This window comes from Rattus norvegicus, chromosome 1, assembly GCF_021556685.1.
Source record: "Rattus norvegicus strain SHRSP/BbbUtx chromosome 1, alternate assembly SHRSP_T2T, whole genome shotgun sequence".
Classification (NCBI taxonomy): Eukaryota; Metazoa; Chordata; class Mammalia; order Rodentia; family Muridae; genus Rattus; species Rattus norvegicus.
The window spans coordinates 152,041,178-152,161,781 of record NC_141534.1 but is presented as its reverse complement, the minus strand read 5'-3'; the positions used below and the strand labels follow the sequence as shown (position 1 = coordinate 152,161,781).

General features: G+C 36.6%; 1 protein-coding gene across 4 annotated transcripts; it reads left to right on the top strand.

Annotated features, from left to right (window-relative positions):
* The first annotated feature begins 36,210 nt into the window (after positions 1 to 36,210).
* Positions 36,211 to 104,793, top strand: Vom2r42 (vomeronasal 2 receptor, 42). 4 transcript variants are annotated; one of them, XM_087588263.1, is made up of 8 exons: positions 36,211 to 36,330; positions 42,547 to 42,550; positions 60,436 to 60,514; positions 82,196 to 82,475; positions 84,809 to 85,615; positions 86,342 to 86,569; positions 87,075 to 87,198; positions 103,886 to 104,793. In XM_087588263.1, exons 1-8 carry the CDS (start codon positions 36,211 to 36,213, stop codon positions 104,791 to 104,793), a joined length of 2,550 nt encoding a protein of 849 aa, XP_087444389.1. The 4 variants fall into 4 exon arrangements, with proteins under 4 accessions (XP_087444389.1, NP_001092981.1, XP_087444382.1 ...); NM_001099511.1 differs by lacking the exons at positions 36,211 to 36,330; positions 42,547 to 42,550 and having other exon boundaries at positions 60,309 to 60,514; positions 82,196 to 82,423; positions 84,748 to 85,615; XM_087588256.1 differs by lacking the exons at positions 36,211 to 36,330; positions 42,547 to 42,550 and having other exon boundaries at positions 60,309 to 60,514.
* The last annotated feature ends 15,811 nt before the right edge of the window (positions 104,794 to 120,604 follow it).

Sequence of the window (120,604 nt, the reverse complement as noted above, 5' to 3'; positions counted from 1 at the left end):
GGCTGAGAGGAGGGGCAAGCAGGCATTGGATTGTAAAGTGAATAAATAAATAGCTTAATGAGAAAATATTCAACAATAGCCAAGGGAATGTCTTATTACTATACTGGCTAGACATTTCAACACATGTAAACCACAAGGAAATGACTGTCAATCCAATGTTTTGAAGAGGATAGCAGTCCTTAATAAGGAAGTGAAAAAAAAAAAAAACCTGAGCATGGAGGAAACTATATTCAGAAATGAAGCCAACAATTACGGCAAAACAAGACAAAGCAAAAAATAAAAAAGGCAGACAATTAATTAAGCACTTAAAGATTGCCAAGAAAAAGCAGGAAATAATGTGAAGATAATGAATGAAAAACCTCAAGACACAAAAATAGAAATAAAAGCATAAAGCAAAATACAACCAGAGATAATACTAGAGTCATAAAACTTAGATAGGTGAACAGGAATTAGTGATGCAAACATCACCATCAGAATACTGGAGGTGGATTAGAAAATCTCCGAGTCATAGAAGATGCAATAGAAACAAAATGAAATATTAGCAGAAGAAAATGTTAAATCTAAATAATTCCAGACACAAAACATCCAGTAAAACTGGGACTATATGAAAAGACCAATCCAGGAAGGGGGAACATCCTTAAAGAAGATTAGAAAGGGGATGAAGTAGGAGGGTTATGGATGGGAAACTGGGAAAGGGAATAACATTTGAAATGTAAATAAAAAATGTCCAATAAAATATATTTATTCCTCTGAGAAAAAGTAAGACCAAACCTAAAATTAATACAAATAGAGGAAGGAGAAAAATCACAGCTTAAAGAGCAAGAAATTATTTTCTATAAATTCACAGAAGATAAATTTCCAATCCTAACAAAGAACTTGCCTATAAAGATATAAGAAGCATACAAAACACCAAAATTCACGCAGTATTCAAAATTTTAAACATATAAAATGGGTATGAACATATTAACAGTATTGAAAACTGCAAGAAAAATGTCAAGTAACATTTATGGCTGACCTGTTAGAATGACACCTGATTTCTCACTGCTGATTCTGAATCCAGAACACCCTGCACAGATGTCCTTCAGACACAGAGACCATAGATAGCAACCAAGCTTACTATAAGCATAAAAACTTTGAATCACTGTGAATAAAGAAACCAAGGTATTTCATAGAAAACTTAAATTTAAACAATACTTACAAACCCAGCCCTGCAAAAGGTATTAGAGAGAAAATTCCATTCCACAATGACTAACTATACCAATGAAAATGCGAGAAATAAATAATCTTACACAATCAAAGCCAAAAGAAGGAAAGTATACACTCACTCACACTTACACACTCACTCACTTCTAGACACAAACACACTATCACCAGCAACACTAACAACAAAATAATAGGAACTTACAATCACTAGACTTTATTGTCTCTCAATATTATGGACTCAATTCTGCAAGAAAAAGAATGGCAAGAATTAATGCAAAAAACAGGATCAATCCTTTAGATACATACAAGAAACATATCACAACATTAATATAGACATTTCATCAGAACACAGGGTTAGAAAAACTATTTATCCAGCAAATGGATTAAACGAGCAAGCTAGAGTAGCCTTTCTAATAATAAACAAAATAAACTTTGAAACAAAATCAATCAAAAGAGATGAGGAAGGCAACTTAATACTCATCAAAACAATGATTTATCATAATGATATTTCAATCCTTAACGTCTATGTGTGAAACACAAGAGCACACACATTTGCAAAGAAACATTAAACTTTAAATCACACATCAAATCAAAAGCATTAAAAGTTGAGACTTTCAGTGACGTTGAGAAATATTAGTGACCACCGATATTTTGATGCTGTTTTTGTTATTGGCAATGGAGGTGGTGGTGGTGGTAGTGGTGTGTGCAAGTGTGTGTGTGTGTGTGTGTGTGTGTGTGTGTGTGTGTGAGTGTGTGTGTGTGTGTGTGTGTGTGTGTGTGTGTGTGTGTTTTGAGGTTGCAAGATATCTCCCCAAGCTCTTCTAGCTTTTAGAATCTCGGCTGAGAAATGAGATGTAATTAAATTATGATAGGTCTGCCTTTGCATGTTACCTGTTTCTCTGGCAGCTTTCAATATTGTTCATTGTTTTGTAGATTTTGTATTTTGAGTAATATGTGGTGGGAGAATTTTATTTTCTAATCCATTGTAGTCAGTATCCTATAAGCATCTTTGTGTAATTATAAGCATCTTTTTCTGAAGTTTAGGAAAGTTTTCTTCTATAATTTTGTTGAAAATACTTTCTGGGCCTTTGAGCAGGGACTCTTCACTTTCTTCTATTCCTATTATTCTTAAGTTAGGTCTATTCATGCTATCCTCAAATTTCTGGACTTTTGTGTCAGGAATTCTTTTAGATTTAACATTTACTTTGACTGATATATCATCAATTTCTTCTAGTTTATTTCCTTCATCTTAGATACTTTCTTTATTTCCTGTATTCACGTGGTGATGCTTGCATTCCTGTTCTCTTCCCTAGACATTTCATCTCAAGGATTCCATCTTTATGTTTTCTTTATTGCTTCTGTTTCACTTTCAGGTCTTACACAGTTGTACTTATTTCCATCATCTATTTAATTGTATTTTCATGTGTAGTTTAATGGATTTATTTGTTTCACCTTGAAAGACTTCTATTTCTTTATTGTATTTTATTTTATTTCACTACGGAATAAATTAACTTCCTCTTGAAAGGCCTCTGTCATCTTTATAAAAAGGACTTAAGGTCATTTTCTTTGCATCAGTTGTGTTAGGACATCCAAGACTTGCTGGAGTAAGGTAGCTGTGCTCTGAAGTTGTCATGTTGCCATGTCTTATGTTGTTTTTCTTCTTCCCAGGGTTTTTAGCCATCTGGGTGATTTTAGTCATTGGATGGTCCTGTTGAAGTAGGTATTGTGAAGGAGGATAACCTTCAATGATTCTAGTGTGGCAGGCTTCTGGTGGGTGGCCTTGTGCTATGGAAGCTACCATCTCTGAGCCGACCTCTTGTTCCAACAATGGACAGAAAAGCATGCTCTTGTAATAATGAATCTGCAGTTGACTCTCTATACAACTGACACCAAAGTGGTCTTCTTGACAATGAGCATTATACCTGAGGGCCAACTGCATGGAAATTTCTGCCAATAACAACACTGCCTTCATAGCAGCCATACCTCCACATCTTTTGCAAGCATGACCATTATACCCAGTTGCCCAGCCACCAGCTCCAGTCCTACCCTTCTCTCTGTTCCAGAAAGAAGCAGATCCCCAAGAATCATTCCTGCCTTGAATCAAAGCCACCACGACAACCACCAGCAGCCACATGCAGCGCCCTAGTCTGTCACTTAATACATTTTGTGCATGTCCTATTTGTACAGTGGCAGCTGTGGCTCCAGCTGCCTGACAGTCAGCTATGCCAATTTATTCCAGAATTCATACTGTCCTATGTTGACATTTATCTTTCATTTCTTTCCCTTCATTCTCATGTCCAGCAATGGCTATGCCAGTATCCATCATTATGGTGGTACATCTGCCTTCCCCATCTACTAACTCCTTACAATGGTAATGGGAATGCAGACCATGTCCTAAATGGGCAATATATATTTGAAAGTTCAACTCATATTAAAGATGTCTGTGTGATTTTTTTCACTATTTGGTTACCTCACTCAAGATATTATTGAGTTCCATCCAGATGCTTATGAATTTCATGAAGTCATTGTTTGTGATAGCTGAGTAATATTCTGTTGTGTAGATCTACCACATTTTCTATATCTATTCTTCTGGGTTCTTTCCAGCTTCTGGCAATTATAAGTAAGGCTAGTATGAACATAGTGGAACATGTGGCCTTATTGTATGTTAGAACATCATTTGGGTATATACCCAAGAGATGGACAGCTGGGTCCTCAGGTAGTACAATGTCCAATTTTCTTAGCAACCTACAGATTGATTTCCAGAGTGGTTGTATCCCCACCACCAATGAAGGAGTGTTGCAATCCCACCAACAATGAAGGAGTGCTCCTCTGTCTACACATCCTCACCAGCATCTGTTGTCATCTAAGGATTTTTTATCTTAGCCATTCTGACTGATGTGAGGTAGAATCTCAGGGTTGTTTTGATTTGAATTTCCCTAATGACTAAAGATGTTGAGCATTTCTTTAGGTACTTCTTAAGTATTCAATATTCCTCAGCAGAGAATTTTTTTTGGCTCTGTACCGCGTTTAATAGGGTTATTGTGAAGTCTAACTTCTTGAATTCTTTGTATATTTTCGGTATTAGTCCTCTATCAGATGTAGGATTAGAAAAAAACTTTCCCAATCTGTTGGTTGCCGTTTTGTCCTAAGGACAGTGTCCTTTGCATTAGAGAAGGTTGGTAGTTTTATGAGGCCCCATTTGTGGATTCTTGATCTTAGAGCATAATTCATTGGTGGTTTGTTCAGGAAATTTTCCCAAGTGCCCATGTGACTGAGACTCTTCCCCACTTTTTCTTCTATTAATTTGAGTGTATCTGGTATGATGTGGAAGTGCTTGATCCACTTTGACTTAATCTTTGTACAGGGCAATAAGAATGGATTGATTTACAAAATTCCAATTCAATTCTTCATAGAGTCAGAAAGAGCAATTTGCAAATTCATTTGAAATAACAAAAAAAAAACCAGGATAGCAAAATACTATCCTCAACAGTAAAACGACTTCTGTGGGAATCACCATCCTTGATCACAAACAGTAGTACAGAGCAATAGTGATAAAATCTGAAAGGTATTGGTATAGAAACAGGTAGGTAGATCAGTGGAATAGAATTGAAGACCCAGAAATGAACCCACACACCTATGGTCACTTGATCTTTGACAAAGGTTCTAAAACCATCCAGTGGGAAAAGATAGCATTTTCAACAAATGGTACTGGGTCAACTAGAGGTTAGTATGTAGAGGACTGCAAATGGAACCTCATCAAATTCAGAAAAGAGAACTATTTTCCTACCTTAATGATAATGGACTGAACCTCTGAACCTGTAAGCCAGCCCCAATTAAATGTTATCTTTTATAAGACTTGCACTGGTCATGTTGTCTATTCACAGCAGTAAGAATCTAAGACAGAAGTTGTTACCAGGAACTGATATATTGCTGTAACAAGCCTCACTGTGCTTTTGTTTGGAAGTTAGGAAAATGGCAGCATCCAGACAGGCATGATGCAGGAGAATCTGGAAGTTCTACATCTTCATCTGAAGGCTACTAGCAGAATAATCAATTCCAGGTGGCTAAGATTTGGGTATGAAAGCCCACACCCACAGTGACACACATAGTGCAACAAGGCTACATCTCATAATAGTCCCATTTCCTGACCCAAGTATATATAAACTATCACACAAAAGAAGCAAACATACTCAAGAGTTGTAGATGACAGGAAATAATCAAACTCAGGGGTGAACTCAATCAATTAGAAATAAAAAGAACACAAAGACTAAACAAAACCAAAAACTGGTTCTTTGAGAAGATTAACAGGATAGACAAATCTTTAACCATACTAACTCAAAGGCAGAGTCATGGTATACAAATTAAGAAAATCAGAAATGAAAGGGGAGACATTACAACAGACACTGAGAAACAAAATCAGGTCTTATTTCAAAAGCCTATAGCCTGTGAAATTTGGAAATCCAAATGAAATTGATTTTCTGGACAGATACCACTTACCAAACTTCAATCCAGATCAGGAAAATTAAACAGCCTAAAATGCCTAAGGGAAAAGCAGCAGTTATTAAAATCTCACAACTAAAAATTCTCGGACCAGATGATTTTACTGCAAAACTATACCAGAGTTTCACAGAAGAGCTTATATCAACACCACTCAAACTATTCTACAAAATAGAAACAGAAAGAGCACTGCCAAACCCATTCTATGCGGCATAGTGCTCATAATATATAAGCCACAAAAGGACTCAATACAGAAATTTTCTGACCAACTTCCCATATGAATTTGATGCAAATATACTCACTAAAATTCAAACAACATCCAAAAACACATCAAAAACAGCATTCAATATGAACATGCAGGCTTCACCCCAGATGCAGAAATGGTTCAACATATGAAAAAAACATCAACAGAATCCATCATACAAACAAATTGAAATAAAAAATCATATGATCATTTCATTACATGGTGAAAACAACCTTTGCAAAAACAATACAACAAACCTTCACGTTAAATGTCTTGGAGAGATCAGGGTTACAAGGCACATATCTAAACATAATTAAAGCAAGGCACAGTAAGTCAACAGCCAACAGTGATTAAAATGGAGAGAAACTCAAAGCAATACCATTATAATCAGGGACAAGATAAGGCTACTCAGTCTTTCCATAACTATTCAATGTAGTAGCTGAAGTTTTAACTGGAGTAATAAAACAAGAAAAGAACAAGGGGATACAAATTGGAAAGGAAGAAGTCGAAGTATCACAACAACCACAATTCTACCAGAGAACGTCTACAGATGAAAAACACTTATAGCAATGTGGCTGGACACAATGTTAACTCAGGAACATCAGTAGCCAGCATTTATACAAACAATAATTTGACTGAGATATAAATCATGGAAATAACACCCTTTACACATATAATATACTTTGGTGTACCTCCACTAAACGAGTGTATGAACTGTATGACAAGAACAGCAAGTCTCTGAAAAAAAGAAATTGAAGAAGACATCAGAAGATGGAAAGATATTCCATGACATAGTATGGTTAGATTAACATAGTGAAAATGGGCATTTTACCAAAAACAATATACAGATTCAATGCTATTTCCATCAAAATTCCAACACAATTTCTACAGACATTGAAAGAACAATTCTCAAATTCATGCAGATAAACAAAAAATGCAGTGTAGCTAAAAACATCCCTGTACAATAAAAGAAGTTCTTGGTATCACCTGTATCTCAAACTGTACTAAGAAAAATAAATGATATGATAGTATTAAAATATACATGGTATAGAAATAGACAGGTTGAACAATTGAAATTAATAGAGGACCTTTAAATAAACCCACATACCTAGAGAAGCTTGACTTTGGATCAAAGAGCATAAAACCATACAATGGAGAAAGATAGCATCTTCAGCAAATTGATGCTTGCATGTAAAAGAATGTGTATACATATATAATCACCCTGCACATAACTCAAGGCCAAGTGGATCAGAGACCTCAACATAAATCCAAATACACTAAATTTAATAGAAGAGGACTTAAGAAGTAGCCTGAAAAGCATTGTTAAAGGGTGAAAATTTCCTCAACACAACACCAATTGCTCGGGCTCTAAGATCAACAATTGATAAGTGGGACCTCATGAACCTTAATTCTTCAGTAAGGCAAAATGCAGAAGGAATGACTGAGACTGACTCTGCATAAACATCAGGGTGGCACTCTGCCATGGAGGCAACTCCTGCATTAGCACCTAATTGAGATTAAGGATTGGTGATGCAGACAATGCCAGCCAACCAAGAACTGCTGCTTGAAAAGATGCTTACTTGGGACCAAGGCAACAGGGTTAGAGGGTATAAAAGGCACCCTAAAGGCTTAATAAAGGAGGTTGCTTGCTACAGCATCAATACCAGCTTGCCTCAGTGTTCTTATCAGCTCCTAGAATCTGAGTCATTAATTCTGTGCCACGTCATCTCCAACCCCCAAGAGCACTGTACAGCAGCGGGCATTCTAGGGCACAAGTAGCATCTGCCACCTAACATGGTCTATAGACTACATTATCCTCCATTTGAGGCTGCATGTAAATCTCCTTTTCTGGGAGCTCATTTTGCTTGTTGCCACAAGGACTGTGTTCATGGGTAGACCTGATCTGTTGTTCTTTTTCTCCTGGAGGCACTGCTGTTGAATTGGTTGCTTGTTCCAACAGTTGGACCATTAGTATTTTATGCTGTGGATCCTGTGAAGGGCCTATTTTCTGTCTTCTTAGTCTTTTGTGTCCTTTCATCCTGGTGACTGTCACATTTTCACTTTCAGTTTTGGTTGGAAAGTGAGCATGCAGACACCCTTTCTTTCTTCTTTTCCTTTGTCTGGCTCTCCTGGCAACCAACATAGTTTCACTTTTGGTTTCAATTTGAGGCTGAGCAAGAGGACATCTTTCATTTCTTCCTTGTCTTCATCCACTTATATCTAAGAGCTATTTGCTTTCACTTTTTCTGTGGATTTATATTGGTGCCTCATAGAGAAGCTGTTTTCCTAGGTGGTGGTACAGGGGATCAGGTACTAAATGTCTTTTCTCTCCCAGGGACATCATACAAGCATAAGGCATTGGAGTAACACCCTATAGAGTCCTCTGTTTAGTACAAGACTTTAAACACCTCATCTGTCATATCTGTTGTTGCTTTGGGCTTCTCATCATTATGGTTTCCCTCCCCTCCACCCTCAAGGAACCTCTTTTGGTCACTGAACACACTTCAAGTGACACATGAAATTTAGGGTAATATAAGAGTTATTTTCAAAATGATGCATCATTGCAATGCACAGATGTCTTGGATTACCTATAATTAGAATTACAATTTTAAGTCAGTTCTAAATATTCTTAGTTACTAAAGTAAGGGAAATCCTCATTATAAGAAGACAGTTATGGCTGGGCACATAACTCAGTGACCATTTTTATTACTACTATCATTTGTTAAAATGTGTGCATTTTTACACTCAGTACCTTTAGGTTATTTTTCCCTAGTAGCTGGGTTATATTGCATTGGCTTTACTGTCATACTATACAAAAAATACTAAATATGTTCATTTTTAGTTCTTTCATAGTCTTTATTTTTACAAGATGTGTCATAAACACCTTGTTCATTAAATATTACGATTATCCTATTCACTATCCTTCTAACTGTGTGACCTTTATATTTTAAGCTCTTCGAGAATATTTTATGGGAAAATTTGTTTTGGATAAGTGATCCTGAAATGAAGTTGAGTCAGATTATCAGGGTACAAATGTTCATTTTCAAAAATCCTTACTTTTCTTTTCCAGGATCTAAAATTTCCTGTAACCAATACCAATGGTGGAGTTGTGTGAGATGATGTCACAGGTGATGGGCGAAAAGGAAGTATGGGCAGGAGAAAAGTTTAAAGGAAGATGAGGAGACTGGAATGGAAAGGAGGAAGAGACAGGAGGGAGGGAGAGAGAAAACGTGGCAGGACAATATGGCAGGTGACGTTAAGATTCCATGCTCTACCTTTACAGGTTGTTACAAATGTTTTTAAGAAATGGATGGTACTGGGCTCCGTATGTTTAGGCAGGCAATTATATCTTATCATTTGGGTCAAAGGTTATTGTGTTGTGTGATTTTTCATGTGTATATTTAAGTGTAATGGAGTGTGGAGTGGATGGTCTGGGCCACCAAGGAATTGGAATGTGTGCTTCTGGCAAGATATACAAGAAGTTACTTGGGACACTGTGGTGCCAGATCTAGTGGGGATAAAAAACAACCCTACATTTTTAATATTTTTTATATTTTTACAATAGCAGAGTTGAATGTCCAGCTCTCATCTTTACACTTGAATGTAGACTCCCTTTGACTTGCAAGATTTGTTTTTGCTGCCCTGTGAGTTCATACCTGCTCATACGTGCTGTGTTTGGAAGACTATGTTTCCTTCTACTCATCTACCACCTCTGGCACTCATATTAATTCTGCTCTGATTTCTACAGTGGTTCTTGTGCTCCAAGGAACATTATTGAATAGGTTATCATAAGGCTTCAATATTACATGGATTCTACTTCTCTTCAGATCAAGCATTTATCTGTGTTAATGATCATATAGAAATAAACAGAGCTTCCCAGATATTATTTGGGTTATGGATATAATTAAAGAGATTTGGAATACGGGTAAATCTATATTGATAATAGTAATTTGCTTTTCTCCTCATGCCAATGTCCTGTTATCCTGAAACCTAGCTAAGTGAAAATGAAACTCAAATATTTGCTGGACATAGATAGTCTCATGTAATGCTCCATATTACATATACTGGTCTTCACTTGAACATACAACTATATCAATTCTGTATATGCACAAATACTTGCAAGTACATTCTGAAATCAGATCAACATGTGATGTTGGCGTCATTCCACATCTATTCACAGATAGTGTCTCTGACAGAAACTGTGTTTCTCAGGCTAAGTTCTCAATCTTGAAAGGTATGCATGTCAGTGCTTGAAGAATTTTCTCATGCCTTTCTAGTTCCCATTTTTATTAAGAAATGAGTTTTAATATCATAGGTTGAACTAGGGTTTGACTGATGTGAACAGACACCTTGACCAAGGTAACTCTTATAAGAATAACTTTTATTTGAGGTTGCTTACAGGTTCAGAGATCCAGTACATTATCATCATGGCAGCATCCAGGCAGTAATGGTACAGGAGGAACTATGAGTTCTACACCTTCATCTGAAGTTTGCTAGCAGAATACTGGATTACACATAACTAGGATGAGAATCTTAAAGCCCACAGCAGTGACACCCATACTTCAACAAAGCCACACCATCTCCATACCATGAAATAGTGTCTCTCCCTGGGCTGAGCATATATAAACCCATAAAACCATAAAATCCACTCTCAGGTCCCCATAGACTTGTTGAAATATATGAGTCAATGGGGCCATACTTAAGGATAGCATATGTACAATACATTTAGTCATTCAAAATTACTTCAAAAATTTCCTATAGCAGTCTCAACAATGTTAAAATAAAGCAACTACAAGGGGAGAGGAAGGGAGGAACAGGGGAGGGAGAGGGGATGGTGTGGGGTGATAATGGAACATGATCTGGTTTTGGGTGGAGAAAAGGACTGAAGTCCTGAGGGTCAGCAGAAAGAGTGGAAACAGGAGCCCTTTGGAGGACGGAGTTTGGGAAGATCCTCCAGAATGAACCAGAGACCTGGGAAGTGAGAGACTCTAGGAACTCAAAGAGGGTGTGGATCCTAGATGAAATGCCCTACATTGGGGAGAGAGAAATTGTTGAGGCCACCTCCAGCCCAAAGACAGGCTGTCACATGAGGGATGGAGTTGTTATCCCACAATCAAAACTCTGACACATAATTGTTTCTGTCTGAAAGAAATGCAGGGGTAGAAATGGAGAAAACCCTAAGGAATAGAGAGAGAGTCCAGTGACAGACCCAAAGTGGAAACCAGCTCAAGGGGTAGGGGCTAAGAACTGACACCATTACTGAGGCTATGGGGCACTCAAAATAGGCACCTATCACTACTGCCCTCCAAAAAACACAACAAGCAGCTGAAAGAGTCAGATGCATATATGTGCACCCAACTAATGAACAGAAGCTGCTGACACTTATGTTGAATTATGGAAAATCTGAAGGAAGTTGAGGAGGAGGGCAACCCTGTAGGAGGACCAGCACTCTCAATTAACCTGGACCTCTGAGATCTCTGCATCACCAACCAGGCAGCATACAGCAGCTGAGATGAGGCCCCCAACACATATAGAGCAGAGGACTCAGAGGCCTGAGTTCAGTCAGAGATGTACCTAACCCTCAAGAGACTGGAGATGTCTACTGGCGTAGGTGGGGTGGGTGGAGTTGGTGGGATGGGAACATCCTCATGGAGATGGGATTGGGGGGGTGAAATGGTAGAATAGGATATGGAAGAGTCAGAGTGTGAACTGGGAAGGGAATAAAGTAACAATGCAAAATTTAAAGTGTCTTCTGATATTCATTCCATCGCTTAAATATAATCACCAAAGACAGAAAAACAGCTGATAAAACTACAACCTGTGTATCTCCATGACTGATGTAAAAGTGGTTTTAAGATCTCCAACTCATTTTTCAGCTTTGTTAATAGCAACAAACTTCTTTCTCCTGCATTGATTCAACACACTTTTAGCAGCTTTCCTCCACACATATATCATCTCTAATATCTTGGGACCTCAGAAACAACTTTAACATCACAGCTTTTATTCCATGTCTGGGATCCACACATGATCTTCTGGGAACCTCAAAAAGGCTGGCATCACTTCTACCACTCTGCCATCCACTGCACTGTAAATTCAAGATAATTCACTTCATTGCCAGTGATGTTCTTGGTGATCATTTAATGATACTGGCATCTCCAATACATGGGGGTCTTCTGCTGCAAATAGGCTTCAGCAATAGCCTCTCATTGTCTCTCTTCGTGGTCCCCAGCTTCAAGTCCTCTGCATGACCACTTCTGTTCTGTACTGTGAACTACAACTGAGACTATACCTTTACCAAAGACCTTCCATGCCCTATTACAGTGCCAAGCCTCAGCTGTTCTTATTAACACCATCAGGCCTTCAAAATAAGGACCATCTGGGTGACTCTTGCACATTTCCAAGTAGAGCTGCACCAGAAGGTTCATCCTTGACATTCTCTGAAACAAAGCTTTTCCATGTCCTCAAAAATACTTTCCAGAAGATATCATCTCAATTATGCTTGTCTCTTCTTTTTGTTATTGTTGTTTGTTGTTGTTGTTGTTGTTGTTGTTGTTGTTACTCTTACTGTTACTGTTTGGGATATTTTTCTTTTACTTGATATTTCTTTATTTACATTTCAAATGTGATTCCTTTTCCTGGTTTCCCCTCCAGAAACTCCCTATCCCACCCCTCCCCCTACTCTATGAGGGTGCTCCCCCACCTACCCACCCACTTCCCCAATCCCTTCCTCCACCTCAACATAGCATTCCCATACACTGCAGCATTGAGCCTTCAAAAGACCAAGGGCCTCTCCTCACGCTGATTCCCAACAAGGCCATTCTCTGATACATATGCAGCTATAGCAATCAGTCACTCCATGTATACTCTTTCCTTGGTGGTTTAGTCCCTGGCACCTCTGAAGTGTCTGATTGGTTGATAGTGTTGTTCTTTCTATTGTGTTACAAATGCAGAGCTTTTGGGCTAATGTCCACTTATCAGGGAGCACATATCAGGTATGTTCTTTTGTGAATGGGTTACCTCACTCAAGATGATATTTTCTAGTTCATTCCATTTTCCTAAGAATTACATGTAGTCATTGTTTTAATAGCTGAGTAGCACTTCTTCATGTAAATGTACCACAATTTCTGTATCCATTCCTGCTTTAAAGGACATATGAATGATTTTCAGGTTGTGGTTATTATGAATAAGGCTCCTATAATTATAGTAGAGCATGTGTCCTTGTAATACGTTGAAGAATCTTATGGGAATATGCCCAGGAGTGGTAAAACTGGGTCCTCTCTAGTACTTTATCCAATTTCCTGAAGAAATGTTAGACTGATTTCCACAGCGGTTGTACCATCTTGCAATCCAAGCCAACAATGGAGGAGTGTTCTTCTTTCTCCACATTCTCACCAGGATCTGCTGTCACCTGAGTTTTTAATCTTAGTCATCCTGTCCCATAAGAAGGGGAATCTCAGGGTGGTTTTGATTTGCATTTCTCTGATGACTAAGGATATGGAACATTTCTTTAGGTTCTTCACGGACATTCAATAGTCCTCAGTTGACAATTCTTTGTTTAGCTCATACCCCACTTGTAAAAAGGTTCTTGATTCTCTGGAGTTTAACTTCTAGGGTTCTGTATATATTGGATATTAGCCAACTACCTGATATAGGATCAGTAAAGACATTTTCCCAATCACTTTGTTTTCATTTTCTCCTAAAGACAGTGTCCTTTGCCTTACAGAAGCTTTGTAATTTTATGAGGTCACAATTGTCAATTCTTGATATTAGAGCATAAGTCATTGGTGTTCAGTTCAGGAAATTTTCCCTTGGTTTATGTGTTTGAGGCTCTTCCCCACTTTCTCTTCTATTAGTTTAAGTGCATCTGGTTTTAAGTGGCGTCCTTGATTCACCTGGTTTTCAGCTTTGTATGATGTGACAAGAACTGATATACCTGCATTCTTCTCCATGCTAACTTGTCTTCATACAATTTTAAGGTTATTGATCATATTCATGCTAACATTTTAAAGTTCTTGTGCTTCACCTTAATTGTTTATTATATGAGCATATTATACTGTTGTTGCTGGATTCTGGTAGAAGAATAACAAACGAGTTTTCCTCCCCTGCCTCACCCACTTAGCCCCTCTTACACATTCCCGAAATTCCCCTGCACTGGGGGTCCAATCTTGGCAGAACCAAGGACTTCCCCTTCCACTGATGTCCAAACAAGGCTATTCTCTGCTACATATGTGGTTGGAGCCTTGAGTCAGTCCATGTTTAGTCTTTCTGTAGTGGTTTAGTCCCTGGAAGCTCTGGGTGGTTGGCATTGTTTTTCTTATGGTGTTGAAAGCTCCTTCAGCTCTTTCAATCCTTCCTCTAATTCCTCGAAAGGGTGTCCTGTAATCAGTTCGGTGGTTTGCTGCTAGCATTGATAACTGTATTGGACATGCTCTAGATGTGTCTATCAGGAGAGATCTTTATCTGGCCCCTTTTAGCATATAATTTTTATCTTCATCAATTTTATCTAGTTTTGGTGGCTTTATATATATGGGCCACATGTAGGGCTGGCTCTGAATAGTCGTTCCTTCAGTCACTGCTCTAAACTTTTCTTCCATGTCACCTTCTATGGATATTTTTCCCCTTTTAAGAAAGAGTGGAAGCATGCACATTTTGGTCATCCTTCTCCTTGAGATTACTGTGGTCTTTGGATTGCATTTTGGGTAATTTGAACTTTTTGGCTAATATCCACTTATCAAGGAGTGCATACCAAATGTGTTGTTCTGTGATTGGGTAACCTGACTCAGGATGATATTTTATAGTTCATTGCATTTGCCTATGAATTTCATGAAATCATTGCTTTTGATAGCTGAGTAGTACTCCATTGTGTAGATGTACCATATTTTTTTGAACCCATTCCTCTGTTGAAAGGCATCTGGGTTCTTTCCAGCTTCTGGCTATTATAAATAAGACTACTATGAACATAATGGAGCATGTGCCTTGTTATATGTTGGAGAATCTTTTGGGTATATGCCCAAGAGAGGTATAGCTGGGTCCTCAGGTAATAGAATTTCTAACTTTCTGAGGAATCTCCAGACAGATTTCCAGATTGGTTGTAACAGGTTGCAATCCCAACAATTGAGAAGTGTTCCTTTTTCTCCACATCCTGCTCAGCATCTGCTGCTACCTGAGTTTTTGATCTTAGCCATTCTGACTGGGGTAAAGTGAAATCTCAGTGTTGTTTTGATTTGCATTTTCGTGATGACTAATGATGTTGAACATTTCTTTAAGTGCCTTTCAGCCATTTGATATTCCTCAGCTGAGAGTATTTTATTTAGCTCTGTATCTCTTTTTGTAATAGGGTTATTTGGCTGTCTGGAGTCTAACTTCTTGAGTTATTTGTATAATTTGTATACTAGCCCTCTATGAGATGTAGGATTGGTAAAGGTCTTTTCCCAATCTTTTGGTTGCTGTTTTGTCCTAATGACAATGATTTTGTCTTACAGAAGCTTTGCAGTTTTATGAGGTCCCATTTGTTGATTCTTGATCTTAGAGTATAAGCCATTGGTATTTTGTTCAGGAAATTTTCCCCTGTGTCCATGTGTTCGACACTACCCCCCACCACTATTTCTTCTAATAGTTTGAGTGTATCTGGTTTGATGTGGAGATCCTTGATTCACTTGGATTTACGTTTTGTAAGTGGTCATAAGAACAGATCGATTTGCATTCTTCCACATGCTCACCTCCAGTTGAACAAGCACCTTTTGTTGAAAATGCTATTTTTCTTCCATTGGGTGGTTTTAGCACCTTTGTCAAAGATCAAACCACAGATGTGTGGGTTCATTTCTGGGTCTTCAATTCTGTTCCACTGATCTATCTGTCTGTCAATACCAATACCACATACCAATACCACATAGACCAACTTACACATTTAAACTCATTCTTTGTGTACATATCTGATCCCATCTTTTTCCAGTGAATTTTCTTTACTTTTGTTGAGATGGCCCATTCTTGCTAGCCAATTTGCTAACCAAATACGGAGGCTGTACATAACCAGAATCTAAAGCAAATGTGGTGGATCTAGGGTCTGGAAACATGAGTATTATGGAAAAAAAAAATCAAAGAGGCCTAGAAGTGGGCTAGAATTAAAAGTTGAGAGGGAAGTAGGGAAGAACTGAGGGCATTAGTCTATAAGCATAAACAGTGCTCAAAAGTGGCTTCAGGAAAGATTCAAGCAGGCAAGCCAAAGTAGAACTGTGGATGAAGAGAGTGGAGTGTAAACCAAGAGAAGATCTAGATCACCCAAGTGTGTAGGTATTGCATTTGTATCCATTTCCCATTCCTAAAAACTTGAAAAAAGAATATGTTATCACATTTTTTACGCTATTATTTGATAATTTTCCACAAAATTCAACATAAGATATTGGTGTATGAGTACATACAAAATGTGATGTTTATTTAATGTCTTTGGCATTTTCCCTTTTTTGTTGAATATTTTTATTAACATTTCAAAAGTTATCCCTTTCCCATTTTCACATCCTCAAACATGCTATCCCATCTCCTATCCCACTGCTTTTATGAGGGCATTCCCACAACCACCAACCCATTGCTTTCCACCTCCTGCCCTGACATTCCCCTACTTTAGGGTCTGGAACCTTGCACAGGACAAAGGGCTTCTCCTCCCATTGAGGCCTAACAAGGCCATCCTCTAGTATATATGCAACTGGGGCAATAGGTTTGTCCATGTGTACTTACTGCATGGTGGTTTAGTTCCTGGGAGCTCTGCGTGGTTGGTACGGTTGTTCTTAAAGGGTTTCTAGCCCCTTCAACTACTTCAAGCCTTTGTCTAACTACTCAACTGGGACCCCATTCTCAGATAAGTGGTTGGCTGCAAACACTCACCTCTGTATTTCTCATGGTCTGGCAGAGCCTTTCAATAGATATACTTCTGTCAACATGAACTTCTTGAAATCAGCAATGTTGTCTGGGTTTGCTGGATATATATATATATATATATATATATATATATATATATATATGTATGTATACACACACACACATATATATATATATATATATATATATATATATATATATATATATATATTTCCTATTTCCTCCTATGAATATTTTATCCTACCTTCTAAGAAGTAGAAGAACATCCATATTTTGGTCATACTTCTTGTTGAGCTTCATGTGATCTGTGGATTATATCTTGGGTAATCCAAGCTATTAGGCTTATATCCACTTATATGTGAGTATGCACCATACTTGTTCATTTGTGATTGGAATATCTCACTCATGATGATAGTTTGTACTTCCTTCCATGTTCCTATGAATTTTGTGGTTATTTTTAATAGCTTAATAGTACTTCATTGTGTAATGTACCACATTTTCTCTATCCATTCCTCTGTTGACAGGCATCTGGGTTCTTTTCAGCTTCTGACTATTATAAATCAGGTTGTTATGAACATAGTGGAACATGTGTTCTTGTTATCCATTGGACCATATTTTGTGTCAATGATCAGTAGTATAGCTGGGTACTCAGAAAGGACAATGTCCAATTTTCTGAGGAACCTCCAGACTGATTTCAAGAATGGTTGTACCACCTTGCAATTCCTAAAACAGTGGAGGAGTGTTCCTCTTTCTCCATAACCTTGTCAGCATCTTTTGTCACCTGAGATTTTTATTTTAGCCATTCTGACTAGTATGAGGTATAATCTAACGGTTGTGTTTATTTGCATTTACCTGATGACAAAGGATGTTGAACATTTCTTTAGGTGCTTTTGAGACATTCAATATTCCTCAGGCGAGACTTCTTTGTTTAATTCTGTATACCATTTTTAATATGATTCTTTGATTCTCTGTAATCTAACTTTGTGATTTCTTTATATGTTGGATATTAGCCCTCTATCAGATGTAGGATTGGTAAAGATCTTTTCCCAATCTCTTTCTTGCCATTTTGTCCTAATGACAAGGTACTTAGCCTTACAGAAGTTTTGCAATTCATGAAGTCCCATTTGTCGATTCCTGATTTTAGAGCATAAGTGGTTGGTGTTTTGTTCAGGAAATTATCACCAGTGTCCATGTGTTCGAGGTTCTTCCCCACTTTCTCTCTGCTAGTTTACCTGTATCTGGTTTTATGTGGGGGTTCTTGATCCACAGGGACTTGAGCTTGGTACAAGGCAATAAGAATAGGTCAATTTGCAGACTTCTACATACTGACTGACATGTGAACCAGCACCATTTGTTAAAAATGCTCTTTTTTTTTCCACTGGATGGTTTTAGCTCCTTTGTCAAATATCAAGTGACCACAGGTATGTGGGTGCATTTCTGGGTCTAGGAATCTAGTCCATTGATCTACCTACCTGTCTCTTTACCAATACCATACAGTTTTCATCACTACTCCTCTTCAATACACCCTTGGGTCAGGGATAATGATTCCTTCAGAAGTTCTTTTTTTATTAAGGATAGTTTTCACTATCTTGTTTTTTGTTTTGTTTGTTTTGTTTTTAAATTTTTATTGTTGTCGTTATTCCAAATAATTTTCCAAGTTGCTTTGTCTAACTCTATGAAGAATTGCTTTGGAATTTTGATGAGGATCAGATTGAATCTGTATATTGCTTTCGGCAGGATGGCCATTTTTTACAATATTAATCCTGCCAATCCGTAGGCATGGGAGGTCTTTCCATCTTCTGATATTTTCTATTTATTTTTTCACAAACGTGAAGTTCTCATCATACAATTCTTGCACATGCTTAGTCATACCAAGGTATTTTATTTTATTTGTGACTACTGTGAAGGTTATCATTTTTCTAATTTTTTCCTTTGAGTAGAGGGAAGTACTAATTTGTTTGACTTAATTTTATAACCAGCCACTTTGCTGAAGTTCTTTATCAGGCTTCATAGTTCTCTGGTGGAACTTTTGGGGTCATCTGCAAATAGTGATATTTTGCTACTTCCTTTCCAATTTGTATTACCTTGGCCTACTTTTGTTGTCTGGTTAATAGGGCTAGGGTTTTGAGTACTATATTGAATACTTAGTGAAAGAGTAGGCAGTCTTGTCTACTCTCTGAATATAGTGGGATTGCTTCAAGGTTCTTTCCATTTAGTTTGATGTTGTCAACTGGTCATCTGTTTATTGCATTTACAATGTTTATGTATGGACCTTGAATTCCGGATCTATCCAAGACTTTTAACATGAAAGTGTGTTGAATTTTGTCAAATGCTTTTTCAACATTGAATGTGATGATCATGTGGTTTTCTTCTTTGTTGATATAGAGGATTACATTGATGGATTTCTGTATATTTAGCTATCCCTACATCCTTGGGATGAAGCCTACTTGACCATGATGGATGCTCACTTTGATAAGTTTTTGGATTCAGTTTGTAAGAATAACATTGCATAATTTTGCATTGATATTCAAAAGGGAAATTGGTCTGAAGATTTTGAATATTTGTTGGTCTTTGTGTGGCTGGCTTGGGTATAAGTATAATTGTGGCTTCATAGAATAAACTGGTTAAGGTTGCTTCTGTTTCTATTTTGTGGAATACTTTGGATAGTATTGGTATTAGGTCTTCTATGAAGTTTTTTTTTTTTTTTAGATTTTACTGAATTCTTATTACGTTATGTTTTCTTTTTTTTTTTAATCTTTATTGAGTTGAGTATTTCTTATTTACATTTCGCTTCTTATTCACTTTCCCGGTTTCCAGGCCAACATTCCCAAACCGCTCCTCATCCCCTTCTATATGAATGTTTCCCTCCCCCAAACTCCCCCCATTACCGTCCTCACCCCAACAATCACGTTCTGTTCTTGATCTTAGAGCATTAAGCCATTTTCTCCAGTACCCATGTGTTTGAGATGCTAACTCAATTTCTTTTTTACTAGTTTGTGTGTATCTGGTTTGATGTGGAGGTACTTGATCTACTTGAACTTAAGCTTTATACAGGGTGACAAGCATGGCTCGATCTGCATTCTTCTACCTGCTGACCTACAGTTGAACCAGCACCATTTGTTGAAAATGCTGTCCTTTTTCCATTGGATGGTTTTGGCACCTGTGTCAAAAATCAAGTGACATAGGTGTGTGGGTTCATTTCTGGGTCTTCAATTCTATTCCACTGGTATATCTGTCTGTCTCTGTACCCATACCATGCAGTTTTTATGGCTATTGCTGTTTAATAATGCTTGAGTTCAGGGATACTTATTCCTGCAGAAGTCCTTTTATTGTTGAGGATAGTTTTAGCTATCCTGGGTTTTTGGTTATTCCAGATGAATTTGCAAATTGTTCTATCTAACTCTTTGAAGAATGGGATTGGTATTTTGATGGGAATTGCACTGAATCTGCAGATCGCTTTTGGTAAAATGGCCATTTTTACTATATACTCCTGCCAAATCATGAGCATGGGAGATCTTTCCATTTTCTGAGGTCTTCTTCAATTTCTTTCTTCAGAGGCTTGAAGTTCTTATTGTACAGATCTTTTACTTGCTTGGTTAAAGTCACACCGAAGTATTTTATATTATTTGGGACTATTATGAAGGGTGTTGTTTCCCTAATATCTTTCTTGGCTTGTTTCTCTTTTGTGTAGAGGACAGCTACTGAGTTTTTTGAGTTAATTTTATACCCAGCCACTATGCTGAAGTTGTTTATCAGCTTTAGTAGTTCTCTGGTGGAACTTTTGGGATCACTTAAATATACTATCATATCATCTGCAAATAGTGATATTTTGACTTTTTCTTTTCCAATCTGTATCCCATTGATCTCCTTTTGTTGTCTGATTGCTCTGGCTAGAATTTCAACAACTATATTGAATAAGTAGGGAGAGAGTGGGCAGCCTTATCTAGTCCCTGATTTTAGTGGGATTGCTTCAAGTTTCTCTCCATTTAGTTTAATGTTAGCAACTGGTTTGCTGTATATGGCTTTTACTATGTTTAGGTATGGGCCTTGAAATCCTATTCTTTCTAGGACTTTTATCATGAAGGGGTGTTAAATTTTGTCAGTTGCTTTCTCAGCATCTAATGAAATGATCATGTGGTTCTGTTCTTTCAGTTTGTTTATATAATGGAACATGTTGATGGTTTTCTGTATATTAAACCATCCCTACATGCCCAGGATGAAGCCTACTTGATCATGTTGTATGATTGTTTTGATGTGCTCTTGGATTCAGTTTGCCAGAATTTTATTGAGTATTTTTGCGTCGATATTCATAAGGGAAATTGGTCTGAAGTTCTCTTTCTTTGTTGGGTCTTTGTGTGGTTTAGGTATGAGAGTAATTGTGGCTTCATAGAAGGAGTTCAGTAGGGCTCCATCTGTTTCAATTTTGTGAAATAGTTTGGATAGTATTGGTATGAGGTCTTCTATGAAGGTCTGATAGAATTCTGCACTAAACCCATCTGGACCTGGGTTCTTTTTTGTTGGAAGACCTTTAATGACTGTTTCTATTTCGTTAGGAGTTATGGGGTTGTTTAAATAGTTTATCTGTTCCTGATTTAACTTCCATACCTGATATCTGTCTAGGAAATTGTCTATTTCCTGCAGATTTTCTAGTTTTGTTGAATATACGCTTTTGTAGTAGGATCTGATGATTTTTTGAATTTCCTCTGAATCTGTAGTTATGTCTCCCTTTTCATTTCTGATTTTGTTTATTTGGACACACTCTCTGTGTCCTCTTAGTAGTTTGGCTAAGGGATTATCTATCGGGTTGATTTTCTCAACAAACCAACTTTTGGTTCTCTTGATTATTTCTATGATCCTTTTTGTTTCTACTTGGTTGATTTCAGCTCTGAGTTTGATTATTTCCTGCCTTCTAATCTTCCTGGGTGTATTTGCTTCTTTTTGTTCTAAAGCTTTTCAGTGTGCTGTCAAGCTGCTGACATATGCTCTCCTGTTTCTTTCTGCAGGCACTCAGAGCTATGAGATTTTTTTTTTCTTAGCACAGCTTTCATTGTGTCCCATAAGTTTCGGTATGCTGTACCTTCATTTTCATTAAATTCTAAGAAGTCTTTAATTTCTTTCTTTATTTCTTCCTTGACCAGGTTATCATTGAGTAGAGCATTGTTCAACTTCCATATACATGTGGGGGTTCTTCACTTATTGTAATTGAAAACCAGCTTTAGCCGGTGGTGGTCTGATAGATGCATGGGATTATTTCTATCTTTCTGCATTTGTTGAGGCCTGTTTTATGACCAATTATGTGGTCAATTTTGGAGAAAGTACCATGAAGAGCTGAGAAGAAGGTATATCCTTTTGCTTTAGGATAGAATGTTCTATAAATATCTGTTAAGTCCATTTGTTTCATGACTTTTCTTAATCTCTCTATGTCTCTGTTTAATTTCTGTTTCCATGATCTGTCCATTGATGAGAGTGGGGTGTTGAAATCTCCTACTATTATTGTGTGATGTGCAATGTGTATTTTGAGCTTTAGTAAGGTTTCTTTTATGTATGTAGATGCCCCTGTATTTGGAGATATTTAGGATTCAGAGTTCATCTTGGTGGATTTTTCCTTTGATGAGTATGAAGTGTCCTTCCTTTCTTTTTTAAGGACTTTTAGTTGAAAATCGATTTTATTTGATATTAGAATGGCTACTCCAGCTTGCTTCTTCAGACCGTTTGCTTGGAAAGTTGTTCTCCAGCCTTTCACTCTGAGGTAGTGTCTGTCTTTGTCTCTGAGGTGTGTTTCCTGTAGGCAGCAGAATGCAGGGTCCTCATTGTGTATCCAGTTTGTTCATCTATGTCTTTTTATTGGGGAGTTGAGACCATTGATGTTGAAAGATATTAAGGAATAGTGATTATTGCTTCCTGTTATATTCGTATTTGGATGTGAGGTTATGTTTATGTGCTTTCCTTCTCTTTGTTTTGTTGCCAAGATGATTAGTTTCTTGCTTTTTCTAGGGTGTAGCTTGCCTCCTTATGTTGGGATTTACCATTTATTATCCTTTGTAGCACTGGATTTGTAGAAAGATATTGTGTAAATTTGGTTTTGTCATGGAATATCTTGGTTTCTCCATCTACGGTAATTGAGAGATTTACAGGATACAGTAAGCTGGGCTGGCATTTGTGTTCTCTTAGGGTCTGTATGATATATGTCCAGGATCTTCTGGATTTCATAGTCTCTGGCAAGAAGTCTGGTGTGATTCTGATAGGTTTGCCTTTATATGTTACTTGACCTTTTTCCCTTACTGCTTTTAATATTATTTCTTTATTTTGTGCAATTGGTGTTATGACTATCATGTGAAGGGAAGAGTTTCTTTTCTGGTCCAATCTATAGGAGTTCTGTAGGTTTCTTTTATATTTATGGGCATCTCTTTCTTTAGGTAAGGGAAGTTTTCTTCTATGATTTTGTTGAAGATATTTACTATTCCTTTGAGCTGGGAGACTTCGCTCTCTTCTATATCTATTATCCTTAGGTTTAATCTTCTCATTGAGTCCTGGATTTTCTGTATGTTTTGGATCAGTAGCTTTTTCCATTTTACAATATCTTTGTCAGTTGTGTCGATGATTTCGATGTAGTCTTTTGCTCCTGAGATTCTCTCTTCTATCGCTTGTATTCTGTTGGTGATGCTTGTATCTACAGCTCCCTGTCTCTTTCTTTGGTTTGTTTCCCTGTGTTCTTTCTTTATTGCTTCTATTTCCATTTTTAATTCCTTCAACTGTTTGATTGTGTTTTCCTGGAATTCTTTCAGGGACTTTTGTGATTCCTCTCTATAGGCTTCTACTTGTTTATTTATGTTTTCCTGTGTTTCTAAGTAAGTTCTTCATGTCTTTCTTGAAGTCCTCCAGCATCATGATGAAATATGATTTTAAATCTAGATCTTGCTTTTCTGGTGTGTTTGGATGTTCATTGTTTGCTTTGGTGGTAGAATTTGGCTCTGATGATGCCATGTAGTCTTGGTTTCTGTTGCTTGGATTCCTACGCATGCCTCGCCATCAGATTGTCTCTATTGTTACTTTGTTCTGCTATTTCTGACAGTGGCTAGACCACCCTATAGGCCTGTGTGTCACGAGTGCTGTAGACCTGTTTTCCTGTTTTCTTTCCGCCAGTTATGGGAACAGAGTGTTCTGCTTTCAGGTGTGTAGTCTTTCCTGTCTACTGGTCTTCAGCTCTTCCTGTGGGCCTGTGTCCTGAGTCCACCAGGCAGGTCGTTTGGAGCAGAAAAGTTGGTCTTACCTGTGGTACCGTGGCTCAAGTTGCTCATGGGGGCTCCTTTTGAGCTCTCCATGAGGGCAGCAACCAGGAGGGCCTGCTTCGCCTTTTCCAGGACCCCCCACCCTTGCACCGGGGTCCCAGATGGCATTAGGTGTTTTCCTCTGGAGTCAGAAATGTGGGTAGAGTGTAGTCTTTCTGGCTTCCCAGGCATATCTCCCCCTCTGAAGTTCTAGCTTTCCCTCCCATGGGATTTGGGTGCAAAGAACTGGTGACTGCATTCCTTCAGTTCTGGGTGGTGTCTAGAGCTTGTGGGACCTGCAGCTCCAGTGCCCCTATCTTCCATTTCCCACTTTCCTCTTGGGTCAGGGATGTGGGCAGGGGTGGGCAGTATTGGTGGTCTCTCCTGCTCTGCAGCCTCAGGAGTGCCCACCTGTCCAGGCAGAGAGCTCTCTCTCCCAAGGGCTTTTGGAGCAGTGAGCTGCGGGCTGGGATCAGCGAGGTTCATAAAGTTCTGATAGAATTTTCCATTAAACCAATCTGGTCATGGACTTTTTTGTTTGGGAAACTTTTAATGACTTCTTCTATTTCTTTAGAAGTTAAGGGATGGTTTACATGATTTATCTGATCCTGATTTAATTTTAGTAGCTGGCATCTGGCAAGAAAATTTTCCATTTCATCCAGATTTTTCAGTTTTCTTATTACAAGTTTTTTTTTAAATTTCCTTAGATTCTACTGTTATGTTTCTCTTTTCTTTCTTTTTTGTCATCTTTTCTCCATCTTTATTAAACTGGGTATTTCTTATTTACATTTCAAATGTTATTCCCTTTCCCGGTCTCCAGGCCAATATCCCCCACCCCTGGAACACCTACTTCATCCAGCAAGGAAGATGCAACACCGTTGGATTTCTCAACAGCCTTTATTGTAGGAACACCTCATTGTTGATACAGGGGACCCCAAGGAACAAAGTCACCAGCCTTATATACAAGACAGGCTATGGCTATACACTTGACCTCTAGGGATTGGTGGAGCATGAAATATCTCATTAGCATGAATATCACTCCAGCCTGAAGCTGCTGGAGAAATGCCAAGGACATGCGCTTTGTGGGTGTTAACCACAAACGACCACCAGATGTCAGCACCATCTTTTATCTATACGTGCCACTTCCTACACTCCCCCTCCTCTTCTGTGTGGGTGCTCCCTTCCCCATCTTCCCCCAATTACTGCCCTCCCCCCAACAATCTCATTCACTGGGACTCCAGCCTTGGCAGGACCAAAGGCTTCCCCTTCCACTAGTGCCCCTAGTAGGCTATTCATTACTATCTACGAATTTGGAGCCCAGGGTCAATCCATGTATAGACTTTTGGTAGTGGTTTAGTCCCTGGAAGCTATCGTTGGATGGGTTTGTTGATCATATGTGTTCTCAAGACCCTTCAGCTCTTTCAGTTCTTTCTCTGATTCCTTCAACCGGGGTCCCGTTCCTAGTTCAGTGGATTGTTTCTTGCATTCACATATATATTTGTCATAGTCTAGCTGTCTCAGGAGAGATATACATCTGGTTCCTGTCGGCCTGCACTTCTTTGCTTCATCCAGCTTATCTAATTGGATGGCTGTATATGTATGGGCCACACATGGGGCAAGCTCTGAATGGGTGCTCCTTCTGCCTCTGTTTTAAAATTTGCCTCCCTATTCCCTGCCAAGGGTATTCTTGTTCCCCTATTAAAGAAGGAGTGAAGCATTCACATTTTGGTCATCCCTCTTGAGTTTCATGTGTTCTGTGCATCTAGCACAACTCAAGCATTTGAGCTAATAGCCACTTATCAATGAGTGCATACCATGTGTGTTTTTCTGTGATTGGGTTACCTAACTCAGGATAATATTTTCCAGTTCCATCCATTTGCCTATGAATTTCATAAAGTCATTTTTGATAGTTGAGTAATATTCCATTGTGTAGATGTACCACATTTTCTGTATCCATTCCTTTGTTGAAGGGCATCTGGGTTCTTTCCAGATACTGGCTATTATAAATAAGGCTGCTATGAACATAGTGGAGCATGTGTCTTTGTTATATGTAGGGGCATCTTTTGGATATATGCCCAAGAGAGGTATAGCTGGGTCCTCAGGTAGTTCAATGTCCATATCTATGAGGAATCTCCAGACTGATGTCCAGAATGGTTGTACCAGTCTGTAATGCCACCAACAATGGAGGAGTGTTCCTCTTTCTACACATCCTCGCCAGCATCTTCTTTCCCTAGAGTTTTTGATCTTAGCTATTCTGACTGGTGTGAGGTGGAATCTCAGTAATGTTTTGATTTGCATTTCCTGTATAAATAAAGACATTGAACATCTCTTTAGGTGCTTCTCAGCCATTCAGTATTCCTCAGATGTTAATTTTTTCTTTCGCTCTCTACCACATTTTCAATAGGGTTATTCAACTCCCTTAAGTCTGATGTCATGAGTACTTTGTATATTTTGGAATACGTCCTCTATCAGTTGTAGGATTGGTAAAGATCTTTTCCCAGTCTCTTGGTTGCTGTTTTGTCCTAATGACAGTGTCCTTTGACTTACAGGACCTTTGTAGCTTTATTAGATCCCATTTGTTGATTCTTGATGTTAGAGCATAAGCCATTGGTGTTTTGTTCAGGAACTTTTCTCCAGTAACCATTTGTTCAAGATTCTTCCCCACTTTTTTTTATTAGTTTCAGTATATCTGGTTTGATGTGGAGGTCCTTCATCCACTTGGACTTAAGCTTTGTACAGAGTTATAAGAATAGATTCATCTGCATTCTTCTACATGCTGTCCTCCAGTTGAACCAGCACCATTTGCTGAAAATGCTATCTTTTTCCATTGGATGTTTTTGATTCCTTTGTCAAAAATCAAGTGACCATAGATGTGTGGGTTCATTTCTGGTTCTTCAATTCTATTCCACTGGTCAATCTGCCTGTCTCTGAACCAATATCATACAGTTTTTATCACTACTGCTGTGTAATACTGCTTGAGTTCAGGGGTATTGATTCCCCAGGAATTCCTTTCATTGTTGAGAATAGTTTGATATCCTGGGTTTTTTGTTATACCAGATGAATTTGCAAATTGTTCTATCTAACACTATGAAGAATTGGATTGGAATTTTTATAAGGATTGCATTGAATCTGTAGATCACTTTTGGTAAAATGGCCATTTTTACTATATTAATCCTGCGATGAGCATGGGAGATCTTTCAATCCTCTGAGATCTTCTTGAATTTATTTCTCAGAGACTTGAAGATCTTTCACTCACTTGGTATTTCATATTATTTGGGACTATTTTGAAGGGTGTTGTTACCCTAATTTTTTTCTCAGCTTGTTTATCTTTTGTGTAGAGGAAGGCTACTTATTTGAGTTAATTTTATACACAGCCACTTTGCTGAAGTTTATCAGGTTTACTAGTTCTCTCGTGGAACATCAGGGGTCACTAAAATACACTATCATATAATCTGCAAATAGTGATATTTTGACTTCTTCCTTTCCAATCTGTATCCCCTTGATTTCCTTTTGTTGTCTGATTGCTCTGGCTAGGACTTTGAGAACCATATTGAATGAGTAGGGAGAGAGTGGGCAGCCTTTTTTAATCCCTGTTTCTCATGGGATTACTTCAAGTTTCTCTCCATTTTATTTAATGTTAGCTACTGATTTGCTGTATGTGGCTTTTACTATCTTTATGGATGGGTCTTGAACTCCTGTTTTTTCCAGGACTTTTATCATGAAGGGGTGTTGAATTTTGACAAATGCCTTCTCAGCATCTAATGAAATGATGATGTGGTTTTTATCTTTCAGTTTGTTTATATAGTGGATTATGCTGATGGTTTTCCATATATTGAACCATCCCTGAATACCTGGGATGAAGCATACTTGATCAGGATGGATGAATGTTTTGATGTGTTCTTGGATTTGGTTTGCAAGTATTTTATTCAGTATTTTTGCATCAATATTCATGAGGGAAGTTGGTCTGAAGCTCTCTTTCTTTATTGGGTCTTTATGTGGTTTAGGTATAAGAGTAATTGTGGCTTCATACATGGATTTCAGTAGCAGTCATCTGTTTCAATTTTGTGGAATAGTTTGGATACTATTGGTATGAGGTCTTCTATGATGATCTGATAGAATTCTGCACTGAACCCATCTAGACGTGGGCTCTTTTTAGTTGGGAGACTTTTTTTTTTATTAACTTGAGTATTTCTTATATACATTTCAAGTGTTATTCCCTTTCCCGGTTTCCGGGCAAACATCCCCCTCCCCCCTCCCCTTCCTTATGGGTGTTCCCCTCCCAACCCTCCCCCCATTGCTGCCCTCCCCCCATAGTCTAGTTCACTGGGGGTTCAGTCTTAGCAGGACCCAGGGCTTCCCCTTCCACTGGTGCTCTTACTAGGATATTCATTGCTACCTATGGGGTCAGAGTCCAGGGTCAGTCCATGTATAGTATTTAGGTAGTGGCTTAGTCCCTGGAAGCTTTGGTTGCTTGGCATTGTTGTACTTTTGGGGTCTCGAGCCCCTTCAAGCTCTTCCAGTTCTTTCTCTGATTCCTTCAACGGGGGACCTATTCTCAGTTCAGTGGTTTGCTGCTGGCATTCGCCTCTGTATTTGCTGTATTCTGGCTGTGTCTCTCAGGAGCGATCTACATCCGGCTCCTGTCGGTCTGCACTTCTTTGCTTCATCCATCTTGTCTAATTGGGTGGCTGTATATGTATGGGCCACATGTGGGGCAGGCTCTGAATGGGTGTTCCTTCAGTCTCTGTTTTAATCTTTGCCTCTCTCTTTAGTTGGGAGACTTTTAATGACTACTTCTATTACTTTAGGAGTTGTGTGGTTGTTTAAATGGCTTATCAGTTCATGATTTATCTTCAGTAACTGGTCTTTTTCTAGGAAATTGTCCATCTCCTCCAGATTTTCAAGATTTGTTGTATATAGGCTTTTGTAGTAGGATCTGATGATATTTTTGAATTTCCTCTGATTCTGTTGTTTTGTCTCCCTTTTCATTTCTGATTTTGTTAATTTGGGCACACTCTCTGTGTCCTCTGGTTAATCTGGCTAAGTTTCCTCTTTAATGGCTTCTGGTTGTTTACTTGTGTTGTCCTGTGTATTCCTTAAGAAAGTTATTTATGACCTTCTCCTCCCTCCATCATCATGATCTAATGTGATTTTAAACCTAGACCTTGCTTTTCTGGTGTGTTTGAATATTCAATGTTTCTCTTGGTGTGAGAATTGGATTCTGATGATGCCATGTAGTCTTGGTTTCTGTTGCCTGTGTTCCTGTACTTGCCTCTCCTTACCAGGCTGTCTCTGGCATTACCTTGTTTTACTATTTCTGATAGTGACTTGACCGTCCTATAGGCCTGTGTGTCAAGAGTGCTGTAGACCTCTTTTCCTGTTTTCTTTCAGCCAGTTATGGGAGCAGAGTGTTCTGCTCTCAGGCAGTCATTCCTGTCCACTGGCTTTCAGTTGTCCCTGTGGGCAGGAAACAGAAGGGCCTGCCCCCACTTCTCCTAGGTCGCTGTGAACAAGGAGCCTGGATGACACTAGGCGTTTTCCTCTAGAGTAATAAATGTGGGCAGAGTGTAGTCTCCTTTGTTTTCCCAGGCATTTCTGCTCATCTGAAGGTCTAGCTCTCCCTCACATTGATTTGGGTGCAGGGAACTGTTTGACCAGGTCCATTCAGATCCAGGCACAGTCTGGAACACAAGGATCCTGCAGTTTGACTGCTCCTATCTTCCCGTGCCCAGAGGCACTACACAGTTTCCTCTTGGACCAGGGATGTAGGCAATGGTGGGCAGAAGTGATGATCTCTCCTGCCCTGCAGTCTCAGGATTGCCCATGCTTCTGAGCTATCAACTCTCTCTCCCACAGGGTTTGGCAGCAGGTAGCTGTGGGCCAGGATCAGCGAGGTTTGGGTGCCAGCTAGAAACCAGAAGTGTTCAGTCTCAGAGGAATTTTGCCTTAGATTGTCCTGAGTCCACCAGTCAGGTCACTTGGGGCAGAAAAGTTGGTCTTACCTCTGGTCTCAGGCCTGAAGTTACTCCTCTGGGCTAGCTTTCAGCTCTCCATGAGGGAAGCAACCAAAAGGGCCTGCCCCTACTTCTTCTGGGTCCCTGTGCACAGGGCTCCCAGATGGCACTAGGCGTTTTCCTCTAGACTCAGCAATGTGGGCAGAGAGTAGTCTCCTCTGGTTTCCCGGGCACTTCTGCCCTTCTGAAATTCTAGCTGTCCCTCCCACAAGATTTTGGAGCAGGGAGCTGTGGGAGGTCTCCCTTTTCATTTCTGATTTTGTTAATTTGGATAAACTCTTCTTGCACTCTGTCTAATCTGGCTAAGGGATAATATATCTTGTTGATTTTCTCTAAGAACCAGCTTCTTTTTTTTTTGTTTGTTTGTTTTTTGTTTTTGTTTTTGGTTTTGGTTTTTTTTGGATACTTCTTTTTGTTTCTTCTTGGTTGATTTCAGCCCTGAGTTTGATTATGTCCTGCCACCTACTAGTCTTGACTATATTTTCTTGTTTTCATTATAGAGCTTTCATGTATGCAGTCAAGCTGCTAATGTATGTTCTCTCCAGTTTCTTTTTGGAGGCACTCAAAGCCATGAAGTTTCCTCTCAGCACTGCTTTTCCTGTATCCCATAAGCTTGTGTATTTTGTGCCTTTATTGTTATTAAATTCAAAGTCTTTAATTTCTTAATTTCTTCCTTTTCAAATTATCATTGACTAGAACATTCTCTGATTCCATGTGTTTGTGGGCTTTCTGTCATTTTTGTTGTTATTTGAGACCAGGCTTATTGCATGGTGATCTGATGGGATTATTTCAATTTTCTTTTTTTTTTTTCCGTTGAGGCCTGTTTTGAGACTGATTATATGGTCAATTCTAGATAAAATACCTTGAGTGCTGAGAAGAGGAATGTGCTTTTGTTTTAGATTGAGATGTTCTATAGATATGCTAAATCCATTTTGTTCATAAGTGCTTTCAGTTTCACTGTTTCTCTGTATAGTTTCTGTTTCAATGATTTTTTTTACATTGCTGAGAGAGGGATTTGGAAGTCTGGCTCTATTATTATGTAATGTACAGTGTGTGCTTTGAGCTTTAGTAAGGTTTCTATTATGAGGGTAGGTACACTTACCTTTGAAACATAGATATTCAGGATTTAGTGTTCATCTCAGTGGATTTTTCCTTTGATGGATTCGAAGTGTCCTTCCTTATCTTTTTTGATAACTTTTGGTAGAATGTTGATTTTATTCGATGTAAGAATGGCTCTATTTCTCTTTCTCTACATCTTTGCCAGCATCTGTTGCCACCTGACTTTTTTTTTCTTTTTTTTTCGGAGCTGGGGACCGAACCCAGGGCCTTGCGCTTGCTAGGCAAGTGCTCTACCACTGAGCTAAATTCCCAACCCCACCACCTGAGTTTTTGAAGTTAGTCATTCTGATTGGCATGAGGTGGAATCTCAGGGTTGCTTTTGATTTGCATTCCCCTGATGACTAAGAATGTTGAACACTTCTTTAGGTACTTCTCAGATATTAGATATTCCTCAACTGAGAATTCTTTGTTTATCCCTGTATCCCATTTTAATATGGTTATTTGGCTTTCTGGAGTCTACCTTCTTGAGTTCTTTGTGTAATTTGGATATTAGCTCACTCTAAGATATAAGATTTGTAAAGATCTTTTCCCAATCTGTTGATTGCCATTTTGTTCTAGTGACAGAGTCCTTTGAAAGACATAACTTTGTAGTTTTATGAGGTCCCATTTGTCAATATTTGATCTTAGAGCATAATCCATTGGTGTTTTATTTAGCATATTTTCCCCAGTGACCGTGTGTTCAAGGAACTTCCCCACTTTTTCTTCTATTAATTTGAGTGTATTTGGTTTTACGTGGCATTGTTTCATACACTTGGATTTATGCTTTGTACAGGGCAATAGGAGTGCTTTCATTAGCATTCTTTCACATGCTAACCTCACATTGAACCAGCAACATTTGTTGAAAATGTTACCTTTTTTTCCACTGAATGTTTTTAGCTCATTTGTCAAAGATCAAGTGACCATAGTGGCATGGGTTCATTTCTGAGTCATCAATTATATTCCATTGATCTATCCTCCTATCTCTACCCTGTTATCTAAGGCTATGTTTATGTTAAAGGTTCATGCTGAACCCACACTCTTCTTCAACGAGATGGCACCAGTGGTAAAATGGGCACAGGAGAGCAGGCCTGCCTCTAAACAGGGTCTCATGTGAAACCTGGCCTTATGACATGGGTTTGGGAGAACTGGCCTTGCTCTCACATAGGAAGTGGTAAAATTCTGATACTGATGTCATAGTTTTGGAAGAAGTGTCAAGCTGAGAAATTCTACTATTACCTAGGTTACCTGAGGACTTTGAGCTAGCCCACCCAAATATCTAACTCATTTGAGTTGCTGGAATACATAAAGGGATGGATCCTGTAGAATCGAAGCTACAGGATCTTCATGAGTTAGGGCAATTGCAAGATATCAGAGAGAAATCTCATTGTGGTCTCAGTATTGTGAGCATAGCAGAAGCCACAGACCTGGAACAAGAACAATTACTCATTGCAATGAACATTTGCTGTTTGAAGAAAACACAATATTGTATAACACACCGAGACACACCATAGCTTCTACTGCAAGATATTTTATTTTATTTTATTTAAAAAAATTAATCCTTGATTTTTAATATTGGGGTGGTGCTTGCAAATTTTGATGACAGATTTGGGAGAAGGGAAAAGAGTGAGAGTGGGGTGCAAGATATAAAATACAAATAAAATCAATAAAATTATGAAAATATTCCACAAAACATAGTTGAAACAAATTGACCAATCCATTAAGGAACTGACTTTTCAGATCCCTACTGCTATGAATTACAATTACTCTATTTTGAATTGTTTTATGATCCCTAAATTCTTTGTGATGAGATTTTTTTATGGCTTCTATTTGGCAATTTGAAAAGATCATGTCAATATGATGATGCAGCTCAAATGAAGAGATAATAGTGTGCCTACTATGGCATTCTATAAAGAGGAGAAAAAAGCACTGAATAATAGTTTAGATAAGTTTACACAAATAGATTGCTAATAGCATCCAGTTCAGTAGCTCCCAGCTATGTTCCATGAATCCAGTTAATGTTTCTGTGGGACCCTGCCTTCTCTTGCATACTGACTCAACATTCAAATGGATATACTTTTATCATGTAGAGTTTTGGACTAATACCATCTAAAGTAGGTTCTTATTTGTATAAGACTGTGGCACTCTGGTAATCTAATAAAAAAGAGCAACAATAGCTTAATTCCTTAGTAAAGTTTCTCCTTGACTTTATGGGTACCTTAAGCTATGAATGTCACTTAAAAAGTGAGACATATGAAAAGAATGTTCTCATAATTTTATGCCCCCGCAATTCAGAAAAATGTCTCTTATCTTTTCGGATATTGTGAGCTAGCACCATGCAGTAAGTAAAGATTCTGACATTCTTGAGGTTAATGTTATGTGAGTGCATCCTCTTTAGATTTTACAATGACACCACAGTGAAATCAGATTCTGTAGCCAAGAACTAGAAGAGGATATCCTCATTTGGTGATACAAATATTGCCATGGCACAAAAATTAGAATAAACACATCTGGAAAAGACATACATACCAATGCTTGTTGTGAGTACTTGAAGTAAGTTTCTCAGAAATATTTACAAAATAAATTTAACAAACTATTATAATGACCATTAACTTTAAGTGTTTGTATTCTGAGAGTCATAGATGAAACTTGAGTTGTAATTAGCTCTGAAAATTGAGCACATTAATACTTCTAGGGTAATAATTATAAGAACATAGCAAAAGACTGACAATTACAAGAAGCAGTTGAATATACTTTCATTATTAAGTCCTGAAAAATACTAGGTAAAGTGTGCTTATGACAAATGTATATCTGAAATGTTCAAAAACTGGAGCATGAAACAAAATTATCTTCAAATCATATGCATCAAGATAGTGTGACAAGTCCTTTCCTTACTCCTCATAGTGATAAAGAACTGTCTAGAACAGCAAAACATAAGAGACATAAAAAGAAGTCAAAGAGAAAAGTGAGGTTTACATTTTCAGTGTTTTCAGTACAGGACCAGAGTTCCTTGAAGACTTTAGATTTTATTACAAAATCTTTAGATTTGATAATTGCATTTGACAATGTCACAGAATTAAAAATAGAATGCTCTTTAGCATTTCTTGATATCAGCCATAAAAGATATAAGGAAGAACTCATTTATAATATTTTAAACAAAAAAGATCTCTGTTATAAATCTAAGAAGAAAAAGAAAGATCATGACATTAAAGTTGTCACATCCTTGTCAGGTGAACTGAACCTAACTGATATTCCCAGAACTTGGAATATGAAATGCACAGGATGGGGGTTCAAGGACAAACTAAGAAACAGCAAGTATAACGGCAGCCTGAATTAAAGGAGGTCCTTTCAAGTAGCAACTGAAACATCAATGCACTACAGAAAGAAATGTAAGGCTGTATGAACTGTAATAACTCCCTGTAGTGTTAACTCATCATTCCTAGATTGAAAAATGGTGAGGTTAACAAAGTAGTCTACAGATGAGGAAATTACCATTTAAATTCCAAACATAAAACACATAAAATGTAAAAATAACTCCAATACGCTAAGGGAACCATAAACACCTTACTAAACCATCATTATATTCTTAAAGAAAATTTTATTATTATATTAGCAAGCAGATCACTACAATCTTTGAAAATGCCACATTATTACAAAAAAGAATCAGGTATTAAATGCTATATAAAAGAGAAAAAGTAAAGTAAACACATGCAACTATATATAAGCAAAATATGTCAAGTATTTCAATCAAATTTATTGAATAAAATTATTTCCAAAAATTAGTAAAAATCCACCTAACAATTAATATGTAAAAAGGTGCTGACACTAGATTTTTCCATTTTATCTTAGGAAAGAAAACATTTCCCTCCTGTAAGTAACAATTCCTACTACCTAGTATGTAGTATATATAGCAAAAGACCTTCAATAAGAAATCATCACAGACGAGGAAGATTTGCAAAGGTTTAGCATAAACCTTAAATAATATTCCAATCATAGGATCATCCAATACATCTGAACATAAATGTGGCTCCTTGCACTTGTCAGTTCATGACAAAATCAACTCCTTTGCCTTATTGTAGAAGTCTCATCCATTTCATATTACTGTGAAAAGCCTCCTCTTTTAAGATGAATCTGTACATCCTCTCCTTGGTAGTTGATAAAGCCATAATTACATATAGTTTCTTAATGAAAACAGAATAGTTCATTTATTAATTTTTGATGCACCCCAGATAACATGTGATTTAAATACAAGAATAAAAACGGGAGAAAACCAATGCTATGATGAAAAAGCTGATTAGAAGACTAACTCCTGGCTATTTTAGTAAATATTAATAAGAACACAAGTTTCCATGATCTTACTGAGATACTGAAGGTCATTTTGTTTTCAGAATGACTCGAATTGATTCTCTATTCAATACACAAAATTTGAGATAATTCTGTGTTGTTGTCAGGTACTCCAATGTGTATAAGTCAAATAATTAATATTCTCTTGTTTGTGAACAGCAAATATTGTAGGCTGCTACTGTCTGTACTGAACATACATGTAAGTATTATTTGAAGACTTTAAAAAAGTATGTCATATATTTTCCATTTCTCAATTCCAACTTAAGCCCACTTTTGAATGAAGCAACCCAAGTAATCTAATTCAAATGGAGATCAGAGAAGTAGCTTAGTAAAGTATGCATTTCAGAATATTTGCCGAAACAGAGTCATGTCTTGGATTTCAATGTCCACTAACATATGTAGAATAGTGAGAGAAACTGAAGAGAAGAACCACAGTAAACAAAATATCAGCTCTTACTCAGGTGCAGGGCCCCAGGCAAGATAATGCTAACAAATCCTCCAGGAAAGAAAAACAGTGTGAAAAGAAAAGTGTTGACAGTCATCAATATATTCTCTAGGTGAATGAACAGCAATAAAAAGAGAGACAATTGGGTACACACATGTAACATCCATTCATGGCATTTCATCATGTTAAACTTTTGCTAAGGTTCATAGTTTGGTTGATATGATAGACATGTTCTCCTTGATTTTTATCCTATTGGTCTTAAAGGCTTCCTTGCTTTTCTGCACTTTGAATGATCCTAAATGCTTTTTAAGAATAAAAGACAAGAAAAAGAAGGATGGTGATAAGGAAGTTGATTATTTTTTTCCATTTATGCTAAACATGGACATGTGAAGAATGATCACTTTAGTGGAAATCTAGACAAGCAGTAAGTGCTTCCTTCATTTATGTACTTTTTATTAATTAATTATGTGAAACATATGTAATGTAGCTACTAAGATTTCGATCACTGATCTCTGTCTTTGATTGTGTTGTTCTCCTTCTCTACCTAAGATCTAAGTAATTATTTTTCTCTTACTGGCGATGATTTCATTGTTTCTATGGGATTATAGAATATCTCAGATTTTATCCTCCTACATTCACATTTTTCAGATTAAATCCTGATAGAGACGTATGTTTTACCATGGTCCAATACTGACACACCTTTTTAGTAACATTTCCTATTTTTAGGTGTTATGCTTTCTCCTACAAATACACCTTCAAACACAAAATTTATTCATTTTGTCAGTGCTGAAGTAAATGATGCTTCTGTGCTCTAATAGCATTTCATCTACCAAAAAAGAATGATGAATTCTTCAACATATAACATTTGTAAATTCTGCCTAACCTATGGCTAAAAGTCTTGAAATGATACTTTGTATTTGAGCAAATAATCTACATGTTAAATCTCTTCTGATGCATGATTTTTGCAGATGAATTTGAGAATAGGAACAGAATGTTTTTTTTTATTATGAGAATTTTGTGCTTCCCTTTTCCTTTTGTTCTATTTCATAGCACAGCTATAATTTCCCATGTTAATGACAGAACTTAGTGTTCCAGTTTACAAACTGAAGAATCAGCAATTTCAAGTATTTCAGTAGAACCAATGTTTCTCTCTTAGAATAGGGGATGCTACTAGAAGCAATGACCTCCTCATTCCCCCCTTCAATCATCAGAATAAAAATCTTGCTTGTGATATCTGTTTACATATTAGAGAGATGTAAAAAATGTTTACACTTTTGGCAAATTCCCACCACCGAGATCATTGACTGATTTCAAATTGTCATATATCCTTTACACCTGTCTCATTTTTTCTTGGTATAGAATAGAGTTTATGGGCTGGAGAGATGGCTCAGCGGTTAAGAGCACCCAAATACTCTTCCAGATGTCCTGAATTCAATTCACAGCAACCACATGGTGGCTCATAGCCATCTGTAAAGAGATCTGATGCCCTCTTCTGGTGTGTCTGAAGACAGCTACAGTGTACTTATATATAATAAATGATTAAATCTTTAAAAAAAGAATAGAGTTTATTCAGGACATTGGGAGGGGAGTTAAGAGGGTAGTAGGGGGAGAGAGAGAGAGAGAGAGAGAGAGAGAGAGAGAGAGAGAGAGAGAAGGGGTGGGGAGGGTAGGGGAGGGAAGGGAAGGGAAGGGAAGGGAAGCGAAGGGAAGGGAAGGGAAGGGAAGAGAAGAAAAAGAGAGTACAGAAATAGAGAATTAGAAAAGGGGAGATGATGCTGGCCACAAGTATGTGGAGAGAAGGGGGGAGGAAATAAAGAGAGAAGGGACAAAGGGGGAAGAGGTTCACAGCAAGAGAACAGGAGAACAAGAAAGGAAGAGCCTCTGTCTTAATTTTAGCTATGATATCTATTCCATGTTTACTTCCCTTTCCAAATTATGCTAAATATATAAAGGTGTATACTATGTGGATATGCACAAACTACACTCCGATTTTTATGTTTTATCATAATATTTTTATTAGTGAGTATATTGTATTTAAAATATGAATTTGTGTAATTCTAGCAATGTATTCTGGAACATGCCAAAAAATTGTCACAAATTACACTGTAATATTTGGTTACGGTAACTTCTCAACCTAAGATATTATTATATGCTCCTCTCAGCCTCAGTAAACATATAGTCTGAGACATAGTTGGGATTGTTTTCTAATAATATACCAGTGAAAGAAATTCAGAATTGAGCAGAATTCTCGAAACTGTAGAATAAATGAAAGAATATTCTCAAAGGAAATGAAGAGTGGTGAAGTGCCTTAAAATTCTCAATTGTCGGTTTATTAGGCAAAAGCACCTTTAAGAATATCGAAGAATGAAGAATTATGGGAAAGTGGGTCATATTATTATATTGATTAAACTAATAAAACAGTATATATAGTGATATGGAACGTTGAGGAAATGTTATATTAATTCAAAGTCAGGCATAAATGAGAATGATTCAAGACATTGTGAAGCATATTTAAACGTAAAATTTTCATCAAGAATGAGGCTTATAAGTATCCTGTCACTCAAAAGCATGTGACACCCTGGATATTAGAGGAAAAATTGGTCTTTCTGGGAGTCTAGTTGATGATATTTGTAAACTCTCCCTGTGTTAAACATTGAGTCCTTGTCAACTGATGTAACAAACAGTGTCAGTGATGTATAATCCTTGAGGACACTGAAAATGTTATGTGCAGTAAATGTATTCAGGGGTACAAAGCTATAAGGCACAGAATAAGTCCCAAAGAAATGTTTCTTTTTCTCCTAATCAATGAGCGTTCTATATTGCAAAACAAACCAAAATTTTTATATGTATATTTCTGCCATTGCCTGTTTGTAAATATATTCTTTATAAGTTTAATACTTGTTATAAAAAAAGACTAATATCACCATAAATGTCTTATGTGTACAGGAGATGAATAATCTAGATCATTGACTTATTTTGTTTTTAATATAAATTTATATTAATTAAATATAGGGTTATTGGATTTAGTTCACTGTCCTATTTATTTCATAAAAGATAATATATTGTTTCTAAAATAATGATATATTTTGTTTTTGTCTATACCGCAGAGTTTGCTATTTGGCTATTTAAAGTTAGTTTATTAGTTGTATTTTTCTATCATTATTAGGAACGTAATAGCATAGTTGACCAGCAAAATGAGTTTACGGAAACAAGTCTTAGAATGGAAATCAATTTACTTGTTGTTGTTTTCTGAATAGAAATAGAATTGTGTGTGAAAGGGGGGAAATCATGGCTTTCTAGAGGATAGTTATAATTCAAACAACATTATAAACCTTAATCGTGTCTAACAAATATCTGTTGTCAAATAATGTCAAATTATGGAAGAGCATTTTGTCTCATGAGTTACTAATAATATATATTATAATATTATAGAGCTTTGCCATATGAAACTAGCTACTATACTTTTAATTTAAAAGTTTTCAGCCATTGCAATACATAACCAACCTGTATGATTTATTATATATAATTTGCTCAATAGTATTTAGAATGATAGTAATAATCCATTGAACTTTGCAATTAAACTGTACATTACTTCAAGTGACTATCAATTTTACAGTATATTTTTTTCTTTTTTATGCAGTGTTTACAAATTGCATAGGGTTATTTGATTCTATTTCACTCAACAAAATATTTCAGGATTCATTCTTTTCTCAAATATTTTTATATTTAAAATGTTAAAAAACAGAAGACCTTGGATTTTTGGAAGAATCAAATATTGTACTTCATATTTTTCTCTAAAATAGCATATGTTATTGCAATGGATCTAAACAAGTAGCTATATTCCAGTTCTAGTCCTTTCTATATTCCAGTTCTCGTCCTTTCTTTGCTGTAAGTAATATAGAACTTTAGGAATATATTTACAAAGAAATTGTAGTACTTACAATAACTCTTTCTTTGTGCATTTGCTTTTATCTTGAATATATAATCAATTTAATATGCCAGACCAATATTCAGTACCTGTATGTATGGGTTTACAGAACATTACTCATATAATTAGCCTTCCGAAATTAGGAATCGTTTCTTGGTATACAGTTTAACAAACTAGACTTCATATATTCCAACTACTCTGTTGACATTCCTGAAATAATTACATTGGGAGAACCTAACAAGTTACCAAGCAGGTTTTTGCTAAACTCTGAAAACTACAGGAAGATTAAAAGTGTTCTATCTCTGAGAGAAGTACAAAAGAGAGCATTATTATTATTTATAATTCATTTTTAATTATTATTATTTTTTGTAACTTACTGACTTTACATCCTACTCAGTGTCCTGCTCCTCCTCATCCCCTCCTACATTCCTTCCCCTATACTGTCTATACCTCCTACACTTCTCTGAGAAATTTGGGTGTCAGTATTACCACTATTTCCTCCCAGCATACCAAGTCTTGCTGAGACTAGGGTCTACTTCTGCCACTGAGAATAGACAATACAGCCCAGCTACAAACCATATCCCACACACAGGTTTTTGGGGGGAGTCATGCTCCAGTTTGGGACTCAGGCATGTGTGGATAGGGGTAGTTAGACAGTGTATGTTCTTTGAGTCTCAAGCATCTAAGTTAGTTGATTCTGTTCGTCTATTGGAACAAATGCTTTTTTTTCCTTTTGATGACAGAGAATGTCACCCTTTGTGACATAGGCAGCTGGAGCCATGGGTCCTTCCATGTGTACACATTGTTTGGTGGTTTAGTCCCTGGAAGTTCTAGCGGGGACTGGTTGATTGACATTGTTGTTTTCCTATCATGTTGCAAACCCCTTCAGCTCCTTCACTCAATAATCTAATTCCTCCATTGGGGTCCCTGTGCACAGTCCAATGGTTAGGTGCAAGCATCCTCCTCCATATCACTAAGATTCTGGGAGAGCCTCTTAGAAGACACCCACATCTGGCTCCTATCAGCAAGCACTTCTTGACATCAACAATATTGACCAAGTTTGGTGGCTGAATATGGGATGGATCCACAGGTGGGACAGTGTTTAACATCTTGAGCTCTTTATAAATTTTGGATATTAAGTTTGTCAGTAGTAAGGTTGGTAATTACTCTTTCTGTATCTGCTGACTTTTTGTCCTTTTGACAATAGCATTTGCTCTACAGAAGCTTTTCCGTTTCCTGAGGTCCCAGTTATCAATTTTTGGACTTAGAGTCTGAAGCATTGGTGTTCCATTCAGGAAACTGTCTACTGTACTTGTGTGTTAAAGGACATTTCCCACTTTCTCCAGAAGTGGCCATTAATGTTGGTTCAATAATTGAATAATAAATGAGGGTAGCTTGTCCAGTACTGAGTAGCTGCTGGTAGTATTTTTTAAATTTTTTAAAATTTATTTTATGTATGTGAGTACACTGTTGCTCTCTTCTGACATGCCAGAAGAGGGATCCAATAGGATCCTATCACAGATGGTGGTGAGCCATCATGTAGGTTGCTGGAATTGAATTCAAGACCTCTGGAAGAGCAGTCAGTGCTCTTGACAGCTGAGCATCTCTCCAGCTCAAGTACTCTTTTTTGTCTCATATTTTATTTATTTATTTATTTATTTATTTATTTATTTATTTATTTAGTTAGTTAGTTAGTTAGTTATTTTTACTAGATACATTTCTTTACATTCAAATGTTACTCCATTTCCCGGTTTCCTATCCATAGGCCCCTATCTCCCCACCATACAAGTATTCCCCCCATCCATCCACTTACTGCCCCCCCCCATTTTACACTGCACTGGGGGCACAGCCTTGGCAGGACCAAGGGCTTCACCTTCCACTGATGCCCCAACAAGGCTATTCTCTGCTATATATGCAGTTGGAGCCCTGGGTCAGTCTATGTACACTCTTTGGGTAGTGGTATATTTCTAAATTGAATTGTTATCTGATGCAACCTGATAAAAACTGTACATTCAAAAGTTTTATTTTGGGGGTAGAATTGTTCATTTAAAACATTGAGATCCATCTTCTAAACACCTTGTCAATAGACTAAAACAAAATGGCACCACAGCCTATCAGCCCTATTCACTAAATATTCATAATTTCCATAGCTTAGAAGTGTCTTTATTTATGAATTGTAATGTGAAATTTGATTGGTAAAACAAAAAGAGGATTTAATTGTGTTTTCTCTTCAATTTCAGCATTGCTACAGTTAAGATATGAGACCTGCTCAAATGTTTTGCACCCCTTTTTTGAAATTCAGGTTGGCAGAGGCTTTCTCTGTGAAAGTGAGCAGGTTTCAGACACTCTCAATATATATACACCTTAGGAATTGTCTAATCCTAACTTTCACTATATTATTTCCAGATTTTCATAGCTACATAGCAAATGTTTGGGCCGTTGTCGGTCACATGTAGATGCATAGCAAAAACAAAGGAATGAAAGGAATCCATGAAACTTTTTAAAATTTTATTTATTTATTTATTTATTTATTCTGACATTCCAGATTATATTCTCTTCCCATTCTACCCCACAACCGTTCCACATCCTGAATCCAAAGTCTCCACAATGATTTCCCTACCCCACCACCCCACCAGACCTGTAAACTTCCTGGGGCCTCCAGTCTCTTGAGGGTTAGGTGCATCTTCTCTGACTGAACTAAAGCCCTAGGAATCCTTTGCTGTATATTTTTGGAGGCCTCATCTCAGCTGGTGCATGTTGCCTGGTTGGTGATCCAGTGTTTGAGAGATCTTGGGGGTCTAGGTTGAGACTGCTAGTCCTCCTACAGGGTTTCCCTCCTCCTCAGCTTCCTCCGGGTATTTCCTAATTCAATCAGAGGGGTCAGCAGTTTCTGTTCTTTGGTTGAGTGCTCATATCAGCATCTGACTCTTTCACCTGCTAATGAGGTCTTTTGGTGGGCACTCATGATTGGTCCCTTTTTGTAAACCACCCATAAACTCTGTAAAGGTGCCAGGTATTGGGTTCACCCCTTGAACTGGATCCCACTTTGGGCCTGTTGCTGGACTTACTTTTCCTCAGGGTCTTCTCCATTTTCATCCCTGCATTTTGACTGTTGGATCAAAAACCCATCCCTCAGTTGATGCCCTATCTTTCTGCTTGTGGTGGGTTCAGTACGTTCACTCTCTCCACTGTAGTGGTTTTCATTTAAGCTACCCTCTGTCTTGATTCCTGAGAATCTCTCACTTCCACAGGTCTCTGGTACATTCTAGGGTGTCCTCCTAACATCCATCAATCCGAAGTCACCTATTTCCATTCTTTCTGCTGACCCTCAGGGCTTCAGTCTTTTCCCCCACCCAATGGCATAGCATGTTCCCCTCTTCACAGCACCCCATCCCTTTTCCCTACCCTGTCCCTTCCTCCTTCCTGCCCCCCCCACCATGTGATTGTTTTTTTCTTCCTCCCAAGTGGGACTGAGGTATCCTTTCTTGGGCCCTACAGCTTGTTGACCTTGATATTTTCTAGTTACATCATTTTGCCTGTAAAACTGAGGATTTCCTAATCCTTAGTAGCTGAATAATATTCCATTGTTCATGTAAATAAAAGACATTTTCTGTATCCATTCTCCTGTCATGGGACATATGGGTTGTTTATAGCATCTGGCTATCACAAACAAGGCTATGAACATAGTAGAACATCTGTCTCTGTGTCATCGTGGGGCATCTTTTGGGAATATTCCAGAGTGGTATTGCTATGCATCAGAACAAGTAGAGCTTTTGGGAAAAACCCCAGGGTTGCAAACTCCATTTATGTGGTTTGACATGATATGTGTGATTGATTAGTTGTGTCTATTACATAAATACACAAAAGTCTGGAAAACAGTTTAGACGTGTATTCTTTGAGATTAGTGCATAAGGATCAATATTGTATGACAGGAGCAGCTGAGGTTTGCATGCTCCATCTTATGTTTAGCTACAGAATCATGTGGGTCTAAGATGGCACTGAAATATAAGATTACCTGTGTATTTGAAGAATTGTAATAAAAGAAATAGTTAGCATCTTCTATCTTAACTTCTATCTGGCAGATAAATGAGCTAAGTGAGAGAATGAGAGAGATCGTAAATGTCATGCCATTGAAGATCTCAAAGTGATATAAGATCACTTAGAAGGAGAAATGCAAACAAAGACATTAGAAACAGCAACAACAACAAGATTAATTAATTAATTAATTAATTTAAAAAAGTAAATATTGGTGGTCCCAAACAGCCAGGTGGGAGCTTTTAGCATGGTCTGTTAAAAGAAACTAAAGAAATCAAGAAATATGGAAACACCTGAACTGTTGGAAATTAGAAAACCTTTTAATGGAGCACGTGTCTTTTTTTTATATGTTGGGGCATCTTTTGGGTGCCCAAGAGAGGTATAGCTGGATCCTCAGGCAGTTCAATATCCAATTTTCTGAGGAATCTCCAGACTGATTTCCAGAATGGTTGTACCAGTCTGCAATCCCACCAACAACGGAGGAGTGTTTCTCTTTCTCCGCATCCTGCCAGCATCTGCTGTCACCTGAGTTTTTGATCTTAGCCATTCTCACTAGTGTGAGGTAAAATCTCAGGGTTGTTTTGATTTGCATTCACTATGTTCATTGCAGCCTTATTTATAATAGCCAGAAGCTGGAAAGAACCCAGATGCCCTTCAACAGAGGAATGGATACAGAAAATGTGGTACATCTACACAATGGAATATTAATCAGCTATCAAAAATAATGACTTTATGAAATTCGTAGGCAAATGGTCAGAACTGGAAAATATCATCCTGAGTGAGGTAACCCAATCACAGAAAAACACACATGGTATGCACTCATTGATAAGTGGCTATTAGCTCAAATGCTTGAGTTGTGCTAGATGCACAGAACACATGAAACTCAAGAGGGATGACCAAAATGTGAATGCTTCACTCCTTCTTTAATAGGGGAACAAGAATACCCTTGGCAGGGAATAGGGAGGCAAATTTTAAAACAGAGGCAGAAGGAGCACCCATTCAGAGCTTGCCCCATGTGTGGCCCATACATATACAGCCATCCAATTAGATAAGCTGGATGAAGCAAAGAAGCGCAGGCCGACAGGAGCCGGATGTAGATCTCTCCCGAGAGACACAGCCAGAATACAGCAAACACAGAGGCGAATGCCAGCAGCAAACCACTGAATTGAGAATAGGACCCCCGTTGAAGGAATCAAAGAAATAACTGGAAGAGCTTGAAGGGGCTCGAGACCCCATATGTACAACAATGCCAAGCAACCAGAGCTTCCAGGGACTAAGCCACTACCTAAAGACTATAAATGGACTGACCCTGGACTCTGACCTCATAGGTAGCAATGAATATCCTAGTAAGAGCACCAGTGGAAGGGGAAGCCCTGGGTCCTGCTAAGACTGAACCCCCAGTGAACTAGATTGTTGGGGGGAGGGCAACAAGGGGGGAGGATGGGGAGGGGAAAACCCATAAAAAAGGGGAGGGGGGAGGGGGATGTTTGCCCGGAAACTGGGAAAGGGAATAACACTCGAAATGTATATAAGAAATACTCAAGTTAATAAAAAAATAAATAAAGGAAAAGCCATCACTTCTACAGGAAAGAGAATCTGTTTGAATGAAAAGGTTGTCGCACATGCATGTGATATGGCAAGCCTACATATCTAGAGCTTGAAGGCTGAGGCAGAAGAGTGGAGAGTTTGAGACCAGCCTGAGCTACATACAGAGACCTTGTCTCAAAAATAAAAAAGAAAGAGAAGAAAAGAGGAGACAAGAGAGGGAAGAAAGAAGATGGGAGGAAGAGGGCTGATTTCAAGTGGGGGTATCACTTAACAATTAATGGTTGAAGTCAATTGTAAACAGTGCCAAAGTCTACAGAAAGGGTAAGAAAATAAAAGCTAAATAAAGATTGGGGATTTGAACGTAAGAAAAAAAAAAGAAAACCTTTTAAACCAGCAATTAAAGAGTATCGCAGAGAAATTAGTGACTTTGTAGAACGTGGAGGTGGAAGGTTATCAATGTCACTTTTGTGAGGGCAGAAAATTGAGTTCAAACAGCATAAATCAGGCCGAGTCTCTTTTTTCTTCCTTCCTACTTTTGGACAAATGCAAGCCTTAGCTATTTCTTAAAGATCCTGCATATCTACTTAATGACACGCTCCTAACCATGATATTCATGAACTAACATTCTTTATCTCTAAGTAAGTCCGCAATTAAATGCTTTGCTTTGCCTGGGTCCTGCTAAGACTGAACCCCCAGTGAACTAGATTGTTGGGGGGAGGGCGGCAATTGGGGGAGGATGGGGAGGGGAACACCCATAAAGGAGGGGAGGGGGAGGGATTAGGGGGATGTTTGCCTGGAAACCGGGAAAGGGAATAACACTCGAAATGTAAATAAGAAATACTCAAGTTAATAAAAAAAATGCTTTGCTTTGTGAGTTGTTTCAATAATGTTTCCTTCATAACCATAAAAAAGTAATTATAATGGATTTCATATTTCCCTCCTGCAAAATAGTATGCTAGAGAAGGAGATCATTTGACCAGATAGGAACCCAGTAACCAAGTAAGATAAATGGTGATTCAACCGCTAACACTAGGGAACTCATGAACCAAGGTAGTTAAAAAAGTGCAGCATGGCAATGTTCTTCCTTATTTCTGGGTAGAAATGAACAGATTATATCAAAGCAACTTAATTAAGCAGAACTGAAAAACTTTAGGAAAGCGCCATTGAAAAACTCTAGGATATATAATTGTGGTGTGTCTGAATGAATAGGGATTGCCAAGAAATAGCAAAATTACTCTCTCCCATTTATGTTTTGTGACAGGTCTTGATCTGTACAAAAATAATTGGTATAAATGGATGCAATTTTTGCATTCTGTATTAGATGTTATTTTTTTACTTTATTTAATTCTTTTCTGTGAAAACTTAGGTAACCCCACAACTGTTCAGGTCAGATGACAATGAACTTCAATGTGATTCTCCAAGCTCTCCTTGTAAGCCCAGTATTTGCTACGGGTTCATGGTTCAGGATGTTTCTTTCTCATGTCAGTAGAAAAGGTTTTATTAAATAACCCTTCATCTGGTTATTTGTTCATATTTAGAAATAATCTAAAGGACATAAACATAAGATTAAAGGAAGGAGCTGTTGTGAAGAACAAGGAATATAATAAAATTGTGAAAGCTGCCATGTACTATAACGCTACAGAGCAATCCTCACAATGTTTATGACAAATTCTTCCAACAGTCTGTCTTTCTGTATTAAGAAGCTACAGGAACTTTGAGGGTATTTTGTATAATATTCTTGTAGGATAAAATAAATACCACTGTTTGCAGTACTACTTGTTCATTACTGGTAGAATTGACCCAAAGTTCCGAAGGATATAGCAGGGGTCTATTGATAAAGCAACCTTATCAAATGTTTTCTACAGGATTTTGTCTCATTTCTGGAAAGAAGTAGAAAAATAAAATAAATAAACCATCAAATACACCATGTTATTAAATAAAAAACACAACAGATGGAATTTATAACTTGTCTCAACCCAATGAAGTTAAATACAGAATACTCAATAAAGTGCTGGACTAAAGATTTTCTAGATAAATCTCATGGTAGTGTACAAAATTTACTTTGCAAATGTGGCAGTCATACTTACACTAACAGTGTACAGTATATGAAAGCCATATCACCAATCTAATGCAAAATAACTTACAAACAGTCTCTTTAAATGCCCCCCAACCTTCACCTAGTAAATTAATCAGCAGCTAAACAGGGTGAATTACTTTAGTGCATAAGTCTCATTTAATTGGATGCCTGGTACAGAAAGGGTGGTTACAGACATACCTAACAAAAATAAGTAACTGTAGCAACATGACTGAACAGAGGTTCATTGTGGCTAGAAAAGGAACAAGTAGACAATGGTCTGACATTAAGGACTACAAATAATAATAACTCATAATATTTGGCCCATGAAAATCTGTAATGACAGCTGGGTTATATTTAGCAGCATCACTTAATGGATGCCTGTGTATAGAAAGCAATATATAAAAAAGTTCAACAGGAATAAGAACCCTTGATAGTTTTCCTTGTAATTCTACAGGACATTATTTCCTGGGAATCAGAAAGGAGATATACTTATGAAATTACAGCCCATTTGCCCTCAAGTGCCCTTAGACGCTGCTCATGTAGTCCACATAGACTTGTCATGAGGGAACCAATGTAGGTTGACTAAAAGAAAATGTTAACGACTTTTCGTGAAATAGTTTGTTATTTTACTTTCCAAATATGTGAGACCTGTTGCTGATTATCCTAGTCGAATTGATACCCTGAAGAAATGCACATCTAAATCAACCTACTCTGTAAGAGATTGGCATGCAGGCTTAACAGAGCCTATGCCTGTCAGTGAGGGATGGAATTATTCCTAAATGTGTGTGGTCACATACACAATCCTCTTAAAAGCATTCCCATTGAGGTGATGAATATATCAAGTAACCATTAAGGTTTTCAGCCAATGAAATGTGTATACATACCCATATATTTGGTAGTGAATAAGGTTATCATTTCACTGAACTGGTACCTCCACATAACTTATAAGTTCATTGGGGCTAGATAAACTGAATGAAACAAAATAGGTTTTGAAACAACACCTAAAGTATTAAAACTTCTAGGTTGCCATAGGAACCCTATGGAAATGGACAATCCAAGAGCACATAAGCTGATTGAGTGTAATCTTATTTCCAGGGATGGTTTTCACCCCTATGAATTGTTGGCCAGGAAGTTCCTTAGGTTCCACAAACATGAAAGGTATTGCTTTTGATCTTGGTTTTATTAAAGAACTAGAAGAAAAGATCGTATTGCTGAAGACACTGCCCATTTTGACTGCAAATCTAAGACTGTACTGGGCAATCCCAATGTACTGATTGTTTTCATAACATTAGAGGAAGTAATGCAGGCTGAATGTGGGAATTGGCACCAATATTTTTGTTTAGATTTTACCCTTTCATGCTCAAAGAGTGACATGCTACATAGAATATCCTTGCATGAGTAATTTTGACTCATGTATCGTGGCTAAAATCAAGTCTTCCGATTGGATTTAAGACCCATTCCACACAATGAGATTTACATCGAGTATGGTAAACCAGAACAAAATTCATGCCTAGGAGGTTATATGTCCCAATAATAGATAATCTTATCTTTTTTTAAGAGATGGATGTGACACAATATATTCTTTGAATATTTTGTTGTATAATAAAGTCAACACATAAGATTAATAGTAAAATTAATTTTTATGGTCCTTGTATTTTAATTTGTATTTAAAACAAAATAAATTACTATACCAATATAAATCATTCAATAATTAAATATCAAATATTCAAAGGAAAACTACATTTTGTTACAATTCCCTATGTATATTTTCTTCATTCATAAATCTCTATGAAAATAGGCAATACGATTGAAATCTTAAGTTAAATTTATGTCTTGACAAAATGTCACTTCAAGATTTGTATATGAATATTGAGATTTGATTAACAGTGATTCTATACGTTTCTGTTTTACAAATCCTTTTTTCCCATACTTTGTCTCAGGAGAAAGCCTACTGCTTTTTCATCAGCTACTTTCTTTATTTATTTTTCTACATGTTAGAAAACATGACAACTGTGCTTTAATGTATGGCTTATGCATCTACCTAAACCAATATTCTATACATTGTTTTCCAGTTGACAAGGCTGTATTCTTCTGAGTAGGGAAATAATGATCTTCTTGGGCCTGTACCATACTTTTCTGTCATTCGCCTGTTGGCAGTTAACATAATTCAACTTCTAACCAATTTGTAAAGTGTAGAATAAAGTTTCTAGGAAGTAATTGTATAGTGGTCTTGTTTCCTCTGTTATTATATGGAAGAGTTGTAGAGCTATATCACATTAGAGGTTTTTTTCCTTTTTAACCAAAATCGAAAGAATTGTTCAGATGTGTTGCCTCATGGATATACCATGATCACTGCATTAATGATCGATTTTGCATACATGTGCACAGCTTGTGCTATTTTAAAAAATTTGTAATATACTGTAACCAGAAAACCTTCAAATTCCTACCACAACTCTCCAATATTCGTCACATCCAAAACAACTCAACTATGTTTAAATGATTTTGTTTAAATGATTCATTCCACAATTTATATTTCCCAAATGGTACTGGATATGGTACCTCCCACAGGACAAAGGTTTTCTAATGAATGAAAAATCTAAAAAAAAAATACTTAAGGGAAACAGACTTTCTGGCATCTATTAGCTCCCGAATTTCATCATTAGTAGTCAAATGCAGAAAGGATGGAAGGATGGTCTGCCTTGGAACCATATATGTATGAAAAACAACCCTCATATCTTTCTCTCTCTCTCTCTCTCTCTCTCTCTCTCTCTCTCTCTCTCTCTCTCTGTCATATATATATATATGTGTGTGTGTGTGTGTGTGTGTGTGTGTATATATATGTGTATATATATATATTAGAAATAGATATTATCATTTAAACATAATGAATTGTATGATTTCACAGAACATGAAGATAAAATTACAAGGAAAGAAGACATTCCAAACCAGCTTTTAAAACAAGGAACAAATTATTGAAAATGCAAACTTTGTACAAAACAGCAATATTGATGGTTTAAATGAAGAACTCAAATTAAAGGACTCAAAGTAAAAAATAAAACAGATCCTTCTCCCACACAGAATGTCAAGGAACTAAGCAGCAAACTATATATATACATACATATATATATGTATATATATATAGACAGAGAGAGAGAGAGGGAAATGGAGATATATACATTTATACATATATGTGTGTGTGTGCATGCGTGAATGTGTATGTGTATAAAATATAGATAATATAATTAGTCAATTTGATACCAATTACATCCTTAAACTGTGCTTAGATATGTGTATAAGTTATATAATAATCCGTCAAGGCAGAAATGCTGGAACAAAAGGCGGTAATGAGGGGAGGTTGGTGAGGGGAACACCCATATAGAAGGGGAGGGGGAGGGGTTAGGAGGATGTTGGCCCGGAAACCGGGAAAGGGAATAACAATCGAAATGTAAATAAGAAATACTCAAGTTAATAATGATAAAGCTTTACTACAAATGACTGAAATATAAAATCATTTAAAATAAGATTATGAAGATACTTTGTACAATAATATTATGTGAAATTTATCATTGTAAAATACCTTAAACAAAAACAAAGTAATCAAATACTAAATTATTTCATAAGAACAAAGGTGCACTATTCAGAAATAAGCTATCGTAGGCCTAGGACCAGAGATATCAAATCCAGTTAAATGAGTGGATGAAACATATTAATAACAATCCACCTTATATAATCCCACATTCCACCAGATCCTATACTCTGAATTGCATAAAAAGGAGAAAAGTGAAATAAAGAAAAGAAGTATTTATTATTCTTGCATTATCTATGAATATATAAACTTCTACAAGGGGTTGAAAAAAGATCTTACTTCCCATTTTCTCATACTTACAACACTTTGATGGCTTTAGGCACTTCGTTTCTGTGAAATGAAGCACCAAGCATTCAGGAGACAGTGTATCTCCTTCACTGTCCACATATGTTAAACACAAGAATTCCAAGATTATGATAATACTAGACAAGGAGTTAGCAAACACTGCCTTACATTCTATAATCTACTCATCATGTTCACAGATAAAAAAAGTAAACTAGGAAAATTCCAGATGACAAAATACTTCTTTTGTAAAGTCAACACAAAGCCATTTTTAAAATCCTCCCACTCTCATACAGTACAGTAACAGAATTTGTTTCACCATAGAAATATAAGTATATAGAGAAATGATTCAGAGCATAATTCACATTCAGAGTGGTTTGAGATTATCACATTTATACCATAACCTTTAATGAATATTGTGATCTGTTTTAGGTTGACAACTAAGAACATACACTTGATTTTTATCTCTTTATTTTGCTATTGAAGAAATCAATAGGAACCCTAAGATTTTACCCAATATTTCTCTATTGGTTAAAGTTGAATGTAACCTGTTGGCCGATTGGAGTAAAATCAGTTTATCCTCAAGAAGAGGTAATTATTTTCCTAACTTTGACTATAGAAACCAGAGAAGATACTTTATTGTATTTACAGGACCTACATGGCTACCAACTGCCGTACTTTGACCACTTCTCTACACGTCCAGAACTCCCGAAGCGAGGTTGGGTAGTTTGGGTTTAATGAAATATGACCTGCTTTAATGCTGGTTTTCTTAGTGCTTTAGCAAACTGGAAGCCAGAGTCTGAATTTATGTGTTATTTGATCGATAAATTTCAAAGCATAAGCATTCATACGCTATATAGTGTATATATCCCAACTTTATTGAAAATAGAGAAAAGAAGCAGTGGGAATATGAAATGTTTTATTGGAAGAATAAATTCATTCATGCTATTCAAGAAAATCACAATGATTTGTATTTTAATAATAAGATGAATAATTTGCACCTTCCAACACTTCCAGACCTTTTAAAACATACATAGGTGTTAAGATTTATGTACTTCTTCAAGTTTAAATTGTTTTATTTATTCATTTTAATGTCCTTCAGCTTTATTATGGCCATTTCACCCTCTTCTCAATAGCTATGAACAATTTCTATATGTGTACCCGATGGCTATCAAGATTACGTCTATAGCTATTGGCATGGTGTCGTTGGTGATTTATTTCAGCTGGTACTGAGTAGGATAGATGATTTCAGATGATGATCCAGGACTTCAATTTGCCTCTGAACTGAGAGAAGAAATGCAAAGATATGACATCTGTTTAGCCTTTGTCACTGTTATCACATATGACATAAAAATATTCTTCACAATGGCTGATATATATTGTAACCAAATTATGATGTCCTTAGCAAAAGTTATCATTTATGGAGACAAAGATTCTCATCTACAAGTAATCTTTAGACTATGGCAGTTTGTAGCCATTCAGAGAATCTGGATTGATACCTCACAGTGGGATATAATTACAAGTAATGGAGAATTCCTCTTCAACTCTTTTCATGGTACCCTCAGCTTTTCACATCATTATTCTGAGGTATCTGGTTTTAAAGAATTTATACAGACAGTGCACCCTTTAAACTACAGTAACACTATTTCTCTTGCTAAGTTATGGTGGTTGAATTTTAATTGTTTTTGGCCTTCATCTAATTGTAAGAAACTGAAGAAATGTTCAAGAAAAATGCTACTGAAATGGTTATCTAACAACCAGTTCGAAATGGCCATGAGTGAAACAAATTATAATCTATACAATGCTGTGTATGCTGTGGCCCACTCATTCCATGAGTTAATTCTGCAGCAAGCAAATACATTGTCAAATAATGTTGAGAAAGAACCGGAGTTTGATTCTTTCCAGGTAATGTGTCTTTATTTAAATAGACACCCAAAGACAGCATGGCCCTTTTTAAAGAGATATCATTCATTGATAGCTATCTGGGACAGAAATGGTTCAAAGCTACTTGGAATAGAAAGAAATAGCCTTTAGTAAATATGCTGAATACTACAAAATAAGAATCAATCCTTCATAAAGTTAAAAGGAGCAATTTGCAAATTCATTTGGAATAACAAAATACCCAGGATAGTGAAAACTATCCTCAACAATAAAAGGAATTCTGTGGGAATCACCATCCCTTACCTCAAGCAGTATTGCAGAGTAATAGTCATAAAAACTGTATTGGGGGTTTATATCCAAAATATACAAAGAGCTCAAGAAGTAATACCGCAGGGAGACCTATTAGGCAAAGATTAAAACAGAGACTGAAGGAACACCCATTCAGAGCCTGCCCCACATGTGGCCCATACATATACAGCCACCCAATTAGACAAGATGGATGAAGCAAAGAAGTGCAGACCGACAGGAGCCGGATGTAGATCGCTCCTGAGAGACACAGCCAGAATATAGCAAATACAGAGGCGAATGCCAGCAGCAAACCACTGAACTGAGAATAGGACCCCCGTTGAAGGAATCAGAGAAAGAACTGGAAGAGCTTGAAGGGGCTCAAGACCCCATATGTACAACAATGCCAAGCAACCAGAGCTTCCAGGGACTAAGCCACTACCTAAAGACTATACATGGACTGACCCTGGACTCTGACCTCATAGGTAGCAATGAATATACTAGTAAGAGCACCAGTGGAAGGGGAAGCCCTGGGTCCTGCTAAGACTGAACCCCCAGTGAACTAGACTGTTGGGGGGAGGGCGGCAATGGGGGGAGGGTTGGGAGGGGAACACCCATAAGGAAGGGGGGGAGGGGGATGTTTGCCCAGAAACCAAAGAATTATTATTAAGTATTAAATAAATTTAAAAAAAAATGTGGTTCAGAGTTGAAGAATTCACAGGTGGGGAATGCAGTATGGCTGAGAAACACCTAAAGAAATGTTCAACATCTTTAGTCATAAGGGAAATGTAAATCAAAACAACCCTGAGATTTCACCTCACACCAGTGAGAATGGCTAAGATCAAAAACTCAGGTGACAGCAAATGCTGGCAAGGATGTGGAGAAAGAGAAACACTCCTCCATTGTTGGTGGGATTGCAGACTGGCACAACCATTCTGGAAATCAGTCTGGAGATTCCTCAGAAAAGTGGACATTGAACTACCTGAGAACCCAGCTATACATCTCTTGGGCATATACCCAAAGGAAGCCCCAACATATAACAAAGACACATGCTCCACTATGTTCATAGCAGCCTTAATTATAACAGCCGGAAGCTGGAAAGAACCCAGATGCCCTTCAACAGAGGAATGGATACAGAAAATGTGGTATACCTACACAATGGAATACTACTCAGCTTTCAAAAACAATGACTTTATGAAATTCATAGGCAAGTGGATGGTACTAGAAAATATCATCCTGAGTGAGGTAACCCAATCACAGAAAAACACACATAGTATGCACTCATTGATAAGTGGCTATTAGCCCAAATGCTTGAATTACCCTAGATGCACAGAACACATGAAACTCAAGAAGGATGATCAAAATGTGAATGCTTCACTCCTTCTTTAAAAGGGGAATAAGAATAGCCTTGGCAGGGAATAGGGAGGCAAAGTTTAAAACAGAGACAGTAGGAACGCCCATTCAGAGCCTGCCCCACATGTGGCCCATATATGTACAGCCACCAAACTTGATAAGATGGATGAAGCAAAGAAGTGCAGGCCGACAGGAACCAGATGTAGATCTCTCCTGAGAGACACAGCCAGAATACAGCAAATCCATAGGCGAATGCCATCATTAAACCACTGACCTGAGAATGGGACCCCTGTTGAAGGAATCTTAGAAAGGATTAAACGAGCTTGAAGGGGCTTGAGACCCCATATGAACAACAATGCCAACCAACCAGAGCTTCCAGGGATTAAGCCACTACCCAAAGTCTTTACATGGGCTCCAACCCTGGTCTCCGACCTCATAGGTAGCAATGAATATCCTAGTAAGAGCACCAGTGGAAGGGGAAGCCCTTGGTCCTACGAATACTGAACCCCCGTAAACGTGATTGTTAGGGGGAGGGCAGCAATGGGGGGATGGGGAGGGGAAAACCTATAGAGAAGGGGAGGGGGAATATTTAGGGGGATGTTGGCCAAGAAACCGGGAAGGGGAATAACAATCGAAATGTAAATAAGAAATAATCAAGTTAATAAAGATGGAAAAAAGATGTATTGGGACAGAGACAGACAGGTATATCAATGGAATATAATTAAAGAACATGAACCCAGTAATTTACAGTCAGTTAATCTTTGACAAAGTATCTAAAACTATCATTTTCTTTTTCTTTTCTTTTGGGTTTTTTTTTTTTTTTTTTTTTTTTTTTTTTTTTTTTTGGAGCTGGGGACCAAACCCAGGGCCTTCCGCTTCCTAGGCAAGTGCTCTACCACTGAGCTAAATCCCCAACCCCAAAAGATAGCATTTTCAACAAATGGTGCTGATTCAACTGGAAGTCAGCATGTAGAAGAATGCCAATCCGTCCATTTTTAACACCCTGTACAAATCTCAAGCCCAAGTGGATCAAGGAACTCTACATAAAACCAGATATACTCAAACTAATAGAAGAAAAATAGGGGACAGCCTCGAACACATAAGCCCAGGAGAAAATTTCCTGAACAGAACACTGATGACTCATGTTCTAAGATCGAGAACCAACAAATGGGACATCATAAAACTGCAAAGATTCTGTAAAGCAAAAGACAAAACAGCAACCCACAGATTGGGACAAGATCTTTACAGATCTTATATCCGATAGAAGCTAATATCAAATATATGCAAAGAAGTCAAGAGTTTAGACTCCAAAAAGGCAAATAACACTCTTAAATATGGGTTAGAGAGCTAAACAAAGAATTCTCACCTGAGGAATATCAAATGGTTGAGAGGTACCTAATGAAATGTACAAAATACTTAATCATCAGGAAAATGAAAATCAAAACAACCCTGAGTTTCTACTGCACACCTTTAAGAATGGCTAAGATCAAAGATTCTGGTGACAGCAGATTCTGTGGAGGATGTGTAGAAAGGTGAACACTCCTCCCTTGTTGTTGGGATTACAAGCTGGTACAACCACTCTGGAAGTTCTTCAGAAAATTGAACATAGTACTACCTGGAGACCCAGTTATACCACTCCTGGGCATATACCCAAAATATGCTCCAACATATATCAAAAACCCATGTTCCACTATGTTCTTTTGAAGTATAAATAAATAAAAATAACCATATTTTAGAAAGAAAGAAAAAATAAAACCTAGCAGTAAGCTATAAACCTATTAAATCAACTAAAAATACTCTGGAAATGAACCTGTACCACTCTTGGACAAATGCCCAAAAGATGTGCCATCATGCCACAATGGCATGTATTCCACGATGTTCATAGTGGACTTATTTGTTATAGGCACGGCTGTAAACAACCAGGATGTGGACAGACAAAGGTCATTGGATAGTCATCTATTACCTTGAGATACAAGCAAGAAAACTACAGCTATTTGAATCTAGAATAAAAAAGGCGTTTGTATAATATGGAATATTTATATTCTCCACTAAATTGTCTCCTTCAGGCAAGGTAGCACAAGAAGAAAACCTGTGAACTGAATTTATAGCATAAGGCTCAAAAAACACTGTACTCTCCTAGCTCAATTAGTATATTAGGGAAGGACCCAATATCAACAATTTTGTATAGTTTTGATGGCTCCTGTGTTATGTTACCCTCAGCTAACAGCATTGTTTAAACACATTCAAGAAAGTAATGGACATTCGTATTATTTCCAGATTGCTGAGAACAGCTGTGAAATCATTGTCCAGCTGGCAAGGTATGGGCTTTTCTTTCTAAAGAATACTGTTGTATACTCTTTTTTAAAAGATTTATTTATTTATTTTGATTACACTGTCACTCTTCAGACACACCAGAATAGAGCATTGGATGCCATGACAGATGGTTGTGAGCCTATATGTTGTTGCTGGAAATTGAATTCAGGACCTCTGTAGGAGCAATCAGTGCTCTTAACAACTGAGCCATTTCTCCAGCCTGGGCTTTCCTTATATGAAGTGTATTTGTGATTACAAAAACTGTTCAACCTACTCCCATTAAATAGACAGATACATAACTTATTGGTGGCTCATCTAATGGTGTAGGAGAGTGTAGCAGTGACTGGGCATACACAGTTTTGTGCTCCTAGTGGGTCACATACTTCCAGCCACCACTCAGGAACTCTCTGAATTTGTGAATAAAAGGTATACACACATTAGATTATTTTTTAAATGCCTTAGCTAACGCAATGATCGGGCACTCCTAAAACTTCCCCTGATAGACTAGGTCCAATCAGGAAAGTAGCCAGTGGCCACTCACTTGAATTTTCACATGGGTGGTTGGCTTTCTCTCCTGCGCTCCTGTCTCCCTTCCTTCCCTGACTCATAGCAATCTCGCCCATCTCTCTCCTGTGACCTAGCCCATGCAACTCTAAGTGTCCTGTCCTGTTCCTTTGGCTATTGTCATCTGTATTGATTAAAATCCAGTTGGAGACAAGAATGTTTATTGTTTGGACATACAGATTCCTGACTGAATCAAAGCATTAGAACCAATCTGCAGCACCTCAAATTCTCTGTACAAATTTAAAAATAAAGAAAAAATAATCTCTTCTCTCAGACGTAAATTGACTACAACCAGAACAATAATGTAAATCACAGAGTATGATACACAATTAATATCCAGTCCAAACTAGTCAATAATAAATCAAGCACTCTATTATCATTCTTAAGTTAAAGAGTTTGTGATTATACACCTGAATTATGTTTTCATTTTAGACTGTAACACCATCTGAAAACCATGCTTCTAACTCTATATTATATCTCTCAATGCTAAACAATTTATGTTTGCTTATGGGAATAATTAATCTTCAACCCCATCAGAAATCCAAGAACAAATTAATTATTACCTGAATAAATAGGAAGCATAAAACCAAAGCTTCCAAAACTTAAACAATAATGACAGATGACTACCTAGACATTCCCCTAATTTTTTATAATATTGTAGTATCTGTCTTCACCCTTTTGGCAAAGAGCCATCTAAGAGACTCCAAAATAAAGGAGGAATATGAAGGAGTAGCTCACCCTCTGTTGGAAGAGATTAGTAGTCGACTAACCCACATCTGTTGTCCTTTTGAACAGTATTTTGTGTATTTTGTATGTATATAAAATAGACAATTTCTGCCCAGATGCCACCTTGCCACAATAATCAGCCTTGACTGGAGGTGAAGATCCTCAATATCTTCTTTGAAACATGAAACTGGTACTTTCAGAAGCAGACATGTTTCTAGCCAAACTTTCTAATAATGATGAAATGATTAAATATCAGAATCTGTGGACTTTGGATGTATTTGAAGACTGTATTCAAAAGCTGTATCTGACCTGTTAAACTTTGAATATTCTTAGCTATTGCTGTTTGAATAATATTGAAAATGCCTTACTTTAATTAAATAAGAATCTAATATAATCAAACATTTACTATCTAACCCTTAACTTGCATTATGCAATCATTCTAAACAGTTTAAAATAGAAACTATAAAGGGACTGGATCAAAGCCTTGTGTACTTATATGAGTTGCATAGGCACAATTCCTATCTAAGAGTAACAATATTAATTTCAAATTTTATATCAATATAGATTTATACCAATAAAAAACCTCAATTCTATGTCAATATGTAAATCCTGTAACAATGTAAGAAATAGTAACTTCAATTTTGCATCAGTTATAAAGAACACTTATAAAGGTAATATAAAGTGAAGGCTATTTTTGTTCAAAAAAATTTAGCAATCCAACCCATGTATTTCCTTTCTGTTCAAAAGTATGAATATTTCCAAATTATTCCTTAAACTCTATTTTCAACAAGAGAAAAAATTAAAACCGAAAATAATACTTCCTAAAAAGAAAAGGAAAAGAAATCCACATGTATTCTTTTATGACCAGAAAGAACTTATTCTAAAACTACTGAGTCCATTCCAGGTAGTACTCTATTCATATAAAAGAAAAAATAATGAGTAAAATTACTATTTCAGTTAGGGAAATGTCAGATCTTAAGATACCAATACACGGGAAATGAGACCCATATTATGCATAGAAGTCAAACTGCATTTTAGATTCTGCCTTGAAATTGAAAAGCTGCTAAGTATTTCTGATCTGATTTCAGGATGATGATTGGTTCTCTAATACCTCCCATTTTGTGAGATTTAGTTCAGTATAAGGGCAGTCAGGTATGAGTGAGTGTGTGTGTGCATATGTGTGTACATATGCATAAACATGTGTGCGTGTATGCATGTGTGAAAGATGGGAAGAAGAATGTAATTATTGTGGGTGTGTAGATGTCTGAATACCAAATACATGACAACATTCCATATGACAGATATTCTAGGGCATGGTACCTCTATGTCTATAGTACACTTTGTCTAGGAGTAGTTGTTTCTTAAGTTCCAACTCAAACTTGCTTAGTATGTCAGATATAATCTGCATCAAGTACTTAAAATTGGGACTTTAAATTTACCCTGGAGAATACTTGCCTGGAGATGTCAAGTTGACTGATATGTGCAGAATCATAAATAGTATTGAAGAATAATCCTTAAACAAAATTAGTGAATATGGCTTGCTCCTGGGCATAAGAACACAGATGCAGAGCCTGAGGCCTGAGAATGCTGATGGGTTCTCCAGAGAGCAAGTTGAGAAGAGTTCAAATAAATGCAAGTGATGAGTGAATTCAATAATAAAAAGAGGCATATATATGTATGTATGTGCCTATCTGACAGGTGCTTTTCTGTGTATCTTGCTTTTTTACAAATTATTTTTTCTTGGCGAAATGATAAAGATGTTCACTTTTCTGTTTGCATTTCTTGTCCTGAAGCTTTCTTTTCTTTTGTGCAGTTCAATTGACAACCGTTGTTTTTGGAGATTAAAAACCAAGACACCTTGGGAAGAAGACAAAGACATTGATTGCTTTTTTTTTATTTATACAAAGTTTGGTCATGTAAAGAATGAACAGTTCAGTGGTAATTTAGACAAGAGGTAAGGGCCTTTAATGTATTTCTCCTTAATTGTATATCAATGTAAATAATATATAGCATTGATATACTTTGCCAGACCTTAATACTCCATACTCTGTGTCTTCTCTCTTATTTGGTCTCCCTCACTAAGACATAACCAAGATTAATTTTGTTTTATTCCCGACGATTTCCATATTTATCATGCTTTTAGTTTATCTGATCCATCTTTTCAGAGGCATATTTTTTAATGCAATAGCCTACATGACATATATTGCCTACCGTTTTGTATATTCGTACACTTTATAGGGGCAGTTCCATTGCATAGTGTAAAGTGATGTCCATGATCTAAACTCTTCAGTATGGAATGGCAATTCTAATGAAGTGATGTATTAATATTTCCTTTTGGATTTATGTGCACATTTCTTTTTTCATTGGATTTTTTATTTATGTTTTAAATGTTATCTGCTTTCATAGTTTCTTTTCCATAAACCCTTATCCCATCCCCTACACCTTCTGTGATGGTGTTTCCCCACCCAACCATGTACCCCTCCTGCCTCCTGAGAGTCCCCTACACTGGAGGGTCCAGTTTTGGCAGGACCAAGGGCTTCTCCTCCCATTGATGCCCAGCAAGGCCATCATCTGCTACATAAGCAGCTGGAGCCTTGGGTCTGTCCATGTGTATTCTTTTTCCATTAAATCAATTTACTTTATTTTTTTCTGATCAATCCTTTTATTTTTTCTTTTTTTCTTTTTTATTAGATATATTTCTTTACTTACATTTCAAATGTTATTCCTTTTCCAGGTTTCCTGTCCATAAGTCCCCATCCCCTCCCTCTCCCCATACAGGTATTCCTCCTTCCATCCTCCTTACTTCCAGCCCATGTATATTCTTTGGGTGGTGGTTCAGTCCCTCACAGCTCTGGTTGGTTGTTATTATTGTTCTTATGGGATTTCAAGCACCGTCAGACCCTTTAATCCTTTCTCTAACTTCTCCAATGGGGACACCATTCTCAGTTCAACAGTTGGCTGCTAGCATTATCCCCTGCATTTGTTACATTCTAACAAATGAACCTCTCCGGAGACAGCTATTTCAGGCTACTATCAGCATGCACTTATTGTCATCAGCAATATTGTCTGGGTTTGGTGGCTGTATGTATATGGGCTGGATACATATGTGGGGTAGGCTCTGATTGGCCATTCCTTCAGTCTCTACTCCAATCTTTTTTTCCATATTTCCTTCTTTGAATATTTTTGTTCCCCCTTTTGAGAAGGACTGAAACATCTGCACTTTGGTTGTCCTTCTTGAGCTTCATGTGGTCCATGGATTTTATCTTGGGATATTAGCTTTTGGGCTAATATCCACTTATCAATGTGTACATACTATGTGGGTTTTTTTTTTTTTGTGATTGAGTTCCCTCACACAGGATAAGTTTTAGTTCCATCCATTTGCCTATGAATTTTTAATCTGCATATTTTTATTTTAAAAACGATGCTGCTTATCACACCTGTTAGCATTTGAGAGAGAAGTAATAAGTAATAACATCACAAATATGGTTATATTTACTACAGTTTTCTAGGAAGTTGAGGTAAAGATATTTGCAATTCCTCACATCTGATGAATTAACATACACCACTGATGTGATCTCCCCTGTTTTCAAGTATTGCTAGAACACTTTTCTATTCAATAGTGAATTATATATCATAAATTCCACAAACTACAAAAGTTACTGTAATAGTGTTGATCATTTCCTAAGCTTTGTAAATAAAAGCACAAATTTATTCAAAACTGAGGTTATTATATATAATCCTCAGTCAAATATCCATTTATAATATAAATTATTGTAGATCCATGTTTCTATACCTGCAATTTGTATTTATTCATATATTTTTCCAAAATATTTCAACGATATTTATAGCTATTTGTATACTTCTATTATGGTTAATAACATGAAAAAAGGAGTTAACAAAGACTGATAATACAAAAAATGTTGGAGCACACATTAGCTATATGTTTTTTTGTAAAATTTAGTAAGATATAATTTATGTAATGAGTGGAGTAATGATCATTTTGTAAACATAGCTACATTACAAATTATTTAGCTGAAATATATATATATATATATATATATATTAATCATTTCAATCATTTCAGATGTCTACATGTATGCCTTATGGAAAGTTTTTGGAATTATGAATAGTTATTCTGCCCAATTATTTTCTTTTAATATTTTATGGTATTTTATTTTATTTATATAGACAGTGAATATATAATATATACATATGTGAGCAATCTATATATTTTCAAACATGTTTATATAAATATAAACAAGTAGTCACAATAAGATTAATTTTTAATATTTCATATTTTTATACACATATGTTTTCTAAAATCACAATGCAAGGCAATAAAAGAAAAAATGTTAAAATAATATTTTCTTTTTATGTTTGGAAAATTTCACACATATGCAGAAGATTATAACATATGGATATGCTACTTCCTACCTCTCTCTTACAACACCTACTACCTAGCAGGACATCTCCCTCTCTAATTTTTGCTTTCCTTTTTGTTTTAAATCAATAACCCCTAAGTCCAATTAGTCTTACTCATATGCACAAGGATATAAAATCATCCACTTGTGAATGGGCTTCCTACCAATGGCCGCATGATCAGGGAAGTGACTCTCCCTCCCTCGACAGTTACCAATGGCCATCAGCACCTCTGCCAAAGGTGAGACCTGTGAAGTCCCTTACCAGTGAACATTGGAAGTTTCCTCTGCTTGACCTTGTATAAGTTTTATGCAGGAGACTGTTGTGAGTGGAAGAAATGTAACAGTCACATCATTTGTGTCAGTTGGTATTTATTTTACAGATTTCCTCTCTGTTCCCTTGCTATTCCATTTTTCTGCCTCCTCATACTTCATTTTTCTGAGCTTCACATGGGGATAAGTTAATACAGATAACTCACCTGCAACTGAGCACTCAGTGTTATTTGTGTTAGATACATTGAATAGCCATAAGTTTCTCAGTAGTTACTACTCACTGAAATAAGAAGCGTCTCTGACAAAGCAGAAATCAATACAAAATGCTGTAGAAACATCAATGTTTAAAAAGCAATTTGACAGTATGACCACTTGGCAAAACAGCTATCTCCCCAGTCAAGAACATTTGGCCATATTTACAGTACCAGGCAGGAACAAAAACTTGCAAAGTGCTTGGAAAATCCCATAAATATCCCACTACAATGTGACCAAAAGACACATAACAGGCAGGTCAGTATTAAGATATGCTGAGCACAGTGTTCAGTAAGACCTTTGCTGTCTTTCTTTCCAGATGACTATAGACAATTTTCTGGCACTGTGTAAGCCAGTCATCAGGGAATCTTTCCTGATCCATCAAGGTTGATTTATCTACATCCTACATTCACAGTGAGTGAGTGTAATTAGCAATAGGTACACAGCGGTAGATCCCACCATGTTATGGTGAACAGCAAAAAGTTAAGGCAATGGTCTATATTTTAAGAAGAAAAGAGTTTTGTTTTATTCTCAGTTCAGGAGAAATGATCTAGAACTATCAGAGTCTTGATGTTACTGAGGACGTCATGGAATATAGTATCACAGTGGTGAGAGCAAGTGCAAAGATATTGAAATGAAAAACAAGTAGCCAGAGAACCAAAAGAGACCAAGATCTCAAAAGAACTGTGTTAATCTTACATAAACACAAACCAATGTCGTGACATCTTAATGTATTCATCATTACTTCCTAGAATCAACTTGTGGACTGCTCCACCAATTGGTGGGTCTCTTGAATAAATTCAAGTCTAAACTGTAAGATCATGAACATAAGAAAATATTGTACAGTATTGAGAATGAAGCAACTTTATATATAGTTATTCAACAATTTTTCTACATTAATTAATTAATCTATTTATTCATTCATTTTACATCCAAGTCACTACGATCTTCTGGTCCTCCATCATAGATTCTTTCTCCCAATCCCCTATTTCTCTTCTCTTCAGAGAGTGTTGGGACCACCTGGGCATTCCACCCACCCTGGCACATCAAATTTCTGCAAAATCAGATTCATGACCTCCCACTGAATCTAGACAAGTTAGCCCTGTTAGGGAACAAATTCCAGCCAGGCACCAGATTTATAGGGATAGCTTTTGTCCAGTTGTTGGGGAATCCAAATGAACAGCAAGCTGAACAGCTGCTGTGTGTGTCCCAAGTACCTTTGTCCAGCTTCTATATGCTCTTTGTTTGGTGGCTCATCAGAGAACCCCCAAGGATCCACGTGGCTTGACTCTGTTAGTCATCCTGTGAGTTCATATCCAATACAGGTAATTCTTCCCTGAAATCTTCTATGAAAGTCCCTGAGGTCCACCCAAAGTTAGGGTGTGGGTATGTGCATCTGTTTCACTCGAACAATGAATGGAGCCTCTCAGAGGACAGTTATATTAGTGTCCTGTCTACAAGCTTAACAGAGTTTCATTAATAGAGTCAGAGATTGGTGTGTGCCCTTGGGATGGGTCTCGTGTCAAACCTGTTACTGCTTGGCAATTCCTTTTGTCACAGTTCCATCTTTGTCCATGCATTTCCTTGAAACAGGATAAATTGCAAGTTTTGTGGGTGGGTTGGTGTCCTTATTCTTCCACTAGAGTTTTTGCGTGGCTACAGGAGGTGATCTCTTCAGGTTTCATATCCCCACTTATTTGCATCTAGGCTATGGTCATCTGCCTTGATTCCTGGGAGCCTCCCAGTTCTCTGGCACTTCCGATAGATTCCCCCAGGCTCCAACACTGCCAGCCGCACATTTTCATTTATTCTACTGGCCCTCTGGCCCTTTTGGTTGTTTCTCCACACACTTGATCCTGATCCCCTGCATCCTGCTCCCCATTTCCTCTTGCAAGAGATTTTTCTGTATTCTGTATTATATGACTATTTTATTCCCCAATTTAACTGAGATTCAATCATCATACATAGCACTTCCTTCTTTAGCTTCTTTAGGTCTGTAGAGTGTATGGCGAATATCCTGCACTTTATGGCTAATATCCATTTATCAATGAGTTCATAATATGCACATACTTATGGGTCTCAGTTTTCTTGTTCCAGATGATATTTCCTAGTTCAGTCCATTTGCTGGCAAAATTTATGGTCTTCTTGTTTCTAATAGCTCGTATTTCATTGTGAATGTGAAGTTCATTCTCTCTATCCATTCTTCAGCAGAGGGACATCTGGGTTGTTTCTAGTTTCTAGATATTACAAATAAACCTGCTATGAATACAGTGAATGTGTCCTTGTGCAATGGTAGATCATTTTGGGAGGTATATGCCCTGGATTTTTTCCAGGTTCTGTATCAACTGTTAATCTTCAAGCATGAGCCATTGGTGTTCTGTCCAGTAAATTGAGCCCTGTGCCAACGTGTTCATGATAATTTACAAATTTCTCTTCCATTAGACACAGTGTATCTCATTTTAAGTTGGGGTCCTTGATCCACTTGGACTTGAGCTTTGTGCAGGATGATAAATATTGATCTATTTGCATTCTCCTACATGTAGACCAAGAGTTATACTGGGACTATTTGTTGAAGTTTTTTCATTGTTCACTTTTGGCTCTTTGTCAAAAATGAAGTTTTCATAGGTGTGAGGGTTTATTCCCAGGTCTTCAATTACATTCCTCCTTCTGTTTCTATTATCAATAACATCCAGTTTTTATTCCTATTGTTGTGTAGTGTAGCTTGAGATCAGGGATATTGATTCCTCCAGAAGTTTTATTGTTCAGTATTATTTTTGTTAGTGTGGGATTTTTCAATTTCCATATGAAGTTGCTCTCTCAAGTTCTTTAGACTATCTTCGCGATTTGGGAAGAATTACATTAAATCTGTCCATTGCTTTTGGTATGATGGCCATTTTCCTTATGTTAATTCTACTAATACATTAACATGGAAGATTTTTCCACATCCCAATATCTTCTTCAATTTATTTTTCCAGAGACTTGATAATTCTTTTCATACAGGTGTTTCACTTTCTTGGTTAGAGTTAAACCTAGATACTTTATAAAACATATTTGTACTGTGCAGGGTGTCATTTCCCTAATGTCTTTCTCATTGCATTCATCATTTGAATAAAGGAGAGCTATCACTTTGTTTGAGTTAATTTTGCATCCTCCAACATTGGTCAATGTTTTATCCACAGGTAGGAGTTCACTGGTAGAATTTTGGGGGTTGCTTATGTATAATTTCATACCATCTCCAAATAATAATACTTTGACTTCTTTTCCAATTGTATCCACTTGATCTCTTTTAGGTTTTTTATTGCTCAGGCCTATAATGAATAGATAGGGGGCAATGGGCAGCATTATCTTGTCTCTGAATTTAGTGAGATTCCTTCAAGTTTCACTCTAACTTAATGTTGGTCATTGTCTTGCTTTATGTTGCTTTTATTATGTTTAGGAATTTGCCTTGTATCCGAGATCTCCCAGAGACTTTGTTTTTTTTTTTTAAATGAATGGTTTTTTTAACATAAATGACATATCAAAAAATTAGATGCATTTAATGAGATAATCATCTGATTTCTTTTATCTTTCAGGTTGTTTATATTGTGGATTATATTGAACTGTCCCTGTATCCCTATAATGAAGCCTATTTGATCATGCTGAATGATGTTTTTGATGTGTTCTTGGAATTAGTATGTGAGAATTTTTTGATTGTTTTTTTATAGATGTTCATAATAGATATAGGTCTGAAGCATATTTGAATGTGGTGAATGATGTTTTTGATGTGTTCTTAGAATTAGTATGTGAGAATTTTATTGTTTTTTCATAGGTGTTCATAAGAGATATAGGTCTGAAATTCTCTTTTCTCTTGAGTCTTTTTGTGGTTTAAGTATCAGGATGACTGTGGCCTTATAGAATATATCTGACAGTTTTCCTTCTATTTCTATTTTGGGGAAGAATAGTTTGAGGTGTATTGGTATTAGACCTTCATTTAAAGTCTGTTAGACTTCTGTGCTAAAACCTTTTGACACTGTGATTCTTTTCATTGAGAGACTTGTAATTACAGCTTGCATTCCTTTTGGGGACTATAGACTTATTTATTTGCTTGATCTTAATTTAATTTTTGTGCTATCTTTCTAGAATATCATCCATTTTGTTTAAAATTTGAATTTTGTTAAGTACAAGATTTGGAAGTATGACCTAATGATTTTTTTTTAATTTCCAAAATTTCACTTGTATCTCTCCCCTTTCATTTCTGACTTTGTTACTTTTGATGCTTTCTTTCTGTCTTTTGGGTAGTTTTGGTCATGCTTTTTCTATTTCTTGATGTTTTCAAAGAACAAGCTCTTGCTATTTTTAATTCTTTGTATTGTTTTCTTGTTCTCATTGATTGATTTTATCCCTGGTTTGCCTAGTTCTTGTCCATTGACTATGACATATCCATTCATAAAGGTGGGGTGTTGAAGTCCTCACTATACGTAATGTTCAAGATGTTGTAGGACCTTTAGTAACGTTTCTTTTATGAATATTGGTCTTGTTGCATTTGGGATATAGATATTCAGAATTGAGATGTCATCTTGGTATATGTTTCCTTTGATGAGTATGAATTGCCCTTCCCCAAGTGTTTGGATTAATTTTGGTTTAAAGTCTACTTGATCAAATACTAGACTAGATACCAGAGCTTGTTTCTTTCATCCTTTTTCTCATAATACCCTTTTACAGTTTTTATTCTGAGGTAGTGTCTATCTTTGTACCTGAGGTATGTTTTATTTTATGCAGCAGGATAATGGCTCCTGTTTATGTATTCAGTCTGATAATCTGCATTGTTTTATTGGTGATTTGAGTCCAATGATATTGAGGGATATTAATATACAATGACTGTAAGTTCCTTTTGTTTTAATGTTGGTGTTTGCTTTGTGTGTGTGTGTTTCTCCTCTTGGCCTTTCTGTGCAATGATTAATTTCTTGTGTTTTTGTAGGTGTAGTTATACTCATTGTCTTGGCATTTTCCTCCTAGCATTCTCCGTAAGGATGGATTGGTAGAAATATATTGTTCAAATTTTTTTGTCATGAAACATCTTGGTTTCTCTATCTATGGTGATTGGGAGTTTTATAGAATATAATAGTCTGAGCTAAAATACCTGGATTTTATGGTCTCTGTTGAAAACAAGGTGCAATTCTCATATTTCTGTATTTATAAGTTTCTAATATGTTTCTTCTTTGTTCCGTATACCTAGTGTTTTGATTATTATGACGTAGGAGGATTTAATTTTCAAGTACAATATATTTGGTGTTCTATACGTGTCTTTTACTTTTGTAACCATCTATTTCCATTTTTTTTAAACTTTCTCAGATAACCATATTACCACCACATTTAATTTAAAACATTTTGACCATTTGTTCAAAAAGGCAAAAACTTGTTAGTATTATAAATGCCCACTTTTAGTATTTAGAATTAGCTAAATAGTGTGTGGAAGATTTATGTTTGTCCACTCATTTTAAGAGTTTAGCAGCAGATAAAATACTTTTTAATATTATCCTTTGTTTATTATGTATCTGTGGGCAGTGTTTACCTTGGCACCAGAAGAATCCTCTTCTGAGCCAAGCAGGATCAGAACTCACTTCCTCCTGGGTTTTGTGCTTGCTTCAGAGCATGTAACCATGTAACAAAGGGACCTGCAACCAAGTGTTCACAGTATTCTGCCAAGTAGCTTACCAATGGAATTCTTACCCAGGCAAATACAGCATCAGTAGCATCTTAAAATCAGTTAATAGAATGCATTTACCTACCCCTCAATACCATCCCACTCAGTAAGTTTTATATAATCCCTGACCTTATGTAATAAAGGCCATAAACTATTTCACCAAGAATTGTCTTACACTGACTGTTTTTTAACTGAGCTCTAACTCTTAATGGAAGGATTTCTTTCCTCAAGCACTCATCATTGTCCCTTTGGCCTCACTTGCTTAGCCAAGCTTATATCACTTCACAGACCCCCCGCATCATAGTGTGAGTCCTTTGACATTTCCAACACTGCCACAGAATCCAAGACCCTAGCACCATCTGTCTGATGCTGTTTAGCTGGAACTTATATCTTTAACATATTGCATCAGCATGGTATTTTAAATCTTGCATGCACTCATATTTTTAAGCCCCAAATTTAGGGGTCATCATTTACTTATGATCTTATGAAAATACTAAGGTTTGTGGATAAATATAGTTCAATATTAATGGTGATAATCCTAATTTCTTATTTTCTTTTATTATCTGTATTTCTCTAAGTTTTTTAGGCTTTATTAAATTTCACAAATTTGTTCTGCTCTGAAAGTACAGTATGTATGAATAGCATAAATATGTAGACTCAAATATCCTTCTCTTTCTTTGTAAATAAATAAAAATTGATGAATATATGCAATTGAAATGTGCTAGGAGTCAGTTTTCTAGAAGGACATGGTTCATAGTGAAACAAAAAATTCCAAATTTTAGGTCCCATATGGCAAAAGAATGTTGGCAGAATGAATTACACTAGTTTTTCTTTTTCAGGAGGAAAGTAAGTACCATGGAAAAAGAATATAAAAAATTTTGTCCTGGATAACACTATGTACTATGTGGTAGAGAGCAATCATCAAAAGCATTCACAACATCTTTTTTTTTTATTAACTTGAGTATTTCTTATATACATTTCGAGTGTTATTCCCTTTCCCGGTTTCCGGGCAAACATCCCCCTCCCCCCTCCCCTTCATTATGGGTGTTCCCCTCCCAACCCTCCCCCCATTGCCGCCCTCCCCCCATAGACTAGTTCACTGGGGGTTCAGTCTTAGCAGGACCCAGGGCTTCCCCTTCCACTGGTGCTCTTACTAGGATATTCATTGCTACCTATGGGGTCAGAGTCCAGGGTCAGTCCATGTATAGTCTTTAGGTAGTGGCTTAGTCCCTGGAAGCTCTGGTTGCTTGGCATTGTTGTACTTTTGGGGTCTCGAGCCCCTTCAAGCTCTTCCAGTTCTTTCTCTGATTCCTTCAATAGGGGACCTATTCTCAGTTCAGTGGTTTGCTGCTGGCATTCGCCTCTGTATTTGCTGTATTCTGGCTGTGTCTCTCAGGAGAGATCTACATCCGGCTCCTGTCGGTCTGCACTTCTTTGCTTCATCCATCTTGTCTAATTGGGTGGCTGTATATGTATGGGCCACATGTGGGGCAGGCTCTAAATGGGTGTTCCTTCAGTCTCTGTTTTAATCTTTGCCTCTCCCTTCCCTGCCAAAGGTATTCTTTTTCCTCATTTAAAGAAGGAGTGAAGCATTCACATTTTGATCATCTGTCTTGAGTTTCATTTGTTCTAGGGATCTAGGGTAATTCAAGCATTTGGGCTAATAGCCACTTATCAATGAGTGCATACAATGTATGTCTTTCTGTGATTGGGTTAGCTCACTCAGGATGATATTTTCCAGTTCCAACCATTTGCCTACGAATTTCATAAAATCGTTGTTTTTGATAGCTGAGTAATATTCCATTGTGTAGATGTACCACATTTTCTGTATCCATTCCTCTGTTGAAGGGCATCTGGGTTCTTTCCAGCTTCTGGCTATTATAAATAAGGGTGCGATGAACATAGTGGAGCACGATCTCTTTTATATGTTGAGGCATCTTTTGGGTAAATGCCCAAGAGAGGTATAGCTGGATCCTCAGGCAGTTCAATGTCCAATTTTTTGAGGAACCTCCAGACTGATTTCCAGAATGGTTTTACCAGTCTGCAATCCCACCAACAATGGAGGAGTGTTCCTCTTTCTCCACATCCTCGCCAGCATCTGCTGTCACCTGAGTTTTTGAGCTTAGCCATTCTCAATGGTGTGAGGTGAAATCTCAGGGTTGTTTTGATTTGCATTTCCCTTATGACTAATGATGTTGAACATTTCTTTAGGTGTTTCTCAGCCATTCGGTATTCCTCAGCTGTGAATTCTTTGTTTAGCTCTGAACCCCATTTTTTAATAGGGTTATTTGTCTCCCTGTGGTCTAACTTCTTGAGTTCTTTGTATATTTTGGATATAAGGCCTCTATCTGTTGTAGGATTGGTAAAGATCTTTTCCCAATCTGTTGGTTGCCATTTTGTCCTAACCACAGTGTCCTTTGCCTTACAGAAGCTTTGCAGTTTTATGAGATCCCATTTGTCGATTCTTGATCTTAGAGCATAAGCAATTGGTGTTTTGTTTAGGAAATTTTTTCCAGTGCCCATGTGTTCCAGATGCTTCCCTAGTTTTTCTTCTATTAGTTTGAGTGTGTCTGGTTTGATGTGGAGGTCCTTGATCCACTTGGACTTAAGCTTTGTACAGGGTGATAAGCATGGATCGATCTGCATTCTTCTACATGTTGCCCTCCAGTTGAACCAGCACCATTTGCTGAAAATGCTATCTTTTTTCCATTGGATGGTTTTGGCTCCTTTGTCAAAAATCAAGTGACCATAGGTGTGTGGGTTCATTTCTGGGTCTTCAATTCTATTCCATTGGTCTATCTGTCTGTCTCTGTACCAATACCATGCAGTTTTTATCACTATTGCTCTGTAATACTGCTTGAGTTCAGGGATAGTGATTCCCCCTGAAGTCCTTTTATTGTTGAGGATAGCTTTAGCTATCCTGGGTTTTTTGTTATTCCAGATGAATTTGCAAATTCTTCTGTCTAACTCTTTGAAGAATTGGATTGGTATTTTGATGGGGATTGCATTGAATCTGTAGATTGCTTTTGGTAAAATGGCCATTTTTACTATATTAATCCTGCCAATCCATGAGCATGGGAGATCTTTCCATCTTCTGAGGTCTTCTTCAATTTCTTTCCTCAGTGTCTTGAAGTTCTTATTGTACAGATCTTTTACTTGCTTGGTTAAAGTCACACCGAGGTACTTTATATTATTTGGGTCTATTATGAAGGGTGTTGTTTCCCTAATTTCTTTCTCGGCTTGTTTCTCTTTTGTATAGAGGAAGGCAACTGATTTATTTGAGTTAATTTTATACCCAGCCACTTTGCTGAAGTTGTTTATCAGCTTTAGTAGTTCTCTGGTGGAACTTTTGGGATCACTTAAATATACTATCATGTCATCTGCAAATAGTGATATTTTGACCTCTTCTTTTCCGATCTGTATCCCCTTGATCTCCTTTTGTTGTCTGATTGCTCTGCCTAGAACTTCAAGAACTATATTGAATAAGTAGGGAGAGAGTGGGCAGCCTTGTCTAGTCCCTGATTTTAGTGGGATTGCTTCAAGTTTCTCTCCATTTAGTTTAATGTTAGCAACTGGTTTGCTGTATATGGCTTTTACTATGTTTAGGTATGGGCCTTGAATTCCTATTCTTTCCAGGACTTTTATCATGAAGGGGTGTTGAATTTTGTCAAATGCTTTCTCAGCATCTAATGAAATGATCATGTGGTTCTGTTCTTTCAGTTTGTTTATATAATGGATCACGTTGATGGTTTTTCCGCATATTAAACCATCCCTGCATGCCTGGGATGAAGCCTACTTATCATGGTGGATGATTGTTTTGATGTGCTCTTGAATTCGGTTTGCCAGAATTTTATTGAGTATTTTTGCGTCGATATTCATAAGGGAAATTGGTCTGAAGTTCTCTTTCTTTGTTGTGTCTTTGTGTGGTTTAGGTATAAGAGTAATTGTGGCTTCGTAGAAGGAATTCGGTAGGGCTCCATGTGTTTCAATTTTGTGGAATAGTTTGGATAATATTGGTATGAGGTCTTCTATGAAGGTTTGATAGAATTCTGCACTAAACCCGTCTGGACCTGGGCTCTTTTTGGTTGGGAGACCTTTAATGACTGCTTCTATTTCCTTAGGAGTTATGGGGTTGTTTAACTGGTTTATCTGTTCCTGATTTAACTTCGATACCTGGTATCTGTCTAGGAAATTTTCCATTTCCTTTAGATTTTCAAGTTTTGTTGAATATAGGCTTTTAGAGTAAGATCTGATGATTTTTTGAATTTCCTCTGAATCTGTAGTTATGTCTCCCTTTTCATTTCTGATTTTGTTAATTTGGACGCACTCTCTGTGTCCTCTCGTTAGTCTGGCTAAGGGTTTATCTATCTTGTTGATTTTCTCAAAGAACCAACTTTTGGTTCTGTTGATTCTTTCTATGGTCCTTTTTGTTTCTACTTGGTTGATTTCAGCTCTGAGTTTGATTATTTCCTGCCCTCTACTCCTTCTGGGTGTATTTGCTTCTTTTTGTTCTAGAGCTTTTAGGTGTGCGGTCAAGCTGCTGACATATGCTCTTTCCTGTTTCTTTCTGCAGGCACTCAGCGCTATGAGTTTTCTTCTTAGCTCAGCTTTCATTGTGTCCCATAAGTTTGAGTATGTTGTATCTTCATTTTCAATAAATTCTAAAAAGTTTTTAATTTCTTTCTTTATTTCTTCCTTGACCAGGTTATCATTGAGTAGAGCATTGTTCAATTTCCACGTATATGTGGGCATTCTTCCCTTATTGTTATTGAAGACCAGTTTAGGCCGTGGTGGTCCGATAGCACGCATGGGATTATTTCTATCTTTCTGTACCTGTTGAGGCCCGTTTTTTGACCAACTATATGGTCAATTTTGGAGAAAGTACCATGAGGAGCTGAGAAGAAGGTATATCCTTTTGCTTTAGGATAGAATGTTCTATAAATATCCGTTGGGTCCATTTGGCTCATGACTTCTCTTAGTCTGTCGACATCACTGTTTAATTTCTGTTTCCATGATCTGTCCATTGATGAGAGTGGGGTGTTGAAATCTCCCACTATTATGGTGTGAGGTGCAATGTGTGTTTTGAGCTTTAGTAAGGTTTCTTTTACGTATGTAGGTGCCCTTGTATTTGGGGCATAGATATTTAGGATTGAGAGTTCATCTTGGTGGATTTTTCCTTTGATGAATATGAAGTGTCCTTACTTATCTTTTTTGATGACTTTTAGTTGGAAATTGATTTTATTTGATATTAGAATGGCTACTCCAGCTTGCTTCTTCTGACCATTTGCTTGGAAAGTTGTTTTCCAGCCTTTCACGCTGAGGTAGTGTCTGTCTTTGTCTCTGAGGTGTGTTTCCTGTAGGCAGCAGAACGCAGGGTCCTCGTTGCGTATCCAGTTTGTTAATCTATGTCTTTTTATTGGGGAGTTGAGGCCATTGATATTGAGAGATATTAAGGAATAGTGATTATTGTTTCCCTTTATATTCATATTTGGATGTGAGGTTATGTTTGTGTGCTTTCATTCTCTTTGTTTTGTTGCCAAGACGATTAGTTTCTTGCTTCTTCTAGGGTATAGCTTGCCTCCTTATGTTGGGCTTTACCATTTATTATCCTTTGTAGTGCTGGATTTGTGGAAAGATATTGTGTAAATTTGGTTTTGTCATGGAATATCTTGGTTTCTCCATCTATGTTAATTGAGAGTTTTGCTGGATACAGTAACCTGGGCTGGCATTTGTGTTCTCTTAGGGTCTGTATGACATCAGTCCAGGATCTTCTGGCCTTCATAGTTTCTGGCGAGAAGTCTGGTGTGATTCTGATAGGTCTCCCTTTATATGTTACTTGACCTTTGTCCCTTACTGCTTTTAATATTCTTTCTTTATTTTGTGCGTTTGGTGTTTTGACAATTATGTGACGGGAGGTGTTTCTTTTTCTGGTCCAATCTATTTGGAGTTCTGTAGGCTTCTTGTATGTCTATGGGTATCTCTTTTTTTAGGTTAGGGAAGTTTTCTTCTATGATTTTGTTGAAGATATTTACTGGTCCTTTGAGCTGGGAGTCTTAACTCTCTTCTATACCTCTTATCCTTAGGTTTGATCTTCTCATTGAGTCCTGGATTTCCTGTATGTTTTGGACCAGTAGCTTTTTCCGCTTTACATTATCTTTGACAGTTGAGTCAATGATTTCTATGGAATCTTCTGCTCCTGAGATTCTGTCTTCCATCTCTTGTATTCTGTTGGTGAAGCTTGTATCTACAGCTCCTTGTCTCTTCTTTTGGTTTTCTATATCCAGGGTTGTTTCCATGTGTTCTTTCTTAATTGCTTCTATTTCCATTTTTAATTCCTTCAACTGTTTGATTGTGTTTTCCTGGAATTCTTTCAGGGATTTTTGTGTCTCCTCTCTATGGGCTTCTACTTGTTTATTTATGTTTTCCTGGAATTCTTTCAGGGATTTTTGCGATTCTTTCAGGCATTTTTGCGATTCCTCTCTGTAGGCTTCTACTTGTTCTCTAAGGGAGTTCTTCATGTCTTTCTTGAAGTCCTCCAGCATCATGATCAAATATGATTTTGAAACTAGATCTTGCTTTTCTGGTGTGTTTGGATATTCCATGTTTGCTTTGTTGGGAGAGTTGGGCTCCGATGATGCCATGTAGTCTTGGTTTCTGTTGCTTGTGTTCCTGCGCTTGCCTCTCGCCATCAGATTATCTCTAGTGTTACTTTGTTCTGCTATTTCTGACAGTGGCTAGACTGTCCTATAAGCCTGTGTGTCAGGAGTGCTGTAGACCTGTTTTCCTCTCTTTCAGTCAGTTATGGGGACAGAGTGTTCTGCTTTCGGGCGTGTAGTTTTTCCTCTCTACAGGTCTTCAGCTGTTCCTGTGGGCCTGTGTCTTGAGTTCACCAGGCAGCTTTCTTGCAGCAGAAAATTTGGTCTTACCTGTGGTCCTGAGGCTCAAGTTCGCTCGTGGGGTGCTGCCCACAGGCTCTCTGCAGCGGCAGCAACCAGGAAGACCTGTGCCGCCCCTTCCGGGAGCTTCAGTGCACCAGGGTTCCAGATGGTCTTTGGCTTTTTCCTCTGGCGTCCGAGATGTGTGTGCAGGGAGCAGTCTCTTCTGGTTTCCCAGGCTTGTCTGCCTCTCTGAAGGTTTAGCTCTCCCTCCCACGGGATTTGGGTGCAGAGAACTGTTTATCCGGTCTGTTTCTTTCAGGTTCCGGTGGTGTCTCCACAACATCTTTTAAATATAAAAGAAAAAATATCTTCAATCACAATAGAGGATACACACTATGAATAATTTAAAACTCATATAAGATATAGATATTCCCAAACTGAAATTCTATCATTCAATTTACATGCATTCTGAGACCATTAAATCAAACTATACAATATATATATATATACACTGATAGTAATCTCTCCTACTTCCATCTATTAAAAAATTACAAGTTCTTGATACTTTGGAATTTTTGCCTTCCAGGTGAATTTGAGAATTGATTTTTCCATGTCTTTCAATAAATGTGTTGGGATTTTAAGGTGATTGTATTGAATCTGTAGATTCCCTTTGGTAGGATGGCCATTTTTACTATGCTAATTCTGCCAATCTATGAGCCCAGGTGATCTCTCCATTTTCTGAGATCTTCTTGGATTTCTTTCTTGAGAGACTTGAAGTTATTGTCATATAGATCTTTCACTTGCTTGGTTAGAGTTACTCCAAGATATTTTATAGTATCTATGGCTATTGTGAAAAGAGTTGTTTCCCTACATTTTTGTCAGCTTATTTATCATTTGTATAAAAGAAGACTAATGATTTGAGTTAATTTTTTTATCTAGACATTTAATTGAAGTTGTTTTTGAGTTGGAGAAGTTCTCAGGTTGAAATTTTAGAGTCACTTATCTATACTACCCTATCATGTACAAATGGTCATACCTTTATTTCATCTTTGCCAATTTGTATCCCCTGATCTTCTTTGCTGTTGTTGTTGTCTTATTGTTCTAGCTAGCACTTTGACTACTATACTGAATAGATATGGAGCTATGGGCATCCTTGTCCTGTCCATGACATTAGTGGAATTGCTCCAAGTATCTCCCCATTTAATTTGATATTGGCTGTTGCTTTGTCATAAATTGCTTTTATTATTCTTAGGTCTGGGCCTTGAATGCCTCATCTCTCCAATTCCTTCATCATGAAATGGTGCTGTATTTGGTCAAATGACTTTTCTACATCTAAGGAGATGATCATGTGATGTTTTTCTTTGAGTTTGTATATATGATGGATTACATTAATGGATTTTCACATAGTGATCTAACCTTGAATCTCTGGAATGAAGCCTACTTAATTCTGGTAAATAATGATTTTGTTTGTATGTGATTGCAAGAATATTATTGGGTATTTTTGTATCAAGTGTAATAAGCAAGATTGATCTGAAGTTCTCTTTTCTTTCTTTCTTCTTCTTTTTTTTCTTTTTTGGTTGCATCCTTGTGTGGTCAAGGTATCAGAGAAATTTTGACTTCATAGAAAAAGTTAGTTATTGTTCCTTCTGTTTTTATTTTATGAAATATTTTCAGCAATATTGGTATCAGGTCTTCTCTGGAAGTCTGGTAGAATTCAACACTAAAGCAATCTTGCCCTGGGCTTTTGTTGGGTGGAATATTTTTAATGACTTCTTATATTTCCTTATGGAATATGCATCTGTTTAGATAGTTTCTGTTTCATTGACCTGTCTAGTGATGAGAGTGGGGTATTGAAAGCTTCAACTATTATTGTGTAGGGTTCAATATGTGTTTTGAGCTTTAGTAAAGTTTCTTTTATAAATGTGGATGCCCTTGCATTTGGAGCATAATATTCAGAAGTCAGACTTTTTATTATTGCTTTTACCTTTGAATAATATGAAGTGTCCTTCCTCATCACACTTGTTAACTGTTGGTTGAACATCTGTTTTACTAGATATCAGGATGGTGACTCCAGCTTGTTTGTTTGTTTGTTTGTTTGTTTGTTTGTTTTTGGACTATTTGTTTGGAAGACCTTTTTCCATTTTTTTTTTACTTTGACATAGTGTCTGTCTTCATTATTGAAGCATGTTTCTTGTATGCAGAAAAATGCAAGATGTTTGCATATCCAGTCTGTTACTTATGTCTCTTTATAGGTTAGTTGATTCCATTAATATTGACAGATTTTAAAGTCAGATGAATGTTGATTCCTGTTATATTTTGTTTCTGTAGAAGGCTGTATGTGTTTCTGTTTCTCTCCTATTTGATTTCTTGTGAGATGTTTAATATTTTGTCTTATCTTTGTTGTAGGTAACTTCCTTATGTTAGAGTTTTTGTTCTAAGATCCTTTGTAGGGCTGGATATGTAGATAGATACTGTTTGAATTTGGTTTCATCCTGGGATATTTTGTTTTCCCTATCTATGTGTATTGAGAATTTTCCTGGATTTAGTAACCAGGGCAGGCATTAGAGTTCTCTTACGGTAAGGATGATCTCTGTCCAGGCTCTTCTGCCTTTTATAGTCTCTGCTGAGAAGTGTGGTGTAATTCTGATAGATCTACCTTTGTATGTTACTTGGTCATTTCCATTTCAGCTTTTAATATTATTTCTTTGTTCTGTACATTTAGTGTTTTGATAATTATATGAACAGAGGATTTTCTTTTCAGGTCATATTTTTTTGGTGTTCTATAGTCTTCTTGTACATTTATGGCCATCTCTTCCTTTAGCTTGGGAAAGTTTTCTTCTCTGATTTTCTTGTTCTCTATTCCAATTATTAGATATGGTATTTTCTTTGTGTCCTGAATTTCCTAGATGTTTTGCAATAGGAGTATTTTATGGTTTGAATTTTATTTGACAGTTGGGTCAGTCTCTTCTACAGTATTATCTACACCTGACATTCTCTTTTCTGTCTCTTGTATTCTGTTGGCAACACTTACATCTGTAATACCTGACCAATTTTCTAGGTTTTCCATTTCTGGCGATGCCTCCATTTCTGTTTTCTTTACTGTTTCTAGTTCTACTTTTAGGTATTAGACTGCATTATCCAATTCCTTCAACTCTTGTGTTTTTCTGTATTTCTTCAAGCTACTTATTTCTTTCCTCTTTAAGGGCGTCTACCTGTTATTGATTGTGTGTGTGTGTGTGTGTGTGTGTGTGTGTGTGTGTGTGTTTTACTATATTTTTAGTGAGTTATTTATATTCGCCTTAAAGGATTCTGTTAACTTCATGAGATAGGACTTTAGGTCAGTTTCCTGATTTTTAGGTCTGTTGGTGTATTCAGGGTTGCTGGGGTGAGAAAATATGGTTCTAATGAAGCCCACATATATTGGCTTCTGTTTCTGTTTGTCTTATGCTTTTCTCTCACCATCTGATTATCCCTGATGTTTGCTGGTCTGGGTGAATCTCTCTGGAGTCTGTCTCTTTTATCCCTGGTTTGATTCGGGTCTCTTGGTAGTCCTACAACCCTGGCTTTGTGGGGTCTTCTAACTGGAAGGTCTTCAGAGGAGCAGTCACACTGTTGTCCTGTGACAAGCACTTCTCTGGAGATGGGGTCAGTAGACTGTGGTTTCTGTTTCTTTGTGTGCAACCACACTCCAGGGAGGCTTTCAGTCTATTGGTTCACTTTCCCTTTACATGTCAGAGTTCCTGTAATGTCTTCAGACTGTCATGTCAATAGCTCAGTTGCTCTGTGTAAAGAGAAACAACTGGAATGCCTTCAAGCTGTTGTGTCCAAGTGCAGTAGATCTCCTGAGATGTCTCTAGTGATGGTGTCAGATGACCTGGGTGCAGAGATCTTCTGTGATGCCTCAGGATGTGATGTCAAATGTTCTGAGTGCAGTGGGTCTTCTGGTATATCTGAGGATATAGCCTCTGCCAGAGAGCAGACATGCTTGCATTCTCTCCCAGCATAAAGGACCAGTCAGTAGGGGATTGGTATTTGGCTTGGGGAAGATGGTGGTTCCCTGACTCCACTGGATCCCAGCAGCTACTTGACACTTGGTTGGGGGGTTGTTCTTACCAAATGCTGAGTGCAGCAGATCCTCTAGTATGTCTGAAGATATAGCCTTTTCCAGGGAGAAAACTAGCTAACAGCATGTCCCAGCAGAAAGTACCACAGAAAATGGGAGTAGTATTTATTGGGATAGGATTCTGGGAGAGGCTAGGTCCCCTAGTCCATTGTGCTCCCATCTGCAGCTGTGGGACTTAGGGAATTTTCTTACCAAATGTTCTGAGTACAGGGGAATTTCTGGAAGGCATCAGGATATGGTATCTTCTAGGGAAGCAGACTAGTTGGCAGTCAGTTCCAGCTAAAAGGACCAGGAAGAAGGAGTGAATGGCTAAGGGAAACACCATCCTTGGCCTCAAATTCTGCTACAGAGCAATAGTGATAAAGCTGCATAGTATTGGTACAGAGTCAGACAGGATAATTGAAGAGAATTGAAGATCCAGATATAAAACCAGACACTTAAATACACTTGATCTTTCATAAAGAAGCCAAAAATATACAATGGGAAAAAAAGAATCTTCACTAAAGGGTACTGGTCTAACTGGCTGTACGTATGTAGAAAAAAGAAAATAGACCCATAATTGTCAGCTTGCAAAAATCTCAAGTTCATGTGGATCAAGGGCCCAAAATAAAGCCAGATAAACTCAATCTAAAGGAAGAGAAATGTAGCAGTTTGTTTGAATATGTAAAGCACTAAATTTTCAAAGATTTGATATCAAAACTTTAAGTAAAAAAGAAATAAATAATATGAGTTCACAGACACTGATGGTTTGATTGCATAAGTAAAACAAGTACAAATTATAAAACTGTACATGGGAGACAAAGATCTATGCAATTTAAGATATTGACATCAGAAAAAGTAATATCACCGGGTAAATTCTAGAGTTCAAATATAATTGTGAAGACAACAAACATTAATGAAATCCAATATAGTATGATAAGGCACTAGAAAACATTGCAGGATTAAGTATTTCTTAGTAAGACAGAAATGTTTAAGAAATAAAACACTCTAAAGAATCCTCTTAGTCAAACATGAGAATCACAAAATTATAAAACACATATATTTCCTTTTCATTTTTATATTAGCCATACATCTAACAAGCAGTTATATTTTAATGTATAACCTTCTTACATAGCAATAAAAATATGACATGAGAGAAATGAAAAACTGGAACATTAAAAAAGCAATAAAGTGATACACACTTTTTGACATGACTGTGAACATGAATAAGAAATTTATATCAAATGATGTATATCATATTATAATGTAAATGCCTAAACTGTACAGATTAAAGCTGAGTGACAAAGAAGAAACATACCTTTATTTGTCAAAAAAAGGAGCAAGAATCACAGCCAAATTTGAGGTGTTCATACAATTGAATAAAGGCAAAATGCATCATTATAAATCAAAAGAATGATGGGAAGATATAAATAAGAAAAAGTTATTGTTACTATCAATAGCATAACACCAGACAGTGAAAATATCAACTAGAATAGGGAGAGGAAAAATCTACATATAATAGAAAGACTGAAAATAACAAAGCTATTTGTCTGAATCCAAAAGAATTTTCAGAGCTAGTGACATAGGTAGATATGTTTATCTATTTAATGCACTCATAAATAAATCTTGTCCTTGGCCAGTCCTGCTTCTGAGTAAAAGAAATATCATAGTTTAGGTAGAAGATTTATACCCCTGCAATTTTTGTATATGATAAGTATTAGAGTTCCAAAATAATGAGCAGATTCACTGTCTTGGGGACATGCTTCCTACCATGCTAAATGACATGGTAATAAAATTGTATAAAAGTTGAATATTACAGAATCTCACTTGAATAATAATCTACTAAAATATTTTTTAGAATCCTTACATAATTACAGAGAAATTATATTCTAATACATCACAATAACAGTGCTTGTATCACCATAGTATTAGTTCAAGAAAACAAGCATTAAATATATAAACAATATTAGTTTTATTTAATATTCTTTTAAGAACATAATCTGTAATGATCCTTTTCTTCTGATTGCAGGTTAACAACCAAGAATATCCACTTGATTTTGACTCTTTATTTTGCCCTTGAAGAAATAAACATGAACCCCAATATTCTACCTAACATTTCACTGCTAGTTAAAATTGAATGTAGTCTCCTGGATGATTGGAGAATAAACAGTTTATCTTCTAAAAGAGAAGAATATCTTCCTAACTACTACTGTATAAATCAGAGAAGTTATTTAATTGTACTTACGGGACCAATGTGGTTACCATCTGTCATAGTTGGGCCACTCCTATACATATCTAAGCGGCCTGAGGTAAGTTTGAAGAAGCTGATGTTAATGAAGCATTGATTTTTTTTCTTTCTGTAAAAATAACATATCTAACTGATATAATTTTATTCTTGTAAGCTTACAACTAAATAGGGTCTCACTTTCAAGTTCATTCTGACCTCTGCGTAGGTGGATCAACTCAACCCTATGGCCCAAACTCTTCCTGAAAGTCACTGATTGTATATGGCTTTATTTAGTTTCTCACTGGTGTGCTTTGCTTGAACTATCACTGCCAATTACTGACCAACATTGAACTGCATGAACTTACAAATTAACTCAACTCCATTCCACCGCGTTCTTTGCACCAAGTTTCAAAAGACTGGCATTGAACTCAACTGACAAAGTAGAACTCAGAAATCTTCATGCCTCTGATTCCTGAGTACCGGGATTAAAGGTGTGTACTATCACACCTGAACCTAAAGTTTTTCTATACTAGAAAATTGATTTACACTAGACTGACCTTGAACTAAGTGAACTGTTTGCCTCTGTCTCCTGCCATCAGAGGAATACTTATATCTCAGCAGGATACTATAGGCCTACAAGGTCTTTGGATCTGATCCTTAAGGGTAGTCATGTTGCTGGATTAAAAATCCTCTACAGATTTAATTTTCTGAGGCTAGTTGAAAGTAAGCAAATGAATTTGTCTATTTTGAGGGATAGAATTCAAAGCATAAATACACAGACATTTAGAGGCAAATGCCATTTCTTTAGCATGCATAGGATTTAAGAACAACAGAAATTTGATATGCTTCACTATCAGACTTAGCCTTTTCTGTACTTTATAAGACTTAAAAAATTATGTATAATTTTCATAATGGTACAGTTCCTAACATTCCCATTTTTATCACACTTTTTTAGACTAGAACTTTGTTATTTTTATTGATATTTTTATTTACATTTGAAATGTTATTGTTCTTTGAGAAAATAAACAAGATAGATAAACCCTTTAACCAAACTAACCAGAGGACACAGAAAGAATATCCAAATTAACAAAATCAGAAATGAAAAGGGAGACATAACAACAGAATCTGAGGAAATGAAAAAAATATATCACATCCTAGTACAAAAGCCTATATTTAAAAAAAATGGAAAATCTGGAGGAAATGGGCAATTTTCTAGAGAGATACAAGGTATCAAAGTTAAATCAGCAGCATGTAAACAATCAAAACAGTCCCATAACTCCTAAAGAAATAGAAGCAGTCATAAGTTTCCCAACCAAAATAAAGTCGAGGAACAGATAAGTTTAGTGGAGAATTCCATCAGACCTTCATAGAAAACCTAATAGCAATGCTGTCCATACTATTCCACAAAATAAGGACAGACAGAGCACTACCGAATTCCTTCTATGAAACTAAATTATGCTTATACCTAAACCACACAAAGACCCAACAATAAAATAGAAGTTCAGAACAATTTCCCTTTATGAATATCAATGAAAAATACTCAATAAAAATCTATACTTGTGAACAAAATCCAAGAAAGAACACATCAAAACAATCATCCAACATGATCAAGCAGACTTTGTCCCAGGGGTGCAGGGATGGATTCAATATATGGAAATCTGTCAACATAATCCACTGTATAAACAAACTCAAAGAACAAAAACCACATGAACATCTCATTAGAGGCTGAGAAGCCATTTAACAAAATTCAACATTCCTTCATTTTAAAAGTCTTGAAAAGATCAGGAATTCAAGGTCCATACCTAAACCTCATAAAAGCAATATGCAGCAAACCAGTAGCCAACATCAAACTAAAAGGAGAGAAATTTGAAGCAATCTCACTAAAATCAGGGTCTAGACAAGGCTATGTATCCCACTTTCTCCCTACTTATTCAATATAGTAATTGAGGTCCTAACCAGAGCAATTATCCTTGCTAGATTATGGTGGATATATTTTAATTGTTCTTTGTCATTATCTGATTGTAATAATCTGAAAAATTGTTCAAATAAAAACATATTTAGATGGTTATTCAGGCACCATTTTGACAACAAAAGGAGGTCAAACGGATAACAAATTGGAAGCAAAAGAAGTCAAAATATCACTATTTGCAGATGATATGATAGGATAATTAAGGGACTCAAAAATTCTACCAGAGAATTTCTACACTGGATAAACAACTTTAGCAAAGTGGGTGGATTAAAAAACTTAACTCGAGATCAGTAGCTTTCCTCTACTCTAAGTATAAATAGACTGAGAAAGAAAGGAAGGGAATGACACCTTTCACAATAGTCACAAATAACATAAAATAGGACAGTGAGACTAACACTTTGTATTCGAGATTTTTCATGTTATTTCTCACATTCTATGGCTTACAGCTTTACTATGGGCCATTTCACCCTCTCTTGAGCAGCCAAGAACTGTATCCATATCTTTACCAGATGGCTCCTAAGGACACATCTCTGGCACTGGCCATGGTTTCTTTGCTTGTCCATTTCAGCTGGAACTGGGTGGGAGCAGTTGTTTCAGATGATGACCCAGGTTATGAATTTATCTTGGAATTGAGAAGAGAAATGCAAAGGAACAGTGTGTGTTTAGCCTTTGTGAGTATCATCATTAGTGATGAAAAGTTATTTCTGAAAAGTATAAATATCTATTACAAGCAGATTACGATGTCATCAGCAAAAGTTGTTATCATTTATGGAGACAAAGACTCTCCTCTACAGTTGAACTTTAGACTATGGAATTTATTAGATATCCAAAGAATCTGGGTCACTACCTCACAGTGGGATATGATCATAAAAAATGGAAAATCCCTCCTTACTTCCTTCTATGGGACTCTCACTTTTTCACATCACTATTCTGAATTATCAGGTTTTAAAACATTTATCCAGACAGCATTCCCTTCAAACTACAGTGATGACATTTCCCTTGCTAGATTATGGTGGATGTATTTTAATTGTTCTTTGTCATTATCTGATTGTAACAATCTGCAAAATTGTTCAAATGAAAACATAGTTAGATGGTTATTCAGGCACCATTTTGAAATGTCTTTGAGTGATACCACTTATGACCTATATAATTCTGTGTATGCTGTGGCTCATACACTCCAACAGATGCTTGTGCAACAAGAAGATACATGGCACATAGATGATGGAAAAGAACTGGAATTTGACTCTTGGCAGGTAATTGCTATTCCACTACATATCACATGGAGTAATAGACTTAATTTTTCTGATGAATATTGTAGCCTTTAAGATTCTAAGTTCTTTTCTTTCAAATGCACCGATTGCTGTATTCCTTCACTGCTATCACTGTAAATCTTTTGTTTCTTAAACTCTAGTGCAGTCAACACTGAAACATCCACAGTTTTATTATTTGTTAATGTTAGTTTTCACCATAAATGTGTTTTAATATTTGAAACAAATATTGTGCTTTCTCATGAAATTCTTATTGGCAACAAGAAGGCGACTGGCCTTTTTAAATGATCAAGTAATTTATAATGTGTATAATGAGTAATTACCAAGTAACAATAATTCTGCCAATTTCTTGTTTAATGAGGACCTCAATTTCCTACTTTGTTTTCAGATAATACTATACAGAAAATGAGGTGAGTGAAGAATGTTTAACTACTCCAAGGCATGTTTCAGTTGTGCATATTTTAGAATACTAATTTCACTGAGAAGGAGGTATTTAGGAATTTTAATGTTATTGTACATATATATATATATATATATATATATATATATATATATATATATATGTATAGTAATTTCCCCCTCTGTTATCAGACTACTTATAATTAAGACACATTATTAGGACAAGTTAATGAAAATCAGAGACAGATTAAACTTTATGTTTTCTTTCCTAATCTGTAGACATAGTTAAAACTAAATTAATAAATGTTTCAGATGGTCTCTTTCCTGAAAAATACCCAATTTATAAACCCTGCTGGAGACAAAGTGAACCTGAATCATAAAGAAAAACCGGATACAGAGTATGACATTCACTACACTATGGATTTTTGGCCAAATCTTGTATTTAAACTGAAAATGGAAACATTTTCCCAAAATCTGCAACATGGTCAACAATTGAATATGTTGAAAGAAATGATAGAGTGGATCACAGGCCATCAACAGGTTTGTTGGATTTACTTGTAAAACACTACATGCAACATAAGTACCCAGAATCTCAAGGTTGACTTGATCATACTCATAGGATACAGCATTTTAAAATTTATTTACAACCTCATTCCCTATATTCCTAGACTTGCTTTCAGGACAACTTATTTCCACTAGGAAAAGTATCTATCTTTATCTATCTATCTGTCTGTCTAGGTAGCTATCATCTATCTATCTATTTATCTATCTAGAATTTATAAATTTAGATTATATATGAACATATAAATGCACATATGTATATATAAGTCATGATATAATTATATAATTCAAAACAATTTTATAAATCACAATACAACTATAATTTTTGATCACAAAGTACAATAAGATATTTCTTCTTAATTTAATGCATTATGAAAACATCTTTTTCAGTTTTTCATTTCAACTTTTTCATTGTCTATGTCATTGTAACTACTTTCAGGTAGGTAAATGTTTTTATTTATAATTCATTTGTGATTTTCCTCAGTCTCCAACGTCAATTTGCAGTATTCCTTGCAGTCCAGGATTCAGAAAATCCCCTCAGCAGGGAAAGCCTGTGTGCTGTTTTGATTGTACACCCTGCCCAGAGGATGAAATTTCCAACATGACAAGTAAGTATTTAACTTACCAAAGGTTTAATTAGATTGACTAATTTCTCTCGTTTTTACATAGTTCATAGTGAGGAATTACCACAACTGTAAAGTTAAATCTCAACATAAAATAAAAAGAACCAGAAACTCTGACGATTGACTTAAAACTCTCCCAAGTTCTTTCAGTCCTTTCTCTAATAAAGATGGAGAAAAAAACTCTCCCAAATCCTGAACTACATTTTGATTCATTATTCTCAAAACATTGTACCTAGTACTTTCTTTTGGCAATTGCTTTAGAGTTCTAACAATCACTATAGCACTTCTCTTCAGTCTCAGAATCAGCAGGATGTAACATAGCACTATGTAATATACCTAAATTTAATCTTCTCTGAGATATGTGAGTTCCATATACTTATTTATCCAGTATACCACAAGCTTTAGGGCAAGATGTAGATGTTCAGAGATGCTGTACCCTCTTTGAAAAGCATGTAATTTATAGTGTGTCCTATCATAGATCATGCTGTCATTTCATGAATTGTATTTTCATTTGCACTCAATTCATAAATGAGTTTAGAAGGCAGATTAGAATTTTAAATCAAGGTTTTAGAATAATTTTGAAAAGAATTATGAAGTAAACATTTCATATTTAGAAGGATATATCTTCTTTGTGACAATGATCCTTTGATACATTGATACTGATGTCATTATTACTGCATCAAGTTATTGGAAGTTGGAAGTAATTTCTTTTGAAGTTATGGTGCATAAGTAAATAATAAATGTACATGTTCATTTAATCTACAGATCAACATCCTTTTGTTTCATATACTTTAAATTTAAGATGCATGTAGAATTCAGAGACAAAGCATTGAAATGATAAGAGCACAAGTGAATAGTAGATTAAATCAACTGCATGGAGAACTATCTAGAAAATATTGAAGAAAATTATGTTTTAAATATAATGGATTTTGAGTAATTGAAAAAAATATTGCCTCAGGAATTTTAAAATTTGATTGCTACTATTTGTATATTAAAAACTTGAAAATAAAATATTTGTAACAAGTAATAATTATAAATACTTGAAAATTAAAATATTTAACTATTTTTCCTAAGAAGTTAGATATCACTGCCTAGAAAAAAATAAGAAAAAATGATTTATGTAGTCTTTGGGTAGTGGCTTAGTCCCTGGAAGCTCTGGTTGGTTGGCATTGTTGTTCATATGGGTTCTCAATCCCCTTCAAGCTCTTTTAATCCTTTCTAATATTCCTTCAACAGGGGTCCTGTCCTCAGTTCAGTAGTAGAACCTCTTAAAGGACACCCATGTCTGATACCTGTCATCAAGCACTTCTTGGCATAAGCAATAGTGACTGGGTTTGGTAGCTGTATATAAGATGGAATCCCATATGGGGCAGTTGCTGGATGATCTTTTCTATAGTCCCTGTTCCAATCTTTGCCCCTGTATTTCCTCCCATGAGTATTTTGTTCTCCTTTCTAAAAAGGACTGAAGCATCCACATTTTGATCTTCTTTCTTCTTGACGTACATATGATCTGTGGTTTTTTCTTAAGTATTCCAAGTTTATGTTTTTCTTTCCTTTTCTGGAGCTTCCCTGTGTATTTTTAAATTCTTGGTATGAGAACTTTCTAATTTTTCTATGCAGACATTGCTATGAACCTTTCTCTTAGCACTGTTCTCATTGTGTCCCATAAGCTTTAATATGTTGTGCCTCCATTATCATTGAATTCTAGAAAAGTTTTTAGTACTTGATTTCGTTGATGTCGTGGAGATCATTGAGTAGACAGTCCTTTTTTCCATGCATGTTTACACTTTCTGGTGTTTCTGTGGTTGTTGAAGTACATCATTATTTCATGGTCATTTTATAAGGTACAATATAGTATTTCGATATTTTATACGTGTTGAAATTGGTTTTTGACTCATTATATGGTCAGTTTTGCAGTAGGATTCATGATGTCCTGAGAAGAAGATATATTTTTTTGTGTTTGGGTGAAATATTCTGTAGATCTTTGTTAAGTTCATTTGATTTACAATGTCTGATAGTTTCATCATTTTTCTGCTGCTTATCCTGTTGGATATGTCAAATATTGTGACTGGGATGTTAAAGTCTTCCACTACTAGGGTTTGCTGTTTGATGTGGCCTTTAAGCTTTATCAAATTATCCTTCACAAACATAGTTGCTTTTGAGTTTGTGGCATACATGTTTAGAATTAAGATAGCATCTAGGTAGATTCTTCCTTTGATGAGTATTAAGTTTCCTTTCTTCTTTGTTTCAATTAATTTTGGTTGAGAGTCTATTTTATTAACTGTAGAATGGCTACTCTACTTTTCTCTTGTGACCTTTTGCTTGGAAAACATTTCTCCAGCCCTATACTCTAATATCTATCTTTATTGCTGAGATATGTTTCTAATGTGTAGTAGAATAATAGATTCTGTGTTTGCTTTCATCCTTTTAGCCAATGTTTCTTTATTGGATAATTGGGCCCATTATTCCATTGATGTTGAAAACTATTAATGAAAAATGATAGTTAATTTCTGTTATTTTAGTGATAACAGTATACTATGTGTGCATGTGCACATTCTTGTGTGTGCCTGTGTGTGCTCCCCTTGATTTTGCTGGTACAGAATTACCTTTTTTTTTCTTGGATGTTACTATTCTCTTTGGAGTGGAATTTTCATTCTAGTATTTCTATAAGAATGCATTTGAGGATATATAATATTTCAGTTTGCCTTGAAATATCACATTTTCTCTATCTATGATGATTGAGAGTGTTGTTATATATAGTAGTAGAACTGGGCATCTGTTGACATTTAGAGGTTGCAAGATATCCATGAAGGCTGGTATAGCTTTTAGAGTCTCTACTGAGAATTCATGTGACATGCTGCTAGGTCTGCCTTTGTTTGTTACCTGGCCTTTTTCTTTTGTCTCTTTTAATATACTTTTCTTTGTGTTGTAGACTTATGGGAAGATAACTTACTTCTAGTCCACTCTAATTTATTTTCTATAAGATTCTTGTATGTTTATAGGCAGCTCTTTGGTTGAGTTGGAAAAGTTTTCTTTTATAATTTTGTTGAAACTATCTCCTGGTCTATGGAACTAGAAGTTCACCTCATTTTTCCATGCATTATATTCCTAAATTAGGTTTTTTCTTCTTATCCCAGATTTCCTGGATTTTTTTCTGGGGGGTGGCATTAAGAATTTTTTAGATTTAATAGATTCTTTTACTGAGGTATAAATTTGCACTATTGTCTTTTCTATATCTAAGATTCTCTCTCCTATCGATCCTGTTGTGGATGCTTGCATCTGTTGTTCCTCTTCTCTTCCAAGGGTTTTTCATCTCTGGGATTACCTGTTTTTTTTTATTGTTCCTATTTCCATTTTCAGGTCTTAAACAGTTATATTTATTTCCTTCACCTATTTAATTTTATTTCCCCATACTACTTTAAGGGATTTCTTTGTTTCATCTTTAAAAGCCTCTACCTTTCGACTGTACTTTCCTGTATTTCATTAAAGGGCTCATTCATTTCCTCTTTAAAGGCCTCTATTATATTTACAAGATTGAATTTTTACTGATTATCTTGGGCATTGGTTATTTTAGATTCTTCAGTGCTTTATGCAGTAGTGTAGCTGTGCTGTGAAGAAATCATATTGCCCTGTTTTTTCTTCATTGTGTTGTTTCAAGGCCCTTTAATATCTGAATGATTTTAGTGCCTGAATGTTCTGTCAGAAAGGGGTATTTGGAGGAAGCCTAACCTCAGTGATACTTGCCAGGAACCTTCTGGCCTGGAGTGGGTTAAAATGGGATACAGAGTAGAACTCTGGTGTGACTTTAAAGACTGAAGGTCTCCACATATTCTAGCTCTCGAGCTACACTGAAATGTTCATGATAATATCTAAAGCATCCTAAACACGTTCTTTCTCTTTCTGAGGGTAAAAAGTGATGCTCTAACTTTCAGTCTGCTCACAGAAAGAAAAATGGACACTTTGAAAAGTGATTTTAGAGTTTATAATTAAATAGTCAAAATTTACTCTCTTGTAAAAAGGAAAAATTTGGATGAATGAAAAAGGTAGATAAGAAAAAATTCTTTGCACTCTTCTATTCGTTGGCAGTACTTATGAATTTTTCATAATACAGGATCACATTAAGAGTTCATCACAAGTTCACTCACTAAATCAAATAATAAATCAAATAAGATCCTTATAATAGTGAATGTTTTCATGAATATACACTAGGAATATTAATATGACTAAACATTCTTTAGCTTTCACAGCTACACAAGTTGATCAAATATTAAAAACTATAACTAAGTTATTAGTGGTTTTGTATTGATAAACCCAGTTGATAATTCATCTTCTGTCATAGAACCTATAATAAATCATCATTTCCCTTTTTATAACCTTTGGTTAATATTTTTACAATATCTGGGAATGTGTTCTGAGTAGGAGAATGTCTAGATATTTTATAAGAGGCAATTAACTGTTAATAAAATGGTAGACTAACAGAGTTGTCATTTCGGTTTTAACTATCAGAAAAGAACATAAGAGCAGTCCCACTATAAAAGAGCTTCATAAATACTCATATAGTTCTAGGAACTCTTATAAGATCATCATTAAAAATTAATGATAGCATCACTGCCAGATAGTAAATCTTCATAGTTCGGTAGAGATCTGCTCAAAAGCAATGGGCTAATACCTACTGATTGTTATATATTTAACAATAACCGGAAGAGCATATTAATAGCAAGAATATTTTTAAAAGGTTTTTCTCCAGAGCCTGCCTACCAGAGTTCATCATAGATAATAATTTAAGGCAAAGTCATTTCAGGACGATCACCTGCCAGATATTAGTTTGTAGGTTACTGGCAGATCCTGAGGCAGCAGGTCTCTGATGGGATTCCAGATCAGGAGGTCTGATGAAGGTGTCCAGAGAGTTGACAAGAAAATGAATGCCAACCAGGGATAGCAGAATGCTCAGGGCAGCTGGGAAAATAGGTGCATCAAGAGAATCTCTCCTGTATAGTTCCAGATCACTATGTCTTCTTCCTTAAAATAGATTTATTTAATTGCAAAAAAACTTAAGACACAGAAATATGAAACATTTAATTATTCTTTATACTTACAGAGGTGTTGAAGGTAAATATCCATATAAATGTGCTTTCACATGATGTTAGGGGAATCATTTAGGAGAAAGCACTTTTGATGCCAATGACACTGGAAGAGTGATCTCATTTGGAGACAAAAGTCACAATAACTCTTTTTTTTTCGTTTTCTTTCTTTTTTTTTTTTCGGAGCTGGGGACCAACTCCAGGGCCTTGTGCTTGCTAGGCAAGCTCTCTATTACTGAGCTAAATGCCCAAGCCCACAATAACTCTTTAAAGGCTTTGATCCAAGGTCTAGTTTGCTTCTCTCTCTTTTTTTAATTTATTATTTTTTCATTATTTTAAAACTGGGTATTACTTGTTTACATTTCAAACATTCCCTTTCCTGGTTTCCTGTAAATCAGCCCCCTAATCCCTCCACCTCCCCTTCTATAAGAGTGTTCTCCACACCCACCCCACTTACCGCCCTTCCCCCAGCAATCCTTTACACTGGTGGTCCAACCTTTGCAGGACGAAGGGCTTCTACTTCCTTTAGTGTCCAACAAGGCAATCCTTTGATACATATGCAGTTGGAGCCATGAATCAGTTCATGTATACTTTTGGGACTGTTGTTTAGTCCCTGGGAGCTCTAGTTGGTTGGTATTGTTGTTCTTATGGAGTTGCAAGACCCTTCAGCTCTTTCAGTCCTTTCTCTAATTCCTCCAACGGGGGTCCGCTCTTACTTCAGAGGTTTGCTGTTAGTATTCACCTCTGTATTTGATATGTTCTGGATATGTTTCTGAGGAGAGATCTATATCTAGTTCCTGTCAGAATGCACTTCCTAGCTTCATCAATCTTATCTAGTTTGGTGGCTGTGTATGTATGGCCACATGTGGGGCTGTCTCTGAATGGCCATTTCTTCAGTGTCTGCTCTAAACTTTGCCTCTATATCCCCTCCTATGTAGATATTTATTTCCCATTTTAAGAAGGATTGAAGCATTCACATTTTGGTCATCCATTTTGAGCTTCCTGTGGTCGGTGCATTGAATCTTGTGTAATTTGAACTTTTGGGCTAATATCTACTTATCAGTGAGTGCATACCCTGTGTGTTTTCCTGTGATTTGGTTACCTCACTCAGGATGATATTTTCTATTTCGATTCATTTGCCTATGAATTTCATGAAGTCATTGTTTTTGAAGCCTGAGTAGTTCTCCATTGAGTAGATGTACCATATTTTCTGTATCCATTCCTATGTTGAAGGGCATCTGACTTCTTTCCAGCTTCTGGCTATTATAAATAAGGCTGCTATGAACATATGCATTTCATAAAGCCATTGTTTTGAAAGGTGAGTAGTACTCCATGGTGTAGATGTAACACATTTTTTAATCCATTCCTCTGCTGAAGGGGATCTGGGTTCTTTCCAGCTTCTGGCTATTATAAATAAGGCTGCTATGAACTTAGTGGAGCATGTGACTTTGTTTCATGTTGGAGCATCTTTTGGGTATATGCCTAGGAGAGGTATAGCTGAGTCCTCAGGCAGTGCGATGTACAATTTTCTGAAGAACCTTCAGACTGGTTTCCAGAGAGGTTTAACAGTTTTCAATACCACCAATAATGGAGCAGTTTTCCTCTCTCTCTACATTCTCACCAGCATCTGCTGTCACCTGAGCTTTTGATCTTAACCATTCTGACAGGCATGAGGTGGAATCTCAAGGTTGTTTTGATTTGCATTTCCCTGATGACTAAGGATGTTGAACATTTCTTTAGGTACTTTCCAGTCATTTGATATTCCTCAGCTGTGAACTCTTTGTTTAGCTCTGTACCCCATTTTTATAGGGTTATTTTTCTGGAATCGAACTTCTTGAGTTCCTCGTATATTTTGGATATTAGTCCTCTTTCACATGTAGGATTGGTAAAGATCTTTTCCCAATGTGTTGGTTCTCATTTTGTCCTAATAACAGTGTCCTTTGCCTTACAGAAGCTTTACAATTATATGAGGTCCCATTTTGTTGATTATTGATCTTAGAGAATAAGCCATTGGTGTTCATTTGAGGAAATTTACACCAGTACCCTTGTGTTTGAGAATTTTCCTCACATTTCTTCCATTAGTTTGAGCGTATCTGGTTTGATGTGGAGGTCCTTGATCCATTTGGACCTAAACTTTGTACTGGGTGATGAGAATGGGTCAATTTGCATTCTTCTACATGCTAACTTCCAGTTGCATCAGCACCATTTGTTGAAAATCCTATGTTTTTTCCATTGAATGGTTTTGGCACCTTTGTCAAAAATAAAATGACCATAGATGGGTAGGTTCATTTCTAAGTCTTCAATTCTATTCCACTGATCTATATGCCTGTCACTGTTTCAATACTATACAGGTATTAGCACTATTTCTCTGTAATACTGCTTGAGGTCAGGGATGGTGATTATTACAGTTCTTTTATTGTTGAAGATAGTTTTAGCTATTCTGGGTTTTTTGTTATCCCAAATGAATTTGCAAATTGTTCTTTCTAACTATATGAGAAATTGAATTGGAACTTTTTTGGAATTTTGATGGGGATTGCATTAAATCTGTAGATTGCTTTTGACAAAATGGCCATTACTATATTAATCCTGCCAACTCATGAGAATGGAAGATCTTTCCATCTTCTGAGATCTTCTTCAATTTCTTTCTTCAGAGATTTGAAGTTCATTTTTCTCATGCTTTCTTTATTGGAAATATTGTTTTATATTCATAGCCATCACTATGGCTAACAGACGATTTGTAAATGTTTACACCTAGTTGAATAGCACTTTGAAGTCCATTAACTTCTCAAACTGTCAGGCAGAAGGTTCCTAAGGAGTTTACAAGAGTAAGCTTAAAATGGAAACATCAGCTCATTAATGAAATATTTTGAAAATCTTTGACTTCATCTCTGTTGATGGCCATATAGAAAGGCTGGAAAGTCCAGTGTGTCATCTCTGAGTCACTTTTATTTATTATTAATGCAAAGTAATCACAGTCATTTAAATTTACATAGGCAGGAACAATAAAGTCACACTTAGTTTTCCAAGGCAAAGATTTCAATTTATTTTCCTCATTACAGGACCATGCTTTTGTGTATGCATAATGCATATATATATATATATATATATGAATAGTATACAAATATATATTATATGTGATCATGTGATATATAATATACATTATGTATAACATATGTATGGAAAATATATTACCTATATATTGAATTACACAATACATGGAATATATTATAACTTTATGATTTTCTATACAACCTTATTATTTATATATAACATATACAGAATATGTATGCATGCATTTTATTCCAACATTATTATTTTTTAATTTTTGTTTCATTAGCTCAGTAGTGCTTTGCTTCTTCATAGCTTCTTAGATTTCTTTATGTTTCTATTTCTTTCTTTTACATTTTTTGTGAATCATCTTGTTCGTATTTGATAGAGGTTCATTGAATTTGTATGTTTCTCAGGATAGTATAAATACTTTAACTATAATCCTTCCAATCTATAAACGTGCATATTTATGTGCATTTATCATGGTTTGTGTTTTAAATACAGAAATTTTCATCATATTAACTAAATACAGGACTTTTATCTCTGTTTTGTCGCTACCAGGAATGAAATTAACCTCATGATTTCTTCCCAAGGAAATAAAAATTAGAAAATTATTGAGGTTTAATGTGTGTGGGTGAATGTATGTGTGTGTGTGCGTGTGTGTGTGTGTGTGTTAACCTGTATATACACGTGTTCATGTATATTAGCATGTGCGTATATCTGTATATACTGGTGCATTTTGCTGTTTACAGGTATCCACGGGTGTATGTGTATCTGCATAATTTTTTAGTATGTAGATGTACTTTTGCATTGTATGTAGCTGTGTGAATTTGTGTATGTGTGCATATGTTTGTGTAAATACATGTGTATGTACGTTTCATTTGTTTGTATATACATGTGGATATATATATATATATGTGTATATATATACATATATATGTGTGTGTGTATGTATGGCTATGTATATTTGAATGTATGTGTGTATGTATGTATATATGTGTGTGCATGCTTGTGTCTACAAATTTGGTTGTGTCCTGAAAACTCCTAGTTCCTAGTTTTATTAGCTCAGTAGGTCACGCAGAGTTGGACCTGAGTCTGAAAATGTATTTTTTTTTCTGGACAGTTTTTGTTTGGTTGGTTTGATGTTTGAGACAGGGTCACTCTTTGTAGCCCTGGCTGTCCTAGAACTCACTCTCTAGACCAAGCTGAAATCAAACTCACAGTGATACTCCTGCCTCTGACTCCTGAATGCTGGGATTAAGTTATATGCTGCCATGCTCATCTCCTGAACAGCTTTGAATCATTCTGGAGTCTCAGGTAACCTAATCTAAAGGTGTAGGTAATGGTTTGCAGTTCTCCAGGCTTTGGCAGGCACATTTTTTTAAAAGGAAAGTTAGGTTAGATAGACTTGACTGTAGCCCCAGGCTAAGTTTCTATTTGCCACAATGCAAGCTGACTTCACATGAGGATTATCCCACCTCCACTTCAGGGCCACCACATGTAACATGTAATTTCATTCAATTTTCTGCTTTAGCCTCACATTACATAACACTAGCTGCATTAAATCAAATGCCATCATTAAACCACTGAACTGAGAACGGGACCCCTGTTGAAGGAATCAGAGAAAGGACTGAAGGAGCTTGAAGGGGCATGAGACCCCATATGAACAACAATGCCAACCAACCAGAGCTTCCAGGGACTAAGCCACTACCCAAAGACTATACATGGACTGACCCTGGGCTCCAACCTCATTGGTAGCAATGAATAGCCTAGTAAGAGCACCGGTGGAAGGGGAGGCCCTTGATCCTGCCAACATTGAACCCCCAGTGAACGTGATTGTTGCGGGGAGGGCGGTAATGGGGGGACGATAGGGAGGGAAACACCCATAGAGAAGCAGGGAAGGGTTAGGGGGATGTTGGCCCGGACACTAGGAAAGGGAATGACAATCGAAATGTAAATAAGAAATACCCAAGTTAATAAAAAAAAAAAACAAATCTGGTGATACAGTTCACCATAAACTCCTTAATGATAAAAAGGACATGTCTTTTAGCTGGCTTTTAAAGGGGTAATAGTTGCTGGTAGCATTTTCTGAGAAAACACATTCTCTAAGACTTGGAGTTTTTATTTTACAGATCTTTTACTTGCTTGGTTACCATCACACGAAGTTATGTTATATTATTTGTGACTATTATGAAGGGTCTCGTTTCCCTAATTTCTTCTCAGCCTGTTTATCCTTTGAGTAGAGGATGGGTACCGATTTGTTTGAGTTAATGTTATACTCAGCCACTTTGTTGAAGTTGTTTATCAGGCTTAGTAGTTCTCTAGTGGAACTTTCATGGACATTAAATTATACTATCATAGCATCTGCAAATAGTGATATTTTGATTTCTTCCTTTCTAATTTGTATTCCTTTTACCTCTTTCTGATGTCTGATTGCTCTGTCTAGGATATAAAGAACTATATTGATTAAGTAGGGAGAGAGTGGTGAGCCTTGTCTAGCTGTACAAGGCTAATACTATGTTTAGGTATGGTTCTTGAATTCCTAATCTTTCCAGGACTTTTATCATGAAGGGGTGTTGAATTTTGTCAAATGCTTTCTCAGCATCTAAAGAAATGATCATGTGGTTTTTATCTTTGAGTTTGTTTATATACTGGATTACGTTGATGGATTTCTGTATACTGAACCATCCATGCGTACCTAGGATGAAGGCTACTTGATCACGATTGATGATCATTTTGATGTGTTCTTGGATTCGGTTTACAAGAATTTTATTGAGTATTTTTTGCACTGACATTCATAAGGGAAGCTGGTCTAAAGATCTGTTTCTTTGTTGGGTCTTTTTGTAGTTTAGGTAGAAGAATAATTCAGGCTTCATAAAAGGAATTTGGTAGTTCTCTGTCTGTTTCTATTTTGTGAAATAGTATGGACAATATTAGTATCAGGTCTTCTATGAAGGTCTGATAGAACTCTGCACTAAACCCATCTGGTCCTAGGCTCTTTTTGGTTGCGAGACTTTTAATGTCTGCTTCTATTTCTTTAAGAGTTATGGGGTTGTTAAATGGTTTATCTGTTCTTGATTTATCTTTAGTACAAGGTATTTGTCTGGAAAATTGTCCATTTCCTCCATATATTCAAGTCTTATTGAATATAGGCTTTTGTAGTAGGATATGATTTTTCAGAATTCTCCAATTCTATTCTTTTGTCTCCCTTTTCATTTCTGGTTTTGTTAATTTGAACATGCTCACTGTGCCCTCTCATTAGTCTGGCTAAAGTTTATTTATCTTGATGATTTTCTCAAAGAACCATCTCTTGCTTTCATTGATTCTTTGTACAGTCCTTTTTGTTTCTACTTGGTTGATTTTAGCCCTGAATTTTATAATTTCCTGCCTTCTACTCCTCTTGGGTGTATTAGTTTATTTTTGTCAAGAGCTTTTAGGTGTGCTATCAAGCTGTTGGTGTATGCTTTCTCCTGTTTCTTTCTGCAGGCACTCAGAGCTTTGAGTTCTCCTCTGAGCACAGTTTTCATTGTGTCCCATAAGTTTAGAAATGTTATACCTCCATTTTCATTAAATTCTAAGACGTCTTTAATTTCTTTACTGATTTCTTCCTTGACCAAGTTATCATTGAGTAGAGTGTTTTTCAACTTCCATGTATATGAGTGCCATTCTTTCCTTAATTTTGTTATTGAAGACTAGCCTTAGTCTTGGTGATCTGATAGGAGGCATGGGATTATTCCTATCTTCCTGTATCTGCTGAGGCCTCTTTTTTGACTGATTATATGGTCAATTTTTGAGAAGGTGCCATGAGGTTCTGAGAAGAAGGTGTATCATTTCCTTTTAGGATGAAATTTTTCTATAAATATCTGTTAAGTACATTTGGGTGAAAACTTTTGTTAGTTTATCTGTGTCTCTGTTTAATTTCTTTTTCCATGATCTGTCCATTGATGAGAATGGGGTATTTAAATCTTCTACTATTATTGTGTAAAGTGCAATGTGTGCTTTGAGCTTTAGTAATGTTTCTTTTCTGTATGTAGGTGCCCTTGTATTTGTAGCATAGATATTCAGTATTGAGAGTTCATCTTGATGGATTTTTCCTTTGATGAATATGAAGTGTCCTTCCTCATCTTTTTTGATGACTTTTGGTTGAAAGTTGATTTTTTTTTCGATATTGGAATGTCTGCTCCAGATTGCTTCTTTGGATCATTTGATTGGAAATTGTTTTTTCAGCCTTTTACTCTGAGGAAATATCTGTCTTTGTCTCTGAGGTATGTTTCCTGTATGCAGCAAATTGCTGGGTCCTCTTTACATATTCAGTCTGTTAATCTATTTCTTTTTATTGCGGAATTGAGTCCATTGATGTTGAGAGATACTAAGCAAGAGTAATGGTTGCCTCCTGGGTTTTTTTTGTCTTTTTTTGTTTGTTTGTTTGTTTTTTGTTTGTTTTTTTTTTTCGTATTTAGAGGTGGCATTATGTTTGTGTGTTTTTTCTCTTTTTGTTTTGTTGCAAAGAGATTACTTTCTTGCTTTTTCTATGGTGTAGTTTCCCTCATTGTGTTGGGCTTTTCCATCTATTACCCTTTGTAGGTTGGATTTGAAGAAAGATATTCTGTAAATTTGGTTTTATCACAGAATATCTTGGTTTCTCCCTCAATGTTAATTGAGAGTTTTGCCGAATATAGTACCCTGGGTTGACATTTGTCTTCTCTTACAGTATGTATGACATCAGTCCGGTATCTTCTGGCTTCATACTCTCTGGTGTGAAGTCTGGTGTAATTTATATGTTACTTAGCATTTTTCCCTTACTGCTTTTATATTTTCTTTGTTTTGTGCCTTTGGTATTTTGACTATTATGTGACTGGAGGAATTTCTTTTCTTGTCCAATCTTTTTGCAGTTCTGTAGGCTTCTTTTATGTTTATGGGCATCTCTTTCTTTAGGTTAGGCACGTTTTCTTCTATAATTTTCTTGAAGATATTTATTGGCCCTTTAAGTTGGGAATCTTCATTCACTTCTATACCTATTATCCTTAGGTTTGCTCTTCTCATTGTGTCCTGGATTTCCTGTATGTTCTGGGCAAGACCTTTTTCTGTTTTACATTATCTTTGACAGTTATGTCAATGTTTTATATGGTATCTTCTGCTCTTGACGTTCTCTCTTCCATCTCTTGTATTCTGTTGGTGATGCTTGTGTTTATGCCTCCTGATCTCTTCCCTAATTTTTCTATGTCCACGGTTGTCCCCCTTTGTACTTTCTTTCTTTTTTTTTCTATTTCTATTTCTAACTCCTGATGAATTTGTTCAATTCCTTCCCCTATTTGGTTGTGTTTTCCTGTAGTTCTTTAAAGGAATTTTGTATTTCCATTTTAACGGCTTCTACTTATTTACTTGTGTTGTCCTGTATTTCCTGTAAGATGTTATTTATTACCTTCTTAAAGTCCTCCATTGTCATGATACAATGTTATTTTGAATCTATATCTTGCTTTTCTGATGTGTTTGGATATCCATTGTTTACTTTGGTGGGAGAACTGGCCTCTGATAATTCCACATATTCTTGGTTTCTGTTGCTTTGTTTATTGTGCTTCTTCTTGCCATCAGGTTGTCTATGGTGCTAGCTTGTCTTGTAGTTTCTGATGGTGGCTTAACCATCCTGTAGGCCTGTTTTCCTGTTTTATTTCAGCCAGTTATGGCAACAGATTGTTCTGCTTTTAGGCATGTAGTCGCTCCTGGTGGCTGGCTTTCAACTCTCATCAAGGGCAGCAAATGGAACAGTCCTGCCCCTATTGCTTCTAGGTCCCTTTGTGCATGGGGGCACAGATGGCACGAGGCCTTTTCCCCTTAAGTCAGGAACACGGGAAGAGAAAAGTATCCTCTGGTTGCTTAGGAGTGTCCTCACTTCTGAGGGTCTAGCTCTCCCCAACTCCCATGGGATTTAGGTACAGGGATCTGTCTGACCAGTTCAGTTCAGTTCAATCCTAGGCACAAACCTTAACCAGAGGTACAGGCTGCTGACTGCTCCTATATTTCTGTGTCCAGAGGCACTATGCAGTTTCCTCTTAGGCCAGGGGTGTGGGAAATGTGGGCAGAAGTGGCTGTCTGTCCTGCAGTCTCAGGGTTGTCCATACTTCTGGGTATGGTGTTCAGCTCTCTCTCCCATTGGATTTGGGAGCAGGGAACTGTGGGACAGGAACAGAAAACTTCCTGGCAAAGCCAGAAACTGGAAGTGCCCAATTCCACAGGACTTCTGCCTTTGGGTGTTCTGAGTCCACCAGGCAATCACTTGGAGCAGAAAAGTTGCTTTACCTCTGTTCTCAGGCGTGTAGGCGCTCCTGGTGACTGGCTTTCAGCTCTCAGCGAGGGCAGCAACTTGAAGTGTCCTGCCCCTACTGCTCCTAGGTCCCTGTGTACTGGGGCCACAGATCGCACTAGGCATTTTCCTCTTGAGTCGGGAATGTGGGGAGAGACTAGTCTCCTCTGGTTTCTCAGCAGTGTCTGCACTTCTGAGTATCTAGAGCTCTTTCTGATCCTCATTTTAAACTTAAAAACTGTATTGTAGACTGGGAAAACAAGAAAGATTTTACATAATTTTATTGGTAATCAGAAGGATAAGAAGGGCAAAGACTCACCATTTCAGCTATTTCTCCAGGTCATTTTCTTCCAAGTATCTCATGAAGTGGTGCTTGGTAAACAAGACTACAAGCAGTACTTCAAATAAATCACTAATGGATTCAGTAATTTATAATAATTTGTCTTTTATTTCTTATTCTACTTTAATGTGAGAAAGTTTCCTTCCTTCAAGGAGTGAATTAGAAGTATTTGGATATCTAATCCTTAGTGCAGAATGGATTCTTTGATATCATTTTTTAAATTGATTAAATAATTTGGATCTTATATTTTGAGGAAAACTCTAATTTTGAATTTTAGTTGTCATGTGTAAGGCTTATATAACACAATATATTGTTTTTTTTCAAAATGACCAAATTTCTATGAATGTAATTAAACAATTTTGCATCAAAAATGTTTGTAAATATTTTGGAGAGCACTGAAAGCAAATACCTGTAAATTGGTAAAACTGATATGTACAATTTCTTACTAAAATTCATACATTTAATACTAATATTGATGTTTTAAAATGTAGAGATTTTAACTGAAAAAATTACTTAGGCAGTTTCTGGCTGGTTTTAATTCATATTCATGAACTCTTTTCTGAAATATATGGTGTTTACATACTCAATCAATTACAGAAATAATTTAGTGTATGGTTTTAGCTTATATCTGACAGATGAATCAAAATATACAATGAAGAAGCTGATTTTCTATTTTTGTATTTTGGGGTTTACAGAAATGTTAAAAATAAGAGGGTGCCTCTGTGATTTCCACTCAGAAATATATTTGGTTATAAAAATATCAATAGTCTATCATATTCTATTATTTTCCAGGAAGCTACTGAAATTTTCTTGAATATGCAAGATAAATAAAATCAAGATGTTTGCATAACTGTACAAAGAAAATAGATTTTGAAAATTCTCCTCTAATTCTTTTTTGTTTGTTTGCTTTTTATGGTTTTGTTTTGTTTTAATCAATCATTGTATGAATTTACATTTAAAATGATATCCCTATTTCCAATCTTCCCTCCACAACCTCCCCTCCCACAACCCCTCTTTCCCCTCTGCTTTGCCTCTTTGAGAGTGCTCCTCCACCCATTCAACCACTCCCACCTCATCCCTCTAGTATCCCCTTATGCTGGAGCATCAAGCCTCTCTCTCCACCCATTGATGTTCAAGAAGGTCATCCTCTGCTACACATGCAATTGGAGTTCTTTGTCCCTCCATGCATACACTGTGGTTGGTGGGTCAGTAACTTGGAGCTCTGGGTTGTCCACTTAGATGATATTGTTCATCTTATGGAGTTGCAATCCCCTTCAGCAGGGGATCGAGAATTGCTAGTAACCACTAGAAAGTCATATACTCCAAGGATTGAAAGATTTCCAGGAGCCAATGACAAATGACTTTAGCCAAAATATCCAACAAAGGGAAAATACAACCTGTACAGACCATTTCCCTTAGACAGGCATCGTCCCAAGATAAGAGATGCGGCCAGTCACCCTTCAAAATTTTTAATCCAGAAATATTCCTGTCCTAATGAAGGACAAGAACAAAAAAAGGAACAGAGATTAAAGGAAAGGCCATGCAGATATCATTCCCCCCACCCAGGGATCTATGCCATCTACAGAAACCAAACCCCCATATTATTGCTGATGCCAAGACGTGCTTGCTGATTAGAGCTTAATATGACTGTGCCCTGAGATATTCTACCAGTACTTGACCAACACAGATATAGATACTACCAAGCATAGGACTGAACCCAGGGACACCAATGGAACAGCTAGGGAAATGGCTGAAAAAGTCACTAATTCATAAACAGCAACCAAATATAGTGTCTCACTTATCACAAAAGCTAAGGCCATCCTGACCATAAAATTCTGATGCATTAATATGTCATGTGAATAAAAAATAATTATTAAACCAATGCTATTTTTTCTGTCCCAGACATGAATCAATGTATCAAGTGTCTAGATGATGAGTATGCCAATCCTGGAGGAACTAACTGCTTCAAAAAACTTATTGCATTCCTGGGTTATGAAGATCCATTGGGAATGTCTCTGACTATCTTGGCTTTATGCTTCTCTGCTCTCACAGCTTTTGTATTTGGTATCTTTTTGAAACACCAAGAATCACCCACTGTCAAGGCCAATAACAGAACTCTCAGCTATGTTCTACTCACCTCCCTCATCTCTTGTTTTCTCTGTTCCTTGCTCTTCATTGGTCATCCCAACTTTGCCACATGTATCATGCAGCAGACCACATTTGCTGTTGTGTTCACTGTAGCTGCATCTACTGTATTGGCCAAAACAATTATTGTAATATTGGCCTTCAAGGTTACTAATACAAGTAGAAAAATGAGGTGGCTGCTGGTATCAGGGGCACCTAAATTCATCATTCCAATTTGCACAATGATTCAACTGATTCTCTGTGGAATTTGGCTGGGTACTTCTCCTCCATTTGTTGATGCTGATGGACATGTTGAAAAAGGCCACATTTTGATTTTCTGTAACAAAGGTTCAGTTCTTGCTTTCTATTGCATCCTGGGATACTTAGGCTCCATTGCCATTGGAAGTTTCACCCTTGCCTTCTTAGCCAGGAATCTGCCCAACACATTCAATGAAGCCAAGTACCTGACATTCAGTATGCTAGTATTTTGCAGTGTCTGGATCACCTTTCTTCCTGTCTATCATAGCACCAAGGGCAAGTCTATGGTGGCTGTGGAAGTTTTCTGTATATTGGCCTCTAGTGCAGGGCTGCTTTTTTGCATCTTTGCACCAAAGTGTTTCATTATTTTGTTAAGGCCTGAGAAAAAATCTTCTCAGAAGTTTCAGAATATACATTCTAAAATGTAAAACATTCATTAAATTTTACTGACACATTTGCTAGATCAAACATATTCACAAGGCTCCACCAACACTCCTAATTGACATCAAATTTTAGGTCCAAACATGTAATTTGTTACCAATAAACAAAGGAAAGGAGCACTATATATTAGAATTTAAAAACGTGACTTAAATCCTGGTTCTCATGAATCAAACTCCATGATGAGTCATTTCAATAACTGAATGCTGTATTTCTTTATGCTTATAGTTGAAGAATGTAAATGCTGGGAATGAGTTCTTGGTTTTATTGATTAATTTCTAATTTCACTTTTCTTCGAAAAATATCTATTGTGTATTATTCTTGTGCTCCATAATAAATAGTGATGAGATAAATGTTTATGGATATTTGATAAATTAAGGGATGCTTTATTTTGGTATGAGAGACAGATACATTATAGAAGTATGGGTGATATAAAGAAAGATGTTTAACATAAGAAAATACATCTTCTTTCATTTTAAATCCTGGCAGTATGACAATGATCCACCAAATCATCCCCCATATGTGCAAATGTATTAATGTGAAGCATTAAAAGGACATTGTGAATAATTATAAAGCAACATTAAAAAGTTGAAAAACTAGTGTTTGGGGTGGATAATAGTTAACTTGTATGGGTTAAGAAATTGTATGTTTGATCGCATACTGTTTTCTAAAAGTCTCACCCAGAAATATAACCAGTACCATAGTGGAACAAGAATGAAATCACAAGACAAAGGGAGTAAATTATGAGTTGTTGAATGACCACTACAAGTATTAAGGAACACATTGCGAACAATAACATAAAAACAGAGCAGGTCATTTACAAAATGAAAATGATTTCATGGAGGTAATGAATGTAATTTTGATTACTTTCACGCACTTTTAGTTACTATAGTCTGAATAATAAAGATAAAGAATGTAGAATCCTAAATTTTCTAAAGTCTAATTAGCCTTTATGAGAAGAACTTTGTTCCTTCTTTTTCTTTCTATATTTTAGCAATAGTGTCTGATAGAGTTCTCCTCTACCAGGATTGAAGTGAGCATGGTTTTGTTACTTTAGTATATATCATTTCCAAAGGAAACAGAGACATCCTTATTCCCATTAGATTCTTTATTTTTTATCTACTCACTTCACATCCTGCTCACTACCAATCTCCCAGTCAAATACTACCACAATCTTTTGCCTATAAGCCCCTCCTCTTGTCTGATGAAGTGCTGCCCCCCCCTGAGTATGCTGTACCCTGGCACATCACGTCCTTTTGGGTCTAATACACTCAGGGTGATATTTTCTATTTCTGTGCATCTGCCTGCAAATTTCAGAATATCTTTTTTCTTAAGAGCTGAGCAGTATTGTATTGTATAAATGAACATTTTCTGTATCCACTCTACTCTCATGGGTGATCTGTTTTGGGTGCCACATATCAGCTGATGTAGACAACCATGTTGGAGGTCCAGTGTCTGAGCGATCTCCAGAGTCCAGGTAAAATTAAGAATGCTGGTCTTCCTACAAAACTTCCCTACTTCTCAGCTTCTTCGAGCTCAACAACAGAGGTCACCAGCTTCTGTTCTTTGGTTGAGTGAACATATCTGCATCTGTCTTTTTCAGCTGCTATTTGGGTCTTTCCAAAGGCAGTCATGATAGGTCCCATTTGTGAGCTCATCATAGCCTAAGTATGTGTCCGGCCTTGGAGTCTCCACTTGAGCTGGATCCCTTTGGGCCTCTTGCTGGACATTCTTTTCCTCAAGATCTTCACCTTTTCAATCCACACAATTCTTTCATACAGGAACAATTATGGTTTAGAGTTGTGACTGTGGGTTAGAAACCTCATCCCATACTTAATATCCTGTCTTTCTGCTGGAGATTGGCTCTACAATTCCCTCTCCCCACTGTAGGGCATTTCATCTAGGGTCTTTCCATTTGAGATCTGAGAGTCTCTCAACTTCCAGGTCTCTAGTACACTCTGGAGGGTCTTCTGAAACTCCTAAATACTGAGGTTGCCCGTTTCTATTCTTAATGCTGACCCTCAGGGCTTCTGTCCTTTTCCCCACCCAATACCAGATCAGGTTCACCTCACTCTTTTTCCTGTCCCCTTTCCCCTTTCCCTACTGGGGTTGCTTTCTTCTCTCTGCCAAGTAGAACTGAGGTGTCCTCACATGAACCCTTGAGCTTGTTGAATTTTTGAGTACTGTGGACTGTATCTTGTGTAAATTCTACATATTTTTGGCTAATAACAACTTATTAGTGAGTATATAACATGCCGGCCTTTTGGGGTCTGAACTACCTCACTCAGGAAGATATTTTCTAGTTACATTTCTATTTGCCTGCAAAATTCAGGATCTCCTTGTTCTTTATAGATGAGTAGCATTCTACTCTGTAAATGAACTACATTTTCTATATCCATGCTACTTGCATGGGAAATCTGGGTTGTCTCCACTTTCTAGATCGTATAAGGAAAACAACTGTGAGTTTGGGGATTTAGCTCAGTGGTAGAGCGCTTGCCTAGCAAGTGCAAGGCCCTGGGTTCAGTCCCCAGCTCTGAAAAACAACTGTGAATGTAATGAAACTCTTGACCCAGTGCAAATTGGAACATCTATTGGGTATATTCCCAAGAGTGGTTTGCTGAGTCTTCAAATAAATCTATTTCCAATATTATGTGTAATCTCCAGATAGATTTCCAGAGTGGTTGTACAAGTTTGCAATCACACCAGCAATTGAGGAGTGTCCCTCTTTCTCCACATCCTCGCCAACATGTGTTGTCACCTGATTTTTTTATCTTAGCCATTCTGATGGGTGAAAAGTAGAATCTCAGGGTCATTTTGATTTAAATTACCCTGATCACTAACAACTTTGAACATTTCTTTTGTTGTTTCTCGGCCATTGGAGATTACTCTGTTTTGAATACTCAGTTTAGTTCTATACTCCATGTTTTGATTGGGTTGTTTGGTTTTGTGGTGGTTAGCTTCTTGATTTCTTTACATATTTTGGGAATGGCTCTATATAGGATCTAAGGTTAGTGAAGATAGTTTTCCAAGTTTGTACATTGCTGATTTGTCTTATTGACTAGGTGTTTTACCTTACAGGGGCTTGGCAGTTTCATGAGGTTCCATTTATCATTTCTTGATCTTAGAGCATGAGCCATTCAAGTTCTGTTTAGGAAATTTCCCCAGAGCCAATGAGTTCAAGGTTCTTACCTACTTTCTTTTCTATTAGATTCAGTGTATCTGGTTTTACTTTGATGTCCTCAATGACTTGGATTTGAGCTTTTTACAAGGTGATAAATATGCATCTATTTTCATTTTTGTACATAGAGACAGCCACGTAGACAAGCACTACTTATTTAAGATTATTTCTTTTATCCATTGTATATTTTTGGCTTTTTTGTCAAGATCATGTGTGTGTAAATGTGTAGTTTTATTTTTGGGACTGCAATTCTATTCCATTGATCAACTTCTCTGTTTCTGTACCAATACCATGTAGTTTTTTTATCACTACCTATCTGTAGAATAGCTTCAGGTCAGAGATATTGATTCCCCCAGTCGTTCTTATATTCTTAAGAAATCTTGTCACATATTCTCTTGGTTTGTTTGTTGGTTTATTTTAGGTTTCTGGGTTTTTTGTTTTGTTTTGTTTTGGTTTGGTTTGGATTTTTCATTTCCAGATGATTTTGAGAATTGGTTTTTCCATATCTTTGAAGAACTGTGTTGGGATTTTGTTGGGGATTGCATTGAATCTGTAGATTGCTTTGGTAGGATGGCCATTTTTAAAATGTTATTTCGCGAATCAATGAACAATGGAAATATCTCCATTTTCTGCGATCTTCATTTTCTTGATTGAGAGACTTGTAGTAATTGTAATACAGATGTTTCACTGCTTTGTTTAGAGTTACTGCAAGATATTTTATATTATTTTTGACTATTGTGAAGGGAATTGTTTTCCTAATTTCTTTCTCATCCTGTTAATCATTTGTATAAAAAGCTACTGATTTATTTGAAATAATTTTCTATCTTGCCACTTTGTTGAAGTGATTAATCAGTTGGAGAAGTTCTCTGGTAGAATTTTGGCATTCACTTTTGTATACTGTCATATCACCTGCAAATACTAATACCTTTATTTCTTCTTTGCCAATTTGTATCCACTTGATTTCTGTTTGTTGTCTTATTGTTCTAGCTAGCATTTCAAGTACTATATTGAATAGATATAGGGAGAATGGGCATCCTTGTCTTGTCCCCAATTTTAGTGGGATTGCTTCATGTACCGCTCGATTTAATTTGATGTTGGCTATTTGTTTGCAGCAAGTTTAGGCATGGGTTTGGAATTCCTGATCTGTTCAATACTTTTTAACATAAAGTATTGTTGAAAATATTGTAAAATGCTTTTTCTGCAACTAAGGAGATGGTAATATGATTTTTTTCTTTGAGTGTGGTTATATGAAGGATTGCAATAATGAATTTTGGTATATTGAACTAACCTTGCATCCCTGGGATGAAGTCTACTTGTGTGTGGTGAATGATTGTTTTGATGTGTTCCTGAATTCGGTTTTCAAGAATATCATTGAGTATTTTTGCAACAATACCCCTAAGCATGTTTGTTCTAAAGTTCTCTTTTATGATTGGGTTCTTCTGAGGTATAAGTCTCAGAAATCTTGGCTTCATAGCATGAATTATGTAGTAGTCTTCCTTCTTTTTCACTTTCATGGAGTAGTTTGAGTAATATTGGTATCAGGTCTTCTTAAAGGTCTTGTAGAATTGTGGACTAAATCCATCTTGCGCTAAGCTTTTTTTGTTTGGGAGGTTTTTAATGATTTCTTCTATTTCCTTATGGAATATGGGCCTGTAAAGCTAGTTTACCTGCTCTTGATTTAGCTTTAGTATATTGTAGCTGTCTAGAAAGCCATGAATTTCATCTAGATTTTCCAGGTTTGTTGTGTATAGGCTTTTGTAATAAGATCTGATTTTTTTTTGAATTTCCTCCATTTCTGTTGTTATGTCTCTTTTTTCATTTCTGATTTTGTTAATTTGTATTCTGCCTCTAGGCCCTTTATGTAGTTTAGCTAGAGGTTCATCTATCTTGTTGATTCTCACAAAGAAATAGTTTTAGGTTTTGTTGATTCTTTGTATTATTCTCTTTGTTTCTATTTGGTTATTTTATTTATGATCATGGCTATTTCCTATATCTACTCCTCTTAGTAGAGTTTGTTTCTTTTGTTCTATAGGTCTCAGTTGTGCTGTTAATTCGTGAGTAGATGATCTCTCCTGTCTCTTTACCAGTACCCTTAGTGCTATGAATTTTCCTCTTACCATTGCTTTCATTATGTCCCATAAATTTGGATATGATTTATCCACATTTTCATTAAATTGCAGGATGTTTCTAGTTTCTTTATTTCTTCCCTGACCAAGCTATAACTGAGTAGAGAGTTGGTCAGTTTCCATGTGTATGTTGGATTCCTGGTGTTTTTACTGTTATTAAAGCCCAGCCTGATGCCATGGTTGTCTGAAAGGATGCCTGGGATATTGTCAATCTTCTTATATCAGTTGAGGATTGTTTTGTCATCAATTATAAGTTTAATTTTGGAAAAGTTTCCATGAGATGCTGAGTAGAAGGCATATTCTTTTGTTTTAGGGTGAACTATTCTGGAGATTTTTGTTAAATCCATTTTGTTCATAACTTTTTTAGTTTCACTCTGTCTCTGTTTAGTTTCTCTTTTAATACCTGTCCATTGGTGAGAGTGGGCTTTTGAAATATCCCCCTCTTATTGTGTGGGGTTCAATGTGTGTTTTGAGCTTTAGTAAAGTTTCACTTATGAACGTGTGGGCTCTGGCTTTTGGGGCATATATTTTGCACAATTGAAACATTTTCTTGGTGGATTTTCCCATTGCTTAATATGAAGTCTCCTTATTCATCTTGTTTGATAACTTTTGGTTGAAAGCTTATTTTATTGGATATTAAAATATCAACTCCAGCTTGTTTCTTGGGACCGTTTACTTGTAAGAACTTTTTCCATCCTTTTACTCTGAGATAGTGTCTGTCTTTATTAATGAGATGTGTTTCTTGTATGCAACAAAACGCTGGACTTGTTTCCATATCAAGTCTGTTAGCTTATATCTCTTTGTGAGTTGAGTCCATTAATATTGAGAGATATTAAAGTCAGATGGCAGTTGGCTCCCATTGTATTTGATATTCTAGGTGGCCTTATGGGCTTATGATTCTCTCCTTTTTGCTTTGTTGTGAGATGCTTAATATTTTGGCTTTTCTTTCATATAGGTATCTTCCATTTGTATTCTTTCTAGGATGCTCTGTAGGGCTGTATTCTAAATAGATACTGTTTGGATTTGGTTTTGTCCTCAATATTTTCTATTCTCCATTTATGTTGATTGAAAATTCCCTGGGTATAGTAGCCTGGGCTGGTATTTGTGTTCTTTCAGTGTCTACATGACTTCTGACCAGGCTTTTCTGATTTTCATAGACTCTGCTGAGAAATCTGGTGTAACCTGATAGGTTTACCTTTGTATGTTATTGACCGTTATCCTTGCAGCTTTCAGTATTCTTTATTTGTTCTGTGTGAAGAGGATTTGCTTTTCTGGTCCCTTTGCTTGGTGTTCTATAGGCATTATGTACCTTTTTGGTCATCTCTTTCTTTAGGTTGGGGAAGGTTTTTTTCTATGCTTTTCTTAATAACATTTTCCAAGCCCTAGAACTGCAACTCTTCACTTTCTTTTATTCCAATTATTATTTGATTTGGTATTTTCAATCTCTCCTAAATTTCTGGATGTTTTGGGGTAGGAGTTTCATGATTTGAACTTTATTTAACAATTGTGTTGATCTCTTTTATGGTATTTCTATACCTGGGATTCTCCCTTCTATCTCTTGTATTCTGTCGGTGATACTTAGGTCTGTAATTCCTGACTTCTTTGCTAGATTTTGCATTTCCAGGTTTGCCTACATCAGTATTTCCTTTATTGTTTATACTTCCAGTTTGAAGTCTTGGACTGTTTTACACAATTCTTTTGCCTGATTGTGTTTTCCTGTATTTCTTTAAGGGATTTATTTGTTTCCTCTTTTAAGGTTTCTACCTGGTTATCTGTATTTTCCTGTAGTTTTTTCAGTGAGTTATTTATATCTCCTTGATGGCTCTATTTTATTTAAATGACAAGATTTTAGGTCAACTTTTTGGTTTACAGGTGTGTTGGTGTATTTAGGACTTGCTGTTGTGGGAAAACTGGGTTCTAGTGATATACAAATATATTGGTTTGTGCTGCTTATGGACTTGTACTTGCATGGGCTAAAATAGGTCTGGAGGCCTTCAGACTGTTGAATCTGTAGAAGAGCAAACAAGCTGTTGTCTTGTGTGAAGCTTTCCTCCAGGGGGGACTACAGACTCTTGTGTCTGTTTCTCTGTGTGCAGTATAACTCCATGAGATATTCAGTCTTCTGTGTCAGTTTCCTTGCAATGACCCAGAGCCTCTGGGAGTTCTTCAGAATGTGGTGTCAATTGCACAGTTGCTTCGTGTACAAAGGAAGACCTGGAATGCCTTCAAGCTGGTGTGTCCTGCATACAGTGGATCTTCCAGGATGTCTCTGGCTGTATAGTCAGATGCTCTGAGTGCACCAGATATCCTAGGATGGCTCAGGATGTGGTATCATTCTCTCAGTACAACACATCATTGACATGCATCAGGATATGGAGTCTTCTGAGGAGCACAGTAACTAGCAGTCTGTCCCAGCAGAAAGGAAAGCACATAGGAGGAATCGATTCTGTAGGCAGGGATTTTAAGGTGTTATGAGTCCTAGAGACCATTGTATTCCCAGTGGCAGCTTTGGGACTTTCAGAGAGTTCTTACCAAATGCTCTGCATGCTGTGTAACTTCTGGAATACCTCAATATATGCAAGTCTTGCAGTGAGTAGCATATTTATGAATTCTTAATTTTAGAGCTGGAGCATTGGAGTTCTATTAAGAAAACACTGCTCCCACCACCCACCCCTTTGGCAATGAGTTCAAGGCTCTTTCCAACTTTCTCTTCTATTAGTTTCAGTGTATCTGGTTTAATGATGAGACCCTTGATCCACTTGGATTTGAGCTTTGTGCAAGGTCACAAATATGAATCTATTTTCATTTTTTACATATTGATTGCCAGTTAGATCAGCACCATTTATTGAAGATGCTTTCTTTTTTCCATTTTATATTTTTGGCTTTTTTGTGAAAGATCAGTGTGTATAGGTGTATGGTTTTATTTCTGAGTCTTCAATTGTATTCCATTGATCACCCTGTTTGTCTCTGTACCAATACCATGCAGTTTTTAATCACTATTTCTCTGTAGTATAGTTTGAGGTCAGAGATGATGATTCTCCCAGAAGTTCTTTTATTGTTATGAATTGTTTTCTCCATCATGGTTTTTGTCGTTATTGTTTTTTTACCATAGAAATTTGGGGGTTTTGATGGGTATTGCTTTGAATCCGTAGATTGCTTTGGTACTCTGGCCACTTTTTCTATGTTAATTCTACTTATACATGGGCATGAGAGATCTCTTAATTTTCTGATGTCTTCTTTGATTTCTATTTTGAGAGACCTGAAGTTATTTTCATACGATTTTTCATTTCTTTGTTTATAGTCACCCCAGGAAATTTATATTATTTGTGACCATTGTAAGGGGTGCTTTTTCCTAATTTCCTTACCAGCTTGTATCCCCTTGACCTCCTTTTGTTGTCTTTTTGCTTTAGCTAGAACTTCAAAGTAGCATATTAAATATATATGGGGAGAGCAGGCATCATTTTCTTGTCCTAGATTTAGTGAGATTTCTTCACATATTTCTCCATTTAAGTTGATATTGGCTGTTGGTTTACAATATGCTCATTTTCATGATCTGTCCAATACTTTTAACATGAAGGGGTGTTCTGTTTTGTTAAATGTTTATTCAGCATCTAAGGAAATGACCATGTGATTTTTCTTTGAGTTTCTTTTTTTTCTTTTTTCTTTTTATTAACTTGAGTATTTCTTATTTACATTTCGAGTGTTATTCCCTTTCCTGGTTTCCGGGCAAACATCCCCCTAATCCCTCCCCCTCCCCTTCTTTATTGGTGTTTCTCTCCCCATCCTCCCCCCATTGCCACCCTCCCCCCAACAATCTAGTTCACTGGGGGTTCAGTCTTAGCAGGACCCAGAGTTTCTTTATGTAGTGTATTACACAGTAGATTTTTGAATATTGGACCAACTTTGCATCCCTAGGGTGAATTTTACTTGATCATGTTAACCGATGATTTTGATATGTTTTGGGACTCTGTTTGAGAGAATTTTTTAAGTATTTTTGAATTGCTATTCATAAGAGAAACTGGTCTCAAATTTTCTTTTTTTCTTGGGTTCTTGTATGGTTCAAGTATTAGAATAATTGTGAATTCATAGATTGAATTAGGGAGTGGACCTTCTGTTTCTATTTTCAGAAATAGTTTGTAGAGTGTTGTATTAGATATTCTTTGAATGTATGGTATAATTCAGCTTGAGAGGTTTTGAATGTGTTCTGCTTACTGAGGAGATGTGGGCACGTTTAGATCATTTATCAACTATTGGTTTAACTTTGGTATTTGTTAACTATCTAGGAAATCATCTATTTCACCTACCTTTCTGAATATTTTTTGAGTATAAGTTTTTGTGGTATCATATATTTTTTTGGATTCCCTCAGCTTCTGTTACATTTCCCCTTTCATTTCTTTTTCTTTTCTTTCTTTCATCGAATATTGTTTTATTTACATTTTAAATGTTATCCTCTTTCCTGGTTTCCCATCCAGAAACTTACTATGCCATACTCCCTCACCACTACTTCTATGAGGTTGGTCCTTCACCACTTCACCACTTCATCCACTCCCTCCCACCTCCCCAACCTGCCCTGACATTTCTCTATACTGGGGCATCAAGCCTTGACAGACCAAGAACCTCTTCTCCCATTGATGCCCAACAAGTCCATCCATCCCTGAGTTCTCTTGGGATAGTGGCTAAGTCCCTGGGACCTGTGGTGGGTCTGGTTGGTTGATATTGTTTTTCTTCTCCTGAGGTTGAAAGCCTTTCAGCTACTTCAGTCATTTCTCTAGCTCCTTCACTGGGGACTCTGTTCTTAGTTCAATAGTTAGCTACAAGCATCTGCCTTTACATTTGTCAAGCTCTGGCAGAGCCTCTCCGAGGACAGCTGTATCAGGTTCCTCTCAACATGCAATTCTTGGCAACTGTAGTATTGTGTGGGTTTGGTAACTGTATATGGTATGGATCCCCCAGTTAGGGCAGTTTCTGAATTTTGTTAATTTGGATACTGTCTCTGTGCCCTTTAGTTAGATTGTCTAGGGGTATACCTATTTTGTTGATGTTCTCAAAGTACCAGCTTTTAGTTTTTGATTCTTTGTATCATTCTCTTTGATTCTATTTGGTTGATTTTATTCATAAATCTTGTCTTTTTCCTGCCTTCTCCTCTTGAGTGTTTGCCTCTTTTCTTTCTCAAACTTTTAGTTGTGCAGTAAAGTTGCTAATGTTAGATATCTCTAAATTTGATACCAGGGCACTTAGTGCTATGAAAACTCCCCCTAACACTGCTTTGTGACCCTAAGTTTGGTTATGCTGTGTAATTATTTTCAGTGAATTCAAGGAGTGTTAGATAGTATTCTTTATATATCCAGACCAAGTTATCATTCAGTAGAAGTTACCATTTGTATGTGGATTTTCTTGTTCTTTGTTGTTGTTGATGCTGTTCTTGTTATTAAAGTCTCGTCTTAGTATGTCACCACATGGTAGGATGCATGGGATTACTTCAATCTTCTTGAATCAGTTAAGCCTTGTTGTGTGACCAATTATATGGTCAATTTTGAAGAAGGTTCCATGAGTACCTGAGAAGAAGGTATATTCTTTTGTTATAGAGTGAAATGTTTTATTCTTCACTCTAAAGAAAGAGCCAAATGGCACAAACTGTTAAGTACTCCTGCCTGCTGTGACATGAACATGTCCCCTCTTTTTTATTACTTTATCAATGCTGAGATTAAAGGTCTGTACCAACTCACATGGTCTTAAGGTTTTCTTCCCTTAGAACTTGTTCTGTCCCAGAACAAGTTGAACTTGAACTCAGAGATCTGTTTGGCCTTATTTATTGGGATTAAATGTGTGTACTGCCATGCTTGTATCTAAATTTAGCTGGATAGGATCTTGCCCAGAATTCCCAGTTTCTTAATATGTTATGTTCTAGACCACAGTATTGGGCTCCATTTCACTTCCTTTAAAAATTGAATGAAATATTTCATATATTTCCTTTATAAGCTTGTTATGTTTTTTGAAAATGCTCTTCATGAAACTTAACTAGGGCACAAAGTCTCTGCTCAGCTTTTTGTAAGACCCCTTTATCACTGCAATTAATATACTATCTTTACCAGAAGTGCAGACACTCCTGAGAACCCAGAGTCGACATAAACTTTCTGCCCACATTCTACAAGGGGAAATGTCCTAATGAAATCTGTGCCCCCTGTGTACAGGGACCTAGCTGCAGCCAGGTGCTTGACTCTTCTGGCTTCTGCATACACGGAAAGCTGTAAGTCATTCACAGGGAGGACCTACACACCTAAGAACAGAGGTAATACCAAATATTCTGTTCTATGTGACCTGCCTGGTGGCATCCTTGACACACAAAGGCAGAAATCCTCTGGAACATGAAACTTCCAGTTTCTGGCTGTGTAACTAGAACTGAACTGAAGCAAAGCCACAGCTCCCTGTACAAAAATCACTTGGGGGAGAGAGCTGAACTCCCAAAAGTGTGGACAATCCTGATACCTCAGAACAGAATGCCACTACTGCTCACATCTGCCCACATTCTCATCTAAGAAGAAACTGCAGAGTGCCTTGGGATAGAGAAAGACAGGAGCAGTTTTACTGTGCCCAAAACTGAACTAAACCACTACCAAAGCTCCCTGCACCAAATGCTATGTAAGACAGAGCTGGATTCTCGCAAGTGAGGACACTCCTGAGAACCCAGTATCAACAAAAACTTTCTGCCCACATTCCTGACCCAAGAGGAAATTGCCGAGTACCAAATGTGCCCCTTGCACAGGGGCCTAGGAGCAGTCAGTAGCAGAACCCTTCTGGCTTCTGCCTGTGCTGACAGCCAAAAACCAGTTGCCAGGAACGACTACACCCCTGAGAGCAGAGCTCTCTGTTCCCAGATCCACCTGAGAGAAAACAGGATTAGAGGAGTCCTGTCACAGAGGTTTACTGGAAAGCCAAGCCACTTTCAGAGTCAGCAAGACAAGCCAACACCAGCGACAACCTGATGGCAAGAGGCAAGCACAGGAACCTAAACAACAAAATCCAAGAATATTTTGTAACCACAGAGTGCAGTTCTCCCACTAAAGCAAATATTGGATATCAAACATAGCAGAAAAGCAAGATTTAGATATAAAATCACATTTTATGATGATTATGGAGGACTTTAAAAAACATAAATAACTCACTTAAATACAGGACAACACATGTAAACAAATAGAATTCCTTAAAGAAAAAATGCAAAAAGAAACAAAACAAAACAAAAAAAACTTAAAATTACAGGAAAACACAACCAAAGAGGTGAACAAAATGGATAAAAATATCCAGGATTTAAAAATGGAATAAAGAAACCACAAAGGGAGACAACCCTGGGGATAGAAAACCTAGTGAAAAGATCAGGAGTCATAGATGCCAGCATCACCAACACAATACAACAGATCGAATTGAGATTCTCAGACTCAGAAGATATCATAGAAAACATCGATTCAAGGATCAAAGATAATGTAAAATGCAAAAGGCTCCTAGTCCAAAACATCCAAGAAATCTAGGAAACAATGGGAAGATCAAACCTAAGGATAATACGTATAGAAGAGGGTGAAGACTCCCAACTTAAAAAGCCAGTTAATCTTCAACAAAATTATAGAAGAAAACTTCCCTAACCTAAAGAAAGAGATGCCCATAAAAATACAAGAAACCTACAGAATTCCAGATAGATTGGACCACAATAAAAATCCTTCTGTAACATAATAGTCAAAACAACAAATGGTCAAAACAAAGAGCAAACATTAAAGGCAGTAATGGACAAAAGACAGACCTATGAGAATTATTACATCAGACTTCCCACCAGAGACAATGAAAGCCAGAAGATTCTGGGCGTATGTCATACAGACAAAAAAAGAACACAAATGATAGCCCAGGCTACTATAACCAGCAAAATTCACAATTAATTCAGAAGGGGAAACTACTATATTCTATGACAAAACTGAATTTACAAAATATCTTTCTACAAATCCAGCCTTACAAAGGATAATATATAATATAACATATGGAAAACTCAAACATATGGAGGGAAACTATACCCTAGAGAAAGCAAGAAAGAAATCTCCTAACAGGAAGCAACAATAAATACTCCTTAATATCTCTCAAAATCAATGAACTCAATTCCCCAATAAAAAGACATAGACTAAGAGCCTGGATTCATAAAGAGGACCCAGGATTTTGTTACATACAGGAAACATACTTCAGAGGCAAAGACAGACACTATCTGAGAGAAAAAGGGTGGAAAACAAATCTCCAAGCAAATGGTCGCAAGAAAAAAGCTGGAGTAGCCATTCAAATATTGAATAAAATCAACTTTCAACCAAAACTTATCAAAAAAGATAAGAAAGGACACTTCATATTCATCAAAGGAATATTCTACACAGATGAACTCTCAATCTGAAATATCTACACTCCAAACAGAAGGGCAATTCTAATCATAAAAGGAACCTTACTAAAGCTCAAAGCACACATTGTAACTCACACAGTTACAGTAGGAGATTTCAACACTCCACTCTCATCAATGGACAAATCATTGAAACAGAAAATATACACACACATAGAGAAACTAACAGAAGTCAGGAAACAAATGGACTTAACAGATATTTATAGAACATTTCATCCTAAAACATAAGAATATAACATCTTCTCAGCACACCACAGTACCTTCTCCAAAATTGACCATATAATCGGTCACAAAACAGACCTCAACAGCTACAAGAAGATTGAAATAACACCATGCATCCTATCAGATGATGACAGACGAAGACTAGTCTTCAATAACAACAAAAACAACAAGAATCCCATGTTTACATGAAAGTTTAACAACACTCTACTCAATGATAACTCGGTCAAGAAAAAAATAAAAAAGAAATTAAAGACTTTTTGGAATTTAATTAAAATGAAGGCACAACATACCAAAACCTTTGGGACATAATGAAAGCAGTGCTAAGTGGAAAAATCATAGCTCTGAGTGCTTCCAAAAAGACACAGGAAAGAGCATACATTAACAGCTTGACAGTATACCTAAAAGCTCTAGAACATAAAGAAACAAATGCTCCCAAGAGGAGTAGACTGCAGGAAATAATCAAAGTCAGGGATGAAATCAACCAAGTAGAAACAAAATGGACTATACAAAGAATCAAGAAAACAAGGAGCTCTTTCTTTGAAAAAATCAATAAGATATATAAACCCTCAACAAAATAACAAGGGGGCACAGAAAGAGTATCCAAATTAACAAAAACAGAAAGGAAAAGGGAGATATAACACCAGAATATGAGGAAATTCAGAAACTCAACAGATACTACTACCAAAGCCTATACTCAAGAAAACTTAAAAATCTGGAGGGAATGCAAATTCTGTAGACAAATACCATGTATCAGAGTTAAATCAGGAACAGATAAACCATCTAAACAACACCATACCTCCTGAAGAAATTGAAGCAGATATTAAAAGTCACCCATCACAAAAGAGTCCATGATCAGATGGGTTTTGTGCAGAATTCTATCGGATATTAATAGAAGACCTCATACCAATACTGTCCAAAATTATTTCACAAAATAGAAACAAACTGAGCACTACCAAATTCCTTCTATGAAGCCACAACTATGGTTATAACTAAACCACACTAAGACCCAACAAAGAAAAAGAACTTCAGACCAATTTTCCTTATGACATAAAAATAATCCATAAATTTCTTGCAAACAGAATCCAAGAGCCTATCAAATCCCAGGGATACAGGGATGGTTCAATATATGGAAATCCATCAAACTTATCTACTATATAAACAAGCTAAAAGTAAAAAAAAAATATGATCAATTCATTAGATTCTGAGAAAGTATTTGATAAAATTCAACACCCTTCATGATAAAAGTCCTGGAAAGCTCAGGAATTCAAGGCCCATACCTAAACATATTAAGAGCAATAAACAGCACACTGGTAGCTATCATCAAACTAAATGGAGAGAAACTTGAAGCAATCCCACTAAAATCAGGGATTAGAGAATAACCATTGTCTCCCTACTTATTTCATATAGTACTAAATCCCTAGCCAGGGCAATCAGACAACAAAATATGGTCAAAGGGATACAAATAGGAACGGAAGAAGTCAAAATATCACCATTTGCAGATGATATGGTAGAATACTTAAGTGACCACAAAAGTTCTACCAGAGAACTCCTAAACCTGACAATTTCAACAAAGTGGCTGGGTATAAAATTAACTCAAACAAGTCAGTAGCCTTCCTCTACTCAAATGATAAACAGGCTGAGAAAAGATTAGTGAAATTATACCAGTCACATTAGTCAAAAGGAATATAAAGCACCTCGGTGTGACTCTAACCATGCAAGTGAAAGATTTGTATGACAAGAACTTCAAGTCTCTGAGGAAAGAACCAGAGGAAAATCTCAGAAGATGAAAGGACCTCCCATGCTCATGGATTGGCAGGATTAAAATAGTAAAAATAGCCATTTTGCCAAAAGCAATC

Bases quoted from the DNA above. Each gene is read 5' to 3' on its own strand.
- Vom2r42 (NM_001099511.1), top strand. From the start codon at position 60,309: ATGATAAAGATGTTCACTTTTCTGTTTGCATTTCTTGTCCTGAAGCTT. The intron at 85,616-86,341 runs GTAATTGCTATT...TAAATGTTTCAG, and splicing joins TGGAATTTGACTCTTGGCAG to ATGGTCTCTTTCCTGAAAAA. The intron at 87,199-103,885 runs GTAAGTATTTAA...TTTCTGTCCCAG, and splicing joins TGAAATTTCCAACATGACAA to ACATGAATCAATGTATCAAG.